Below are 139,049 nucleotides of genomic sequence, written 5' to 3'. Positions count from 1 at the left end.
AACGCGCAAGTGAACCCAGGCAGACATGACTAACCTACCAATCAACATGGAAACTTGTTCGAAAACAGTCTAGCCCCCCCCCGCCATCATCCCAAAAAAAAGCGGCGTTTGACAAACAGCTAAAGGCGCAAATGGCGTCATATGTGGTCACATATGCGCGGCACGCAGCGCAGGCAAAATGTCACGCCAAAGCAAGAGTGGTGGGTCTCACGCAAGAGCACAGCCACTGGACAAAACGCACTCTGAAGTTGCAAAAGGGACACACTTTGTCACCTGTATGAGCCTTTTTTTGGGGGGAAGGCTCTGGAAAAATCTCTGGGATGATGCTTTGCTTCTCGGGCTGAAGGATAAGCTCCCCTCCTCGCAAAGTCAAGTGTTGGTTACAGATGAGTGTGTTAACCCCAGTCTCAGTCTGTCCCGGCCGGCTCCATTTGGATGCAGGCGACGCCGGGGAAGAAGACCCCCCCTCTCTCTTCAGTCCATGGAAAAAAACGCTGCTGCTGCTACTGCACCCTGTTGCCTTGAGTTACAATGTCTGCTCCCTCTCTCTCACACTCTCTCTCTCTATATCTCTCATTCTTTCTCTCTCTTCCCCCCTTTCGCTCTCTTCCCCCCTTTCGCTCTGTCTCTCTCTCTCTCTCTCTCTCTCTCTCTCTCTCTCTCTCTCTCTCTCTCACACACACACACACACACACACACATACACACACACAGACAGACAGACAGACACACACACACACACACACACACACACACACACTGTCCTAATTCCTAAAACTTTGGGCTCCCAGGCTATAAATCCCAAACTGTGGATGATAATTCTTGTTTATACACAGTCAGTTGTCCCATCTCAGCCCCTAGGGAGACACAAAGCAGCACCATCCTTTCCCCACATCCTGACATGTTACTTTTCTCCATGTCTTTATGCCCTCTTTCATGGGTGGAAAACGCCCTTGAGGGGATGCATGGTCTGGGGACTACAGTTAACATTTAGCACACTGGCATTATGGGAAAATATGACATATGAGAGGTCCGTTCTTTTCTAGGACTGCTGCTACTATAACGTGCAGTGTCTCCAGAGCTCTTTAAAGCAGAAGTTACATTATTATATACTGCGTAATATCACATCAAGTCTCAAGTGTGCACACATAGGGACTGGTTGTTCCCTTGAGTGTGTGTGTGTGTGTGTGTGTGTGTACGTGTGTTTGTGTGTGAGCTAAAGCCCTGCAGATGCCAGTCTATCTTCTGAAAGAGCGCCATTTAAGACTCCCTTGCCACTCGAGCAGCACCATTACTAGCCTATAACTCACCCCCCTCACACACACACACACACACACACACACACACACACACACACACACACACACACACACACACACACACACACACACACACACGATTCCATGACCAGTGAATGTGCACTTTATTAGCAGATGGAGAAGTCCCCCCTGTGCACTGCTGTGCTATCAGCTTCTCACTGAATGGCTTTTAGAATGACGTATGGGCCCAGACCAGAGCCTGTCGCATCATCACTGTAATACATGAAAAATGACACGCTGCAAAGACTGTGTATTTCTTCAGTATTAAACAGATACTTTGCCGATTTTCCTCATGCCTTTAAACCTGCTGATGTTTTGAGCTGGCTGTGGCCAGCTGTAGCAGCTACTACGGGGAGAGTTCGGCTGAGCTGAGGTTTGTTTTCCTCTCTTGTCATCTGCAGCGCTGCTCAGCCGGCTATCCCAGTTAAGAACCAAGCATCAGTCTGTCAGAGTGAAGTCCCAGCTGTGTAATTAATCATAATCCATCACTGTGACTGGCAGGCCTGTAAAAATTCAGTTTATTTTTACCCCTCATATTTACCAATAGCACACAGACTTATTTTTAATTGCATTGGAGCATGTGTGGATTATATAAATAGTAATGCCAGTGAGGCCATACTGTACTGTATGCCACTTTAAAAGTCCTCAACAAATATTTTAGAAAGAATGGTGATTTATTCATACTGGATGCTTACACACATGCCGTTATGATGACATATGTGATTATTATGCTTTAGTAAAACTGGTCGTTAATGTTATACTGTGCTATCTTTAATCAGAACTAAGATTTTCACTTTTTGTGTCAATATGAATCATAGATACAATTAATTACAATACAGGTCAAATTTTGTGGCAGTTAACTTGAGTATATCAACTATATGCTACCAATATACTCCACTACTTATCTGGCAGCTCTAGATCTTACTTTGAAGATCAAGTTAAACAATATAGATAAAGCTCCCCAACAGTATGAGAAGCAATTGCCCCACATTTGCTAGGTGTGCAACTGTTTGCTAACAAATGTACATATCATATCAACAAAAGATAATATTATGTCACTGTTCTGTTCACTGCTTGTTTCCATTGAACCAATTTACCAACACATACATGAATGCCAGTTTAAGTAACATTATGAATGTAGGTTGTTTATCTGTAATAACATATTTTACACCAAGGTTTTGCTATTTTTACTTAAAACTGTATTAACTGATTTGTTGGTCACTTGGGAGAAGTGGAAACAGTGACATATCATCACCTTCTAAGCAGATATAGTTGTTTATTTACTCATCCAGCAGTTTCAGAGCAACATTATCATTCCTTTGGAGTCGTGTTTCTGTCCATCTGGTGAATGGAAGTCCAATATTCACTCTCTTTTAGCTCTGTTTTTGCTCTCTACCAAATCCTGAGGGAAATATCTGGCCCTTCAGCTGCTAAATGCTCCACTATGTTCACCCACCAGTCAGTAACTGTGTCTGTTTGCTGTTTGGTGCTGAGTAGCTAGTGTACAGAGGGGTTTTTAGAGCTTTTTGCTGTAAACAGCTGCCTACAGCATCTGAAAATGACACTATGAGAGTGATGACATTGAGCTAAAAACAGTCGGGTGATAAGTTCAATACACTGAGTGGAACCCTGTAACATTACATGGTCTTTTGATACGTTATTAAAAATATCAATTACAGCCAGCTTTAGTAAAGGTTTTCTTTCCATTCAATGATCTTCTATTCTAGCTTTAAGCGCTGGGCTTCTTGGCTTGGAGGGTCAGCAGAGTTGTTGATGGATAGTTTAAATTTCACAAGAACAAATTTGGTGACTTGCTTGTTCAGTTTATCAGATGTGCGGTTGCGTATTTATTCATGTCTTGCTTTTTTTGACAGCCTGCTTATTTATTGGTCCATTCGTGGCTATTATGCAATTTAGTGATATGATGTATAATTTTGTTTGATTATATTATCTTTTGTGATCCTACTGCTGTGCCAGCAAGTTTGACAGCTGTCAAAATCTGGGATGGCATTTGGAAAGCTCTGTCGATGCTTTTAAAATTTGGAGATAGCAGATTTCTACATAAATTCAATAAAATGAGGCAGAGGTTGAGGCTGCAGCACTTCCAGCTGGAACAATAAAAGCTGAAGTTTGCTGACATCAGTGCAGAGGGAGTTCTGGTGTGACAACAAGGGACTAAAAACCTTGGAAGGTGAATAAAAAGAAACAAACAATACCAACAGGAACAATAGAGCAGTTGATTAAGTGTCTCTGTAACCTGATTGCATTTACATTTATTCATTTGGCAGACGCTACTGTCCAAAGCAATGTACAAATGACGTGCAATCCAAGCCATAATAGATCGATGGGAGGCCTTCAAGGGTAAGTGCCGCCACCTCACTCTAGTGCCACAACACTGCAGGGGCATTAAGTAACAAATATATGCATAGCCAATCATATTTCTTTCTTGTTTTTTTTTAAGAGTTAGAAAGATGGAGAAGAGATAGAGAAGAAGAGACAGATAGAGAGAGAAGTGATAATAGATGAGTGTTCTCAGAGGAGGTAGGTCTTCAAGCCAATGAGAACAGAAATATCAAGCATTCATATATTCACTTTCCAAATCCTAGCATTTCATATTGCAGCTATTTTCTTTTTGTTTCGTTAATTATGTCTGCTGACAGGTTTTCACATAAATATGGTCTTACTGGAACAGGTGGAGAATTTGTTACAGCTAATTTGCAACATTTGTTAAATCACTGGGGGGGAGGGAGATTAGAAAACCCAAAATTTATGAGCACGAGCATTACAATACGCAGCCACCTCGGGAATGTGATTTGTTAGTTTCTATCAAGGACAGGCCACAGATATGCAGACCCAAAAATAAATACAGCCCTGTTTACTGGCTTTGTTTAATATGTATTTGGTGGTAATCTATTGTATTTGGAAAGTACTGAGCATATAGATAGACATCAGAGTGTAGTAATAATTTAAGACATTTTGAAGAGGTGAATGTTTGAGACTCAAAGTTTTGGGTGATTTTAAAGCAAATATAAAATAAATGCTTAAGATTATAGCAACAGTGTGATTTTGAACAAAACTTTAATTTGAAACTTTAGGCAAAACTTTTTTTTTTTACCCTTAACTCAGGATATTTTAGGTCAAACACGACTAAAGAAAGCCGGATACTTACCAAAATCAGTGTCAAGGCTTTCACCTTTTGCAGTGTTCACAGTGTTCAGTGGAGCTTTTCACATCCCGGAATGATCAAACGTTGCAAAGCAGGTGAGGCCTCAGAATCCCAGCAGTATTGAACGTGACCTCTGGATGGTCACGGCAGCGACTGGCTCTGCTTTCTGAAATAACTCTCCATGTTCCACACGGATGTCTTCTTGGTTTTAACAAGCAGAACTCCCTTCTCGCTTCCTCCAGCTGGACAATGTGAGTGACATGCCAGTCAAATGGGATATGGACAGGACCCCCTTTTCTGCTCGGCTGGACAGAGAGTCATGTTGACAAGCCGCTGCAGAAAAGCAAAGGAGCGTCTGTCCTTTTGAGACGCAGCAGACCTTGAAAGAACAACACAAACAAATTTGAGTGCAACAGCAAGGTCCCATACGCAATTACTGAAGATTCAACGTGCTCCTCATAATGATTTAGACTGAAAAGTTTTCCTTCCTTACACTTCTGTTAAAGGATCATGAGAAGAGAACACCAAACTGCTGTAGGACTCAAATGTCTTTACATAATGAAACAAGGTTAAATTAACACTAACATGAATAAATGCCTGTATTGCTGCTTTCAAATGCTGATACATACAACACAATGATTCAGCGTAGCCAGCTTGTGAGGGTGTTCACATTTCCTGTTACAAACACCCAGGGCCTGTAATCTTTTCAGCACACTATAAAAAAGACTAATAGGTCTCCATAGATTTGCATATAATAACATTTGCATGTATTAAAATATTTATTGTGGGAGTAAAAAAAAAGCATACAGGCTCATCAATTATACATGTATACATGATGAATCAATCAGATATGATGGTTAACAACATAAAAAGATGCCTGACAACCACAGAGAGTGTAAACTCATCAACACAACACAATGGTGTAACAATACCCAAACTATTCAACATACCCTTACTGCTGGACAAAAGTAAAGAACAGTTAAAGATTTAAGATATATATTCAAAAGTCCTGCATGAAACATCCCTCTCAAGTATATGTACTACAGTATTAGAGTAAAAGTAATGGTTTGGTCCCTCTGACTGATATGTTATTACATATGACATCATTAGATAGTTAGTTTGAATTAATTCATGTACAGTTAGGTAGTTTAGTCCAGTGGATCCCAATCTAGGGGCCAGGCCTGTCCAAGGGTCACCAAATAAATCTGGCGGTCGTGAGATAATTAATGGAAGAGGAGAGAAGAAAAGTTCTGATACACAAATCTGTTTTCACTTTTTGGACTTTTTCCTCTCATCTTTGATTTTTTTTAAAAAATTGGACCATTTCAACATTCACTGAAATGAAACCAAGTGAGAAATTTAGAGGGAAAATCACTATTTGGTGAAGCTGTTAAGAACTCATAGACATCTAAAATGTGACCTTAATTACACACTCAAAAACACAAAAAAGGTTGAAATCACTGGTTTTACCTTTAACAATGTGTTGCATTTTAAAAGTTTGTTACATTATCGATTGTGTCAAATCTTTTGCTTAAACTAAGGACTTGCTACATTCACGTAAGATATATTGAGCAGAGTCTGTTCACACAGAATGCTATCAGTTTCCTCTTATCTGATTACTTTTTTTCTTTCTAATAATTGTATCGTAAGGATGGGTGTTTGTATTTATGTATATGTATTTGAAAGCTATTCTTCATTGAGATGCTGGTTATAATGAGGACTCATTATATAAATACTATTATAATACGTTTGTTGCAATCATTTTTCTAATTAGTACTAGTTTTCTGATGAATCCTGTTTGTTTGACTTGTATCAGCTGGTTTTAATCACCAGCAGGTTCCTGACAGCTGTTTAATAAGGTCCACACCTAGAATTGTGTCAGTTATACTGAGGAAAGCTTTGGGCTGAAACACATCTATTTAATTTTCTTACTTATCTGCATCTGAAAAGTAACTAAAGCTGTCAAATAACTGTAGTGGAGTAGAAAGCATAATATTTCACCCTGAAATATAGTGGGGTGGAAGTATAAAGTTGTAGGAAATGGAAATACTCAAGTAAAGGGTTAGGGTTAGGGTTAGGGTTAGTAAGTACAATACTGGAGTAAATGTACTTAGTTACTTTCCACCTCTGATTATTACACACAACAGTCTACAAACAGATGCCAAACAGGATCGGTTTTGTTTACTGGTAATATTGACCTATCAACTTCATATGAGTTGTAGAGATACTCAAGTCAGATCAATAGCACCTAGTCAATAGTGGGCCAGTGATTTCCAACACCACTCTAAAGTCACTATTAGTGATATATTGGCCTGTTTGCATGTGTAATGGCACCACTGAGAATGTTTCAATTACAAAGTGTTTTTCTTGTCTGTCCCCTCTCAGCTGTTTGGATCAAAACACTAACTTTGGAAATTCAATAAAGCGCCATACCCAAAGAAATTCAACCTATTTTCTGGCCTGTCAAATCCTGAGCTGTTGGCACTGATAGCCTAAACAAAAAGACCTACCCTTAAGACCAGGACAGATACAGAGCTCTTTTTTTTTTAAAGTTTTCAACAAACATGTTTGCGCTGTAGCTGCATCGTATTGTTCTGCAGGAACGGTGGCTTTGGAGTGTTTGTTCTTGATTAGGAATGTTTAATGGCCTCTACACATTCAATTATCAGCAGCCTGCTCTGCCAGTCGATAGTCATCCTCTCATTAATGGTCCAGAACTGATTACCAAGGACAGAGAGAGAAATGGGTGAAATGTTATTCATTCAAAGCGCTAATTAAATCCTCCTAGGTGGGACTTGCAATCCCACTACAAAGTTTGCCAGCATTTCACTAAGTACCACTTATAGTGATAGTATGCCTAAAAATAACAGTGTGTCTGCATTTCTTTGTAGCCTCACTTTCTTAATAGTTTGTTTGTGTTCCTGCTGCAGATAGAGCTGGGACGTCATGTCGTTTTGGCCTTTGGTTTTCTTTATATCATTCAGCCATACACATCCAATCTACCTCAGACAAATAGTACACCTTTCACACTGCTGTCAACATTTTCTTTCAAGTAGCATGGCTCAAATTGTAGTGTTGTGGAGCAAAAGATGAGACCAGTCTCAGACAGATATCCATGTCAATGCAGATATCAATATCATGTCAAAACCTCTCCATGTTTATGTTTGTTCTTTGTGTTGAACACACCATGGAGTAATAGATGCTAGAAGTATTTTCTGCCTCTTTTTGGCAGTCAAGGGTGCCCAGATCCCTTTACTCTTGATGCTAACTGGAATTAATGAAGTTGCTGCCAAACAAGCTGAAGGACCCTCTCTTGATGGAACACTTTCCTCTATAGTCTGGATCCACATCCTCATGCACCATATCGTTAGTGCTGAGAGGAACCGTTCAGTTAAAGACTTTCAAAGGCTGAACTAGGCACACTGCCAACGGCCTATTGTTCCTGTACTGGGCCTCCGGGTTTAAGCTTTCCCACCAGCATTGGAAAGAGACGATTCATACGGGGGTGTGTGCAAAGTTTTTGTGTCAGAATTAATTCTTCCGGAAATGTCAGTGATGAACAGGGCTTTTTTTTTCTTTGTTTGTTTTTTTTGTACCTACTAGCTCCCAGTGTCAATTTGCCTTGCTGCTGTGACACACCAGCATCAAGCAATAAAGGGAATTTTTCCCTGGGTCATTTTCCCTCCCCCCTGGATCGCCTCCTCATTTTTCTGTGCTCGTTCATTTTGTCTCGCTCATTTCAGAAAGTCAAAGCTCCTCTGTTTGAGGAAATATGTGGAGAGGTATGGTATCTTAAGGATGCTGCATTTTTCTCATGTTTTGCTGGAATTAGATTTCTAATTCCAAAATTATTCTATTTTTACAAAGCAGGCCTTTTCTAAATATGTATCATAGGAAAGAAAACAAGTAAAATCATGTTTAAAGTATGTTTTACTCAACATGCTGCACTTTGGGGTTTTTTATTGTAATCCTCTCTATTGTCCACAAGTGGCAATTTCAGAATAATAGCACAGTGAGGTTCCCTTTATTTCCATTCTCTTGAGTTGGTTCAGTTAAGACATCATCATTAGTTGCACAGACTGAGAGTGAGGCTGAATCCAAGGCTACATCCCAATGCCCCCCTATAGCCTGAAATACTGAACCCTCACAGACTTTAACTGATGTCAAATGTAATATCTCTGTTAGTGTCTGAGTGCAGGATGGTTTGAGGGCTTCTAACTTGAGGAATGGGACAGCACTTTGTAAATAGTGTTACTGTGACAAAGTATGGATAGTAAAGAGTTAGGCTCAGATTACAGATTGTTTGCAGTTAAATTGTTTCTTTTTTAATTGGAGTGTTTGTTACTCTGTATATAAAATAGTGATATCTAAAGTCACAGGCAAGTTCACTTATGTAATACGGGTTGGTGACAAGTGTACATTGCAGAATTGCCCTGTCATCGCCACTGTAGTGAGACACCGCTATGCATTGTGGGTTACTCCCTTGAGCAAAGTCTGCAGAGTTGCAAACTTACAGAAAGTGTGAATAAGGGCTCAAAAAGTCAATGTGAGGTCCACAAACATGGACTGATTTCACAGTGCCACAGCCTTGAGCCCCTAGGGAAGGTTTTCCTGTGCATATCAACCATTATCTATTTCTGTTATACAGCGTTAAAGCAGCAGATCCTGAACATGGCTTTCATGAATTGCCAATGTCAAGAAATGACATTTGAATCCCTGGAAATGCGTGAAGTTAGAATTCCTGTCTCATATAGCACATTTTATCCCCTCGAGGCCCAGCGCCCTCACAGACTTGAAGTGATGACAATAAATACCTCCGACTTGGCAGGTTCCATTGACCGGTCTACAAAGGCTCAGTCTTCATGTTCAAAGAGTGAATATTTAATACGGTATACAAAATTGTGGGTAGTTACTAAAATACAGTAGAAGAGAGGAATGAATTAGTAAGCACCTGATAACTGATGAATCAGTCAATAGTTCCTGAATAACTGAATCAATGACTATAAAAGAGATAATGATGAGCTACTGGAGAACAGATCAATTAATCATTATGTAATTATTAGTTCATATATATCTGTGAATTGACATACTGATCACTTTCTTCATGGGTCCTTTCTCATTAAACTCTGACCCAGATGCTGAGCAGCACAAAACTAATTAGTCAATTTCAAACAAATTCAAATGAATTCAATCACAACCTAAATCATAATATATCAGAGATCTAATTTACTGTGACTGTCACAGACATATTTGATAAGGCTAGCAATGTCTGTCTGTCTGTCTGTCAGTGGTCTGAGAAAGTGTCCTACCATTCAGTATAGTCTTTATATGTTCCCGTGTGGTATAATAAAACTGCACTCACATGTCTGTTGAGACTGAACTGTGTCAGACAAGGTTTTAGAGCTGACGTTGGTGCCTCCACTCCCTCACGTCTGTGTTAAACTAGCTGGTGAATTCTCAGATTTGTTGTCTTTGTAGAGTAGGACAGCTGCATTTTAAAAACTTGGCAAACATTTTTGGCCTCATTTTTGTTGGTAATTCTACAATGTACCTTAACTTACTTAACCCTAACCCTAACCAAACTAACCCTAACCCTAACCCTAGCTCAGTTGACAGAGAGGTCAAAGAGCTGCGATAGGTCAAGCTGATAGTGAATCTTAAGTTTGACTTTCAAATAAAAAGTAACAGCCCTAATAATAACCCAGTGGAACTAGTGCTCAGAGACAACGTGAGACCACACATTTTCCGGTTGTTGGTCTTAATTTCTTTTCAGGTGTGAGACTTCCTGAACGGTTACTCTACAATTTAGGAAGATGCAGTTTAGCTTTGCATTTTGAATAGATTTTGCTTCATGTTGGGTTAAATTACATTTCCAGTTGTAAGTTGCCACCATTGCTTTAGTGCTGGAGAGTTGATGGAGCTTTAGAAACGAAGCTGATGAAATCAAGCCTGACTGACTGAAGGACCCAAAGCACCCTGTACTATCATTGATGGGACAGTGTGTCTGGGTGCGCCCTGGTGGTCCAGTGGTTAGAGTGCATGCCACATTTATGCAGCGTCCCTGGTTCGAATTCAGCCAGGGACCTATAATGCAGGTCATTCCCCACACCCTCTCTGCCAGTTACTATATAAATAAAGGCAAAAAAGCCCAAAATAAAACTTAAAAAAAAAAAAACAGTGTGTAGTGACATCTATCGGTGAGGTTGCTGTATACCCCTCCCCCAGCCACTCTCCATCCGAGCGTCTAGGAGAAACTACGGTGGCCGTGAAACTCTTGAAAAAACAAGAAAGGCTGGTGTTTGATCTGTCCATTCTGATACACTGTAGACACATGGTGGTGCAACATGTAGCTCTAAAGCGCTCAATCTAAGGTAATGAAATAAGCCACACTATAAGACAGAGGACACTTATCTCAACATCATATCACTGCGGTGGATATATTTGAAACAGCAGGTTTGATTGTAATTTACTTTCAATTCTACTTGAAAGATAGACTGAACAACATCAACAGAGAAAGAAAGAGACCATAATTTACACACTCCACCACTTCATCCTACAAACTGTAGCCTTGTTCTATAGCTGCTTTGGCATACAATATGCCCCACTAACACTAACACTCAACCTAAGCACATTTACTGCCTCATGACTACAAGGCGGCCATGAACGCATCCTTTGCCCGTCTCTTCTCCATAGAGACATGCCGCCTTAAATTTCCATCAAGGCTGCTTTTAATGGGAGCTGTTGTAATCACTGCCTGTAGGCCTTCGGGCGTCTCTGGTTTAATCTTGGTTCCAAACTCCTCGGGCCCCAGGCTCTCTTCTGTGTCAGCCCCGCTTTCATCACACGGGGAAAACTGAACATGGAGGAATACCTTCAAACCACTGAAATATGTATAGGCGTACCCTGAAACTGACAAATGTGTGCAGTTTATATTGGTTGAGTGGGTGACTCGGGTGCCTTGGATTTCAACACAGCGCAACAGCACCTACACGCTGTGCTCCACTTTGGTCTTCACCCTCAACAGAAGGAGAAAGAGATTTGTGACAGGGCTTACTGTCATCGCAGAGAAAAGCAACACGGACAATCAAATGTGCAACAGTAGACTAACAAAGTATCTCAGGCTTGTTTTTATTTCTCTCTCTCTCTGTCTCTCTCTCTGTGTTTCTGTCTATCTTTTAGCTCCTTTGATGCGTTTCCATGAGAACAGCGAGACTGAGCAGGTAGGTGTTGTTGCCCCTGGTGTAGGAACAACCAAACTGAACAGGGAGGATGCAGTGCTGGAAGATTTCTGTTATCTGTGTCTTTCCAGCCCAAGCACTGCGAGGCAATTGAAGGAGAGGCTTTATTTCTGCAAACATGTGGCCTTGCACATGAACAAACAGATAAACGCTTCACACACCTAGCCCATCACACACACTCAGAAAAACGTGATAATGCATATCAAGGCTGTGTTCTGGATTGTGATGATGTTGATTATTTACCTTTAATTATCATATCCTACTCTAGATGATTTTAAAAGTCCAATGAGAAATACCCAGAACAATTGAGTCTGGTATGCTACAAACAAACGTGGCTTCAGTGTGTCTGTATTCCACGCGAGCAACAGTACCCACAAGAGAGTTTAAATCTCTTGAGAATGTTCGTATCAGACAACTTTAAAGATTCAGGCTCTCCTGTACATACAAGGTTACGCAGGGCCGCAGAGATCCCATTTGTGAGAGCCTCGGAGTCTTTCAATGCCATTTAAAGCCTTCTTGGACACTATGACAAAGTGGAGTGGTGCAGCACTATTCATCTTCCAGCTGTGGCCAGGAGCCTCTGACACCCAAGCAGACAGAGGGAAATGAAAAGAGGGTGCAGCAGCCAATGGCGCCATACTTTATCTGCCGAGAGACTTGGCTTATCCTCCAGCTGTGTGGGCACTGCCTTTGAATGCAAACAATATGGCTGCAGAATGTAGGGCAGGCGGGAAAAGAGGCTTGGATGGTTAAGTTGCGGCTGGAAAAGCTATCAACGAACTTTCTCTGCAGAGGATTTAGAACTGGTGACGGGAGGTATTTGCATGACAGTGAACATATTGTGAGCTGTCAGAATATTATTGGATAAATCTGGTTTATTACAGCTTCTTTTTATTCTTGCAGCTTTGGCCATCATTCCTATTATGATAATACCATACTAACCAAGTTCATCAAGTAATTGCTGAGTTCTGGGAACACAGTGATGTCGCTAGAATGAGGTTCAACAGGGCAAGAAACATGAGCAGCTAGATTGTTTAACCCTGTGGTTCCCAACCTACCGCCTGTTTTTATTCACATTTTCAATTTGTGCATTAAAAAGTCTGAGTGGAAACATTTTTATTTTTTAAAAATTATATTTTGCAAAGTTTTTACACTTGGGACCCTTTGTCACAGGTTGAATATGTCAACCTGTGTATATATGTGAATATATGTGAGGAGCGTATCCAAGTTATTTTCTCCTCTAGCATCTCCTGCATTGTTTGATCTGAATATGAAAAAGCCAGTAAAAAGCACCTTGAATTTAGATTACTTTGTCTATTTCCGAGGTCAAGACTGAACTTTCTCAATCATGATGCAAGATGTAATAAACCAGAATTATCCCCGAAGATGACTGTCATGAGTAAAAATGTCACCGTCACAGTACTTGTGTCATCGCTGCTCCACAAGTCACTCAGTATGCTAAAGCCACCTCTGTCACACAGAAATTCAATTTTAATATCCTTCAGCCAAAGACAAGACCATATTTCCTCCACAGCGGGAGCAGCCAGCAGGTAAGCTCTCTCTCCTTCAGACTTCTTATAACAAGTCAAATTTATTGGCTACACTGAATCATTTCTTCAGTTAAAGTGCGAATTACAAGGAACGTTTTTGATGATCTTTCTGATTTTCTACAGCAATTTAAAAGCTATCTGTCTATGTAAGAGCTGTTGAAATGATAGGCAGTAATTTAATCTGCGCTCCTGAAATTGCACTTTGAGAGAGACAGAGAAGGGGGGGGCAGGGGGGGGGGGGACTATGGAGCGACATGTCTCGTGGGTCATCCTTCTTGGGTTGACATGAATTGAATCAAAGCTGCCAAAGTCACTACTGTAGTTTGTTGTAGTCAAATATTAATACTTTAAAATGATGGTGAGGGAATCTGCACAGTGCTCTCCAATGCCCTACTGCACTGCAATCAGCACCTCTGATAGGCAAAATTTTACTTTGTACTAAAAACTGAGGAGGAAGAGAAAAAGAATTTCTGCTTGGAGATATATAAATGAATAATAATAATGACGAGGAAACAGCTCAATGCCATTATAGTACAAACACAACAAACATAAGGTTCAAAAACTTCAATTCCTCCTAGAAGGTATCAGTTTTTTAAATTAAAGTTCAACATTGTCTAAGATACAACCAAAGTGGTCTTCAGGATAACACTGCAGCAACAGCGTCTGGTCAGCTGGCAGTAAACATACAAACTCACAAACAGTATGTATATAACAACTAGTCTCATCAGCCAAGAGATAATTGGCTTGCAGGTTGAATTTTGTTGAATTTTGAGCCATGCTTGCTCTGTGGCTCGGTATAAACTCAGTTCAATCTATTATACTTTGCACCTTGAGACTGAGGACAATCTCTCAGGTTTCATTGTTAAAGCTAAATAAATAAATAAATAAAGCATTGCAGAATCAATCCAAGTCTTTAGGGCGGCCCTGCATATTGACATGCAGTTCAAAGCAGAGGAGGTAGGCAGAGATATCCGATTTTCTGGTATCATGAGACTAGGCTCTCTATGTTGGACTGTTGGTCCATTCGAAACTTTCATTTGACCAGTACATTGGTTTGTTATCATGACCAACTAATTCCTTTCTCATTCCCGCAAGTGTAATTTAGTGCAAATTATCAAATATTACTAAGCAAATTTGCTAAACTAAGAAAGTGAATATGGTAAAATATTATATCTGGCAGACATCTGCATGTTAGCATTGTCATAGTGAACATGTTAGTCTCAAAGAGCTGCTAACACGGCTAAAGATTCTAAGTGCTATTTAAATGTAATTTCATTGCATATTCACATTGTATTGGGATGAAAGGCAGACAGACAGCTATCACAAAGTCCAAGAAAATAAAGTTAAAACTATGTGCAGAGTTAGGAAAGTTAGAAAATGTAGTTTTGTTCATGATTTGGGAATATCAACCTTTTCAAAAGAAGGATTCTACAGTAACACAGGCAGATGTGTGAAGGTTGTCTTTTTTAGAACAAAACACTTTTCTCCAAAAGAGCAATTCTTCCCCACTGTAATTATTTTGTTTATTTTCAGCCGTGCAGTTAAACGGTAGTGTGGCAGCCTGCCAGATGCAAAGCCACAGCGGGAAGTTTGTGTTTTCTTGTCAAGCAGTCGGAGGCCAAGTGACTCTACGGTCCTGGAACAGCAGCCTTGTCTCTGCAGCTTCCCATCATGTTGACTAGCTCTCAGCAGCGCACATTAACATTTTATGGAGGAGCAGTCAATGTGTCCACCAAATAAGAAAAAGAGAGAGAAAAAAAAAATTGGACTTCGTGGAAATTTTTGCCACCTAGACATTCATGTTCATTTCACCTCCCTCACAAGCTTGTGCTCTATTGTTGCTGGAATCACAGCACTGTCCACTTTAATGTCGAATGGCAGCTTCCTTTACTTTGCATGGTGATTATAATGACTCATCCTCTTACAGAAGAGCTAATCTTAGCATCCATTTAGCAAATAAGTGTTCCACCATTATGACAAGTGACCCCTATTTCTTTTCATGGAAACGACTGCTTCCTGCTTGAATCAGAGAATGGCCGGCGGGCACATAATTCAAATACTGTCCAGAAAACTGCTGCGCCTGCAGATTACAAAGAAGGCCTTGAACTGCATGAAATATTAACGCATTAAGAAAAGATGAGGAAGTAAGCTGCAAAATCTCGCCAGTGTCTAGACTTGTGTGTTGGTGACATTGCGAGAAATGTCTGGCCTTCCTTCTCCATCGAAGGAAATGAATAAAACTGGATAGTCCATTCAGAGTTTTGGCAGCCATACACACACATAAAAGTAGGTTGAAAACAAGGACATACAAGCACAGGCAAAAAATGTGAAAGAGCAGCCAGAAGAGATAGAGAGAAAGAAAATAAAACAGGCAAAATGAAAGTAGGCACAAAGAGAAGCAATGAAAAAAGGGAGAACGGAAACTCAGATCAGAGGTAATCAAGCATGAGGCAGTTGTGCAAAATTTACAGCCGTAATTTGGAATCCCACAGCCCTGGCATCTGGATGAAGAGGGAAGCACAACAGATTCTCATTTGCCAGAAACAGTCCATGCTTGGTGGGCACTTTCCTCTCCCTCTCCCTCCTCCTCCTCTTTTTCCTCAGCTCCCTCTGTGTCTCAGGGGTGCCTCTCCATCCTGCACGGTGCACAAATGAAACCTGCGTCACAAGACAGGCACCATATCTCCACTATACCTGAGCAGCCAGCCTTGAAGACACACCACCGTGAGGGATCATTTCAATTGTGGAGGGCAAAAAGGAAAATGTGAATTGATAGACTGAGCAGACAAAGAGAAAGGCACTTTTCTTTTAGGGCATGTCAATCCCAAACTGCAATGCTGCTTTTGATTTCCTTCAAACTTAACAATTGGCAACATCTTCAAATTCACCACCACACAAATTCATCTCTGGGGAACATTTTCTTACCCATTTAAAAAGGTGCCCTTACATGTGCACGGGGTTGCCAGGGATTACAGGTACTGTTTTAGGGCCCCTGGAGAGCCGTTTCCGTGGGTCCCACATTGTGTCGCAACATCCCTGCAGGGAGAGGCCACAAAGCAGAGAAAGGTGAGAACCACAGTGGTAATTTATTCTCCTATTTAATTTCCCAGAAGACTACTGCACCACCCAAAAGAGATAAAGTCCCTCTAGTGTGCATGTATTTACAAATTTAATTGGCTAATGAACTCCGTTACTACTTATTTACCTGCACTCCATCAAAAATTATCAATCCATACATTTTCAGCCGCTTGTAAAAGTCTTAAGTAGCTCCTCCAGGGGCATCGTGAAATGTTCCCAGCTCAGATTGGATATATGGATTCCTCCAGTGAGTTCTGCTTGCACCTGGGCTCCACTCCCAAGTTAGACATTCCCAGAAGATCTCCAAAGGGTCGTAAACCCGCAGATGCCAAAGCCAACATCTCAGTTAGCTCCTTTCAACATGAAGGAGCAGCAATTCTACTCTAAAATCTACTTTGTTATCTGGGCTCCTTTGCATGTCTCTTACATGTGTCTTTGGCAGAGACAGCAGCAGATTAGCTCCAGCTTTTGTTTTGCATAGATGTCTAACACTGGACACTTTCAGCTACAGCACTGTTGTGTGGTCAGTCGTGTTTTGGCACTGCTTGGAGCCCCATCACACAATCATCACAGCTGAAAAGGATTTAAGGATTATAAAATACTAGATGAGAGCTGAATCATATCGCTTCTTTTAAATAAGTGGGAGATGGATGACCGAAAAAACAGCTGAAACGCATCCCAGCAGCCTCTGTGCAGACACCCACCCTGTGATGGAAACACGTTTTGAGAGTCTAAAGCTGCAATCTATGATGCGTGGTTGCTACCAGAAGCTTATGAACATAAGTTTTGAATGTAGATCGACTGGTAAAAAAAGAGAAATTTGTATTCAGGTGCAGCTCCTTCACACTTGTTTGACTACATTCTCATGGTCTCTTGTACCCTCCCCTGCAAGCAAGACGTGGAGAATCTTTAAATCCTTCACCTGGGGCAACAATTACCTCAAAACCTTGAGGAGTGTTATCCGCATTTTTCAGTGACAATGAACCGAGTTTGAGGTGCTGACCAGGTCACAATTCGATGAGGTCAAAAGAACTTCATCGTCAGCAGAAAAAGGAGAGAGATTCAGTCCAGAGGTCAACAATCTGGATGCTTTCCAATCTTCAGCAGCAACTTGAAATCTTGTAAACTTTGGACGGACCGGGCTGCACAATCTTCACAATTCATCACTGTCATCTGTAAACATGGAGTGGACAGTGGATATTAAAAGTCTACACACCCCTGTTGAAATGCCAGGTTTTTGTAATGTAAAAAAAATAGACGAATTCCAGATCTTTTTTCACCTTTAATGACCTATAATCTGTACAATTCAATTGAAATCCTTTTTTTTGGGGGTGGGGGGGGGGATTGATGAAAAGGCAAGAAAACTGATCAGGGAGGCTGCCAAGAGACCTACAGCTACACCAAAGGAGTTGCAGGAATTTCTGGTAAGTACTGGTTGTGTATTAAATGTGACAACAATCTCCTGTATTCTTCATATATCTGAACTATGAGGTAGGGTCAGACAGCAGCCTTCTCTTACAAAGAAAAACATCCAAGCCCAGCTAAATTTTGCACAAAAAAAATAAATACATCAAGTCTCCCAAAAGCATGTTGGAAAATGTGTTGTGGACCAAAGCTGAACTTTTTGGCCATATTTCCAAAAGGTATCTTTGGTGCAAAAACAACACTGCATATCACCAAAAGAACACCATACCCATGTTGTAGAATGGTGGTAGCAGTATCATGCTTGTTTTTCTTCAGCTGGAAGTGGGGCTTTATAGCCTGGCTAACACCAGACCGCGCCTCAATCTCATGTGATATAGAGGTAGGGTCTGGCCTATTTGAGGCGGGATCAACGAATGTCGATCAAATGCTTCTGTATGCTAATGAACATACTTACAGCCAATCATATCAATGATAGACGATGACATATTCAGAGCCTGTAGGGCGCAGTGCAAACACATCCTTTTTATGAAGGAAAAATCGTGTAGCGGAAGTTTTTGTTCTATTTTCAAAGTGAACTTGTCTTCCAGTTAATTTAGCACACAATCTGCTGCTTTGACGGTTGCTGCACCTCCGTGGCCGCCATGCTGGATGTAACTTTCTGAGCGAAATAGAATCTCGCTGGAATGAGAGCATGGGTATACCCAGGCTAGGGGCTTTAGTCAATGTGGAGGGAATTATGAAGTTCCAAATACCAGTCAATCTTGGCCCAAAACCTTCAGGTGTCTGCTAGAAAGCAGAAGATAAAGAGGAATTTCACCAATGACCCAGATCATTCATCCAAATCAACAAAAGAATGGCTTCACCAGAGGAAAATAAAAGTTTTAGAATGGCCCAGCCAGAGCCCAGACCTAAATCCAATTGAAAATCTGTGGGGTGACTTGAAGAGGGCTGTCCACAGGAGATACCCTCACTATCTGACAGATTTGGAGAGCTTTTGCAGGGAAGAGTGGGTAAATATTGCCAAGTCAAGATGTGACATGCTGATAGACTCCTACCCAAAACGACTGAATGCTATAATAAAATCAAAAGGTGCTTCAACAAAGTATTAGTTTAATGGTGTGCATCTTTATGCAACAAAGTTATTGCACATTTATTATTATTTTCCCTCTAAATGTTTGTTTTTCAGTTGAATTGTACAGGTTATAGGTAAAAGTAAAGGTGGAAAAAGTTCAAAAATGTGGATAAAGTCTGGCTAAACCCTGGCATTTTAACAAGGGTGTGTAGACTTTCTAAATCCACTGTAGGTCTAAAGACATGTGCATGTGCAGCTGTAATAAGTTCCACCATCATTGTTTTGTTTCAGGTTTTGACTTGCTGGTCACATATTACTGAACAGAGTAACTGTTTTCTTTTTACATTTGCAAATGAAATTAAAAGAGGCAGAGCTTCACAAAGCAAAGTTATGTGCCAAGAAATTTTCTCTCGCATTCCGAAACTTCTTACTGTGCAAATTCTCGTATTGGACAATTCCACAATCGTCAAATGCTTTCAGTTTTAATCTGGCTCTGCATTTGATCACGGCCCATTACTTCAAAGACATTTTTTTCTTGTAGTTCATGAATGTAACAGCGAGGTAATTTGTAAAGTACCTCAACAATCTACACAAGGACAAAGCCTGCTGTCGATAACGTTTAAAAAAAAAAAAAAAAAAAAAAAAAAAACAGGGGCACGTTTCAGCACCACATCAATGATATTCATTTGAATTAATGGCCAAGCGGTGCATATTCAACTTCACAGCTTTCAAACTCTGGTTACCCAGAAGAACAGCCTGCAGTTTAATTAGAAAGCTCTTGGCTCCACTGTGAAGGCAGGAAGGAAAGAAGAAGAAGGAGGAGGAGGTGGTGGTAGCAGGTCACTGATTGAACACTCTGTCTTCAAACCCATTTAGTAGACACGAAGCCAGGAAGAAACCTTGAGGAGGAGGCGAAAGGAAGGCGGAGGAGGGTGAGAAAGTGTGAGATTGTGTGATTGTATCAGAATCTTAAATAGGGAGAAGATGAGAACATTTACTCCCTTCTAAGCATGAGTCTGCCAGTCTTCATTCAACCAGGTGATTTCACTCATTAGCACACCTGCTACGTGAGACCGAGGAGCTTGTTGGTGACATCAGATGGTCTTCAGATGAAATGAAAAATCTCACACTCTGCACCAGTGTCCTGTGATTTCTTGTGCAGCAAGGCCTGCCAGTGCATTGTCACAGCTCAGCTTTCAGCAATCCAAACAAGCTAAATATGTTGGCTGTAGAGTTCGCGGCTCTGTTGCCCTGTGGATAACAAGCCCAACGACGGCACCAAAGCCACCACTGGCCTCACTGGACCCGCAGCGGTATTGAGTAAATGCCATAATGCTCCCATGATGTCTTCCTATGGAGGGAGTAGGCCACCGCTGCCTGCTCGCCTGTGGTTTCGCTGTGTAATGAAATATGTCTCCCTTGATGTATGGCTGCAGGAGAAGCCCAAATCGAAAATTGAATCACACTAACTTAATTTGTGGTCGGGGCAATCAAATTACTTGTTTTGGCTGCAGTGCTGACGATGAATTCATCTTTGTGACAAAGCTGTCACAGCAGCGTAAAGGGGGCGGAGGAGACAGTGTATATGTGTGTGTGTGTGTGTGTATACTGTAATAGGGAATGGTGAAAAGAAGTTAGCACAGGAATTTGCAGTCAGCATTGTTGTATGCAGCATTGTGCCGGTGTGGTGACCACATTTAACTGTGAATTTGCTGCCAGTAAAAAGTGTGACGTTCCATTTCATGAGTTTCGCTTTATCAACAATGAAATGTGTTGTGTTTTTTTTTACAGCATCCAAAGAACAGCTACAAATGTAAGCAGCTTACAGACGCTTGGGCTGCCCTCTGGAGTAGTTTGGAGAAAAAGTGTCAGAAATTGTCGGCATCTACAGTATGTGTTCATTTCTACCGCAGCTGAACAGCTTGACATCAGCGCCTCAAGACCCAAAGCTTCAGATGGCTCAGGCTGAGCCGAGCTGCTCATTAAAGGGCGAGTTCATCCAAATGGCAAAAAAAACCCCATTATCTCACTTAAACATAGTGTTACCTTGTCATATGAGCAGTTTGAGTATTATTCACCCATGTTTCGAGATATCTGTCTCTGAAATTTCTACCGCCATCCCTAAAGCTTTGGACATTTGCTTTAGCATTAGCATGCTAAATAATACTGCACTGAAGTGGACACTGTTGAGAAACTGTCAATACAGTCTGCAGCTGACATCCATTCACTTGGAGATTTTTGGGTCCTTTTTGGATGAATTCAGCAACCATGGGACTACATTTTTTCTAAGAAATCAACAACAAATGGTTTGGTCTGCTTAATTTCCACAGCAATAGAGTTCGAGGCCCATGGTCACTGTGGCATTTATACCTGTCCTGCAATGCAAAACCGATTTCAAACCGATACATGATTAGCATGATTTCATAGAAACAACGTGGACAAAAATGAAATGGGAAATCAAAACTTGAACAATGAACCAGCAGCAACGCCCCAGTTACTCTGCATAATCCACAGACACTATCTTTACTATTTTTGGGTAAAAGGTAGATCCAATGAAAACTGTCCACAGTGATATTCTCACTTATCTCTTCTGGTAAGTGAGGAAACATGTTCTTTTGTAATTTGGTGGAACAAACCAGGTTAAATGGTCCAGTTTAAATTGAAGGTGAAATGTCATATGAAAATATCCCTGACCTTGGTTTTGGATGAATGAAGTTAATTCATACCTGAGATTAGCTCAACCACAGCACACACAAAACAAACCCAAGACAAAAGAGACTGCAGGTGGAGCTCACAGCAGTAGTGATGTACTGTACCTTTAGCAGGTTGTGACATAGGCATCTTTAAAGGAGGAAGCGTGGCAGGGTCAAACTCAGTGGTGGACCCGTCCAGGAAGCGAGGCTGATAGGAGGAGACAGAGAGGGCGGGGGCAGCGTTTGTGTGTCATTCCTTCTTCTTTCCCCTCGCTTCACACATTGTGAAAACCAACGCCGCGGGCGAAGAATAGTTACGCGCCGAATAAATCCCATAAAAGCAGAAATAACAGAGTTTTTATTCACAGAGGTGAACACGCCGAGCAGACTTAACGAGATGCAAGATTTGTTCCCTGTTCAACCAATTTCCCCAATTGGGAATAAGTGTGTGATGGGTTATCACAAATAAAGCCTGTCCATGCATGCTCACATACTTCACATCCGTGAACATTTCATACTGATTGATGCAACACACATCCAGCACATTTAAAAGGATGGATGCCATTTTTTTTACTAATAGGGGCAAATGATAGCAAAGCAATCTATTGGTGGCTAAACTCACAGAGCGATCCATTGTATTTGCACAGCAGCTTCAACTAAAAACACAGAGGGTGAAAGTAATGATTGTGAGTCTGAAAGGGAACTATTAGTGGATTTTATCTGAATTCTTACTACTTTAACTATAACATGATTTCAAACCACTTACAGTGAGTTTATCCACATCTTTATGTATTTTTTGGCCATTCTTAATGATATTAATTACAGGTCAGAATAACTTTTATTCAAATAACTAATAAGAAGAAGAAAGGTCTCAATGCCAGTGTGTTAGCTAGCTGATACAATTTTACATGTTTATGTTGTTGTGACAAGCTATTATTTCATTTCATTTCTATAACTGAAACTTGTTTGTAGTTGTGTAAAGGATCCGATTGAATGTCAAGGCTGGATTTCTTATTATATTTTTTATCGGTGTGTGGTGATGCAGTTTAAGGACAGATTCATTGTAACAGCCTGTACTGCATTACTTTAAAATGAAAAGTGAATGCAGGCTTTATTACTGTGATCGATTACATAAGAAGTAATAAGGAAATGAGTGGATGCCTGAAACAGTTGACAAAATACACTAAAAGTTCTGAAACACACAGCATGGTTAGCTAAATCAAGCTATGATATAACACACATTACTCAGTAATATGTTACAGTGATTACTTTTATCTTCAACAAGACCCAATTATGCAATAACATCACAGCTCCTAATGCTCCTTTACAGCAGTAATTGGGTGTTGTCTTGTTCACTTTCTTAGGAGTTGGATTGGATGCCTGATATTAAAGGAGAGGTCTTAAAACAGCAGGTGCCCATATGAACAGTGAAAGAGGCTTTCCACACTGTAGTCATTCCTCCTGCTCATACTGACTATTAAAATATCCAAATGTGCTTTCAGTGTAAGTGATGGGGACCAAAATCCACAGTGTGTCCACACAGTCACTCACAACAAGTGGATATCTGACACATTTACAGTCATTTTAGCATCAAATTCCCTTTTTGTGTTTCCCTGTTGGAAGCTGTGTTGAGAGTATAGTAACAAAAAGAGGGACTTTGGCACTAAAAAGACTGTAACATTGAAATATATCTACTTGATATGACTCATTTGGACAGCTTTTTCAACTACAATGCCTCATTTCCTATTGCTAGACTTGTTAAATATAGACGATGCAGCCATCAAAAGAAACCCTTGAAATTCAGACTGAGTTAGGGAAACAAATAAGTAATGATTCCATTTTTCAGGAAAGTTGCCTGACACTAAATATGAAGTACGGAGGTTTGAAGTAAATCGGTCCCTCCAATCGAATGACTTCAGTCTGTGACTGGAGGCCACAATTTACCTTCTCTCTTGTATGGAGTTACATTGCTGGTCGTAACACCACCTGACATATGAAATACATACATTATGAAAATTGGCCCCCAGCAGCAAATGCCTGAATCTTATCCATTCAAAGTCTCATTAACAACCCCAGCATAACAAATCAGGTTCTTGATTTTGCAGTCGTACACAGAAGCCACGCTGCTTTTGGCTTCTTAAGGATGGGCGACAGCATCCTAAAAATAATCCTTGTTTACCCTCCTGTGTTTTGTTGGGCCTGTGTCCTGCTGTGACTCTCTGTGCAGGCTCACTGTTTTTGCATTGCCAGTGTCAACTTCGATAGCCTTAAGAGGAGAGAGAGCAGATGAGTAGTTGCTGGAGAGGAAAAGGTGGACCCGGAACAAAGACTTGAGATGGATGATATTCAAAGATAGAAAAAGAGGTAACAAAGGAAAAGCTAGAGGGAAGACTACAGCGGAGTCAAAGATAAAAGGGGAGAAATTTTTGAGGAGCGAGGGGAGGACTGCGGAGCTTTAGAAAGAGACAGCTTTTAAGAAAGTGAAAGGGATGAAGGGAGAGACTGAGAGGGAAAAAAGCTCCGGGGAGAGGACAGAAAAAAAAGACAGAAAGACAGAGAGAGCGGACAGAAAACAGCTGGAGAGAGAAAGAGGTTAAAGAAGAAGGGGGAGAGAGATGAGAGAGGGGTAAAGATGGGGGGAGTTAGGGGCAAGGGGGTGGGGGGTGTCAAAGAAAGCGACTGCTTTTTTTTGAGAACCCTCTTTCATGACCCGGCGGGGCACCACTCCGCTGTCAGGTCCACCTTACCCGGACAAGGCCTGCTTGTCACGTTAATGGCCTGGAAGGAAGACTGTGTCACTTTATCACCTCGCCGATACGCCAACATGGCCGTGGCTTTTGTCTTCTCAGTTCCCTCTCCGCTCCACGACTCCCTGGAAGTGACTAATTGATCCTGGGAGACGGGCTTTTTTGTGTCTGGGGGACGTGGGGCTGATGAACAATGTGAGAAAAAGCCGCTGATAAAGGAGGGGAAAAAAAGAAAAAGCAGGATGTGCGCCCGGCTCGGGATAATGTAGCCTACTGTCTGCTGCAGTGCTATCTCATTTCCCCACACAAAAGTAACATCGCCACTTTGTAAATGAAAGTCAGTCAGGCGAAAGATGCCCCTCACGCTCTGGCGGTCTCTTCTTGAGATAATGGGCGCATGCACATTATTTCTGTAGACATAAGATCAACTTAAGGAAAAAAAAAAGAAGAAGCAGTGTGTGGGTAGTAAATCAAATTCATTCGCGTGTGTGTGTGTGGCTCCTGTGAGCATCCTTAAGTATTTTCACAGGACTGTAGGGAATGATTGGTGGGCTTATATCCTGTAACATGCATACAATTGCTTCACACTACAACTCCATATCTCCACTCATCTCTGCTGGATCCGGTCTCCCCTCCTCGTCTGAAGCTACCGGAGGAGTTACTGTTTACTCATCTGCCTGTTGATGCTAAATGCCCATGGATGCAAAAAGAAACGGTTGAGCAAACAATATGGAAAAAGAAATCAGCTACATTTCAAGGAGGAGGAGGAGGAGGAGAAGATGAAGATGGGGTTTAGGCCGCAGAGCGCCGGTGGAAATAAGCCAAGAGAACAGAAGGGTAGAAAGCTATCTAAAAGGAGGCGAGAATTCCCCCTCCTTCAATAGCTCTGGCCTTGTCAGATATGGTTATGCTTATTGGAGACACAGGCGGGGGGGTGGGGGTGTGGAGGGAGGGGGTCACTGCACCAGCATGCCTCAGAACATCACCGTGCCTGGGCTATGATAAGAATAGTGCAGTGAATCATGGCTTACAGTGCAGTTATGTGTATGGATGATGCATGGTGAATGAATTGAAGATAAGGCCAGGGAGCTGGATGGGCTGGACACAGCTACACTTCTCCACGACGCAGGGCATGTGTGTGTGTGTATGTGTGCGTATCCATTCGGCTTGTGAATCACAATTTTCAAGGCTCAAGGATCCTCGGAAGGCTGAATTACACATAAGAAGGGTTTAGGTTTTCTTTATTTGATTCCGCTTCTCCTTTCTCCTGTTCAACATTTAATGTCTCCTGGAGGTAAATGGTGGAATATCAGAAATGTTTCCAAAGCTTTCTGCCTAAATGTGAATGGATACAGTGGAATGAGCCAAAACCATGCTAATGCTACACTTAAGTGTATTGTTTAGTCTGTGAAATGTCAAGACACGTGAATGAAAACTACTTATTACCAGTTCCCAGAGCACAAAGTGAGTTCTTCACAAAGCTTGTTTTGTCCAACAAACTCAAAAAATATCCAACTGACATAAGAAACAGACAGAGGAACATTTGAGAAATATGAGGATTTTCAACTTTTTTGAAGTTTTGCTTCATAAATGCTTTTTAAAGGATAAGGATAGCATTGTTCTATATTTTTCTTGCAGTCAGCAAATCCCCTGAAAAGATCAAGGCTGTGCCCGAAATCTCCCTGCATTTGCCGTTTTATTTAAATGTTCAAAATTCAGAGCTTGGAATTTATAAAGTATATTCTGCCCTGAAAAAATCCCACATTGCAATGAAAATGGTTGGCTGAGTGGCATGGGCATTACCTTTTCAATGTGATGATTACACTTATTTGACAGTACAGCTGTCAGTGACGATGTCAAATAACGATGAGTCACAAGTGTCAGAAGTGTCAGAACTTACTCAGAAGAGTACTTAGTGTTTGTTTTTTACAGAACAGTCAATATGTGTGCAAGCTTGTGATTTCAGACGCAGACCAAACCCAAAACTGCATTAATCCATTTCTCAATATTTCCTGACTTCCCTACCCCGTCTGTAGCACTCAAACCCAAGCCCATGGGTTCCTTCTGAAGATGTATTCTTTAAAAAAGGTCATGAACATGTACTGTAGTTAAACTGTATAAAAGAATCAGTAATTATCTTAGAATGCTTGACACTGCCGTTACTCACATAGGTGTAAATACTGCATACAGCCTTGGATGAATACAAATATGGTTTGATAGTGTATATACCAAAGCAGGACACACAATAAACTACATGTACAGTGGAAGTATTCATGGTGACCCAGTGCAACTGTGATATATCACGCTTTAGATTAACAGACAATACCAATATCAACAGCCTTATTTTTTAAATAACTTTATTAAATGAAGAAAATAAATGTATTATCAAAGCTGTTGGCAATGAAATTCCTGTGAAAAAAGCACTATAAAATATTTCTTGTAAGATGCTGCCCTAACACAAACAAAAGAGTGTTTGAAATAGCAGCAAAAGCGCAGGTCTTCTACAGGAAGTCATGTCAGTAATGCAGCATGCACAATGCCACGGCCCGGAAATGGAGCACCTATCTAGAATACAGCCTTAATTGAGGTTATTAATTACACCCCCGCTTTTCCTGCTAGGACATAAAGAGCCTGCTTTTAAAAGACGTCTTTTCATTGACTTCGATCTCAGGTATTGAATGTTTTAGTTCACATTTCAAGCTTTTGAGTCATGCCTCTGCAGGAACTGAGAAAGTCCACCTTGATTTAAGATTTTTTTCAAAAAGCAGAGCAAGGGGCAGATCAACAGTTATTAACCCACTAGAAAACATTAGCTTTTCCTCCATTTTCTCAAAGTACCCCATACCATCTCTCCCCCACCACCTACTCCTCTCCTCCCATTCCCATCCCCCCTCGCTCCTTCTTTCACACCCTAATCGTTGAGACTTACAGAAAAATCAATTTCCACTACCCAGTGGAGAGGCCCAATGTTTCACCACTGTGTCTGATTGATGACGCGCAGACGCCATCTCACACCCCGCTGCTTTTTATAGCACCTCAGAGTTGGTCGCCATTCAGCGCATTTTTATGGCAAATAATAACAGGAGATGTAATAGCTATTCCCCCTGGTGAGTAAATCTAAGCAGGGAGACAAGAGGATGGGCTGCCCAGACAGCTGGAGGACAGTCCCACATCAACAAGTTACTTAGGTTGAATGATTGGGTACATGGCTCTGAAGGGCTAGAGGCAATTCAACAATCAGAAATGAAGGCTGTTTCTGAGATCACTGGCATCCAATCTAAGCTTTCAGTTCTTAAAGTGACAACAATGTCCACCGCTTTAATACTGCAGAGTGGCCAGCTACTAATCTACGCTCAGAGCTCACTTTATCAGGTGCACCTCTCCACTGCAAGCTGCCTCCACACAGCCAATCACGTGACTGCAACTTGAATACATACGGTAGAGCATTCAGAGGCATTCGAGTACACGTGGACTAGACACGTGATCAAATCACGTACATGCCAGCTGGTATTGTTTGTTGCCCTCCTGAGATTTTCACACTTTCTCACAAAATGGTATGAACAGAAAGACGCACATACACCAACAGCTGTGTAGGAGTAAACACCTTGTCAGTGAGACAGGTTAGAGGATGAACAGAGCCAACAGGAGGGCCTGTAACAAATAACAGCTCAGTGCCATGGTGGCCATCAAAAGGATACTTGTAAATAATAAACCTGTCAAACTGTTCAATAGCAGCAGAAGACCCACCAGCTAAAGAAAAGAAGACGATGACAGTGCTGATATGAAGGTTGGGGCTTGTAAACACCATCATGTATAACATTTGGACAAAAATCTATTCATTTAAATGAAATGGCTGCAATCAAAGGTTTCCTTTGCTGAGGCAGGAATACATCTGTGCAATGCTGTCATTTAAGAGTTCAACCTCGCTGTAGTTTGACATATGGAGCCACACTGTTGGCCAGTTGCAAAGCATTCAGTGCTGACCTCTCTGCTCTTTCTCTCACTTGTTTCACAAGAATGCACAAATGAATTCCAGAGTGCCTCTCTCTGGTGTTGCTGGTTAAATTCCCTGAACTGGCAGGAAAAATGTGTGTGAAGAGAATGAAAGCAAAGCTCGCCCCTTCTTCTATACCTCCTACACCCTGCTGCTGCTCAGTGGGGAAAAGTAGCCTTTCTCTCAGTGAAACTACTAAATACCTCATAAAAGTATATTAAAAATTAAAACTGGAATGTTTTGCCTGGCACAAGAACTCTCAATTTGTGTCGCAGCAAGCTGGTGGCTCAGTGTCAGAGGTCAAGGCTGGTAGACAGTGTAATGGTGTTGGCAGTACTTTCTTGGCATGCACAATGCCCATTAATAGTATCATTGGAATGCAACAGAGTACCTAAGCCTCACTGCTGATCAGGTGCATCACTTGGTGTCCACGGTCTTGTCTTGTCTCAAATGGACAGTTCCAGCAGGATAACTAATGTCAGACAGCATTCATCTACTCAGGATGGTTCTGGCAGTTTGACAGTAATTTTAGTCCATTCCTGCACAATCTCCAGACACCATCCTCATGGAGCATGATTGGAATGAGCTGAAACGAGAGCAATCTGCAGTAATGACATTTTTAAGACTTCCAAGACTTCATGTCATACTAAGAACGCTGCATCTAAGATATTTATGTTTCACTTTAAGTATTGTTTTAAAACCTGCATTACGTCAGCTTGAATTTTTCTCTGTGCCTCTGCTTGATGATTCTGTTCATCGTACCTGAAAATTTAAAGTATTATGGAGATTGGACACACACAGGCACATCATTAAGAACATTTTGGTTAAAGTCAATAATAATTTAAGCTGTGAATGCATTGTACTGTGTGTATAAATGTAGTTAGTGGTTGAATTTTTTGCCACAGAGCTTTCCAATCTAATCTTTGTCTAGTCTGCTGATTTGTTTGCTTTTTAGACCGTACGAAAATGTGTTCGAAAAGAGTCAGTTAAGGTAGTCGTCTGTCTCCTATCTTTCTCTACGATCCAACAAAGCCCAAATGCAATAGAAATGTCAAATTGAATAGCGTCAGTTGCTGCGAGCGGTGCCACAACTGCATCTACATTAAGCACTGAGACAAACAACGTTTTAACAATCTTTATTTATCCAGGGAAGGATTTTGCTGAGCGTGCAGCCTCTTTGAGCACATTTGCACAGTCCCATATACTCACACCTGGGAGCTGTCACACACAACTGCAGACAGACGCTCGTGCTGTACTGCGAGCCACTGAACAGCTCAGCCCGAGCAAATACAACATTAAGGTCGCTTTTGGTCAGACGGCCCAATAACTGAATCAAGTATGGAATAATATTATCAGCCTCACAGTGGTTTTCTTTGACTGCTAAACAACAAATACAGCCTCTGTTTGTGCCTCTGCTGTATGCTTTGTTACCACTGTGCTTAACACATGGATGACTCAACTGTCCAGGCTCTCGGCTAATGGAGACCTTTACTGCCCCCATGACCTGTCTCACATCACTAAGGGGTTAGCCTGCACAGTGGTAACATACACCGATGGGGGCAAATGTTGGCCGTCACCGAATTACCACCAGCATGGTCGAACACTGGAACCACTGCAGAGGTACATTTTAAAAGAGGACATATCGTGCTGTCTATGATTTTGTTATACATGTAGTTATGATGTTAGATGTCTATGTTAAACATGGTCAAAACTCCAAAACTCTGAATACTTTGCCTGCGAACTTACCTCCACTTCCTCCTTCTGATATGTTGTATGCACATGTATGGATGTATTTGTGAAGTTTCTATCTCAAGTAAAGAATGGGAGATAGACCTTAAAGAGACAGGCTAAAACAGTGTGTTTCAGACAGAGACAGAACTATGGGGCTGCATAAAGGGCCAGTATAAGATAAATAAGGAGTTTTAAATGTAAATCAGGTAAAGACAATCCAGCCATGCCCTAATTTTCAATATGTTTCTGTACACATACTTTAAGACTGTGGAAAGTGTGCAGTTCACCACTTGCAAAAAATGCCAACATATACAGTTGAACTTGAAAATGTGACCTACTGACCAGCATTTTCTGTGTAGCCAAACTCTGAAATAATGTGGAAATGAACTCCACCGTCATCCCAAAAAGTAGTACTTAAACAAAATACATTTATGGGGAATGGGAGAGGCCAAAGCCGGACATTTTCTAATCTAGACAAGGGGCTTTTAACCAGATCTTCACAAATGACATACGGTAAAATTATATTGGGGCGGCTTTGACTCAAGAGCTAGAGCAGTCGTTCACCAATCGGAAGATTGGTGGTTCAATCTCTGGCTCCACATATCAATGTGTCCTTGTGCAAGATACTGAACCCCTAAATAGCTCCCGATGGCTGTGCCAACGGTGTGTGAATGGTTAGTTTCCCTCTGGTGAGCATGTTGGCACTGTGTGGTAGCCAGTATGGATGTGTGTGAATGGTTGAATGTGACTTGTAGTGTAAAACGCTTTGAGTGGTCAAAAAGACTAGAAAAGCACTATATAAGAACAGTCCATTTACCTTTACATTATCATATTATACATGATGCATTGGTATATTGGAAAGCATTTGAAAAAATCTTTCAATAATAAATAATAAAACACAGTAATGGCATAAAGCATAAACAGGTCAGTGTTCCTAAACTAAATACTAACAGTTTCCATTGGGATTGTTTTTTAACAAAGAAATAGAACAAAAAGGTGACCCTGAGGTCTGTGGATTATCCAGACTCACTCTGACACAGATTCCACTGTTGAGTCAAATCAATTTATTCAATGCTGTGAGCACCACGAATGAAATCCCATTCACCTTCCCTGTATCTAAAACTACTAATAGTGCATAAAAGCACAAAGTAAGGCCGTAGAGAGTGTCCTCTCTAATACAGATGTCAGATTTGGGAAGCAGGTGTAAATGGTGAGATAAAACACAAAACTATACTCACCAGTTAGATCTTCTTCCTCTGTTTCTCTTTGTAATTCTTCTTGGAAAGTTATCAGACTAACGGGGTCACTCAACGCAAACATGAGCATACTGTGTGCCATTTGCTAATGTCGCTGGGTATTAAACTTGTAATTTCTCAAACGGCTAACAAACTTGCGGTGCCATTTGGAGATGCCAACATGCAAAATGTCCAGTGCTGCTTTCAGCTGAAACTGGCCCAGTTTTTTGTCTTGTCCTTCCTTGGCCTGCTTCTATTTAAGGAGGTTTAAGTCATCGTATGTAACTTAAAATTATCCCTCTACTCTGCTGCTGAAATTTGACAGACGATTACGTAACCAAAAAAAAAAAGCTGGCGGGAGAATGTGTTTCAAGTGTCCTTAGAGAGCAGCAGATCTCAAGCGGGCTAAACTGCTGTCAAGTTCATCGATACTGGCTATACAGCACAGTGCACAAAGACAGCCTGAGTCCTGACTGCAGGCTCTTGCTTTAAACAACTCCAGAGCCTGCTATCGAACGCCTCTGGTTGGCTGTCAATATCGCCTCTGTCTCTGTCTCTGTCTTCACAGCTGTTAGCCATGCCAGAAAGAAAGAGTTGGAGGGGGGTTGCGTAGTATCAGATGGTATCAGAGACAAAGTGTTCTCATAATCAACGGGAGGCTGAGGAGTGTGTTGCCTTTGAGACATTCTTGGTGAATAAGTCAAGGAGAGAGTGCCCAGCTAGCGCTCTGCACATTTACTTCACTCATGCTGGACTCTTTCCAACTGAACTTAAATCCTGCAAGTTTCTCCTCCAGCCCGACTCCTTCACACCTGATCTACAAGAGCTATACATTTTCATGACACCTTAATTAGATCCGGTGCGCAGCCGTCAAGCTGAAGCAAAGACCTGCGCTCCATCCTACATCGCCTGTGATCCCTGAAGAGGAGATGAATTGTGTCCTTTATTCAGAGTTCGCACTAGCTGTTTGTACTTTCATCCTGTTACTTTCCTTAAACCCTCAGACTTAAAGGAGAAAAACAAACTTCATTAAAGTTTATACATGTATTTGCTAGTTTTGAAGAGTACTTCCTCGGCCTGTCTAGACGAATGTCCTCCATGGATTTGGAAGAGCTTTATGTCAAGCCTGAGAGAATAACTAACATCCCATGACTTGAGCCGCTCACAACAGCATTTCTAACAGAAACATCGCAATATTTCTCTCTTTCTTGAAGTTATTTACAATAGAATCACAGTGAACCAGTGAATTGTCTTCATAAGTGATGAACATTTATGCAGTGCAGAGTTCAACTTTGTGCCTTTGACCAACAGAGAGCCAAAGTCGTGGTGGCAACACCAGGCCAACTGACACAGTGAAATCCCTTGTCCTGGAGTTTACCACCTACCTACAGTGTGATAAATTATAACTACTGCAGCACTTGATAATAGAATTTTAGCCCTTTGTGATTTTATCATGATGTGGTTTCTCCCATATCAGTGATTCCCACCCAAACTCCTCTCCTAATGTCATTTTTCCAACTTTTTAGCTGTATTCTCTGCACTCTAAAAATGCACACGCTGTTCTGTCATCCCTCTCCTGCTGTTATTATAAATGAGATTGTGAATGACTGCTCCGGTTTTATTCCAATCAGCTATTGCAAGCTGTAGAACAGAACTAGAGTCTCTAACATTGAGGAATTTATATAACCTGTTACTCAAAAGAGATATGCATGGTTTGATGTCAGTCCTGAGACAGGATTGGATTTTAGAAATACAATCACTTGATTTAACTGCGTTAACTTATTGTTCAACTGCAGGTATCCACCACTTAAGCAGGCTTGCACTGGGAACTACCTCATATTATAGTGCAAATTCATTTCCCTGTCGTTTTCTGGATGGACGGGCACTGAAAGTCAAGATATCTTGGCCGCTGCTGCTTCAATTTTGACCATAAAATTTGTCTGCTAGTCTCCAAACTTTATCAATTCAGAGAGTGATCTTTTAAGTCAACATCACTGCAGCATTTTGGAAAGGAAGGGAATGAGAAGCTTTTTTACACATTCAGTTCAGGTTCTTTGTTTTAGACCTTGGTTGGCATTGAGAAACACTGTAGCTACAGTACATGTACAAGGTAAGTGTCTCTTGTAGGAAATTCATGGACGTCTTCAAGGACGTTGTAAGTAAAGTTAACTTTTGGACTGTCAATGTTCTTCATTCATCAGTAATGTTTGGCTATTCATGTTGAAAATGTTCACGAGATTAGATGCTTTTACAAGAAAATTATACTGTTTAGCTTTTTTAGTTAGTTTTAGTTTGTGTAACTACAATCCAAACATGATGAGCGTTGGATACAGCACTTATAAAAATCCCTAGAGATCAGGAAAAGCTAAAGAGGGTGCAAGGAAGTGGAATAACATCCAGAGGGGAGCTCTTGTGGAGGAATACAAACTCAAGGATGGAGGAAATGCAAACAGGCAAGAGAAGCAGGCCTGGTTCCCCACAGGGAACGTATACTTGTGAATGTCTCGCTATATTCCATCATTCCTCAAGTGTTGGCTCAAGGAACCAGGCCTAGACGACTTCATGGGACAATCCTAAAGCCTGATGGAACGTGGCCTGATACATCCCTAGCCTCTGTCATTTAGTGGCATTGTCTTCCAATGAGTATCATTTGTCACCATTGACTTCCTCCATGCAGACACCAGCGCAGTTTTTCTGTGGCCCTAGCCCATTTCCACAGTTAGTAAACAGCTAAATCCCTCTCCCAATCAATGGAACCTATTTAACTTGAGCTATTGACTCACCTGCCCCTCAACAGACTTGAGAGGCTGAAAAAAATACAAATTAGAGGAGTAAGAAAGAACAACAGAGATGGTGGCGCAGACTATGAAAAGTCACATTTTCAATAATGAGCTTTTGGCAGCAGGAGGGAAAAAAGTGACAGAGTGGAGGAAAAGGAAGCGAAGGAGGGGGAAAAGCGAGGGAAAACAGAGGAGGAATCGATCGATATGAACAGATAATCACCAAGGCTCTGTCCCAATGTGTAAAGAGTGTGACATTGCAGAGGTGGCCACGGTAGGGAAGAGATCAATGGGCTGCTTTTTGTTGATCCGTAATCCTTAACTATCTATAAGTAATTAACCTTCAGAGGAGAATGCAGGGAAGGAATAAATGGAGAAATAAGAGAAGGAATAACAATGAGCACAAGTAAAACAGAAGCTACCTTGCATGGAACAGATAACAGCACAGGAAACCAAATTAATAGTTGTCTTCACTGCTACCTCTGCAATTTGCTACATCTGATTCGGTTTTATTTCCGTCAGGACTGCATTCGCTGTAAATGACTGCGTCTCCCTGGGGTCCTAAGATGAAGATAAATATAGAGTAGCTGCTGGGAGAACAAGCAATCTCATTTCAATTCAAGAGCAAATGTTCAAAATACAAGTATTTCTGTTTTTTGTTCTGGTTTCAGATGAGAATGTAGTCTGGTCTTATCATCTCTGTCCTGATGAGTGCAAAGTATTTCCTGAGAAGATGGGTCTTATTAGGAGTCAGAGTGCCCTCTGTGGGCACTAGATGAAAAACAAGAGAAGTGAAACATGCATAAAAAACCTGCCTGATGCCAAAATGTAAGATTCTTCATTTTCATGCCATAGTTATGCCTCTCTGAGTATTTTAATTACAGTAGGTGTAATGTGCTCAGCCATTTGAACAACCTATTAAATGAACACAGTGTTGTCACAGTGATATATGTACAAGGTTTAATGGCACACAAATGCCCATACAGTACATTATTATCGTCTCAAAGCAAATTTCACCTGTACCTTCTCTTGAGTGACATTTTATAGAATGTTTAAGTTAGTAAAAGGCAAGTTGTTTAAATTTTTCACATTAATAAACAATGATACAACTGACTGGTGGGTGTCTATGAAGCAGGAACAGTGTGTGAAGTAAGAAATATTATAACTTATTACAATATGGCCACTGTAGAAAGCTTTTAGCAGGTAATTATAATGTTCAGGTCATGGAGAGTCATTTCAAGAAATGACTACATTTTGACTTCAGTTATGATTATCAGGTAAAAACAGCTCTTAGGGAACTTCCTCATGAATTTAAAACATGCCACTGAAAAGTCCGATAATTCTAAAACAAGAGAAAAAAAATTCTCAAAGGCCGTGCCCTGTGAAATACACACATTTTGTTAGCATACAGCTATTTGAATTGAGTGCTTTTTCTTGGTTCCGTGAGAGAGAATGTCAAGTGTAACCTTGGCTGCCGAAGATGGTCCTTCACCAAAATGGACACCTAAAGATAGAAAAATTCAAGTCATGCAAAAGCTTGATACATTTATACCAGTCATGTAATAATCCTTTAAAAATGTAGATAAAAACCAGCATTAGATGCAACAACCACCAACCAAACACACAAAAAAGTCACTTGACACAGGCAACTTTCGTCACCATTACTTAAGTCAGCATAAAGTGTTTTTAAGGTGGATCTTGGCTGGTCTAAATTAATTCTAAATCAGAAATGCCAAATGCAAACATTAGATACAAACAACAAACAGCAGTACTGACCATCCAATGTAGCACTGGCACAGGTTTTCATGTGACGTGGCCTGCTTGATGAGCAGCTCTACTTGTGTTGGCACATCCAGCGTCTCATCATGAGAGAAGTCTCGACCTGGAAAGAACAAACTCTCATCAAAACACAAGACATTTGACCGCAAAATTCAATCCGTTAAGGCTCGACTTTCTTCTGATTTCAAGGACTTTAACCGTTGACATTTTAGAATTGTTTAAGATATGGCGAGACCTTTCCTCTACAGGAAACGTGGTGGGTTAGCTTAATAGTATGATAATGTGAGAGTGTGAAGAGGCAAACACCTGTCCACTTGACATTTGTCTATACAGAACTTCTGCACTGAAGTATTGTATTTGAGTTATATGTCAAGTAGAAACATGTCAGCTGATTTTAACAATGCTAAGATTATTGATTTCTGCAGAGATGAGCAGAACAAAAACTATTCAAGTTTTGACTCTTTTTTTTACATAAAGGTTGGTAGTGCTCATTTAGTGCTGCAGAACTTACCTGTAAGTTTGTCTCTCACTCTGTTAATAATTTGAATAGCTTTCTTGTTAAGTGCCTCAGGTTGTACCAGGCCATCTCCAACTAAAAAGAAACACAAACATCCCGGCATCAACAACTACAAACAACTTATGAAAACATAAATTCAAGTGCTCTTTCTACTGAGACTCTTTGCAAGTTAAAGTGCACTGAAGTGCTGCTGTACAATGGCACAGCAGTTGCACCAATCACTCAGGACAGTCAGAGAGCTTGTTCTTGTTGTGGTAAAAGAAGCAGACAAACACTAAAAGGGCTGCACAATAACAAATAATCCATGACATGACAGGACAGGCAACTCACTGAAAGAGTGAATGGATTCAGGCACTGTGGTCCCAGGTTTCTTGTGTGTGGTCTCTCCAAGGTCTATTCCCTCAAGAGCCTCTGCAGAGGACAACACACAGTTGCAGGCTTGAGCACTTTGCTGCATCATTAAGTAGAAAATTGGAAGCAGTTATGGCTGCAGTTTGTGAACTCACCCACTGACTGTCCGGCGGTGTACGAGTCAGTCCTGGTGCGGGAACGCTTGTTGCCTTTGGTGTTTGCTGCAGGGGACACAAGTGAGGTGTGGGAGAACAAGTTTTTCATACTGACATCACAATAACCACTCTTACTTTTTTCAGTTCTATTTTGGATACCACACAGAGAGCCGCAGCATTGTTTGACCTTTTCAAAGCAGAAATATGAAGCTATTACAGTTGAAGGTTCTGCTTTTACTGATATTCGATGAAAATAGTTGTGATCCCAGATTTTATATCTCAATGCACCTAAAAGTTGTTACCTGCAGCAAGAAGAAAATGTTCAAGACAGTTTACATTATATAAGGTCTTCCTGTGACAATGACAATGCAGAACAAGTTACAGTAATGCAAAGTGAGGAAAAATGGGGAGGAAAAATAGCAATGAGCCTCTAAGTAAAGCACCCTGCAGTCACTGTGAGTAAATCACAAACCATAATCAGAACTAATTTAACACCTGACTGTTTGTGCTGCAAATTGTATTATTAAACATCCAATTTTATGTGGATTCCTTGATAATAATTTAACAATGAACAATTTTAATAATCGATACAAGTTCCTGGGTTATTTTTACATTTTTAAAATAATAACCCTTGTTTATAAAAAAGCTATTTAATCAACTGTTGGAGATTAAATATCTTACTCACTGTCAGTACTGAACACTATTAGTTGAGCGAGTACCGGAGAAATTGGTTTACTTTGTTCACCCAAATTTATCCAACAATCTTTAGATGTCTACAGCACTTCACTAACCGTTAGGTCAATTTCCCTCCCAAATAGATTTCCATTTTACGACTGGGACAACACTTTACTTCTGCAGCCTGATCTGATTAAATTTAATGCTCCACACTCTCAACTCTATTCAGAAACTCAGAGAAGGAGTTTCTTCCATAAGTGGAATAATCTGCGCTGACCTTCACAAAATGATTTTGCAGGGCTGAACTTGTCCGCATCCAGTTCATTGTTACTGTCATTTAACTGTGTCATGGTTATTTATTGAGCTGAAATGTCCTGAATGTGAACTGCTGATGATCTCTTACTGTCCATCAGCCTCCAGTTGAGCAGCGGGTCATAGACGAAGGCTTCCAGCACAGCCATGACGCTGTCTCTGTGCTCCCTCAGCACTTCCATCACTGTGTGGCAGGTGATGCGGTAGTTTCCGTCCAAGCCCGTCACCTGGCGCGCAATCAGACACAAACTTTACTGACGGAACCAAAAAGTTTTCCCAGCATCACAGGATCACAGGATAATGACTTGGATGTAGTTTTTATCTGGTGTTTGTATTTTTCAAAAGAGCTCAGTCAATTTGGTATTTAAGAGCTGTAGCCAATCTGGTGTTTTGAAGTTTAGAGGTAGTACTCCTCTTCTGCTTATACATATATATAAAAACCTTTTTGAACTGATTCCCAACTTTCAAAAACTTTTCCATTAATTTAGGAGATGTTAAAACTTCCTACCTCTTAAAATATCTAACTTCATTCTTAATACTTTCATCTTTAATTTTTGCTACTTTTCTCATTAAATAAATGTCATAGTGAATCTTAAATTGGGATGAAACACTTAGCACAAGGAAAAGATTAATTATTTCACTGAAATACAGTGGGCACCAGAAAAGCTGGTAAGAAAGGGTTTAGTTTAAGTCTTGTAAGTGTTTAAGGTGGGGGACTAATTCAAAAAATCACAAGCTATTGAAAGGATTCTTCTTCAACAGAATTTCTGACTTTACAGACTAAAGCAAACACCCTTCTGGTTGCTTTGAGCTAACAAATGCACACATCTTTTTATCACAGCATGAGGTTACCTCCATGGCATTGGTCAACATCCTCGTCAGTCTGAATGGGATCTTTTCAGGGAACTTCTCTCTGGTCATGGCGACCTGTTTAAGATTGTAACGAAGCTCAATTTCAGATCAATTAGAAGAATAATCTGTGGAAGATTTATTCACAGAAAAAAACGCTTCTCACCTCAAAACAGTCACCGAAGTCAATGTGGAGGATCTTGCCGCTTAACCGATCTAACATCAAGTTGGAAGGATGCCTGAAAAAAATGCCCTCCTCGTTAATGTTGTGCAATGTTTTCATTATTGCAACAATCTGCTTGAAACAATGCAAGACTTCAAGATTTTCAGCTGTCACCTGTCACCCAGCCCGAGGATGTAGCCCACCATTGACATCACAGCCAGAGAGCGAGTGTAATTGGTCCTCCTGTCGAACCACACCTGGAGGAGAAATAACATCTGGATTATAAAAAAGCTCTTCTGGTTCACCAAGTTACTGTTTAGAGCAGGAGTGAAAATGGCACAGATATCACTGGCTTAATACATCTATGCAGAACAACATGTACACAAGGTACTAATGGTCCTAAAAATGGATTCAATTTGAAGGTTTGTTTGTGAAGTCCTGCTAAGTCAGTGGTTTGAAAGTAGGACGCACAACCCAGAAAACTGATTCTTCAGGGAAAACAACTCTTTATTTCACTACCACTGTATTCCTCTCAATTATTATAAAAGTGAGAGACTGGATTGAGACACTCGATACACTACAAACGGAAAGTTTCCCCTTCCCTACTGTGTTTCCTCTTTTCTTTCCAAAATAACCGCCGGTCTGTCAGTGAAGCGCCAGCCTCTTAAAAAAGAAAAATATTCATCTGTATGTTATCCTTCTGTAAGTGAGCACTCTTGACATTTTTACCCCTGAGCCAGTCAAATGGAAGGAAGTATGTTGAAAAGTTCGAGTACAATCAATCAGAGCTGTAGATTGCAGAGAAGTAAAGTCTCACCTCTGAGCTGGGGCTCTTGAGCCACAAGAGCTTGGCCAGGTCGTCTCCGGCTGTGTTATTGACAGCGTGCTCAAACACCTCCACCTTCTCCATTAGCGTCAGGTGGTCGTAGTCTGGAGCCATCTGAAATGCACAAAGCATGTTACATTACCAAAGCAAACTTGGAGATGAAAATAAACACCATGTCGTACGCTTAGGAAAGTTTTGTTCAAGGCTCATTATACGTTTTTAAAGCTAGTTACAAATGAATGATATTGAATTTCAAATCACTACTTAATATTTAGACATTTATCATGCAGCCTGAGCACTGTAAAAACAAACAACTTTTAAAGACCTCAAAATGAATGGAAGAGCTTGCGTCATGTATATAAAAGATAATAATTCTAATCTTCAAAACAGGCCTCAATTTCCTCGTCTCCACCACCATGACGAGTGATGGTGTGAAAATGTCATCACTTACTTCACTGCAGGGTCTGATGTTTCCAAGAATTTCAATTACCTACACACCTACAGTGCAGTCACAGCCTCAAGGAAAACACTACTTCCAAAAGGTGATTAAACAACGTTGTTCACACACCTTCATTTGCTGGCTGCTGAGTTTCTGCTGCGTTTAGCTTCTAATCAAATATAGCATCTACTGTAAATGAGCCTTTTGGAGGTTAATATTTGAATTTGAATGAATATTAAATTAATTATGTTGATGGACTTCCTTTTCATTAATGTTTATTGTCTATTTTGACATAACAACTTGAACTACCATCTACTGAAATCAAATGAATATAATTAACGTTCTGTTGTCATTGATGTAATTTCAACTAGAGGGTTGTGTTGTGTTAATACTGAAATCTAAAACTGTTTTTCAGGTCATGCAAAATCTGAAACTGGATGTGAGCAGGTCCTGTTACATTAAGGGGGTTAATTGATCTGAAAGTAAACTCTTTAATAGCTGTTGGTGTTCAAATATTAGAGACTGTGTTTGCTCTGCACAGCTCCCTGCAAACTGAAAATAACCAGAATGATGACTTACCTTTAATTAACTGTGAAGATTTGGGTTTAGAAAGAAATATACACTCCAAAGTACTACAATCTATCATTTTGTCACCCTCTCATCTCTCTCATATTTTATCTAAAATTGATTAATGGCCTGACTGATTGACTGGTCAGCTTAATGCGTTGCAATTTTGGAAGCTTAAACAGAAAACATCATTAGTAACTCGACCATCGTTAGCAAATGGAAAGAAAAAACAGAGTTCTATTTTTTTCTGTAGAGGAAAATTTTAGCACATTTCCATGATATGTTTAGTTGTCTAAATTTGTCCTCAAATCTGGATGAAATTAGACCATGAAGTGTGCAGGCTCCACGTCTCATGTTCTGTATCACTTTTCAATTTTACAAATGAAGCTATTAATCACACTCCTTTGAAAGAATGACCAATGTTTGGAATACAAACTGCTTGTTTTTCATTTTCAGTTAATGGCTGATCCATGTTATTTTGGATTATATTTAAAGGACAACTGAGAGAGGCTGGAGACGTTTCCTGCTTGTCTATTCATGGTCTGAGAAGGTCTGTTTTTTTTTTATATTACTGCACTGTGAATAATGTCATAGTTGGACATGATGTCCTCATCTTACTGTGGACCAATAAAATCTGAACAACCCTGCCCTTTCTCTGTAGCCTTGATGTTCCTTTGTTTGACTGATGCCTCTTTCAGTGTTTTTGCATTGATTGTCATGATCTCCAACATGAATAATACAAGACTGACTGGATTTTATTTCATTTTACAGTTTTAGTATAAACTCAACATATACACGGACACAGCAAGGTATATCTGTAGCCGATATCTGCAGTTATAACACTGCCCCCCCCCACCCACATATATTATCTCAGCCTTCTTGTTTTTATCAGCAGCACTTTCTTGTTCTGCAGTGACATTTTAGGAAGATTATGCATGTTTGTGTGGGTGTGCTCTCTTTTGACTAATTAGGCATTTCAGAGACAGAGATGTTTTGTTAATTTGTGACAATTAAGGTCCTGTGAATGTGTTTCCATTAAAAGGTGATTGGTATTCATCAATATAATCACCTAAAACAGATGCTTCCTCTGCTTTGATGAATCTATTTAGTATTTTGTATGAATATTTTTTTGTATGTAAACTACACATTTACAAAGACGAGACCGACAGTTGGCACACAGCCGTGAATACCATGCAGGCACATATGCTCAGTTATGTGTCATTTAGTATTGAATATGATAGAATCCTATACAATGTGATTGTTTCTAACACCTTAATGTTGCTAAGTAAGTTAACTGACTGAAACAGGAAAAAGAGCACTGTAACAATGTAAACAATCACATACGGTATGTAGGCAGGAAACAGATGCTCATATTCTTTTCAGTTATTATAATGTAGAAAGTAGATGACTGATAATAATGACGTTAGTGGTTCCTCACCCTGAGCATGATGCGATGCTCAATGTTGAGCAAAATCTTTTTCTTCTCTCGGTAGTCCCTGATGAGGGCATGCAGGGTGTCACAGTGGGGCACCCAGCCAATCAGGCCTGAGTTGGTGGACAGCGGGATTACTGCATATCGCTGGATGCTGATAGATAAACACAATCATATGAACAACCCATTATCAGGTTTTCAGTGTTTTTTGTCTCCAGCTGTGCAAGTATGTGCCCAAGCCATCATTATGAAATGTACTGTACCTCAGACTGTTTATGTGTATGTGTGTGCGTGGATGTGTGTCTACCTGAGGTTCTTGCGCAAGGACGCGGGGTCATTGGCCAGCAGTGTGTTGACCAGACCAAACAGCTGCATGACTCTCTCATCCTGCCTCAGGTCCTCGTGGCCCTTCAACAGGAACATGAACTCATGGCCATTACTGCCTGCAGAGGGAGTCAGAAAAACACAACAGTGATGCACTGCTCAATAGGAAGCAAAGCATTATGTAAGAATTATTACATGGCTTTTGGCAGTACTGGCTGTTTTCCTCAGCAGCTGCACTGCCATTACTTTCGCCTGAAGCAATGTCTAGTGACGGCAATAAATGATTTCATATGAACCACATCACTCATTCAGTAGACTTCCTCTCAATAATCTCTCACTTTGAGGTCACCCTCAGTTTAGAGTGGTCCACTAAAAAGACCACTAATGTATGAGGAGTCATGGTAAAATAACACTGCTACTTGTGATTTGAAAAAAATTACAAGAGGCTGACAGCAGAACTGACATAGACCTTTACAGTAAAATGAAGTTAGCCGCAAAACCTACTAAAAAAACACCACAGGTCCTCTCTAGAGCCAGTGTTTGGTTTGTCCATTCTGGGCTACTGTAGAAACATGGTGGTGTAACATGGCGGGATCTGTGAAAGATAATCCACTCCCTATGTAGATATAAAGAGCTCATTCTAATGAAAACACAACCATTCTTATTTCCATGTGATTATATACTATTTAAAACATACTAATGAATATTATGTTCCATTTCTGCCAAGTCTGTTGCACCAGATTCCACTAAATTTTACACACTATTTTATCTCTTTATTGTGTCCAAAGCATGGTTTTGACTGACTCTTGTGGAGAAATGTACCTATCTGGCATTAACTCAAGCAGAAATCTGCAGCATGACAGAGAGGAAAATGAACAGTATTTAACTTATCTGAAATGCAGATGATGTCAGTTATGTAACTGTTTCTTATAGTGTCCTCAATAATCTCAACAGACCACATTACAATGACTTTACCAACAATGTAACTGTCAGACTACCATAAATGGAGTTAACGGAGACTCTTAGTAAAATGAGTAAGACATTGGATCTATATAGTCCTTTGCTTAACCCGAGCTTACTCCTAATGACAATCCCAGTAAGCGATGTGTTGTCTGTCGCTAGGGGAACAGGGTGCTGCTGATAGTAAATCTAGGAAACCTGCAGTAGGTGATAGGTCTTAATCTGAAGTCTTGCTCCAGAGGTCAGTTGATTTATTGGCTATCATCTTTTACAGAGTATGATGTGTAACACTGATGGGATACATCAGAACAAGGTATATCACATTGTCCAGTGCAAAAAGTGCGAAGTGAACCACTTGTGATTGATAGTCTAAGAATTTGGCTTCAAGACAAGGTGACTTTATAGTGCTGTGCCATTTCAGAAGCATTTCAGTGTCGTATTTCATATCACACATCGGAGTAGGGGATAAGGTGTCAGTATTATTTATTTCTGTATTTAAATTAATACCAATGAACAGTGTTAGGAGGATTCATGACACATTGATTTGTGCCTGCATGCACCATTTTTCTTTAAATCAAAAAATGAAAATGGTGTTTAAGTTCATTGGTAGTTTGAGCTAGTTTCTGTTTAAGACCATTTTTACTCGGGTGTATTATACACACACAAAACTTTGCAGTGACTTATGAATTCAAAATAAATTTTGGCCTTGGAGCAGGTTGTTGTTTGGGTAAAAATTCTATTAATATTGAATTTTCTCGAAAGCAATGGCCCACATCTGCTGAAAGCATATGACGCAGACTACAAATATTTTAATTCTGACTCTAATCGGTTTTCCTAATATAACTAGTTCAGAGTCAAGCGAAAAGGCCTGTGCAATTTTCGCCTAATCTTACCCATGATGGTGAGTTTGCGTGGGCGCTGCTTGGAGGTGATAACCTGCAGGGAGGCGGCAATGGACTGGATGCGGATGATGGCCTGGTTGGGGTCATAAGTGCCTGGTACAGCCAGCTCCAGGTCCCGGCACATCAGCAGCTTTGGAGACACATATTGTAGCTCCAAGGAGGTCAGCTGCGTGGAAAGTTGATGAGGTGGGGATGTAGTAGAGAAAAAGACAATTAGTTTTCAGTCTGTTGTGTTAAAAAAAAACTGCACTGACAAAACAGTTCCTGCCAACAGTGCCTGAAGCAACATGCAGAGTGTTACAGAACCTGGATCATATCCAACTTAATGTCTTATCTGTAAAAAGGTTGTTGTTTTTTTTAACCTGACACACCAGATGGTTTGTTACATAGAACCATCTGAAAAATCGTCCTTGAAAACAGTTTGGAAAAAGGGGCGTGTGCTTTCGAAAAAATACTTGGCAGGTGATTGGACAAACCATCTATCTGACACCATCTTAACTTATGAAGCAGTTGGATTCAAGAGACTGCGGGATCACGAGACCATGAGGTCACATGAGAATCCTCATTGGACACTGCTTGGTCTGAACTACCGGTGGTTCGGACACAAGCGCCTAACATGAAGCCTGATGAGATGCATTCTCGCGTGATCTCAGGATGTGCCTGTGAGGTAAATTGTTTATACACACTCTGAAATATTTCACTTTCTATATGCACATCAATAAATACATTCTCTACTTGTCTGCATTCAACCATCTGTGGTTTAAATGTCATTATCAATCTCTGTGCAATGACTTTCGCAGCCTATTTAAAGGCTTTTACGGTACAATTTTGAATGCTGATGTAAGGTTATTTCATCACAGCCTCAACCTCCCTTTGGCTCTGCTGTTCAGATGCACCCTGAAGTGGGTTTGGATTTCTATGTTAATGCCCTGTGGGGTAATATTCACAATGCCCTCTGCTTGTTATTATGTTGCTGTGTATTTCATGCTGCTTACTGTAATGTTGCAGCAGAGAGCATCCCCAAGAGCGGGGCTGTGCCTCAATGTCAAATACTATTGCTGTCTCCATTTGCAAAGTGGAGCAAGTGCTTCTGACAGAACTATATTTAATGTCATTCTTCAACAACATGATGATAGCCGTGAGAAATGACATATATCAGTTCAATTTCATATTCCCTCCAGAAGGGACAGGACCTGATGGTAGTAAAGTTTAAGCCATCTAACCATGTTGCTGTAGCAAAATGACTTTGTGTTAGGTTACCAAAGCAAAAAGCAAACAGCCTGCATGTATCTGCATCACTCACTGTACCTTAAGACAGATTCATCATAACCAAAATAGCTTATTCTGCTTGTGGGATATAGTGTTTACATGTACAAGCTCATAAGTATACAGAACATTATGAGAAAATGAATGTGCATATGATCATATACAGGATTTGGTACTGTACCAGAAAAACATTTCTAATTCGAGGGAACAGGAAGGTGCGTCCAAACTTTGCAGCAAGCATTTATAAAAAGATGTAACTACTAGCTGAGTATATTGTAATATTTGGTGAGGGGAAAAAGCATGTTTTGGCGGTTAAATTAGGTTCTGTGAGCTGTGGTTACAATGACTAAAAAAAGGCTAAAGAATAATAGTACAACTTCTGCAGGGTAATAGCTGGGCCAGAAAATTAAGATAAGCAAAAATCATTACTGCTAACATCCGGAGGAAAATTTGTAGCAACCTGAAAAATCAATGTCGCAAAACATTCTGGCTTTTTTGATTTAACTTGGTATTATTAAAATGTCCCTCATAATTTAGTGAATAAACTGGCTACTGTGTGTACAATATTAAAATATCCTCTCTGACTTAAAAGATCTTCTCTGACTTCCATCATTCCTCGGTCTCATCACGTCCGGCCATATTTCAACATCTTTCAACACTATTCTGGCATCTTGTTCAATGACTACATCTTGAAAGGGAAGAATGAAAGAAGTCCCTTGTGCCTCTTTCGTTTTCTTGCTGCCAAAAACACAGTTTCCATTACTGTGGAATCGCTCTCCTTGATACCACTTTACATGACTAAGATACAATATGTTGAATTCACCTGCCATGAGATCATAGAATTGGTCAGGACATGAGAGGCAAAATATATCTCATCATTTGTGATGAGAGACTGACATGAGTATAAGAATGCACCAGTGTTAGGATGTTTCCCTAGCAGCCTTACAGTTGCTATATCACTTTTAAAAACCCCCACACATTTCTATGATTTACATTAATTTGTGTAGTTGAGTTCACTGGTACAGGTGGTGCCTCTAGGTTCTAATAAAAACTGTTCTTTTACATGTGTGTTCACCTGAGGTGGACTGCAGTGGTCATTAGAAGGTGTTTTATAGTGTTATATAACACTAGTACACTATAGACTCCCTTGTTTTACTCACCTGTGGCAGCTGTTTGGAGATGCGTCTGAACACATGGTAGTAGAGGTCCCAGGCCTGAGTCAAGTCTTTTACATTTCCAGAGCGCATGTACTTCCTGCACCAGTCCTGAGCCTCCATCAAGTCCCTGCCATAAGCCTGTCACGTGAAGTAAGACAAAAACACTCAGTCTTTGTACAATGACTCATTCAATGAAATGAACATGAATTGCCACAGGAGGACTATAAAACTGAATGTCAAGGCATTAAATATCAAGGTTCCAGCACGAAACGAAAGCACAAACTGTTGTGCAAGATTTATTCAATGTTGGATGGGAGCCATACAAAGGATAGTTTGTGGTTTTGCCATAAACAAGACTGAATCTAAATTCAACCCCAATCTGGGATGACACGCACCTGATTAAAAGAGGTCTCTTTGAGGGTCTGTGGTCCCCTCTCCATCATAGCATGTAGAGGCTCCAGCACAGCAAACATGCCCTTGACGTTGCGCTCGCCAAAGTAAAGACGTGAAGCCTCTTCAAGGCCCTCGTGCCACATCTCATGCCACAAGATGGCCACTCGGATAAGCTCCTCACTCACCTGGATGAAGAAGAAAAGGTCAGACTCTTCACTCACATTGCTTCAAAAAACTCAGAGGTATAAAACATCAGACGTCTGGTCTTCTTGCACAATAATTACAATTCAGATTAGTTTCCTGCAGCAGATGACCAAAAAGAAGTCTATTGCTACAATGTTTCTTTTTCAGTAGAATTAAATGTCTGTACCATGATGGCCTGCTGAACCAGAGTGTTGCAGTGTTCACACATGTTCTTCAGGATTTTGTTAGCAGCATTATGGCGAGCGGTGGTGGTGGACTTGGAGGCCACAGTCAGTGGATAGATCAAAGCCTGGAGGGGAAAATGGAACAGTTTGGCAATTAATTACTGGTCACTGACGCTTTACGTTACTGCAGGAGTTGTGTTTGTGGTTTTGTTTTTTGTGTGAATTAAAATTAGTAGTGTGTGCAGACTTACTTGGGGATGATAGCGTCCAATGTCTGTTAGCAGCTGGTGGATGAGACGACCCACCAGGGCACGAGGGGTGTCGATTCGAGCTATGAGCTGAGGAATCACCTGCACAGGCAAACAAAAAAGGGAATATTAACTTAGTACTTGGTCAGCATAACGTTTTTTCCATGACAAAAGCTTCTCACATTCACCACAATTCATTTATCACACTTATTGATATCAAGATTACCTCCATTTTTAAATGTGTACTTTTGTAGTAAGTATGCATGTATTACCTGTAGCCATGTGTCTATTTGAATGGTTTTGATGCCCTCCACCAGGGCCTCATTCACTTCAGGCCAGTGACCATAGTCAAACCACAGCGTCAGAACCCTGAAGAGAAAAAACAATTAAAGAAAACAATGAAAACAGATTATCTTTTTGGCTCATAATAAGGGACCATGACAACAGTATGATCACAACCAACCACTAGAGGTCCCCCTATCACTACATAAACACATCTGATGGTTGTCTATGAATATGGGTGCTGTTTGCGTGGTCCCTTGACCTGTGTGAGTTACAGTCATTTCAGTCACCTGAGTGTGTCCTGCAGATTATTGCCTCTGGACAGGGAAATGGAGCGGAAGAAACCTTGAACAGCAGGAACTGTGTACAGGAGCAATGTCTTTGAGAGGTCCTGTGGAGGGAGAGCACACAACTGATGCTTTTTCATACATGACAAGAAAAAAGCTACATTGAAGAACATGCTGTAGGGGTTGATTAGAGATGTCGAGCTCTGAAGATAAAATGAATTCCTTCATCATGAGAATTTATTAAACTGAAATGAAAATGTCAAAGCTCTCCAGCAAACAGTCACAGGACAAGATCATTGCCATAATAATATCTTGTGAGGTCCCTAACCCTAACCCTCAGTCCCCAGAAATATGTCTGTTTTCAAGTTGTGATTTTTTCAAACTGTATAAGATAGAGGGACTGTGTCATGTCTTAAAAATGATGCTTTCTGAGGGGACCGTGTAATACGACAGTAGCTTAACAGTGTGGCAGAAATGTGACCATCTGAAGAACTGCATGCACAATTCACAGTGCAGTTATAAGTATCTTAACTAAAGATGTTTGCCTTGGTGTGACATGGTGCTAGAGGAGGAGAGCACTGAATGACTGATGTGGACAAGTGTAAAAATAGGCTTGTAATTTTGGATGTGCCTTGTTCTGTGACTCTCACCTCATTGACCTTTTTCTGCCCCGGTGAGGGCACAGGACTGTGGTCGGTGCTGTCGACCTCGCTGTCACTGTTACTGGCTTCACTGTTGGCACTGGCACCACTGGCATGTCGCAGTTTCTTCTTCTCATCACGTCCCTGGTTTTGGTGTTTGTAGTGCAGCACTGCCTCGAAATTCATCACCGCCCAGGCATGCCAGGCCTGCCGAAAGATGGTACAAACTGGATGAGACTGGGTTTCCAAGAGCTGGAAATGACTTTCATGTTTGTTCATGGTGTAATTTTCCAGTTTATTGAGGACAGATATCTCCCAAGGGGCTATATTTTTTGTGATCCAAACATATGTGTTTGATGGTTGCTGGGTTATGCAACCAGCTATTAACAGTTGAAAGCTGAAAGGAGTTGGTGAGGATGGATGGGGAGTTGGGTATGTAAGTACTGTATAGTGACATCTTTGTACTCTGCAGCACATGCACAGACAAGAAAAAACAGAGATGTTCTGAGTTCCTCCATCTCCTCCAATCTTTAATGCTTTAAGACAGGCACGGAATGAGCAGAACAAATGAGGCGTAAACAGACAAAAAAGCCAAACAAACAAGGATGTTTTGACATCTTTGGCTCAAGGGTGAGAAAAGTCTAAGCTTTTCCTTGTGACACAACAGTGTTAGGGCAACCTCCTACCAACACAGCTGGTATTTTACTGCGGACAGAGAGAGGTCAAAAGTGAGAGGTTGGAATTGAAAGGGAGGGACTGACCTTGTACCAGTTCCGGTCATGCTCAGTTGAATGGCTGTAATACTGCAGAACCTTGGGGATGGTGCTTTCATTGATGCCCTGCAGACTGAGCTGCCACTCACCCAGCTTCAGGAAACATCTACATAGAGGAAAGGGAGAGACAAAAAGACAGAGGGGGATATTTTATCTAGGTTTATTCTTTTAAAAAAGCTAAAAACTTGCACATTACTGCTTTATTTACAGAATGCCTAACCAAGCTGAAGTAATTCTGTTGTGTTTACAAACATTAAAACTACCCACTGATAATGGTGCACTATCTGACCAAATGGGCTCTTGAACTTTATTCTGCAAATAATAACCTCACTAACGAATATCTTATGTCATACAGCAGATACAAACATGATCTAAACTTTTTAGAGACCATAAATCATTGATGTCAGAAGCCCTACACGATTTAAACAACTCCATGACAACAGTAGCAAAGAGGAAAGAAATGCAGTGCTGGGACAAGTCACGAAAGAAGTTTATAACCATGCTTATGTTGTCATTGCTTACAAAGAGTTGGCAGTGACAGTCAATATATCCAAGGGTAGTTTATTAAACAAGAGATAGATAATGATACGAGACATTTAAAGTATCACTACTTAAGGCAGCAGTGTATTTATTTGCTGAAAGGATGTGGGATCACATCTGGAGATTTTTAATTATCCAAACCACTATAATGTAACCTGACAGTGAGCACTGCGGTATGCCTGACGAGGACTCCGCTTCATCCATCATCCTCAGAAACACAGATGCTTACAGGCAAATGGTCGATCTAGTTTTGTTTGGCTGTGCCAGGACACATAATTCATATACAGTACAACTAAACTGAGCAACTGGCAAGCACTGCATTGTTGACCCATCCATCAACAAGCTGAGTACTATTAGCAGACCACCTCCAATAAATTTTCTTTTGGGATTATGTAATTTCATGTGAGTGCTTTTCCATGTGACTGTACAGTTAGGGTTCAGCGCGTCTATGCTGAGCAGTTTCCTTAAACTGCAGGGAACTGTTAACGGGCTGGATTTTTGGGAAAGAAGCAGGAGGGGGACAGGGTGTTTGGGGACGTTAGAACAACATGTTTATTAAGACAGGAGACGCCAGGGTTATTGATCTTAAGTAAAGCAGCAGTGAAATTACACTGGAGTCTTTGGGGAAAGAGAGAGAGAGAGAGTGGAGACATCTATGTGAGTGTGTGAGTGTCTGACTGCGCGGTCCAGGTGTGCTCCATACCACGCAGCCGACCTGCATTCATGAAAGTGTGTCAGCATGTCTGGAGAAAACCCGTCCAGACTGACACTATACAGGTGTTTTTTTCCCTAACATGCATTCCTCAGACAGCCAGAGTCACTGTCTGGAAGATGCAAAAATGAAAAAAGCCCCTATTTGCCTGTTGTCACGCTTCTGTGTTGTCATGTATGATTTATGAGATGGGATGGGGCACATGACTGGTGTGTTTGTGCACAAGGCCAGATGAGACTACTGTATGATTTACTGTCCGTGGGATTATACCTGTCTATTCTCAAGTTGCACCCCTGGCTTGTTTTTAGGCGTCTGACCAATAAGATACATGATGTACTGCATTCAAATTATCCTTCCTGCCCTGGCAAGCAATGTTCAACCCTTAAGGAGACAGATTTAGATATCCTCCAAAAGTGTTCTGCTGAGCCTGCAAAGCATACAAACAGCTTCTTTAAGGCTTTGAAGTCACTCTGAACAATTTTTGGAAGTACTAAACTTTCCATTTTGTAATCGCCCAAATCAGCGTCTGGAAACACATGATGGTTATTTAAATGTCAACTTTTCAAAAATCTGGTGTTGTGTTGACATCTGCTTGAATCTGACTCCGTACTGCATCTATTACCACAGCGATGTGAGGTGATGATAGTGGAAAGGTGCTGAGGCTGTGCCAGAATAATCAGATGAAAAGTCTAGCATCCAATGGGATAGGCGTGAAGTACACACCTGGTCTTTGATACTGTATCTATCGGCATGGTGCCATGTTTGGTTTGTGCTGTCTGGAACAAACTGCCAAAAGGGATAACTTTATTCAGAAGTTTGAGGTGAGGCATTCATTGAACCTGGCTAGTCTTGAAAAAGACCACAGGATGCCATTGGGCTTGTAAAAGGTGCTATGCCAGATTGGGTCATGCACATGGTAAAAGAAGCAGAACACACTGTACATGACCCCTTGTGTTTACAACACGAGGGCAGAAAATACATGAGGCTACTTTTTCCTTGCTTTGTGCTTTCGTGATTGTGGGTGTCGGGAGGCTGGCACGACTTTTAACAATACTGAACCACATCTAAATGATAATGACACATTGGCATTAATTCTGGTGATTTTGGATAACAGTGGATTACTTAAACTTTCCCTCAAGCACTTAAGCTTGCAATACGTGCCAAGAAACCAAAGCTGTGGTATCAGGTTCATCTCTGCGTCTCTCTGAAGAGATAAAAGTTTTCTCCAAAGCATTAAGTTATGCAATGAAACTCACCCAAGTGCACACATGCTACTTTGGCACAAGCTCATAAATAGCCTATTAGTCTGATAAATAGTTACATGCAATGTGCTATCCAACTTTTCGTGTAAATCTAATGTACGTCACTAAGTGTTTCTGCACTTAATTTTTGCTGCTGAAAAATACATTTGACATAATGAGAATATTATGGCAATTATTAACTTCATTTCACACTCAAATGATTGTAATTTGCTCGACCTCTGCAACTGCTCAGTGATGTAACTATTATTACCTTCCTTTCACTGGTGAAATGTGTTGGCGATATTAACGGTTGGAAGCAGGTGCAGAACAGTGTTCATCATCTCATAAACCAATACAACTCTCAAGGGGATCGTGTTGTTTCTCTATAATTTCCTTACACTCAGTTACTCCTATCATATGCGCTGCTTTTGAACTGAGCCTCCATGCTGATCCCAATAATTTTATTTTATAGCAATGTAGTTTAGAAATTTCACTGTGCCTGTGTGTATTTGAGCACAAACATGTGCAGGTTGTTCTGATCAATGTCTGTGTCGCCTGGACAAAGTTTTATAACTGTTAAAATAACTTAGAAATTGTTATGTAAAAACTCCTGCACTTACTTTTACTTTATTGCTTATTTTAATCAAATTATTGTGAACATTTTCCAGCAATAAAACTGAAAAGTGCTGGAAGTGTATGTGTGCACTTCATATTCAGTATTAGGTGCTGCTGCTGCACTTCAGTATAGAAACAGACCTGGCCATCAGTTTGTGGAGTTCTTGCTTGTGCTGTTGGTCTTCAGCAGCGATGGCGTGCTGGGCTTGTTGCTGCATTCCTTGGACAAAATGCTGCATGTGCTGGAAGGCATCGATCTGGAGAGACAAGAAACAAATACAAACTTCTGGTAAAGACTGCGTGAGAGAAATGTGTTTGTTTGGTGGCTTTAGACATTTATTGACTTCACTCAATTATATGTAATCAAATGATTTGTGATAAACAAAGAACAGATGGTGTTAAATTGACAACTGTGTTTACAATTTCATTTTTTTTTCATGTTTGGCATGTATTCTGTGGCCTCCCTCTGACATGTTACAGGTGTTGTGGTGACTATGCTGTGTGTTATTATGCTATCTGTTGTCATCATCTCAATGCTTATTCAGAGCTAATCTAATACAGGACTCCCGAAAAAAACATTATTTTCCATTCATATCAGTGTTGCTGGACTTACTACTGGCCCATTGGGAAAATCCAGCTACTCCATCTTTCCAGGCCACCTGTGCTGTCATGGAAACACTGTTTTTGTTACTTGAACTTACATCTAAGTTAAGACCCCTGTGGCATGTTGTGGTCTGAACTGAACAAAACAGCCTCGTACAACACACCACGCAGCTTCCACAGCTTTGAAATGTTGACCAGTGCCGAAAATGGGGGACCGATATACTGAAAGCATGAGCCGCAGGATGAGCAGGTTACTGTATCTTTTACATTTGAACTTCAAGAAAAGTTCACATGAACTTCAAAATAATTTATGTCAAAATTACTTTCAAAAAAATAATGGAAGGATTGGACTTAATCGGATCCTCTTCATGGAAGTTAAGGCTCCATGGGTCTTGCTTTACTATGAAGCAGCTATCCCTGGTGGATGATCAGTAACACTCGAGTCATGGCAAGTCTGATGAGTGACGGCCTGAGCTGATGTTCCCCACTGTTACAAAACAGCAAGGACAGGGGATGGATCCTTTTCAGCTGTGTGTGTGTGTGTGTGTGTGTGTGTGTGTGTGTGTGTGTGTGTGTGTGTGTGTGTGTGTGTGTGTGTGTGTGTGTGTGTGTGTGTGTGAGAGAGAGAGAGTATTTTTATATTGTGAGATGTCTGGTGAGCAGTGCAGCTGGCTTCAGCAATAGCAGTGCTTGTGCTCACACTTACCTAAGCCCTCTAATGAGACCTGCACTCTGGAACCTCCAACACTATTCAACACCTGGCAATAAATGTGGGTGTGTTTATGTGTGCTTGGGGGTGCATATACAGTATATGAATGTGTGTGTGTGTGTGTGTGTGTGTAGTATACACAGGGCAGAGCAGTGCAGTCCCATGCTGCTCTGGTGATGATGACATGTAGTATAAAACATACTGAATAGTATAATGTAAGGTCACTACTGCTGGCAGTTGGAGGGTTGGTAAGTGTTCCTGCTTTAAAGCACAAATCTTTCTGAACAAATAATGACATTTGTAGGGCTTACTTCATTCACTGTTGCCATGGTTATGATGGATTAGTGACATCAACATTAATCTTAATGAAAAATCTGCTGTTGGTTTTACAGATCAACTCAGTGAAGAAGCTGAAAATTGACCTATACAGTCATCCTATTACGTAGGTTGGAACTTTGATTCTTTCTTACAGACGTAGTTTGTTGATGAAATGTTACTTAGGCTGCCTATCTGGCAACTGGTGAGTGTTGCCTGGTGTTGCTTTAAAAACTTTGCAATTGAAGATCCAAGATGAAATGTCTCCATTTTCCATTTGGTCTAAAAAAAGCACTTTCTGTATTTAGTCCTAAGTATGATGTCTGATAGAAAGCAGAACCAAAAATAATCACAAACTTACCTTGCGTGCACTCTTCCACATGTATTTCATATAAGCATAGGTGACGTGCGGGTGGGCTGTGGGCAGTGGGTGATCAAGTTGCTTGGAGGGGTCGACACCCAGAAGCAGCACAAGAGTCTTATGGGCCAATGCCTGAAGGGATAAAGAGGGCAAGAGAGGAAAAAGGAAACTGGTCTGAGCACACGTAAGTGATTAAGATTATTTAAATAACGAAACATTTAAAGGACAATGTCAGACTCAAATAGAGGTGCAACTAACTCAAACCACACCACTCCATGAGGTAAAAGCCTTAGAGAGGTCATTTTTTCCAACACCTCATAATCACATTTCCTGCCATTTTTGCCATTGGCCAATCACACCTCTTTTCTTCAGTAAAATCATAGTTGAAGATTGTGGCAATTCTCTGTGTATGTGCTTAAATCGTGTGTGTGTGTGTTGATAGAAAAATTGGCCCATTGTCTGCCACCCCTTGCAATCAATTAGAATAACAGTGAGGTAAAGGATGGAAAATTGCAGTACTTTAATTGAGCAGATATGTGGTTTCATGTTTCTAAACAGCGTGATTGAGGGTCCTGTGCTGCTTTCATCAGTGCCAACTTAAAACCGGTTGAAATAAAGATTTATTTCATAGCCTGGGTTCATGGTTACACTTAACTCTGACAGAACCTGACCTCCCTTTTCCGTTCGACAAGGCTGATTAAATCAACACTGATTTATATATTTGATATGCTCATATATTGTTGTTGCACATGTAAAGACGTTCAGATGTGTGCAAGTTTGTGCATTTAGTCTGCATTAGGATGGCAGAAAATGATTTTTCAATCAAATTATTCTGATTGCCTGGGCAGGGATAAAATCAACATGCATTACCACAGTGTCTTTTATTATCCCACCCCAATCAGGAGTCAGCAAAGTCAGAAATTTCCAAATCGTAAACATAGGGGCTTTAAAAAAATGTGTGGCCAACTCGCTGTGCAAATTGTGACATTTCAACTATGAATGCACTTGGGGAGAGGTAGAGTATCTACAGTACAATGCTTGCATCTGATCTAGATTTGTCAAAGAAGGTACTGTTATCTTTAATTAAAAAATGTGCATGAATTCATCTGCTAGCCCATTTCTTATCGTTAACTCAATATCACAAGTCAATCATTTATACACACAATGTGGATCCTTTAGTTTCAAATATAATGAATTACACCCAAATTTGATGCACCTCGTCCATTATGCGGGGATTATTTATCAATTAAAAGGGCTGCTTTCATTGAGTGTACTGACCAGACGTCCACTCTTGCCACAGAGACTGGCATACTTCAACCAAGTCCTCATGTCCTCGTGTGGGCTGATCACCAGGGATCTGACCATCAGGATCCTCTGCCAGTCTTCTACGATACGCTGACAACCCTGGAGGAATACACACAAACATAAAAAGAGACAGACTTATTACCATTGTGTTACTGCTTTCAAAGAGACGCACCTGCTCGTTACAATCAAGAGAATGAACACGTGCGAGAGAGGGGTACAGTTAAAACCCTGGAGGCTACTATTACTACCAGTGATCCCTGTCTTCTACAGTACAACCCCCACACGTGCAGGCTCACGTGCCAGGAAAAACACATACACACATACACACACAGACACACAGACACACACACACAGGGCTGTACTAATGTATCTCTAAGGAGCAAGACAATCAGCTGACGTCTATAAAATCTCTCTTAACCCAAACCTGAACCTGACTAATAGAACACAGTGCTGCAGAGGCAGGCAACACACAATCCACCTCTGATGAAAAAAGACTGTATAATCTCATCAGTATGATTTGAACTGACCTTCAGGAGGTAGACAAAATAATATAAACACTTCATGAAAAAGGACTTTGATGTAACTTGGATATAATTACAAACACCACCACAATAGAGGGTTGTATTAGGCCACATGGCAACAAATAAGGTCTCAAATATTTATGTTTAAGTTCAAACAACATAACAAACACTGATAGAGTTTCACAGTTAATACAATCCTTCTTTGTGTCTGAAATGGTGATTAAGTTACGTAATAGTTTAAGTCTTTTTTTTTAATGAAAAGTCGACCTTTTCACATTCAACTCATTTCTTTTAATTCTTAGATGACAAGAGCAGGTCTGGGTAAGCCTTTGAGTAATCTGTTGAAAGATAAGGCTAGAATTAAACTCTACACCTACGTTTGTGAAGTAAGCTTAACGTGATGGAATTAAAAGGATGAGTGCAGGTCCAATGGCCGCAGCTATGCTCAGTGATTAAAGTGACTGCTACAGTTTAGTCTGGATTTAAAAACCAAAAATTACTGAAATCATTAGGGAGGCTCAATTTACTCAATTTATTCAACTCAACTGAAAAAAACAAATGCACAACTGTAAGCAACTGCGACCTCACAGTCACACTGGATAAGGGAAAATAAATGTTGGCTTGCCCTATAGCCTGCTGGTTAAGACACACGCCACATAACAGCAGTTTCTTTACCATCTATCACTGCATTGTTATAAGGAAGCCTAAATACATCAAACCCACTGCTTTTCTGAAAATGCATATTACCAGTAAGTGGTTTTGATTAAGCATAATGCTGTGTGAATTAGAAGTCTATAAAAAGAGCAAGTCCACGTGGATTCTCCCTCTATCAAATATTTAACATTTAAATTAGTTTCCACCATCTTTTACACAGATTTCGGAGTCAACTTTATTTTTCCTCTTTTTAAAAGGGTGATGAACAGCTGGGTGACTATAATTTAAAGCACACCAAAATAACAAAGAGCTTTTATTAGAAAGCCAAAATGAATTTGACTGTTATATTGTCAAAAGGGAATGGTTAATATATGGCATAGGTTCAATAAAACTGAGGTAAAATATTTTAAAATGAGGCCATAGAGGAGCACAGGAAACATTAGTGAAAGAAGAAGAAAAGAAGAGAAAGTGAAAAAATGTCACATGATTTGCATTAGCAATGCTGAAACAGCACAAAGAGCAGGGATCAAAAAGGGATCAATAGCTTCCAACTGCAATCTAGGACAAATAGTCCAAAATTTAAACTGGTTCTCACACGGACTGAAGTGAAAGAACTCATTGATACATTTACACACTAACAGTGGTGTGCAGTGCTGTCGTACACCTTCTACTGTACCACTAATCCCTTGATGAGAGAGACTGTTGAAGGAAAAAAGAAAGCATAAAGGAGCGGGACAGTGACTCCTTGACAGATGTGTGAGGTCAGCCTCAGATAAATCATTAGTGAGAAAGGAAACCTGTCAGATACTGCAGACCCAGCTCTGGTGCTGGCATTATGGGCCTTCTCTGTTTGTTCAGGAAGACCCCACTTGAACCCACATACGCCCCCCCCAAGCAGCCATCATCTTTTATGAATGGAAAAAGTCAAGATGATCAAGAGTATCTTCATTTTACTGCACAAGGATTTGAGTGAGTCTTTTTTCCATGCAACTGATAATTTTATGGGGAACCTGGAAATATCACAAAGAAACTAATTAGGTGGAATTCCAAGAGATAATGAATGCAATTTTTATATTTGATAAACAACAAAGAGCACTTTTTGTCTAAAAGCCAAATACTAAAATGTACACTATAATATAATCAAATGCACCGACTAATGGTCCCAATTATCATGTAGTCACTCATTTTTGAAGATCATCACATTGACTGACATCAGAGATTGAAGCAATAATCTGATTTATGAGCCTGAAAAGTTGTCCACTAGGAAATGTATGCTCATTGAATTAATGACTATATGAATTTAACAATGTTCTATGCCTGAAATCAGACATAGTGCCTGAGAACTTAAAGCCCTGTGACATAAATTCACATCCACACTCATACTATTTCTAGAAAACAACAATTTCTCCTTTTGAATTCTTTGTTTGGCTTTCAGAACAAACCATCTCAGTATCTGTTTCTTTTTAGACTGTAAAATTGAGCAAATGCCAGTTCTAAATAATAGTCCTGTATTATTAGTTGAAAAGCAAAATTAATGTTTGTTTTAGATTATTTCCATTAAAACCTCCTTCACAGTGGCCATAAAAGAATGGCCCTCTGGATGCAGCAAGTCCTCGCACTCAGCAAAGTATTCAACTGTTTTTTTCAAACACGTCAAATTCGGTTTTGAAAAGAGTACAGTGGATCCCTCTGGGCAGGCACATGTAGCCTTCAGACAAATACAATCTTGCCGGGCTGCAATCGGTACATGATGATGGAGGTTTTTGTTTCTTTGATGAAGATGATTTTCCAAAATGTCGGTAACATCTGAGGAAAGGAGCAACAGGTATGCCAACAGGGACTCAGAGTAAGCAGTATTATACATGCTGCATTAAACTGAGAAGCTTGGACGGCATGGTGTCAAGATTTAGGAATGGCACATCACGCAATGAGCTTATCAGTTTAGCTGCCTGACTTGACTTCCCTTCCCTTAACATGTACATACAAGGTTTAGGCCTCTGAAATAAGCACATTTGATTTAGCTTTAAAAAGCCGACATGGAAAAGATGAATTTCAATAGTATTATCTTAGATCAGATGGTATTTGTCTCAAGTTCCAAAGAATTGCCGGGTGGCTGAATTCTTCCCGACCGCTTGTGGAATTTTGGTTATTCCACACGTCATCCTGTCTTATTTAACAGCACGTACAACTCTGTAATTCATGATTAATACTGATAATAACAGTAATTATAATCAGTCTCAGGAAGGAGGAAGAGTTTGGATCAGTTACGGTGTGGATTTCTGAAGATTCCTACTTGTAGAAAACAAGGGTCACATGTAAGGTTGGCTTACTTGGTGCTGCTTATGGTATTCAGTGGGCAACATGAAAAGACCACTTCCATTTCCATATTTTATACACCCTTTGAAATAACAATACCAAAGAGAAGTACAATGGTAAAGCTGCACTGAGTGGACAGCTTGCAAAACACATCAGATTTATAAAAGAAACTAGATTTTCCTGATTTTAGGACTGTGCTGTAGCTCAAGTGATGGATTCATTTTCTACAGACCAATGGGTTAATTTAGATCAATTCTAAAACAGACAATTTATGGTTAGGGAATAGGACATATGAACTTTATGCACTTTATTACTACTAACCATCATCTGAAGTTGGTTGCAAGCAACATATATTTCACTTGCCAGAGCATAAAGTGATTCTACTTAAAAACTACAACATAATATTAAATACTAAAGCCTTTATCACTGATATAATGGTATTAGTGTGTGTCTTTGTTTACACGAGTGGTGTCTGGCTGGTAATGTTTCCCATTAGTAACAGTAGCCTTCCCACATCTGCTTTACATTGCATTTGTAGTTACACGCGTGAGTGCGTGAGTGTGTGTGTGTGTGTGTGTGTGTGTGTGTGTGTGTGTGTGTGTGTGTGTGTTTCCATATATCATGTGCTGTAGTCACCTGAAGCCTCTCCCACCATGTTTCCCTGATAATGTCCCTCCTCTCTGGCACTAGCTTGTACTGGATCACCTCCTCCAGCTCAGACAGCATCTGGCAGGAGACCATGGCCTGGGAAACAAACAAGCACACACACATTTATTCTTATTCGCAAATTCAGTATTATAGTTGTAAATGTATACTGCACAGATGGGGCAAAAGCCCCTTCTGTGTGATATAAAAGGGTTATTAAAGCTCATAAATTAACCAGTCTGCAACTGAATGCATTCAGCAACTCCCTGAACCTTCATGTGTGGCATCTGTCAGAAAAGATTTGGTAATCTCCATATGATGGCTTTGTTTACATCTGCCATGTGCAACAACATCCAGAAGAAGATGCCTGCTCTGTCTGCTCTCAGTCTTCATGGTGAACAGCTAAAGTATGCACATCTAAATCAACTAAGATCAAATGGCTTTCACCATAATGTTACCTGACAACATCTGTCTGAGAGGAGCAGTGCTGTTTTCAGATTTCAACAACTGATTTGAAATGTTGACCAGATAATTCCACTTATATAGACAGTAAAATAGCAGCAGTTTCTCCAGCTGTGGAGAAACAGTAAACATGAATCATTTGACATCTAAAGGACTTAGATCAGAGACTTACACTTTACAAATCATTGCTTCAATAAAACTTTGTTGCAGTGGCATAATCTTTCTGCACATGAATGCTATGAAAAATGAGATGGTAGACTGACGCCAGGCACTGAATATTTTGGCTGTCTCGGAGGAACACTTACCCCGTAGGCTCGACTATAGCTCTCCCCTGCCATGGCAGTCAGCTCAGCATCCAGGAGGTCTCTCGCTTTGTCAATACACTGCAGAAAAAAACATTTACAGTGAGATCTGTAGATTTATGACTACACATAAAGATAACAATCACAATAATACTCTCACTCACCCAAATGCATGTGCCTAATGTTTTCCTTCCTATATTTACATATTATCTTAAAATGTACTGTTGAAACTGCAGATTTTATTGACAAGCCTGTCTGAATGGTGCCATGATGTCCAATTAGTTTGCTTCTCGATTCACTGTAAATCCTCAACATTGCAAACACTGGTTTAAAACATGAATAATAATGGCAATAAAGGCATTTTCTTAATAGCGTAATGTTTGTATGACGACAGAATGTACCATAACACAATATCACCCTGTCCTAAAATCTCCTTGCATCAGGACCAGCTGGGATTGGACTAAACCCAGACTATAAAAACACTTTGTACAAATGAGGGAATGTACATTATTGCTTACTGCTCACACACCTTCTTACCTACTTAAATCCTGCCAACTGTGACATATTAGTCCAACTAGAACTAGTACGTCTGCTTGTATAGCAGAGCGGTTTGATGCACTGCTGAGTGCCAAATGTTTTATGAGGAGAGGTAAATGAACTGTTGAGAGTCACAGCGTTTAAGTTATGTAACCAAGGTTGTTGATGTCAAATGCATCATCAAAAAACAGCCTAAATTTCCATGCACCTTTAAAGAAAAGAGGAGGAATTGAAGGGTGATAAAGGAGGATTCAACATGAAGACAGTTAGACATGTTGCAATTCTGAAACCTTTCGTTCATGGTTTTCGTAAACTGTCAGAGAACATTCATACTTAATTTTGTCTAGTTTCCTGTTTTTTCTGGCGTAATACTGTATGTTACTGACTCACTGTTAAATTCCCTGACTTTTCCTCGCGGGACTAAATGTCTCCAAATTCAAGGACACTGCAGGTATTTCATCACCAGTAAGAACCCTGAGGCGTGGAAAGACAGTAACTGAGAGAAAAACCTCATCCAGAAGAGCAAAAGGGACAAACAAGGACACAAGTATTGCTGATTTCTTGGGCTTCTACAGCCCCTGTTTTTGGGAACTATTATTAGCGGGAGGGTAAAATGAAGGAGGAAGACTGAGGAAGTTCTCTGAGGCCAGGACACACAGCTGTTTCAGACCCACTCCCACCAATTATTTTTTTCGAGGGGAGGGAAAGAAGGAATGTCGTGCCAAAACACCTCTTCAGGCACGCACAGCAAGAGAAGCGATTGTGGGGACGGTATTTGGGACGAGGTGACAATGAGGCTGCTTCTTTACTGCCTCCACTCAAGTTATGGTTCTGTTTACTCCTGAATTACTGTGCTGGGGCCTCATTGGAAATGTGCAGTCCAGACGACTCCTGATAAATGCAGTGTCTGGCTTCTGGCAGCACAAACAAACCATGACCTAATTTTCCATTCTCTTATATAAAGGTTTCACCCATAGGCACACAGGTTTAAGTTCAGTGATCCAGTGGTTTGGGCCAAATCAACACAAAGTCAAAATAAGATAACATGACCCTGAATTATGTGTTGTCAAAGTCAAAAAGACAGAGAGGCAATTTACAATTCATACACACAGTGGACTAGATATATCATGAATCTTGTCTCATGAGACTGCTTTTTATGTAGGGAGCATGACAGTGTGTCTACACTTCATTGTTGGGACAGACCAAACACAAAGATTTACAAAGCAATGCAACCTGAAACCTTTACACTGATGCACGCTGAGACTCGTGGAGCACATGTCTGGTTGTTGGGAGTATGGAGAGAGGAAAGACCCTGCCCTATGGAATCAAAAGGACTTAAGTGCAAGGATTACCAACCACATCCGGAAGACTAGACTGAGCTCATGTTGACATTTAAGCTTTCACCCTTGCTCCATCTGCTTCTCATTCCTCATCATTCATTGTAAGAGGCCTCATTGTCAGTAAGAGTCTGCTTTCCCTATTCAGCTGATGCAGAAGCCTATAGGCCACACCTGGATCTAATCTCAGAATTAGAGGACGTGGGGGCACGGAGAGCAAGTCTCCCAGGCTTTGTGGTGAAAAGGGGACTTGGAGGATGAGTTCAGGGAAATTGGAGGAACAGGTGTTTACTGGTCTCTCAGTGCTGGAGCCTATGTTAGTTAGTCGTGCTTGGCATCCAGCTTGAACAAATCCACCTCCGGGGACCATGAGCTCATCTACTATCCACAACTTTCATCAAACAAAGAAAATACCACCCTGACCTCCGCCAGACATTGTTGACAGGGAAACAGGAGGGGTAAAGGGCTCATTATTAGTTTGAAGCTGAATCCTGTGATGATTTACAATTACAAGAGTTACATAACATTTCTACACCAAAGTTGTACCACATTGTAAAAGAAAAAGAAAAAGCTTGTGCATTTTATACCTTTTAATGAAAAGCCTGAGCTGATGGAGAAATTTGATCCTGTCTGGAATAGCCATAGAGAATAATTTTTTATGTTTCTTTACAGTGTTTGTTTCCAATGATTTTAACTCTTCATACCTTGCTATAAAGACTGATGGAAATTCCAGAAGCCATGAGACTAGGCAAATTCCCATGTGGTATGTCTTTACGAGATGTTTTCTAAAAATACAGACTTTACTGTATACGGAATAGAGAGGGGAGGGTCTATTCCATTGGGTGTTCTTTTGAGTGGTGATATATCCCACCTGCTGGGCCAATGAGAAGAGGTCCTGATGTAGAGCTAGCACTGCTCTATAGAAAGCCCCATCATGTGTGTCTCTTGGAATCATGCATGTATACTCCTCCATGCTGTCCCAGTGCCCTGTAGAAAAAAAAACAATCACATGAAGAAATTCACAAAGGCAGCCACAATGATAACGAGTGCAACATTTGATTATGGACAACTTCTAACCTAACAACTGAAGACTGGAGCCTGGAGTTCAAAAGCCTATCGCTGCTGTTTTGAACCACACTCCACCTCTGCTTGCTATAATAAAAATGAATGCAACCTCAACATTTTGCTTCCCAACAACACCAATAAAAGACGGTCTGAGTTTTCAGATAGACGGCTCTGCTGGTTGTGTATCGTCTCACAGTTTACGATGGAGTTTGGAAAGTCAAAGCCACAGACCACAAACCTTAGGCGATGCTTCTGCACTGTGGTCCCCTGCTTTTCTCCGTCATTGAACGTTACGATATGTCAATGTTATGACTGGATGCCATTCCCATCTGGTTATGTGAGAGGGACTTGGCAAGAGCTCTTACTGTTTTCATTGCTGCTCTGTTTGATTGCATTGTTGAGTCAGACTTAAAATTTGACCAGAGTGACAATAAATATCTTGAATGTTTTTTCCAGTTAATATTTTTCAGCATATGATATGAAGTATCTGTTTGATTACCTAGACCCCAGGCGGCAGCAGCAGCCATACGAGCCATCTTAGCTTGGGTTTCCTCGCTGACCAGTGTCCATTCCTCACAGCACTGCTGGTGCAACTGGCCCCTGGAAAACATTAACCACATGCTTCAGATGGTAGAAAAAAAAAAGAATCCAGATTCTGTCGAATCCCATATTCTGAGTGATGACATCAGTTAAGTCCTACTGCATGTTCACAGTGATGCAGTTTGCAAGATTCAGAGACTGATCTGTGCTATGATCAGGCTACCTAGTTGATCATGCAATCAGGTTTTATTGAATGCACTGCAGTATGGTGACATGGACTGCCAACAATTCACTGAATAACAAAGAACAAAAGACAACCCAGAATTTTGCTGTCATTGTGCAATGCATATACACTTAGCTGCATATTACCTGGTGTCTGAGAGCTATGTGGTTTTTCAGCATACATACAATAAATGGTTGCTTCACAGTGTTTCATAGACCAAAGCGACCCTACAACATAGTGTGTTATGATTAAGATAATAATGCTTGGACAGCAGCTTTCATAGCACATCTACATAGACCATAATAATACAGTTTAAAAACATAAAACATAACATAAAAACAGCCTTTATCTTTATTATGATAATAAAAATCATGTCAATACACTAAATTTTATTTTCCAATTTTCCTGTGCCAAATAACAATTAAAGAAATGATTTACCACAATAACTATGTGCTTTTGGCCAAGGAAGAGAAATAAACTGAATGAAGGTAAGCCCTGGTTTCAATTACATCTGCCATTATTTATTTTTTCATTTGTTCTCAAAGATGAACATCAGCCGACTGTTCTTCCTACCACAGTCTGATAATATCAAGTATCCCGGCAAACAGATGAATGTTCCCGTTGGGGTCAGATGCATTTAACCAAAACTAATTCCTCATTAACAACAATCAGTTCTGCACAGGCCAACATGAGATCAAACCGACCGCATGTGTTTTACAGGCAGGATGCTGGAGCGACCTTGGTTGAGAGGAGAAATAAAGGGAGGAACAGACAGAAGAAGAACAAAAAAAAAAGAAAAAGAGAGAGACAGGTTTGGATAAGGGTCAGTGAAGTGAAGCCGTTTTCCAGCTGCCTGCCTATCGTATAACGTGAAAGCAACAAGTACGAAAAGCTCCGGTACACTGGTCATGTGTGTCCCTACAGCAGACAAGAAGTCGAGTGGAAAGTAGCTTGAGTTATAGTCTGACTCAGCAGATCATATCTTCAGAATTTCAATTAAATAATAAATAAAATAAACCCTGTCAACTTAAAAGGAGGCTTTAATTTAGTCATGTAAAAAGTTTCCATCACTGGCTAACTGTAATGAAAGCTAATTTCTATTCATTTTATTTTAAAGTACTTGGTCCAGGACAGTGTAGATGTTAATCAACTGCACGTGATTGACATTCTCTCATTTTTGTTAGTTTACGTTTACCTGTTGGTACCTGAGCAGAGGCCTAATAAACCAGAATGTGAAAACACCTGCATGGGTGTTCAGGGCATTAAAGTGACATACTAGCAGCATAATGTAACAGAACACAACTAGGATTGCCAGGAATCTGACATCCTGATATTTTGTGATACATAATTAGCTAAATCTACTTTTCTACTTCCCGGAAAAAAGCCATAAGGATCCAGCTGTTTTTAGCATCTGTGCATGTGAGTCTGTGTGTTCACATACTGAGGATATGTTCCAAAATAAAGATGCCTTGAAAAGTCCAACCTTGAAATGCTGTTATCTATACGAATTCAACTATGTGACAAAATGTATTTTAGAGAAAGTGTGAACAAAGTGGCGTGCAAAAACAAACAAAAAACAATTATTTTCTCAAAAAAAGAAAAAAAAAGAAGGAAAAAAATGACAAAACATTTATCAGACACTCACTAACACTGCTGACAGAGTGCTGTACACAGTATGTTGGACAGTTACAAAGTAAAGGGGGTAGACTCATACCTGGCATGGAGGTTAATATGATCCAATATTGCTGCAGTGATAATTTAATTCATTCTGAGTCATTTTTCATGACATGTTTCAATTTTTTGTCACCACCTAAAAACTGTCCAACATGAGGCCTGAGTTTGACAGTCAAAAAAATTAACTGCACTTTAAAACTCTTTCTCTCACCAGGTTTGGATTAGCACAGACATGTACAATATCCCTTAGCTTGACAGAGAACAATATGTTCTTATAAGCCTGATCTCATTTGACTCATGACCCACTCAACTATTATATCATTTCTGAGCCTTACCAATACACAAATATAAACCAAAAGCTCCAATTCAGCTGAATCATCTTCTTGTAAAATTATTAAATCATTTTCTTGAGAAATGAATAACAGTGTATACAACAATGGCACAAGGATGGCAAGTTACATAAGCAAATTAACATCTGCTTAGCGTCAGGGGTTCTGTGACGATCCACATAGTTGGATCCTTCTGACATCTTGTGACTTTGTTTTTCCGCAAAAATGCTCTTTGAAGGTGGGCAGTCGTTATGGACTTAAGCCTCAGCTGTGGTGAGGTTTCATTGGATTGGCGGCGCCTCTCACTGGCGTTGGATGTCTGTTCATGCATTTCCCGTTAAAATTACTTTGGTCAACTCGTAGGACCTGTTTTCTCTCTCTTTTCACCCAGTCATCAAAGGTCTAATGTCAGGTCTAATTTTGAATAGACTTCCTACGCACAGTGAGCAAATACAAAGTTGGAGATTCGAGAGCTCCCAGATGCTGTCTTTATTCATTAGAGCAAAGGTGGAAAACTGAGAAACCCAATGTGTTCTTTACTTTATAACTCAAGTGAACCACACAATACATTTCTACCACAACAAAAATAGGGCTGTCTGTTAGAAAAAACAAACTTATGGTAAAAAAAAAATACAGTCAGCAAATATTACAAAGTGGACTCCACTATTTAACTCACAACAGATATGACTGATGACATACCATTCTCCCAGGGCCTCTAAGCAGCGCATTCTGCCCAGGATGAGTTCTGGATCCTCTTTGTTCATGTCGATCTTCTTGTCATATGCCACCAGGGCATCCTCCCACTCATGCAGCTTCTCATACCAGGTGGCTTGAATTTCCTAAAAATAAAAAAATAAAAAAACAGGGAGTTGAAGGGAGTCACAGAAGAAACATGAAACTTTTTACTATGTAACTATAAAATCAACACATTTTCCTGAACTATTTGTCTGCCATGAATACTGTTTTATCACGTGGCCAAGACTTACTATCTTGACAAATTGAAAATGTAATAAACAGTTGAAGCAGTTGAAGCAACTAAGTTTTGAAATTAAGCTCCATGTCCATTTACAGTCAGACAAAGACTTCCACAACTAACTTTCATTATATTATCATATGGCCGATTGGCAGTAACCCCATTTAGGATTCTAGTGGCCTGCGGGTAAAAGCTCTTCCTGAGCGTCTCGGTGCCGACATGGTGTATCCGGTAACTTCTTGGTGGTTGGGATCCTTAATGATATTCCTTGCCTTATTCTTGCAGCGCCTGGTGTAAATATCCTTTGTAGCACATTCCTCAGTATTTGAGGGGATACCCGGAATTTCCTCAAGCGTCTGAGGTAAAACAATCTCTGCCTTGCCTTCCTCACCACTGAGTCAGTACGAAGGACCTAGGTCAAGCTGACAGTGAGGTACTTGATGCTTCACCCTCTTCAACGAGGACCCATTAATATTAAAAGTGGTGTAGTTCCTTCCTTGCTTCTTCCCAGAGTCCACTACCAGTTCCTTAGTCTTGCTGACATTAACAAGTAGGTTGTTGACCTGACACAAGTGAGTCAGGTCCTTTACTTCCTTCAGGTAGGCCTTTTAACTGTTGTCTGTGATCAGACCCAAGGTGTGTTTTGTCAGAAACTTCATGATGGCGTTGAAGTTGAAAGTGGCTACATAGTCGTGTGTACACATGGAATACAGCAGAGGGCCCAAAACAAAACCCTGGTGTGCTCTGGTGTTAAGAGGTGTGTCCACCTACCCTAACCACCCTGGGTTTGCCTGTCAGGAATTCAAGGATCCATATGCACAGTGAGGTGTTTAATCCCAGCTCTTTGCTCTTTGTGATGAGCCTGGGGGTAACTATGGTGTTAAATGTTCAACTGTAGACAATGAACAGTAATTGTAATAACAGTAACATTAGTTTTGGGTTCCGTTGCTTCACAAATTAAATCCACCACAGACTCAGTGAATCAATGATGTCAATGGTGGCATCTTGGAATGTGCTATAGAGTCCGTCACATAGTGCAGACTCTAGGGTGGCCTATGATTGGCCTGACAAATTCCTGATCTCTTGTGTCTCTTGTGTTTACATACTCTGATCTCGCAAGATGACAACATGGTCGCTTTTCCCAAAAATGGGTGGTGATTCCGTTCTGCAGCCGTTTTTAAATGACATTTATAGCAGTGATCCAGAGTGTTTATCCCCCTGACATCGCAGTCAAAATGTCAATGGAGGTGAGACATAGCCTTCTTAAGGTTAGCCTGATTATAGTCTCCAGCAATAATGAGCGCCGCAACAGAATTACAAGTCATTGCAAAGATCTGACAATGTGCCATCAGTGTAAGTATCTACTTCTCTCTGGTGACATCAACCATTGGAAAAGTACAACCTTTGTTTTAGTGATGATTGCTGACTGGTATACAAAACAGAGAAAGCTTGCATCCTCTCACAGTAAAGCTTTCCAAATGGTCACCTCATAAACAAGGGAGTGCAAAGTGAAACCGTTTTTTTTACCAAGTCTTTTAACTTTTACTGCGCTTTTAAAGAGAAACATAAATGCAATTCACAAAGGCAGAAGGAAAGACCTTTTCCACAGGATTCCCAGTGGTTGGGAAAACATGTTGGCTTTGGGCTAAAATTAACCACATAGAAATACTATGTTTAGGTCATCTCTAACACAGTACTGCTTTTTTGCTACACTAACCACATTAATTATGTCATCAACACCAGCTTAGCCCTTGAATTTGGATCTGTGGCAACTGTGGATAATGGAGAAATGTACATCCATACAATAAACAAAGACCACAGTTAATACATTTAACAGGGGGAATTAAAACAAAATGTGTAATGGTGTCAAATTTTTAACAGTTATTTCATATGTGGATCAGGTCCATCTACAAAGAACATGAAGCACAGGGAGGAACAGTCCTTCACATGTACAGAATTAAAAAAAATAAATAAAAAAATAAAAAATAAACATAAAGTTCCCCCCAAAAAATATATAGCTTTCCTATGTGACTAATATAACTAATACAGGTTAATTCAGGCATTGGCTCAATATAAACACAAGTACAGACATACAGGAGTGACACATTTTTTGTGGCTTTCTATTTGACCCATCAGAAGTCACATAGGGAGTTACGGTGAATGGCGCTATTTAGGAATCCTAAAAAAACCCTCACTGTTCACAAATAATTACTGTTTGTATTTTTTGGTATGAAGCATTACGTTCTTTTACCACTGGAAAAAAAGCACAAAGTATTCCCAAGTAACCTTTAATACATACACAGTACAGAGACATGAAAGAAAAGGCAGACATCCTCTGAATAAGATGAAAAAGTCTGTATTTTTGCTCCTTGCTCTTGACAATTGATCAGAGTAGCAGATGTTTTTTCCACGTGCTGCACATTAAGAACAGGGTGTTCTGGGGGTAGGTGTCTTAAATGACCCTCATTCCCATGTCAAACTATGTAAGGGGGAAGGATACCCCAGGAAGAAGCGCATAAAACAGCCCATTAAGACTGTATTTCGACTGAAAATGCACCAAAAAATACAAACCTCTGTTGCTATAGATACTGGTGAGAACATGAAATACAAAACCAGTAAGTCCAGTTTGAAAATCCAGGAAGAGTTGGAAGATGTACCAGATGCAAAGACACTGAAATGTAGTTTTTATTTGTATGAAGCAGGATTTTACAAACCCTTGAAAGTTATTAGTCAGTCATTTTCTCCTTTATTTGATAACTGCCAAGACAGAACATGCTACGTGGTACTGGATCTAAAATGTGCACTTGCATGCATTTGATTGGCCAACATAATATGGTCCTGGGTAATGTAGGACTGTGCTGCTGCAACAGCTGAGCCAGTTTAGACCATTTTTATGAAAAACACTCAGCCCTATTCAATAGCACCCCTGCTGTGAAAACCCAGTGGTAGCATTGGAAAGAAAAAGAAGATTGCGGTTTTCTTTCCTAGTGTTATTGCCGAGATAAATGCAGTATAAGAAAGGTTTCATTTTTGTACGGAGATAAAAAAAAATAAGAAATTATCCAAGAAATTTAAAAATGTACTCACCAGCTCACCAAAATGTTTCATGGCGTACTCCAGCACTCCAGATGCAGCTTCTGGCTGTTGCAGTTTATTGTTGATACTACAAGAAATGACAGAAACAAAACTGAGCTTTTAGGCCTTTCTGAACACAAAACATGGGGAAAACTACTCTCCATCTCTGATTCAACATGAAGACAATAAGTACGTGCAGATCATCTCTGCCTCTCTTCAGAGGAGAGAAATTCATTTGGAGTTTAAATATGATACCAAAATTAATAAAAAATGAAATACATTATTCTAACAAACTTGATGCAAAATGAATATTCTGCTTTCCATGTTATCATCATGACTGCCAATTTAATGAAAGGCTTTTTAGATTTTATAGTTTTTATTGGCATATTTTGGTACAGCAACTGCTACATTTCAGTAGTTAGTAGGAAAATTCTCACTCCGACAGCTGCCTCTGTGTCTCTCTGCATGTCTCTTTCCAGTATTATGTTGTGTTGCTGCTGACAGTGTAACATCACCTGTCAACTAGAATATTTTCCTCGAATATCTCTGTGATTGTCACATCTCTTCACCATGTCTCATCACTGAGCGCTTAGCTTTAGAAAGACAGTTTTTTATCGACTAAGTTTACATCAAATCATTCCCACTTTATTTCTGTCAGTGCAGAGTTGCTCTGATGACATGTTGGGTTGTTTCATATTTTCTAATCATTTCTGGTCCTACTGTGACTGCTTTGTTTATTTGTTATGAGATGGTCTGCTGATTTCTTAAAGTGGGACTTGAAGCTGTGCTGTGTTTTAACTCTTTGCAAACTTCTTTGTGAAACTAGTCCACAAACTGAACTTTAAGTCGTCTAATATGGCAATTTTAGAGGAGATGATTACGCTAATGATCACATCTCACGAACGCGTACCTCAAGTTTGGGCAGATAATACGAGTTTTGTTGAATTCCACGTTTGTAATGCACCATGATGCTAACTGCTAACTCTACTGTTGACCTGGAGAGGTGAGGACAGACATGTGCAACATGTGAGGCACCAGGCACTTCATTTCACATGCTAGCTTCACCAGGATGTTTAGGATATCCCTCCCAAATCCTAACCGTCTGCGTGCAGGCACCTCAAACCAAGAAAAGAGCCAGTAATGAAAGGAAACGAGATGGCAATCCCTCACTAGCTTCCCACCCACAAACACTGAAATCTAAGATTTTCAGAATGCACAGTCAGGCCAGAAAAACCACTACCTGACACTGAACCCTGGATTTCTCTGGTAGAAATTGGCCCCTGCATCACCTGTGTGTCTTCAAGAAAAGTCATTCACCCGACAATGAGACACTCTTACCATTGCCAGTCAAGTAAAAAACATGCTTAAATGCATTTTTGGCATTGTGAGATAAATGTTCCCTCTTTCATCAAAAGTGTTTATTGTGAGAAGTAAATGCAGCTATTGACATTTGTCTAGGTTGTCTGACAAATGATGCGTTATCTGCCAAAACACCACAATTCCCATTTGTACACCCTCCACTCACCCGCACCGTCACCACATCTGGAAACACTCCTGTGAAACGCAAGTCTATTATATTTCCTCAACTGCAAAACCCATGCAGCCACGGCCAATACATCTGTAAAATGTAGCGTTTGAAGAGTGCTGGTATGCAGTGGAGTTCCTGAGGACAGCAGGCAAAAGTTGATGAAGGATACTTGAGCATATATGTCAGAAACCTGGTCTGATGCAGGGTAAAGGCCAAAGAATGTGATGAAATGGCACAGCAAGTGGTCACCACAAAGCATAAGAAGCTACTGGTGCAGATGTGAATACTTGACAGGTAAAATAACAAATATTCACAACAGGAGCTATCCTGTACATAAGTGGAAACAGAAGACAATCTGCCCTCAACAAGTAACCTTCCTTTCGCTGATTTCAGGGGCTCAGTTGCTAATCATGTGCCATAAATGTAATACTTGTGTGATTAGTTCCACAATTTTGAAGTGTCCTGTCTTCAAGAAAGACTTAAAGCAACTAAGAGTGATGACACTTTTTCTCTCCTGACACTGACACCAAGTCTTGATCCAATAGTCGCTCCTGTACCTCACCTTATTCTGTAAAGACTGTGAATATCAGGGGCAAAAGTGTTTATCTGACTGCTGTCTGGATTTTGATGTGGTTGATTTTTGTTTGTTTTGGTGGAAATATCTATTGATTAATACACTGAATGTAAATATTCTGAGAGACCTAATATTGTACCCAGAACAAACAAAAAAAACCCACTGTTCTATATGTAACATAATATCAGTTCTTGCCTACAAGTGTTTGTACTCCATTAGAGTACACTTTTTAATGTTTGGCACTAACCTTTAAATGTTGTCCAGACCATCAGGTAGGAATTGAGTGCCACAATGGTGAAGCCCAATCTCTTATAAGCCATTTTTAAAACTGACTAATTAGTATAACACATGGAGTATTGTTTTATTAAATTAAAGGCATTGAACAATTGATGTATATCCTGACAATCAATAAGGTCCTTTCACAAACTTTAGTATTTGAAGTGACTTTTCAAAAGTAGCTGACAGGGGGTGCAAGACTTGACAGAAATTAAACCAGACAGATTAAGATTGCGTAACATGAGAAAGTGAGCTCATTTTAGTGAATAAGCATTTTTCTGCAACTCTTATGATGCTTGACACAGTGCCATGCGCCGTTTCAGCAACCAATTAAATGACTATCCCACAGACTTCCTGCCATCCAGTATTATGACTAACACTGCCAATATCACATTGGTACATTGTGTATACTTGGTCATTAAAATTGGACCTACAAATTACTACTTGTTGTCAAATAATCAACTATCATGCATCAAGTGAACAAATGAACTGTGATGCCTCCATGTCCCACCGCACACAAGCTGCCGAGGTATGCTAAAGCTGCCCAGATGTGGTTTCATCTAGGGAGACAAATCAGAATAGGAGCCTTCTCTCTGTGTACCCTGGAGATTTCATTGTCCCTCAGCTGAAGCCATCTGGCTGCCAGTTCCAAGCACATGCAGTCTAAACACATCCAGATGACTCACATAGGCTCACGTAGCATTCTCCTCAAGTAAAGACTCCATCAAACTATTAGCAAGCACAAAGCTTCTTCAGACCACTGTCAAACCTCTTTCTTGCTCAGGACCACAAACATCACTTCCTAACTCAACTTTTCTTTGATTTGCTTTTGTGAAGAATGTGGAAGTCACTGAAAACAGCTTGAGCTTAAGTTATGTCAACAGTAAAACCATCAGGATTAATTATATCTTGCTATGAATTAAAAAAAAAAAAGCCCAGTATCCTGAATCAGATTTCTCTGAGGCTGAATTCTAAACACTGAATGACATTTACACGTGACTCTTTTCTACACAAGTTCAGAAGGGAGGATCCTTGGTACCATTTATAACTGTGTAAGGCCAGTCTGTAGACATTATAATGTAAACTAAACAAAAATACCTGAGCTGGAAATAAATAACATATTTTACAGGACAAATTCAGATCATAAATGTACATTGGCCGTATCCTGCAGTTGATTCCCAAATTCAGAATAAATAGTTTTGCCTTTCAGCTTACTTTATGACTGGGAATTTTTATTGCCCCTCCTATTGCAAAAACAGAACTCTGCTCCACCTTTGCTATTCAAATATATCTGACTAGTGGAGAAAAATCTCAGTATATACAGTAAGTCTAAAATTAAAAATAATTAATCATCTTAAACAAACTCATATCTTGTATTTGGCTTAATCCAAAAAAGTTGACTGAATCCTTCATTTTGGGCCATGGCAGTGTCATGCTGTTAAATTTTCGACACACAGAGAAACAAATCGCTTTCCACTAAAATGTCTCAAGAGTGCAACACAAATGATTTATCATACTACAAACTCTAAGCCAGAATATATTAAATTTTGATTAATATAATACATTCAGACATGATTAGCTTGGGTCTGAAAGAACCAAGAGGGACTACAGCTATATATTTTCTTTTCAAATGTTACGCTCTTGATCATAAATGAGAACAAAACTGCAGGATAGAAAGAAAAATCCCCTCCGGTCCAATAAAATAATTCTCAATCCCCTTCTTAGCTATTCTAAAGTGGCTTGGCTCTTCATTGAGAAGAGAGAGCTGATCCCTGAGGAAATTGGAGATATTTCCCCCCACAGCGGCTAAGATGTATATAGAGCTCAGACAGAGGAAAAATCATGCCTCACTACTGGACCTAATCTAATCTAATTAGGAAGATATCCACTTGGTCCTTGCTGATTTTTTGGGCCTTTTGCTTGCCAAGTGCTGACTCCATTCTTAATGTTGAACATAATAACTTCAAAATGGGAATAGTTATCTAAACACTGTTCTAGGAAGGGCTGAGTCAAGGTCCATTTAATTTATTCTTTTTCTCACTTTTGATGTTGAAAATATGTTTGTCAGTTTGGCTATTTCTTAAGAACATCTTATATAATATTGGCAGAGGTTATTAACAGACCTACAATTGAGGTACAATGATTCATCCCTCAAACCGCTCGTTATGATTCCTGCAGATCTCTCAGTTTAGTGCAACCACAGTGATATTCCATTGTCAAAGTACAAACAAAGAGTCAAGAAAATTCACTTTAACCTTATGTAGACCATTAATGAGGAAATCATGTATGTAAATGACATTAAGACTGAAATGGGAACAAAGGAAGCTTGGAGCTGTAGCTGATCCACCAGTGAGCTAGCTCTCACTTTGTCAAAGGGAAAATGCTGCTGATATACAGTACAATTATTTTGGTTGACAGTTTAGCTGAGGGTTTGCTGAATGAAAACAGAGACCATAAATTAGTCTGGATCCTTACACGTGATTGATACCAGCCAAAACAGCAACTGCTCAGTTGGTCCATGACAGTGGCAGATCTTTCACACCTCTGAACCTTACGTTTCGCTCTATTACATGCAGCATGGAAAAGTGACACTGGCTATCGGACACATCTCTGGCCTTTGTGCCTGAGGAACTGTTCATTCGTGGGAAAGCCAAAATACAATCAACAAGACTCTCAGGCAGATTGAACTGAACTATCTAGCACCTGGTTTGAGCTCTTTCCATTGCGCAGGCCTTGTCCTTGCAGACTACAGATGAGAAACGGATGGGGTTAAGACTTTAAGACTTTCTTGACAACAGTCAATACACTACTTAAACCGGCCATTGTATCTGAAACAAACACTCGTCTAGGCAACAGGGCATGAGAAGGGCATATGGAAAAATTAAAAAGAAATAAACAGTCCATCAATAGATGACCTCATATTTACTAGAAAATATGTCAAGCAGTAAGTGTCCCTGCATAGAGCACGGCTGGAGAAACTGCTTTATAAACAAGAGTCATTTAATCCTGGCTAACAGGTGGAACAGTATGAACACAAAAGCAGCTATGAAAAGGAAAAAAACACTTTAACCCTGTACACAGCACAACTGGTCAACAGCTGCTGTTTTTACTAAGGTGGAGACATTCAACATTGTCTAAGAAATCAAGAATGCAAACCTCTGTGCAATTCAAAAACAACACCTTATGAAATATGGATTTAAAGCAACACCAGCCTTTTTCTATAGACTGAACATTAACAACTGGTTGGACCTTATATTGAATAGAAGCTCTTGAAAGCATTGACAGATAGATGGTATTCCAAAAACTCAAAAATAAATATAAGCATTTTTCTTTTTTCTAAAACCTTCTTTAAAAAAAAAAAAAAAGACAATATAGCATTATCCAAAGTTTTAAATTGTATCATAGTGAGCAATGTAGCATGGAGAGCCAGAACAACTTTGTTTTGCTTCTCTCTCCAGAAAAGTTACACCAACAATCCCATTCAGACATCAGTCAGGGGCAATTACAGAATGACTGACGTTAATGGGTCCAAAACATTCCTATTTTTTCAGCTGGAGATTTTTTAACCTGACCATGACTGAGCTTTGAAAGAAAATGATACTGTACTTCTGACTGTTGACACATGAATCAGAGGATGAATGAAGGCAGGGCAAGGCATGGCAGGTTTATTTGTATAACCCCTTTCAGCAAATCGATGTGCTGTTCCGGTGTAGTTTTACACAGAAAATGTACTCTAACTGTAATGGTTTTACATTCTTCACTCATATCAGAAATATATTCTGGGCCCAGCCATTGAGTAAATTAAAAATGTGCAGCTGCACTGTAATTGTCATCTATAACTCACCAGAAGCATATTGAAGAATGAAGCAAATTGTTACATTGCCAACTCACCTGATTTATCCAACAGGAACCATCCATCTTAAGCACACTGTGTACAAGTTAGTCATCTCAACACCACCACTGTTTGATACTGACATATTACCTCTTGCTCTTAAGAATCTAGTTATGAAAAGCGATTACTTTAAAAAGGCATAGGATACGTTAATTATCGCAAACAGTTTGAAGTGAAGAAACGATAAATGCTGTGGTATAACAAACATTCTCTTTCATTTAGATAATATCCTGACAAACCACACTGTGTCTGAACAGTGTCAGTTGACACTATATAAAATGAGGAACTATATCCTGAACTCATAAGACATGAACATCAATCTTCAAGTTTGGCACAAGCACATCATCTATGGAACTAATGACTTACATGTTGTCATTATCAAACACAGACCTTGGCGGTTATGCATCTTTAGAGACAGCAATACTTCACTGTATGAGATAAGCATGGAGTCATAGGAAGTGGTTACCACAGTTTCCGACCAGATTGCCCTGGGATGGGTGTGGCTAAAGTGGTTCTGAACTCGTCTCTGACACCATCTGACTAGTCTATTGTCCCTCATTTCTCATCAAAACAAACCATCAAAACAAAAAGATGGCTGTTTCACCAAGCACATGAACAAGCATCAGGAAACACTTAACATCATTTGACATTAAAGCACTTTTTCGAAATGACCAAAACCAGCTCTCTCACGGAAAACCTAACTGTATAGCTTAGTGCTCTGGGATATGGTAATGTAAACAGGTATAGTGAAATATTACCAACTTGCATTTTTAAGAGAGGTTTTGCAAATAATGCCTTTTTGTTGAAATGGTTTACATAGAAAAACAGGCTGCTCTTCCATTGTATAACTTTACATGACATTTTTCTGTTTTTCTTTTCCCTAAAGTAAGTTAGGCATGTTAGGGGGCCACTGAGACATCAGCTGGAGAAACCATTCCACCCACATTTAAAACACGCTATGACCACATTGGGATACCACAGGAGAATGTGTCTGCTGTGTTCCTCACCTTCAGGTCAAGAGGCCAATAGAACAAAGCATCTCCGGCAGTCCCAAAAAACAAAAAAACAAAAAAAACCTTACCTCATTGGAATGCTGCTGTTGCTATGTGAACAAAGAGATCCATATCCAATGTTTTTGGAGGGACTTGAGTTTCCGCGGGCAACATATTGACTACATTTTCAGTAAGATTATCTGTTTAATATTTCCAATGAAAGATGCCAATTCTCTGATACATTTATTTTGCTTTGTTCAACTGACAATGACTCATGCTATAATTGATTTTTCTTCTAAACAATGGAAACAAACAGTGAGTATAGTTAATTCATTTACAAAAGGATTTGGTTTGAACCACAAAGTAACAGAATGAGCTATCAGTCAAAAAGGCGAAAGTATCATTATTTATAGCCTTTCAACTTGTTTGGTTACACATTTAATCCAAACTAATTGAGGAATCCATTCTAACAACTCTACAGCTATATGGTAAACACAAAGTGGACGTTTTTGCATTTTCACTTACTTAAATAAACAGTAAGACCAACGTGAAAGCATGAGATCATTATCATACCCGCAAAGCTAAACGCCTTCAACGGAATGGAAACCCTAAATGTTGGCACAAGTGTTTTTTGTTTTCTGTCCTGTGACACAATCTTCTTTATATCTCAATGTCACGAAACGTCCCTCTGAAGCAGTGCCACATGGCCAACTGTGCTTACACAAAGAAGGGGAAACTACTCTAAAGGGGATAGGGGCTAATCCATCCTCTCTCCCTCCAGTACTGTTTGTCCCAGCTACTGGTTTGTAGGGTGGCGAGCAGACGCCTGATGCCTGGGCCGCATCGGCTACATGACAACAGACACCACCTGGTAGCCATCACCAGCTTAAGCCACCAGACCTCTTGATGGTCTGCCAGGGCAAAAAGTCTGCCACTCTCAGAGCTGGAGGATACCCCGGTGCATACTGTCTCCCTCATTACGGAAAATATGGAACAGCTTATTTAGCCCCTACACGTGATCAGGTTTAACTGAGCTGCAGATGATTATTCACTGTATTATTTTGAAATTCACATCCATGGTACGTCAGCTGCTTTCCTTAGGCGCAGTAAATAATAAATAGTAATGTAAGATCTTGTGTTTAAAATCAAAACCATTGTCCTAAAGCATCAACATAGTATTTATTTATTTTCATATCTCATTTAGATGATCTGCCTTTCAAACTTTTCAAAGACTAGTCAAAACCATATTGCTACTATGATAATCCAAGATTTAAAATAAAAAAAAACAATTAAAAAGGAAAAAGAAATCTTACCTCTGACATATTTCATTAATCTAAACAAAAGAAATATTAATGAAGGAAAATTAAGTGGAAGCACCTTAAAAAAATACTATTCCTTCAAATGAATAAAACGGATGGTAAAATGTGTATAGTTGAAACAGAGGATCTTGTGTGCAGACTGAGTGGACAGGTGGAAGAGGTTTCTGTTAATACAGATTATGTAATTCCAAGTTTTTAAAAAGGAGCACTGGAATCCACTGGCTCCTGCTTTCACCTCCTGCCTTCCCTGTAATTGAACCCATGAGTCCTCCGCTGACAGCTTGGCCCCTGTGGTCACTGTCTGATTACAAAAAATTCTTCCAGTATATTTAGAGACACAAAAGATGTCTGTGAGAATATTCTAACTAAAATCTTTGTTTTGTCAGCTCGCATTTATCAAAGATAGATGACTGTTGCAATTAGCACAGCAGGCTGTCCAACTTGTCTTAAAGGGCAAAGGAAAAAATCTGCTCAATGAAAGATGTGGGCTTCCCAAGGAAGTCATATAAAGAAGAGGGCTTTGGTTAAAGTTTAGTGATTACAATTAATGTTGAGGGGAGTTGTGCATTCTTCATTAAGAGCCCGGTGAGACATAGTTAGAAGGTAGACGGTATTTAAAAAAGCTGTTTCTAAGGGAAAAACAGTGTGATGCTAAAAGTATAAACCAGCATCCAGCTGGACCTTCCTGTACTAGGACTGAATGACAAAGTCCAGGGCCAGAGGAAAGTGATGCCACTGGTATGCACTGCTGGAGAGTGAGATGTGACTCACAGAGCAGTTAAGGCAATGAGGAAATCCAGGAAGGCAAATTATCTGTGTTTTTCCAAAAGAGACTGACGTACATCAATAACTTAAGGTTAAGATTTATGGGGAGGTCAACAGGAACTAAGCACCATCAATTATCGCATTATTAAACATCTGCCAAAGGTAAAATTATTATTATTATTATTATTAAGGCAAACACTGATTATTTTTGAAAGCTGAGTGACTTACAATTCTAAAAACCAAGAAACATCTGCTGACACATCATAGCAAAGATACATATCTTAACTGAATTAAACTTGAAATAGTGTCACTCAGAGATGTAATATTAATACTTTAAAATAACTGAATATTTAGGAAAACATTATGTGGTAACTGAACCTACCTTGAATGTCACAATCATCATATGTGTTGGCCATTTTAAGCTACTGTGACTGAGGTACATTAATATTAGGGCTGACCAACACAATAAGAAAAAGTTTATTTTGGATAAATTGTGACAAATGGAGAGGATGGTCATGTTTAGGACCTAACCAGAGTTCAAGGTTTGCCAGAAAAGTAAAACCTTGCACCAAACTCAAAATGAAGACTGTCTAATATCTCTCAATTATGTTATATAAAGAGGATAAGATGGCTTATTACTTCCACATGGGTTTTAGAAAGCAAACAAATACAGAAAACTAAAAGCACATGTCAACATTCAACAATACGACCCAATGCAATGAGCATAAAGGAAATTGCAAAGTGGTGACCAGTTGTAAAAAAAAGTAGCCAGCAACGGTTTTCAGTTAAATGCCCAGGAAAATGAGGAGCTACACACATCCAAATATTTAGCTTGGACCCTGACACATCAAAACATTAACAGACCATTTTATAGTTATGTAATATTTTGGAATTTGAGAAAAGTCATACTTTCTATTTGTGCTCTGAACCGCAGTTGCCATGACACAACTATGATGCTGAGCAGGACATTCAAAAATGTTTCCTCGTTTGCCTGACTGAACATGTGAGGTTAAGTGTGGGCCGCTTGCCAAACATTTGGCAGAAGAGACACAAAACGGTTGAGGTTTTCAAAAAACAAGGCTGAGTTGTTAATGCAAGATTATGTAATAAGATGGTAGAAGAGGGTTAAGTGTCAAGTTTAGTTTTTGTTTCACATCTGCTATAATCTTTCAACCCTGTCTGCCCCTCAGCTCCCAGTTTTCCATGGGTTTCCATGGGTTATATAAATTCATGTAACTGACTATTAATACTAATATGTAGTAATAACAACATGTCAATGCATATCCTGTGCAGTATATGAGAGTGTAAACTGATAGACGAGAAAGTCTTGGCATAAATATGGACACATTTTAGGCATCATTTAGCATATTGCACTTTAACAATGGAAGATGTATTAGAAATAAAAACGGATGGTCGATGGTAAACAGTGAGTCAGGCTGAGACAGGTTTAAAAGGTAAGTGGTTAAATACTACTACTTAAATAATCTACTGTACTTAACTGTGTATTGCTGACATGAACACCGTCACCCCCCCCCCCCCCCCCTTTTCCAGGCAGTTCATTCCTGTCCATGTGGAGTCGGGAAAAGTGATAAAAATTGACAGGAATGTCCTGGTTCTGCTGTGTGTCAGCACTGCTATGCAGAGCTCTTGATATTTGCTGGATTCCATCATAGCACTTCATCTATTGTTCTCAGCAATGATCAGTCAAAGCCGGGTATCACAGACATCATGCATGATCTGTTGTCTCAATATCCAAGGCATTGTCTGACCCTCACCTACACCTAGACCCCTCCTTTGGCCAACTCTCCAAAGCATCTTCTCTAACTTGGCAGGGCTGGTTGTTCCTCAGGGAAGTTGGGATGAGACTGAAATTCCACAGAGTGGAAATTCAAGAACCTCTCTGATGTCTGATATTATAAAGGCATTCTTTTTTACATTCCGTCAGTGATTGGCATGTTATATGTTTTAAAAGAGAAGACAGTCAAGGAGCAGTATTCTGCAAACACTGTCATTAAGCCATGCCAATTCAGCAGCAGGTTGTATTTAAAACCATCACAAACATTGCAAGGACACCACTGTCACTGGTCCAAGGCTACTTTGCAATTCACACAGACACAGTTACCTAGGTCAAACCCAAGCTGACCTAGGGTGAACTGGTGTTTCAGGGAAGTGAATGGTATGATACAGACGTTTAAATAAAATGTAATCAACTCCCTGAAAAGAGAGTGAGAGGGAAGGAAGGAAAGAAAGAAAGATTGTACATGTGGGCAAGTGTGAGAGGAAGAGAGAAGAAAAAAAAGAGAGAGCGAGAGCGCGAGAGAGAGAGAGAGAGAGAGAGAGAGAAAGAGAGAGAGAGAGAGAACAAAAGAAGCGAGGTAAAACTCAATGGTACTCTGTGGTTTATTAGTGGTGTATGGAACTACAATGCCCTGCAGAAAGGAGTCTGCTTACAGCGACAGCCAAAGACTAACCTGCGACAGCTGTCTCATATGAATGAGTCTAATGCGGACTTCTTTCCTGTGGCGTTTTTCTGCTGAAATATTTGTTTAATGTTATCCAGCAACATTTTCTTTTCTTTTGTGGGGTGGCCTGCTGGTCGAATCACATGCCACATAACTACCATATCCACAGTTCGATTCCGGCCATGCTGTCATTTACATTCTGACCTCTGGTGCATGTTGTACCCATCTCTCTACCCATGTTTCTTGTCTCCTGGCATTTTTATCCATGGATGTATACAGAAAACTGGATACAGGAACAGCACTGAGCTTTGAAGCAAAGCAGCCAAATCATGTAATTACAACATCATGTGATGCACACCTGCCCAAAAAAACTTTTTCCTATAGACTTACATTGTGAAAGAGTTGTCTGTAAATCATTAGATAAATATTTTTAAGCGCCACAATATCTGCAAAGTGACTCAGAATTTGATAGAATTCCAATCACATTTGTAGTCTAGAAGGTGTAGAAGAGGACTGTGATTTAATTAGTTTATCCCTGTTCAAGTTAGACGGAGGGCTAAACCAGAAGGAAGTCTCTAGTGAGCATGCCACGTGTGCATTATGTTCTCATCCGGGTGCACAGTGGCCTTTTTGGCTTCATGCACAACTGAGCAACTTTCATTGAAATGAACGAGTTCCTGCCTCCAGTGCCATAGCCAGTTCTCTTTATATAGCCATGCTCTTATCACTCAAAATCATTCATTTTAATAAATATTTAGGTATTATTTTCAGTGAATCAGCAGTGATTCAGAAGCAGAAGTTCAGCATATCTAACTTCAGTCCAGCTTCGTTTGGCTCTCAGTAAAACTTTGTCCAATAAAAAAGTTAATTAGTCTTCATTTCAGCTCTAGTAGTCATATCAAATAAAGAAAAATGATATTTTAGTATATTTAGCTGATTACAATGTGTCTTCCATTTGTCAATGCTTACTGTTTCAAATAAATAATTTGTTAAATTGTAGATTTTGCAGTGGTAACAACATGAAAACCGATGTCAAGTAGCTGATTTCCTTCTGCTATTCATAAAAGCTGCAACGAAAAAACATCACTTCATTTTGCTCTGTGGTCCTCTAGTGGGTAACAGTATACCATTTTACTTACTATAAAAAATGAAATACATGTGTGATGGAAAAATGTTAAGCCTTTACTCATGTAGACAGCATTATCAGACTTTGCCAACCTTCTCAGTGACAAATTCTTTCTGGTTAATGCAACTGTATTTTAGGATTAATTTTATCCTGAAGGTTTCATTGAGCCTTTCTCTTTGTATCAACACCCTTTTGAAATATGACGCTGAAAAGCTCTACGGAAAACATGCCTGCCTCAACATATACCAAAAAGGGATAGCATCAATACCACACTTAACCTACAATTAAGAGTACTTAGCGACTTAACACATCTCCTGGCATGAGAAGATAAAATTTACTGAAGAAATGGTCAGCCCTAAGGATATAATAAAATCTGTCATTAACAAGGTAATTAAAGAGTGAAAACAGGGAAGGAAATTACATAACTGCTCTGAAGTCTTAAACAAGTATTTAAATCTTTTAACAATGTTTCTGTAGAGCTGATTAACTTTAAATAACAGTATTCACATTTTTACAGAGTAACTGGTACAAGTAAGTCACTTGTAACTGGAAATGCAATGACTTCAGACAGTAGCTTTTGTTTTATTTCCTCTGCTCATGTTGCTCCTCCAGACAGAGGAGAAAAAAAAAGAACATTACTGCCGAGAAGCCTTCAACACCTGACTAAGAGAAAGGAGAAACGTGGGCGCGACTTCTATGGAATGAGTGAAAGTAAGATGAGGGGAGAGGTAGAGGGGTGCGGGTGGGGTGGGGGGGAGGGGGAGGAGGGATGGGAAAGGTCCTCCACCCAGAAGGTTGGAGAGGGTCATTACGGTAACTGGTGCGCACTGGGAGAGAGGGGGAGGACCCACATGCAAAATATTTAAGATGCTCAGGCAGAGCAGGGCTTCACTGAGGAAATAAGACACAGCCTGGGTGACTTGGTCAAAGAAGATCTCCAACCTCAACTGGTCAGTCAGAACTTGTGTCTGTTTCTTATTTCCAGGTATTCATAGGGATTGACTGCTTTTGAGCACTGAAAGCAATCAAACACACCTGAGTCTGTGTGAAGATTTAGAATTTTTGTAGAGAAAATGGCCAAGGTAAATTTGAGCGTAGTGGCTTTGGGGATCACACTGCTCCTGTTAGCAGGGACATGGGCCCAGAATCCCAAGAAGAGGCTGGCACCTCCAAAACCTCCCAAGGGTCAGTGTTGCGATGAGGTGCGCTCTCTCAAAGTTCAGGTGGCAAATCTGACCAGTCTCCTCGAGGAGCTGAGTCGCAAGCAGGAGACAGACTTGATGAACGTTGTGAGGCAAATAATGGACCTGGACTCGCAGAACCGTCAGCAAGAAGCCCGGGTCACGGAGGCAGAGAGCAAGTATTCAGAGATTAACAACCGTGTGGAGATCATGCAGCTTCAGACCCTACAATCTGCCACTCAGACTACAACAGGTGAGCATCGACAGTTTGTCTGTAACAGAATTAAATGATATACTAGTTTTGTGTGCTGCTGGTTGATGATAACATCTCAAAAATGGCAGGGAAAAAGTTTCAGCACAGTGATTATTTTTGCTCAATTTAATTCATAAGAAAGCAGTTTACATAAATAGAAAATCTTGGAAAATTTGTAAAAGGTTTACACATGGTAAAACTTTGAGGTACCTGCTCTTGCCCTGTATTCTTGCTCCAGGAGTTAGAATAATTTCCACAAACAGACACAGATTTTACAAATCAAAAAGATATGACTGCACTTACAATGAACCTTTTGTCTATCAACCTGCTCAGCTTGTCTCACTTCTGTTTCCAATGAAAAACAGCCTTCTAGAAATTTTGTTTGGTTCAATTCATGAACTCTAGTAAACATGCAGAGAGAATCCTAAACATCATTTCAAAGGAATTTGAGTTCCACCATTTTCAAAGTAGTTTTTTAAATAAGCCAACTATTACGTCTACAAAACACTATACTCTATATTTATTTCAGACCTGAAGGACTATAATCAGCCTTATACATCCCGGACAACTGCTGTGTGAAATTATAGCACACACACACTCATCTGAGCTGCCCTACAGCTGTCTAAAGTATTAATTTGGAACTGTGGAGTCCCTTCTGCAGGGCTTTCAATGAATGAGCTACATCAAAGCCAGATCATATCCATTCATTTCAACATTAGCACAGCACTAATCAGCAATGGCTGCTGCAGAGAGGTTAACCAGGCATGACGTAGTTTATTATTTCAATACCTTAACTGTGTGTTGTGACTGGGCCACATTTATGTCAATGGCAAAGGGAACACAGAGACCTCTGTATGACTAGAGCAAATTCGAGACAGGAGAGCAGAGCAGGAAGAGACAGAAAGATTAGAAAAAGTAGAGGGTTTCCATCACTTTTTGTCAATCTTTTTAAAGTATTGGGCTCATTGCATGGATGTCTTAAAGCCCTGTTAATGGCATCACATTACTGTGAGTGGAGTAAAAGGAAGACAAAAAAAAATCTGAATCATGCAGTGTACATTCCCCTCTGTTTTGATCTTTTGCGCTTTTTGTGGGGGTAAAGGTCATTTTTTCATCTGTTCATTCACTCAGATATCCACAAAATGTCTGATGAAACTGCATATGTTTTTAGAATAACTGAAGACGTTTTCTTTCTACAGACGCCATATATGACTGTGCATCACTCTACACCAAGAACTACAGAATCTCTGGCGAGTACAAACTGCCAAAAGATGAGTTCCTGGGAACCCCTGAGCTGACTGTGAGTTGTAGTTGAGTCTATATATCATGGTTTTATTAGTATGTGTACTTTTTGGTAAAGTATGGTGAGCCTCACTCTTTTCCCTCCAGTATACTGAACTCTGGTAAATGCTTTTAGGTGTTCTGTGACATGGACACAAACGGAGGTGGCTGGACTGTGATCCAAAGGCGTAAAGTCGGCCTGACATCATTCAACCGAGACTGGAAGCAGTACAAAAACGGATTTGGATCCATTCGCGGAGACTTCTGGCTGGGAAATGACCACATCTTCCGTCTAACAAGGCAGCCCAGTATGCTCAGGATTGAGATGGAGGTATGTGTTGGCAGCACTAGAGACTAAAGAGCAATATGTAAACCCTGCAAAAACCATTTAATAGCCAAAAGCATGAACACGGGCATGAATACAGAGCCAATTTATTCCTACGGGTACTGAGGGTAAAAAAAATGAATAATAATTCAGACTAACTTTTAGAGACATTTGGCAGACCAAGAAAGCCAATATTCTCAGGCTCTGTAACTGTCCCTCACTATATCATGTTATATGTGTTTTCCTGTGCAGGACTGGGAAGGAGAGACTCGCTATGCTGAGTATGGCTTTTTCACTGTGAGTAATGAGCTCAACAGCTACAAGCTATTCCTTGCAAACTACAGTGGGAACGCTGGAGACTCTCTGCGCTACCACAACAACACCAACTTCAGTACCAAGAACAAGGACAATGACAAATGTGTGGATGACTGTGCTTCTCTGCGCAAAGGTAAATTATCAGAGCAATCCATATTGTCATTTACATAAGCTGCAACAGGGAGATATTTGTTTTCTACCAACAGCATGTCTAACTTTGTATTCCTCACTTCCTTACAGGTGGTTACTGGTACAACTGCTGCACTGACTCAAACTTGAATGGCGTCTTTTACCGCTACGGCAAGCACATGAAGAACTCAGATGGGATCACTTGGTATGGCTGGCATGGGTCCAACTACTCCCTCAAGAAAGTGGAGATGAAGATCCGGCCTGTGGGGTTTCAACCTTAAGTGCTTTAGCGGTGTGTCCTGAATCAAGATCATGTGCGTGAATGCAGAAAGATCTCACTAATACCTGTCCACCCAAATTGTGGCTTTCCCTTGACTGGGAAAGGAATGAAAATGTTGTCTGTAATGGTGTGGTTAAGTTTCAAATGAATGTGTAATGTTTTTACCATGTTTGATTGTAAATTGTAGTTCATTTTGTGTATTTATCAGTAAAATATTTTATTTTTTAAAAGCTTTGATAGATGCTCTTTCACCACTGTCCCATATGGGTAACTGGATTTTGATTCCTTCTCTCATTTGACTTGAAAGCACTAGGAAGTACTTTTCAGTTAACACGAGCGATTTATGAGTAAGTCCTAACTGGTATAATCTGGTGCAGACATAAGCCATTAAGGACTTGTAGGAAGGATCTTTGTGAGTTGCTGGAATGGGACCAACCACCAATGGTATTTCTTACGAATTATGCTGCATTTTATTGTAAAACCCTAACCATTGATGATGGAAATGTCTCAAGTTGTAAAATGTGTACAGCTCTGTAATTTTGTTGTTTTATGTGATAGAAAATAAACATATTTTTTAAAAGAAAAAAGCTGTCTCAAACAGACGATTGAAATACTTTACTGGGTAAATAGCACATTATAAATTTGACCAACTCCATGGGAGTCTGAAGACAAATCAAGGTCTCCATTCATGTCTAATAAAGGCAACATATTTGCCTTGAGCCACTAACCTCTGACTCTTTGGGTCATCACCTGACATCCTGGACAAAGGTCCGGGGCACCAAAGCCAAATGCAGGAATGAAGACCACACACACCCTATTCTGCCATCTAGTTAAATGCCTCTGGCTTTACTACTTTGAAAACAACAACAGCATTCTGACATGCTTTGAATCAACAAAAGATTCCCTAGAGCATTCAAATACTTAAACAGAGGAACACTGCCTATACAAGCTCAGTAATAGCCTTAGTCAGATTCTTTTCCTTTTACAAGGTGACATGTCCAGTCATAGCAAACATCTAATTAAAGCTGGACATGTATCCCTTCCCTTTAGAAGGAATTACCACAGTGGAATAAAGGGTACTTTAAAAAGACCTTTGGGAGGTGACAAATGACCAAGTCTTTCTATTCTGAGGTCTAAAGGTATTCATACTTGTTGGCGCCATCAACAAAAGCAGACCTTGAGCAGTGTGGATGGTCTAAGTGTAACAATGAGGGGTCAGTGACTACTGACGTAAACCTTGCTGTCTCCATAAAAGGTACTACACAGGTCTAATTGCTAACATGCCTTATTTAGGAAACCCAACTGCAGCAAATGGAAATTTTAAGGAGAATTAAACTTAAATGACAAGAGCTAGCAAAAGTTACAGTTAATATTTAATGAAGATATTGTGTGACTTGACTAAACTTAGCGAATCATAGAAACTATGGTGTGGATGTATGTATTTATAAATCTGTCCATGTGACTGAAGTATTTCATTTTCACCTAATTCTTACCTGGAGTGCAGATTTTACGTAAGATGAGAAGCATAGGCATCTTGACCTTGGGATGTAATTATTAAACCTAACTGAAATGCAATCCAATATGACTGATGGCCCTGCAATAAAAAATTCTGGAAATTTATATGGTTTAAATTTTCTCAGGACTGTGTGAGAGGCCACAGTTTGTGATGTTGTTGAACTGGATTTCTTTATATTGTTTTACTGCTATTTACATCTATATAAACCTATTTATATGTTTAAGCTACAAAAACAAATACTGTACGAGGCGTTCCATCGGTCATCTTTTACAGACGGGTGAAATCCACATCTGTCATAACAAAATATACAATGTTCCAAGGTCAACAAAGGTAGTACATCACAGGGCTACTGGATCGTATTACATTATACAAGTGTTTCTGCAATTGTGTCCACTTATATATTAAGTCCATTTGAACAGTTGAGAGGTGAAATAAAATAATGCACGAAAGCTTTTTGCGTAACAGTTTGCAGCCTCCTATACATCTGAACATACTAAATTTAATTTAAAATTCCATTTCCAAGCATTTCCATGGATGCCTGGTAACATTATGGCTACACATTTATTATTAACACATGGACCAGATCATACAGTCTATGGTCCAGATGCAACAATACCCGTCTCCAGTCGTTACAGTGGTGATGGAACCACCAAATTCATGGTTACTCTGTAAATGAAGGAGCACTCTACTTTTACAGACCTTCATAATACCTATAACACAGCTTTCACCCCGTCATTAAACTCTACCAGGTAGTGTCAAATGCACATTCTCTTGGAAACAAAATTTCCAAATGAAAATTAATAAAACAGAAACAAAAACTATCATCCAAATCCATTTAAAGACATTGCTTGGTGTACCAATAACACCCTAGGTTCAAGCTCAATTAATAGTGTTCCTCTGTTGTTGGGGATTATGGGGAAAATGTGACCTATTTCCTGGCTTTATGCAAAGCTATGGTGCCTGAAACCACAAACTAATTCTTTTGATTTTCTTAAAAACCCTCACACATTATTCATACTAGTTACAACTCATAAAATGTGCTATTCTTTAACTTATTCCAAGTTAACACCCTGATTTTTAACAGAAGATCCATATGAGAATATATAGAACAATTCCCGCAATAATCACAAACTCAACTACAAACACCATGTGAGGATGCAGCAGTGAGGATGCACCTCATCATCATAAAGTGTGCATCAGATATGAACGCAGTTTTTTTAAATACAGCCAACACTCAGTAGAGCCAGGTTCACGTAGTGCTTTTTGCACACAAGGCCCTAGATCTTTTATGGGAAATCCTGGAGAGGTGAGAACCAGATGGGGTTATTGAAAACACCAGAGCGCCGGCTCCCATCATTCATCATCATCAAGGGTCCTGAGAAATTGAAAACAGGCCCCTGAGAAACACAAGTCCAGACACTCGTAGATGAAAAGGGGGCAAGCATCCAATTAGATGCCTGGAAAACAGATTTCTCCACGCCATGCCAAGACAGAGGAATAAAAAAGGATGAGAAAAGTGGATGGAAAAGATGACAGAAGATATCAAAGGGTTATGGGACAGGAGGATGTGTATATCATTCCTTTGTGTATTTATTAGATTAAAAATTGACTCGGAGAGAGTTATTTAATGTTTGTCTTTGCCCATAAAGCAATAACTGTTAATTACAGAGGCATTTGTCAAACCTAGTTTTTGTGACAATGATGAATTTACACCAACAGGAAGAACAAAAAAGGACAATAAAGACATGCAATTATTTACCTCCCACTGACACTGAATTATGGTGGAATCTCAAAGTTACCAAGTCAGCAACTACCAACTTTCAAGAAGTTATCATACAGCTTTGTATTTGCAATTTGGTTCAGACTGTGATTTTGGATCCATGCTTTTAACTTCACATAGATTAACTAAGTAAACAAAACTAAATAAATAAACATTTCTCTTAAGACCAGTCTACATATTAATTCAATAAACCAATCACTGTATTTCCTCTAATAGTGGCAAGGGCCTTTATTTATGTGACTGCAGAGGGTACCAAGCCTTTACTGGAAGCAGGTTTATATTAGAGATACCTTTATCTCTACTCTGTTTGATAAGTATATTTGTTCAAATTTTAGTATGAGACTCCTTGTTTTCTGCTGTGCTTCCAATTGCTCTGTTCAATTTTTGTTACGGCATTACCGGTAATTACTGTAAACAGGCTGACTAACCTGATTGGAGATAAAATCATTTTATCATGCAGCTCTTCTAGACTTTCCAAGTGTTATTGTATGAAATGGATCAAATTCTGATAGTGAAACGAGCCATTTCGCGGGGGTTGTGGATATTTTGATACATAAGTAACCTATTTTTACATTTGACATTTTATTAGATAACAACCAAACAATAAATTAGGTGGACCATTAAACACAATCACTTCCTATTTGCCAAGTTCATGCAAAGAACTGTTTTCATTCAAATACTTAAATACTTACTGTGTAAACTACTGATGAAAAACTAAAACTTCTCACAATTGATATGCTGTAGTTGTTTGCTTCTCAAGTTTTAAGACGTCCTACCTGATAAGAGACTCCAGGATGAGAGGAGAAGGACCCTTCTGAAACTCCAGCTCTTTGTAATGCAGAGCCTTGGCGTAGGCACGACACTTGGCAGCCCTCTCGCCAAGCAGCACAATACCATTATCATCTCTCAGAGGCAAAGGGCCCTGGAAAGAAAAACAAATAGCATAAAACAACCAACAGGGCGCTGGTGGTAAAATGTTTTTTCCTAAATAAAATGAAACTTGAATAAAAGAGTTGTCTGTGACCTTTATTGTTTTCTGTTGGCAATTAGTAGGGCACTATCAATAAAACTTATTGTTATTCTAATGTCTCAGTCATTGCATTTAAATGTACACTAAAGCTCAATTACCGTGACGGATTTTAGTTTGATGAGGTATTTTCGTGATTTTAGTAACACGTCTTTGTGATTGGGTTAACATCTTATGCTCTTTTTTTCCCCCATTTTCTCGGAATAGGACGCGCTCTGTGTGTTTCTACTGCAGCTTCACAGGTAGGAGTAACCCAGTCGACATGCTATATTATGGGCCAACTATGACTATCTCTGCACTAAACGTTACAGTACTGTCACTAATGAGCTCAACATATGTGGTTAAACAGTGGACTTGAGAAAAAATGCCATCTTCAAACACTTTGCTTTGGCAATCTTTTAATAGTCTTGTAGCACCCGCATAACATAGCAGTTGCCATGGTTTCAAGTTTTAACTCCTGTTTTTATTTTTATCAACAATCGATTTTTTCTGATGTGCTGCAACAGAAGTCTGCTGTTAACACTTCCTGCGGCTGGATATTATTTTGAAGCAGCTGTAGGAAGTGCTGACAAGTCACATTGGATAGCGATCAACTAATATTGCATAAGAGGTATAGTGTCATTTTTATTGCCTGGAAAACTACTTGTACCGTGTCCACATCACAGTTGCTCATGGCACAGTACAGGGCAGGTAAACCAGCTGTATGGGATTGTTGCATTGCTGGTTCCATAACATGAGAGGAAAAATAAAGGGACTTTGTTGATATACATTTATTATATGCAGGGGTTTGGTTTTTTTTGCTGTCATAAACTCTGTTTTGCATCTGGTTTGTCATTTGACTTTACTGACAGATGCATAATTTGAAAACTCTGAACGCTTTCACACACAACTTAGTTTAAAGATGCCTTGATGACAATGAAAGACATAAAATGAGCTGAGCCAAGTGAACCATCATCGGTATTTCCCAACATTGAAACAGATTAGGTTTGAATGCTGCAGTTCTGCCAGCTGGAGACCCGTGTAAGTACATCCCATTTTCATCAAGCAGTGCATTCAGTGTCATACACATTCAATGGGCATGTAATTTTTGTTCCAAAGGGGGGTGGGGCATTTGTATAAATCAGCCAAACATCTCAAAACATGAACAAGCTAAAGTTGAGTCACTGGTATTAATAAGCAACATCTAACACTTGTAGATTTATGATGGGCGGCTTGAGAGTAAATTCTATGACGCAGGAAGAGCCTCCCTTGTCACTCCTTTAAAATAATCTGCTAATAAAACCTGTAAAAGACTCTTGAGATATCAACCTGCAAAGCACCATATTAAAACATGATGCGTGTCCCATTTAAATGTACAACAGTGATTGTGTGCTTTAATATAGCTGCTGCAGTTGAATGCTAACCTTGTCACTGTGCTCCATGAACTCTGCCAGGTTGAGCAGAGTCTGTGTGACCTCAGCGATGTCCTGCGAGGTGAGGGCTAACTCAATGCTCCGGATGAGCTCATCCTGCTGGTCCTCGCTCAGCTCAGACCAACAAGACAGAAAGGCTGCGTTGAACAGATCCCTGTGGACCACAAGAATCATTAGATCAATGTATAACCAAGTGCAATGACATATTATAGCTTTGATAACATAGCGTTTATAGTATTTTTCAGGAAGTCACTTTCACATTTACTGTTACACACAGTTACATATACAAACTAGTAGCTAGTGCAACCAGACTTGCACTGCTGGTGACTGAGCTGCTTCACAGCAATATATAATGTAATAATGATGATATTTACTGCTTTGCTCAATGATAGCTGTCCAAACCCCTCAGCTTTTCAAACACTAGTGGTACAAGGGCAAGGAAAAAGCTTCAAATTGTGTTATGCAACTGTGTTAATATGGGGAGTTATATGAATGTTTTTAACTACAATGATCTATCATGAATACAGAGCATTACAGAATTAAGACAAGAAAAAAATAAAGGAAAATAGAGGCAGGAGGAAGTGAGCTAGAGAAGTACATTTGACAGGAGTGGTGTACCTGGCGAGCGGGATATAGGTTTGGGCCAGTGACCAGCATGATCGCAAGGCCGGGGAGGAGGACTCCTTCAGCAGGACGACACTCAAACGCCTCAGCCACTCCAGCCAGTCATCTTTGGACACCTTCCTGGCAGCCCCCCAAGCCTGTGTACAGACAGAGATCATTCATTTCAGAGGTCACTGAGAACTACGTGGGAGACACACAATTTCTCCAGACCTGACTGTCACAGTTTATGTGTGTGGGATGATCTGGCTGAGATGAACACAGTTGCTAAGTCATCAAATATTTGCAAAGAATGGAACTCCATTCTTCCAAAAAGATAGTCACTCGTTGGCTCACGGTAGTGGAGAGTGTGTCAGTCCAAAATCAAGACATTCAGTGACTCCTTGTCCTCTGTATAGAAGCATCTGCCTTCATTATTTATTCAGGTTTTCTCTTCAATTTATCACTGGCTATTGGTCCACATCATTACCACCACAAGTAAACTATGGGCTCATACACAGAACTGCCTCTTGTAGATCATTAACAATACTTGCAGTCGGTAACTATGCCCCTTAAAACACACTGGATTTGCTAAGTGTTATCATTCGCTATAGTGTAATTCAGTGTAAACCAGTTTTAAAACTAAAATGATCTCAGCTTACCTTCTGAAGTGCTGTTGTGCTGACATGGAGCTTTTTCATAGGCCCTGCTTCCACTGGCCCACTGACCAGAGCATCACCTTGGTTGCCACGAAGCTGGCGGTGCTGGAAGATTAGAGGGTCCTCTTCCTCCTCTGCCAAAGTGTAGCCCTGTTATGTTTACAAACACACACACACAGAGGCCACACACACACACACAGAGCCCACACACAGACGAACTGTTAAGTCCGGCCACAAAACACCTTTTGTGAACGTACAAGAACATTTTCTCCCAGAGGGATTAACTGTTGATAAACAGAGCACAAAAATGACTTGCTCATGGTGTACATAAGAAAGCGCTGTTTATTTATGATTGTGCAATTTATTGCATTATCAATTTATGTGCAGCTACTCCATGATGATGGGTTCTAATGCTTGGGCCTGACTGAGTAAGAGGCAACAAATAATGAAAATCTACACACTATATCAGTGGGCAATTAATTCAAGAGAAATGTTGGATATATACTTTGTATATACTTTAATAAGTTTTTGAGAAAAACTTTATTTATTGGAGGGCCTTACCTTAACAATGCGACATATTAGTATGTCATAGCGCTGGTGGTTGATCCTGTGCTTCAGCATCACTTTGTTAACCATGGGGATGAAGATCTGGTACTGCAAATGAGAGGAAAGAGAAGTACAGTAAATAAAAGGGTGTATGTGAGCTTAATTATGTGGTCTACTCTTGCTACCTCTCTCCCCTCACCACAAGCCAAATAATTGACTATCCTGCACCTGTATCTAACCACTGTATGCCTATGATCAAAAGCTTCCCCTTCATATTTGTTGCCAGACGTGGCTGCACATGGGTTGGTGGTTAGGCCTGAAAATGATACGAGGGTTGCAGGGATAAGGGAGGGAAAGGCTCAGAAGGAGACGGATAGGTAAATGTGACCTCATCCAGTCTCATAAACACCACCCCCCGCCGCCAAACAGTGAATGACATCAGCAGTCTGGCAGGAAGTAATAAAGACTGAGGGGGTTGGGGGTTGCCGAAATGCTGTACATGTGAAGCCAGCAGCAGGAAGGCTGGAAACAGTCTACTGAATAATAGCTACATCTAGAAAGAGCCCTGGGGATAGCTACAGCTACCTTCTTGCCCAGCTGGAACACTAGCGAGGACAGAGTGTCCATAGAGGTGGAGCGCAGCTCAGGCGTGCTGTCAAGTGTCCTAACAATCGGGTGGATAATACGTGAAGCGTAGTCAGTGAAGTCCAGGGATTCTGTCAAACGGTCCAGTGTCTCCAAGGCAACCCTGAGCCACACAGAAGAAAAACAAACAGAAAACAATCAGCTTCTTTGAACATTAGTACAAGCACAGTGTGTACACTGTAATGAACAGTGCACATCACACTCCCTGAAAGACTTTTTATAACAGCCAAGAGGACATGTGAAAAGAATAAGTCAGATTCTTCTATATCAAAGAGACTGAACATACAAATTTTATGCGGTTAAAATTTTTAGCAGTGCTGTGATACCAGCTCATCTTTCTGGTATTCTAGGCCTGGTGAAGTTTCATGTTTCCATTTCTCTGGTGCAAGTGTATATAGAGAAGGACAGCCATGTATAGTACTGACTTGCGGGCCTGCAGGGGTACATCAGGGGCATCAAACAGTTTGACAATGGGAGGCAGCAACAAGTGGAGGTAGTCGTCTAGGTTGGCACCAAACAGCTGGATGGCATTCAGCAGCTGCAAAGGAGAGCGCATACTGCTCAGTACCACATACCACAACATTTTAATGAGCTGCTTACTGCTAAAGGGTTTTCATTGGGAATCCTCAAAAAAAAAGAAGCCAGATGATGTTGTATTTCAGCAAGCTGCTGGCACACATGCCGACCTTCCAGGAAATTTCTGCCTTACTTTGAGTGAGTGAATAAATGACTGCCTATCTTATTTGGATGTTATTTCACAGCACACAGAGCATAAAATACAATAAAAAGTACATCAGAACTACAAAACAACATCATTCTGAGATCCACTGAAAACATACTGTGAGGAACAGACAACACAGCTCTAGCATATTGAATATAGTTTTACATTAATGTTGTTTAATGTGGGGTTTTCAAAGACAGAATTTGGCAGTCACAAGAAAAACATATTGCGGTTTCAAGTCAAAACACTGGTGGTCCCATTACGGTAACTGCTGCCACAACCAACCAATCAGAATACAGCATGAATTATTTCTGACATTACACGCACCATTACATATATACACATAGACATACTCCCCATTAGCATGTATCCTGATTTATATAATCAAAGTACTGAGATTCACCAGGCAATCTGCACATAACAAACACACTAACAGGAGCTTGTATTGATGTGATTATGTTTTCAATGCAAAGGTTAATGAGATCGTAAATCAAACATTTCCATCAACTAAGGTGGTCATATATCTCCTAGTTTCCAGTTCTAATGGGGTGACACTAAACCTGAATGTCGCCCAGGCACTTGGAAGCTGTCATGCTGAAACGATCTGAATATAAAGTTCTAAATTCATAAACTTATCAGGGCTTCCAGGATTTACTGGCTGTTTTCACTGCCAATTCCAGTCAGCCAGCTGTCTTCACCACATCTAAAATAACAATTTAAAAATTTAATGTGTGGCTGTTGCTTGAGTTAGATTTCTGTAGTTCGGTGTAATGGTTTGCATCATGTCGTGTGGAGCATATGCGAGTAGTGTGGGTGTATCGATGGTGGTCTTAAAAGGATGACGTGTGTCGCAGCCAACAAACCCCCCTCGCACACACCACACCTCCAACCCCGTGTCTAAATTGCGCACGGCGAGACAGCAGGAAGCCGAGGTGGAGGTGCAAGTGTGCGTGCATGTGCTGGGGGCTGGTGGTAGCTGGAGTTAACAGCTACTTGAAATGATGGAAGTGTGTTTTTCTTTTCTACTCCTGTGGACTTGTGGGTAACCCGATTCCCAGTTACCCCATTTCGTGACCCCCACCTTCAAGCCTGGGTCTGGATTAGGCTGCAGACCCAGACCTCAGTTATATAGTATCCAGACTGTGGGTTGCTGGGTTATCTAATACTGCAGACTGTGAGACAAAAACAGTACCAGAGGAGAGGGTACTGCTGATGATCATGCTCCTTACGATTCTGCGTTTGTGGTCTGTGCACAAACCATGATTTAGGGTTTGAGGGAAAACTCCGACAACTACTGGCAGCAGCTGCTGAAACAGGAGAGTGTGTTAGCTACAGATCTATGCTGTCTTTGAACCGCTGTATTACAAATGAACGGCTTAAATCTGAGCGGGGCTTGATAGATCTTTACATAAACCGCAACCAGAAAACAGCACTTCAATAAGTCAACTGTGGGCTTGAGCTCCTGTGCTTTCTGAAAGAGTGTGGAGTGACAACAGTATTTTTTTAAACACACTCCTCTTGTCAGAGAAAAGTTAAGTTATCTACTCAAACAACAACTCAAATCTGACATATGATCTTTTAAATCTAGTTAGTGAGCTTTGTCCAAAAGATTTATGACATACAACCTGGCGCTTTTAACCCATTAATCAGTGCAGCTGTCAAATGTCAAAATGAGCTAAATGGCCAACTCTGGCCTCAAAAAAAGTTTAGTTACATAACGTGTTATTTTGAGTCATGTTATACTGCTACTCGCAAATTAAGGTTTCACTGCTGTTATTAATTATAAGTCTCATAACTTCACTCTCCTCTAAATTACATTTGTGTGAAGACTTGTAGCACATATTTCATGTTTAGTTATTCATATTTTATTAAGGACTTGACAAGTAACATCTGTAGATAACAAAGAGTATTTAAAATATGTCAGTTATCCTTAAATCATCCTATACGTCTTTGCTTACACAAGGTTTGTCCTGCTGAATTGTCAAATATGAATTTATTAAATTGGTGTTTTAGATACCCTGTTGAGTTTTTTTGTAAACAAACAAAAAAGTTCATTTTAAATTTAGTGTTACTCACCATACTTAAGGCCTAACATTTTGGACAGATTTCTTTCCTCATGAAAACTTTGCAGAGTTGATTTTGTAAATATTTAAAAATGTTACTTAACTGTTCTAAACAAATGGCTCTCAAATCTCATCCTCAGGGCCAAAAGCCTGATGCCATCTGAAGTACTGATGTACACACAAGGGTACACAGTCTCTTTTTCCAAGCGAAGTGTGCAGTTTATCAATTTCATACTGCATACAGCTCTTATAGTAAAATTTGAAAGCTACATATAATAAATATGACCCACCAAATGAAGCAAGGATAGATGTAAGGGACCCAATTCACAAACTGTAAAGAAATGAGCATGGCAACACAGTGACAGCCCCTTTCCTTATTTTTTATATAGATGCTTAAGCTACTATAGGTGCAGAGCATTATAAAAAGGACTGTATAACTGATATCCTATTCAGTCAGAAAGAGAGAAGAAAGGGTTGGAAATAAGGTTTTTGAAAAAGACTTAAATTTATATTAGTTAAAGAAGACAGAGAAAAGAAAAAGAAATAAAAGTCAGCATTTTGTAATAATTGGAAAATGTTGCATTGTTCAAGGACTTGGCCCATTATGCAATATGCAGGAAGCCCATTGTTAAGGAGTGCACACAACTGCTGGGTAAGCATTCATGGCAGCATCAACTTGTTTCCAAGCAAGACTTTTCATTTGTTTATTTGCTTGGGGTTCTGTATCTGGTATTGTGTTTGTGTAAAAGGCTTCTGCTGAAGAGTGTTTTGAATCATGGGGGTTTGCACACTTTCATAACAGATTGTTCCTTGAAGTTAATGGAAAATAATAAGAAAAATACTTCAGCCTGGTATAGGTCTACAATCTCATACCAAGTTTGGTGTTTTTGTCATCTGAACTGCACCGACTTCCACTCACCTTGATGGTAACACTGCGCCCGGTGCTGTTGTCGTGCATGAAGACGCGCAACATGTGTGGGATGAGCTGAGGAAGGTAGAGCTTGAACTCTCCACCCAGTGCCACAACAATCTGCTCGATCAGAAGGATGATGGTGTTTTGCATGGGGTTGTTTGGTGTCCAGTACTCCTACGGCACAGAAAATAATATGTTGGCGTGAATTTGAATAACATCTTACAGAGTATTTCTTCTGATACTGATAACCTTGACTGAGGAGTCCTGATCAAGTTTGTGATCACATTCTTTTACCATACAGCTCTAAAAGAGTTTGTGATACTTTCAGCCAATTGTACACTACTGAATTTCATACTTTGATTATTCACTCTCATGATTACATGATGCTAGGATTCAATTTTTCAGCTCTAACATTATGTGATGATAATTAATTTACCATTTCACTGAACAACAACTGTTCAATAACATTAGTCAGTCTATAGAGAGCGCCTTCTAGCATTAGCTCTTAATTTGTGACCAAAATCCTTCCAAAACGTATCCTATGATCTAAAAGAATGCAGAAAATGAATCATACTTAATCTAATGGACAGATGTGACTGTCGTAGTAAGTTGAATGTAACTTAACAGTGGCCTACATTAATGCCAGTCCAACTCCTGAATATAAATTTTTACAGTATTCAGTGGGTACATCCAAGAAACTACTTCATCCACCTTACTCTGGTATAGTGCTGAGGGTCTGTATGGGTCTGAGGAATTGGGTCAAAATGTGTTTCCATTAATAATCAGAGTGTGAGAGACGTTTGGACAGACTTCCCCCCACTGAAGTACAAAGCTTTCACGTGTCAGTTGCAGAGACCAAGCATCATGATATGAAATGGTGACAAAATGGAGACAATTTCCTGTCAACTGGGACTGACATTGTGTCTGTGTGGCTCATGACACTGCTTTGGAAAATCTAGGCATGGCCATTGTGTACGTCAGAGATAATGGCGTGTGGAGTTTAGGTGGAGGACTTGCAGTCACGCAATACGCCAATCAGTCAATGGGCTTCAGCTGTGAGATCTGGCAGAGGTGTTTTGTCAGTGACCAGAGGTCCTGAGCAGCCCCCAACTTCCTGCTTTCCCTGCCTGTGGCCGCTGACTAGAGAGCAAGTGAGTGTACATCCTGAATGGCTATTCCAGCCCCCTCATCTGGATGCAGGAGCCAAGCCGGAGCACAAATGAATAGATTCTTTGTTTCACTTGCCATTTATTAACTCAGAAGGACTTGAGGCGCCGTGATCCAGCTCTCTCAATTTCTTCTCAGCAGCAGGAGTTACTGCCATTGCAGAAGTGTCGGTAACAGTGTTACTAAGATTCTGATACAAGGACAGTCATATGATATTTTGTGCTTTGCTATAAAATTATGTGCTAGTCAAATGTGTTTGTGCAAGTGCATTGGCTATGGCTTTAGCAGTTGTTCCACATCATGTGATAAGGGTAAATGTCATCAGTCATCATCAGTTTCCTCTTAAGTATGAATTGGACAACGTGAGTGGAAACCTCAGAAGTCTTAACTGGATCTAGCACTGCTGTTAGAATGTGTAATTCTAAACAAGTGAGCCATACTAAAAGCAAGAGTAAAAATCATATTATCCAAAAAAAACCAACATGATTTTCTCATTCTCCCATTCCTGCGGCCTTTTTAAAGTACCACACCACACATGATGTGTACTGCTGTGACACGGGGCCAGACTTCATCCAAAGGGCATTGAACACATTACTCCTAATGAGGAAAGTGGAGAGCACAATGGAGCGCAAGTAAGAGTTTGCAGCTGTTTGCTTGACTCACAGGAAAATAAGAGAGTTTGGATGATCGGTGTTAAGGGATTGGGGTTGGTGGTGGTGGTGGAGGGGGGGGGGGGGGTGTTGACACAGAGTGCTTTCCATTTGGTTAACATGGCTCTTCTTCCTTCACTTGCGTGTCTTACTCGCATCTTAGCTCCTTACAGCAGAAACGCAAGGTACGGAGGAGTTGTATTTACCGATTTACGAATGGAACATCTACGCACGCACCAGCATCATTTTGAGGAGATTGAAATTACTTATGACACGTCATCTCAAGTCAACTATCAAATACGTAGAAATAAGTACGTTTATAACTGAAAAAGTAGAACCGATTTGAGGAAGCAATAACATAGCTATAAATGTTTTAGTAAAAATATAACCTAATTATTTTATGAAATACCACAGGTAAGATGCACAGTCACAATGTGACTGTGCATGTGTATCACAATGTATAGTTGTACATTTTTCCTGAATGAACCGAGACCTGAACTGTCAGGCTGCCATTAGTGCTGCTGATCCTGTTTCCACAAGTAGATAGATCTGTGTTATAATCATGCATTATTATTTATATATACACATTTTTTCATCATTTGTGAGATGCTTTCATTCAAATCAACTTAAAAGTGAGGCAAGAGCATCCAGCATTAGAGGACAGTGACTCAGAAGGGTTGTGGTACAAATTCCCCAGTAGCTACTTAGTACATTCACAATGAGAAAGAGCACTAGGGAGGTTTTGAAAGGGAGTGAAAAATTACCAATGACAGCACGCAATGTTCAATTTCCAAGTCATGGGTTGGAAGACAGATGAATGAGGATGGGAGAAATCATAATTAGCAGAATAGAAAGAAACCGCAATTACTCACTCTAATGAGGGTGAAGATGTCGTCCATGTAGGGGCGGATGTGGATCTTTACAAAGCACACAACCATTCCCATCTGCTGGAAGAGGAACTGGAACACACAGACGAAAGATAGGAAAGATAGTTACAACTTTGTGAGTAATTCACATTATTAACCAGATGGTAAAAGATAACAAATCTGAGAGAAAGCCTCTTTCCTCTTATTGTGTAGTTCTACCTACCTCTCGGATACTGGCATCACACACACGGATGACGTTGAGGAAAGTGGGCATGACTTGGGGCAGGAACTGGACACATTTGAGGCCCAGAGACTTAAAGATGAAGGTGACAGCCTGAACCACCATAGTATGGTGGTTGGAGAGTGAAGGATCCCTCAGGATGCGCATCAGAGTGACGATTGCCACAGCAGGGTAAAACTCATCCAGGGGCAGGTTGCCCATGTTCACTAGCATCTCACTGGTACTGTAGTCCGCTGAGAGGAAGAAAAAATAGAGGGGTTCACTTAGCTGTGACTATATTTACCTGGAACCACTTTAACTACAGTCAATTCTTCTTTGGATCACAAACTATAACAAGTAGCAAACTAGGGCTGCAGCTATCGATTATTTTTGTAATCGATTATTTAATCAATTAATCGTTTCAGCCCTATAGAAAACCTTAAAAAAAAAAAGCATGTCACGTCCTACTCAAGCAAAGAAATATCCTGACCACATTATCACTGAAGACAATCTATCCATCAGAGCCTATCTCAGCATATTATATTGGACAGGGACAGAGTACACCCTGAATAGATCGTCAGTGTATTACAGCATCTACTGTACTGTACTGTCACTCTACAACTAAGCTACATCCCAATTAAGGAGCTGCTCTCTTCAAAGTGCACATTTCATGGCAAAATATATCATTACAGTTCAAGGGTTTCCTCCAAATACAACCAAGAAACAGAGTCTTCTTTTGGTCAAATGTGTAGGACATTCACATAATAACATGGAATATCAGTACCTTGTGTTTCTCAACTGATCATAACAGAAACACAGAGTTTCCTGCTATTTACAAGAAACCAGGATTAATAAATAACTTCCTGTAGACGTGTATTAAGAGGTTCTGTCATTCTGATTGACAGCAGGTTCCAAATAAATGGTCTGAATTTGGGTGGTGGGGAAAATCTCTTATTTTGTATCAGAGATTTGCCTATGCCTTTAACTAACATCAAGCAAGCACTCAGGTCAGTTTCTTTAACCAGAAAGTAAAAGAACCCTTCCCACACTGCCCATTTAAACTACATCTGGAGTTTACACATTAAAACATAGCATAGCAAAAATTGGAGATTATTTTGTAATATAAAGCAAATTCCCACCATAACTTCATCAGTCCAACCTTAGGGCCTATGTAGGATAGAAGGCTCTGCTGTCATGACTCTCCAAAATCATTAGTCAGGCAACAATTCTCCAGCGTGCAAGTCTGAGTGTGTCATTGACAATGTTAAGAGGCTGAAGGGAGAGCTGATGTTGTTGGCTTGTTGCTGCTGGCCATGTGTCAGTTCTGGCACCAACCTGTATTATATTATAGTGTTGGACAACAAATCAAATAGGGATTTTTCCTCTTTTTTTATGAGATGAAATTTGATTGCAGTAGTTGATGGCTGTGCCCCATGTGTTTAGTCTTGTTCAAACCCCCAAGAACAACCACAGAAAAATAACTCTGTTTGCCAGTATAAACACAGTACTGATTCTCTTTTGGGCTTTTTTTTTTCTTGTTCTGGCATGATGAGGTAATGCACGATGGTGTAGGTTCACACGGTTATACAAGTTGCAGGCAGATACATAGCTAGGCATACTGTACAACAACAATGAGCATCACATATTTACATGAGGTAACACGTGATCAAACATGTGTGTTAAATGGTACACCAAATGTGCAATCTGTCTGAGTTCAGTCCAACAACAAATAAAATCAAGCCTATTCATTCAATTCAATGAGACTGCTGCATTAGGACAGTTAGCAACCTGATGTAAATGGCTCCAGCTAAAAAAAAAAAAAAAAAAAAAAAGATGATCCAGTTGAGGCTCAATCAACTTAGGCCACAAAAGTGTCCCCCTTTAGTGCTGCCTTATGTGCATTTCACATTACTGATAGATTAAAGTTGGAACATGAAGAGTAATACTTACTACTTACAACTTATGGAGTGTTTTTGTGTTGGATAAGCCTTTTCTTTTAAACTGTGCTATTTTGGGTCTGAATGTCTGGTAATACTCACTTTTACCCTCAAATTTAAGAAATTGTTGCCATCTGTAACAAGCCATTTCAGAATCACCTTAGTGTAAACAGAAAAAGTAGAAAACAATCTGAGGAGGGTTTAAACATTCGTGCTCAGGGTTAGACAGTATGTCTTGCATTTCTTAAAAATAAACCGAGCAACAATGGTGGCCTTTTTAACATTTATAATTCATATTTAGGGGCCCAAACTCCTATTGTATCTGTTAGGATTATGATTTGAATTGTTCTTCCTGTTCTCGTGCTCTAAAAGTATCTGGGTCTCATAAACTGGAAACTTCCCCAGATCAGGAAATCTCTCCCTCTACTTAGACAAACAAAAAAATCTACACTGATTGGCCAACTTTACATTGAATCACAAGTCACATATGAAAAATCAAATAACATCAATATCTCCACAAGTCTTCATTCGCATGCTACCAAAACTGAAAGACATTGTAGAGATGGTAGATTAAGTGTCTAGTGCAGTGATATTCAACGTCTTGCTGTATTTTCTATTGTATGCATAACATTTTCTATTTCATCTAACCTCTAAAACACATTTTCACCAACATATTTGACAATACACCCTAAACCAGCTGAATGGTGTGTGTGATATTAATGAGAATCTTTTCACCAACGTTTTGACTGTTGTAAATGTTTCAAGTTTTAACAGCCGAAAACACTCCCTGTCCAGCACACGTGATCTCTCTGGCTCAACTTGTTAAAAGGTGTGTGGAGACCATGTCCCCACTGGTGCAGTCAGTAAGTCATCTTCCCTGGGTATACAATGGTCCAGGGTTCAAATGCCCAGCTGGCCAATTCTAACTTGCAAACAATGTGGCAATTTATGCATATGGCATGTTTTCAAATTTTTCTGAAGGTAATATTAACTCGAAGACTGCCCTTTGTGCTTGTACCCTGTTCATTTTTTAAATAAGTAGTTTTATTCATGTTTTTGGGGCAGGCAATGCATATGGGGTCAGTCTGTCCATATATCTATGCAGAGCTACTGAGTTTTACAGGCGATCTGAGAATACAGACGTCTGGTATTCAGCATTTCACTGGCCTTCTGCAGGAGTAAAGTTTCAGCTGCTCCAGTTGTCTCCCTTCAGACTCTGGACTGTAGACATAACAGACTGGCACAGAGCCTGCAGGCGAAAGAGGGTAGCTGGCCTTCACCAAGTCTAGATTAATGACTATGATAGATGGCTACACATGTGTATCTTTACTGCCCACAAACAGGCAGTCAAGTAGCTAAGTGAGGCAACAGTGCCGTAGTAATTCAGGCTTCAGCTGTGCAAGAAAAAAAATCCTAGCCATAATAACAGATGCAAATACAGTACCTTACCATGAAGAAATATGCATCATTTCATCAGGTTATGTTCCTGAAGTAGTGTTGTAGTGTAGTGACATGATTGGTCTAGTTTGAAGTTAGGTGTGGAGATGGGCCTCGCAATTGACCTCCAAGATTACAAAAAAATGTCATCAGAAATACTAGTGCTCCAGACAATTTCTCTGACTCATCTGCCAACAGATATACAGCCTCCAATTCTGGTCACAGTCCATTTTGTAGGGGAAACAAACTGGTAAAACTATTAATTGTTACAAGGTCATATTCTGAGACACATGACTGCATCAGACGTGCAGTTTTACTGTCATTTTTGTGAATTTTCAAAATCTCCAGAGGATAGTGTCTTTTAGAGACAACTTCATCACATCTAGATCTGATCAAAAAACAGATTACAAAGAGAATTTTCATCAACAGAAGATGAATTCTCATGTTTTGGTGATGCAATATTTGTTTGCTGTAGTGTCATCCTCATGACAAACATGTAATCAGTATCAGGTTATTTATCTTGGAGGAGTTTAAGACTGTTATTACTTCTTATGGATATCCTTGCTTACATGGAGAGTCAAGACTACCGTATAATGTTTTTATCCAATACTGTGTAACAGCTATTCAAAAAGTCAGCGCAGCAGGGGGAGAAGAAGATTGGTGAGAAATAATATGACCCAGATGTGTAAACTGGCATAACTACTATAACGACAGAATTTAGACACATACTTATCTTTACGTTCAGACACTGCTGAGGCATGAAAATGCTGCATGGAGTCTGTGTTTCCCCTAAAAAGGTAAATGCAGGTTGACTACTTTCAGATGGTGGTGGTGGCGGCTTATGGGAGGGGTGGAAGCGCAGAGTAGAACAGAGATCAGTAGCCAAACATTTCTCCGTTCTCTGTTTAGCATCGTGAGGTTACGCTGACCCATTGTTGCTAACTTTGAAGCTAACACTTTTCCAGCAGCTGGGGAAACAACAGACATGGATTTTCTTTGTCTGTACAAGCTGCAGCATTTATTAACTGACACACCTGTATTGTACATTTACTGCCAGACTTACTAATAACCTTTTCCTCTACCCGCCCACATTCACCGTCACTTTTCTGACACTTGCACTCCCTCAACTACTAACTCACTACTCACTGCCCTATTCTTTAAAGGAGCAATGCTACCAAGAGTTTCACAGGCAATGCAACAGAGGTTGACTCAAGTTTCAGAACAGCACTGCAAAGGGACACCCCCACATGCTATTAATATCTGACTGAATGGATATTTGGCATTATTTTTGGCAGTTAAAACTTTTTTTTCTTTGGCTTGGCAGGGATTCTTCTTGGTCTGGGGGCCTGCAAAAACACTGGCCTCTGTTATGTCACATTAATTGTATGCTTTGTTCTCTAAGTTTGTGATGACAAACAAGACTGAGTGTACAGCCATGCGAGCAGCTTAAAGAGGTTGAACTTAGGCACAGCAATGCTTTGAACTAAATGCCAATGTAATGTACAGCATGCTAACATGTTCACAATGATAACGCTAACATGTAGATGTTGATCATGTGTAATGTTTACCATATTCACCACATAGCTAATATGTGCTAATTAGCACTAAACACAGAATACAGTCAATGCTACTAGAAATGTTATCAGTTTGGCAAAATATTGTTATTAACCAAAGTACTGGACAATAATAATTTGAACCTTATAATGATAATAGATGAAAAGTAAAGGAATCACTAAAATTGTAACAATTCATCCTCTGTGCACCATGATTGAGTGTACCACATTTACTGGCAATCTATCCAACTGTTCTTGAGATATTTCAGTCCCAAAATGTCAACCCCCGATGGTGCTAGAAGCATCTCCAAAGTCGATATGATTCATCCCCTGGGGACCTGAATGTCTGTACAAGAGTTCATGGTGATTCATCTAATGGTCCGGACCAGAAAAGTAGACTGACATTTCATCCCTATGGCCATACACATAAAAATATATGCAATCAATTATCTCACATAAAAATAGTAATGTAAATCATTCATACTTATTAGTCATTTGAACAGATGCTTGAAGAGACATCTGTCCAAAGTGGGTCACCTTAAATTAAATACGTCCGCTCAAAAAAATCCCATCCCAGATGTGGCAGCTACATTTCCCCATCATCAGACAAAATCCAGGAATTAGATCCCAAAGATCGGAAACCCAAAGCCAGATTTGATGTTGACTTTTCAAATTCATGGCAAGACCTCTAAAAACTGTTTTTGTCTTGACTGCATAGACGTATCACTTCACTGTGTCCAACCTCTAATGAGATGTAGATTTATAAAATGTAAAATAGCCAAGTCATAAAGGATAATTGTAAGTGTTTTTGGCCAGACAGGATTTCAATGGTTTATGTGAGACACACTCAGCAATTCGAATAATTGAAGATCCTCTCTAGAGTCATCATATTCTGACCAAAGTGCTGCAAAAGTGGAAAGGTGTGTTTTACTTAGAGCCCTTCCCAGGGCATTGATTAACTGAGGGGGTTATGTGTATTCACATTTCAACATGCAACCATGTGTGACGTTTACACCTGCACAAATGCTTTAATATCTCAATTTCCCCAATTATTTTCATAATTAAATATTGTTCAATTCAGTGAAGCGGTAAATGTATCGTATCCCTGTGAACAGGTACTTTGACATTTTATATTCTGTGACCCCCTTTTCTACTCACATCAGCTGTTTTGAATCATTCATGAGTATGACGAGAAAACGCATAAAACTCAGTCTTGGCAATGCCTTATTATACAACTCACATGCCTTTTTGGAATGACATTTACATGCATCTCCAAAGATGCGAAGTGCAACTAAAACCAACATTCTTTTCCATAAGTTACTTCACAGTCTTTGTTTATTTCATGTTCTACTGTCCAAGCTACCTACTGCCAGATTTCTGCACGTCCTGGTTGGAACTGAGTGTTTATATTCATAGAGATCCTCTATAAATGCTGTTAATGTGTCCAAATGCATCTGACTACATATTGAAAGAGTTTCAGAATTGCAAATACAGTATATATGCCTCAGAGGAAATATGTATATTTTAATTACTATCAAAACACGAACTATAATGACCAAAAATCTGAACATATAATATACTGCAAAATGCTGCCTTGAGGTTTGCTTGCCCTTTAAAATCTTTCTGACTGTAGAAACATCACAAATTCCATTTTGGTGAATATTATGAGGCTGCAATAATATAAAATCCTCTGATACCTCTTTACAATACTACCCTTCAGGTTCACACAGACAGCCTGAAATCACAGCAACAACAAGGCTCTCAATGGACAGACTCTGTGTGGGAGTGTCTGAAGACCACACAGTGAGATCTCAAGAAAAGTTCATGTTGGTTTTAAAGACTTTCCAGCTGTTGCACTGAGAAATCAACACTGCTATAACTTTAAGAAACACTAATAAAAAGTTTAACTAATCCATAATCTGACTCTTGGTGAAAAAGTAAAAGTAAAATTGTTCCCAAAAGTGGAATTAACAATAGTGATCACGGGCGTACCTGAGTCCTGACTCGACTTGGATTCAGAGAGGCTGACGGCAGAGGCGTCTCGTGACTGGTCGATCATGCCGATGTTCACCTTGTGCTTGTAGGGGTCAAGAGCTCCGAGAAGACCCAGTACACGTATAGCCTGTTGGAGGCACACACCAAAGACAGTTAGTAATTTCCCAGTGGAAGAATTGGAAGCAATGTGTCACTCCAGTATTTATGGATAGATAGAAAATGTCTAATTTTTCAAAACAGTGAGATAAGTGATGATTGTTTGAAACATGACAAGTATCAACAACAGAGAAGCGGAGTACACTGTGTCAGTGGTTTGGAAAGTTTCTATGTTTTGATTCTTTTGTTCCAGTGGTTCTGGGTCCTTTCTGGAATCAATGAAAGTGTTGTTAATCCAAGCTGACTACAGCTGCTGCCCTCTGAAAAAAGGATGCAGAGCCACCTTTCAAGCCTACGGTAGCAAGTATTTTATACTTAAAAGACAGATTTTCTTAATTCTTAATAAGATATTACAACATACACCCAAATCATTCTTGAAAGTAGCAAACATTCAGCTCCTCTAGATGTGAATAGTTGCTGTAAAAAGTTTCTAATTTGTTCCCTAAAGAAGCATAGATGCTATAGTAGTAGAGTAAATAGTAAGACCACACAAAGTACACAACTGTCGCTGGATTATTAGCCAGACAGGATTTGTGCCACAGACCATACAAGGTGACAATGTGCTCTCTGAGCCTCATACAATGTAACAGACGAGGAAAGAAAAAATGATGAATTACATCACAGTAAACGACTTAGGAAAAAATTCCACATAATTATGGAAAATGTGCATAGTGTTATACTGTATGTATTCATGTGATTATAATTTACTGGTCAAAGTCTATACTTCTAAACAGACTTTCAGTTGTTTAGTATATGTTGACAGGTAGGCTTTCTGGCCTCATTATGACTTACTGAGCCATAGAGTTGCATTCACGTTGCTGTAAAGAAATCTGGGGGGGGGGGCAAAGGGTTATAGAGGAAACTGTGCATACCTCTCTCCTGATGCCCTGGTTTTGCTCCGTCTTGAGGAAGTTGAGCAGCACCTCCAGAAGGGAAGGATACTTGCGGTAGGGCTCCACCACATAGCCTGTACTGGCCACTTGTTGGCCCAAGGTCCACAATGCCACCTGGTGGACAGTCAGAGACAGAGCATAAAGGATGTTTAGGGTACTTTTCCTTACAATGTTAGCTACAAACAAAGCAAAAAGGTTACAGTATTTTTGATGTGTTGTACATGTGAGTTGTATATTTTTGTAGTTATCTATATTGTGTTGTTCATTTACTGTATTAAAATGTATTAAATATAAACCCCAAACATTAAATCATGCCTGCCTGCCCCAAACATTAAATCAAACCAGTTTTTAGTTCCATATTGATGCACCACTTGTTACTATTTTTGAATAAGCCCTCCCGGAGTTAGTTCCTGGCACACAATCCTGTTTAAACGGGAAATACCAGGAACACAATGAGCTCAAAATGTCTTCTAAGTGGCTTTAAACGTTTCCAGATCTGATGCCCTGTTATGTTTATTGAAGGAGATGTGTATTTACTGTACCCATGATACAAATATTTTTTCAGAACTTGAACTAATGATAGGGAGAAATGTGAAATGAAGATTAGAACCAGATGAAGCAGACACTCGTTTTCTTCACATACCTGTCGTTTGGCCAGTGAGGAGGAGTCCTGCAGCATGTCCATGATTATTGGAAAAAGCTCATCCATCCACTTTCTCATCTCCAGGCCACTCACCTGGCAGGGCAGGCACAGGAGAAACAATCAAAACTGAACATACCTTATAACCTGTCCAACTTTCTGTGAATGAGATCTTCTGAAATCTAAAAAGGGAATTATTACTCGGTACACAGTTTTACATTAAAATGACTGGTGATCCCACAGCCCTTATGTGAAGAACACTTGTGTTTAAGTATTTTCCATATCTTCCCAATGTTGTTTTTATTTGTTTGGAGAAAATATCTTCATTATTTGATACAATCACTAAAAGTAACTGAGTTCAAATCTGACACATAGGGGGTTTTAGCTCATATACACTGAATTTTGAGAGCATACAAAAAGAAATGGCATTTAACAACATTTTAATTTAATGAATCGACTCCCTACATTTTCTTCCATCTTCCTGTGTTGGCTCCTGAACAGCTGGGCTCCTGCCTCTTCCTGCACTGAGTCAACCAACACTTCATCTACCTGCGCATCTCCTGCACACTGTCTGCACTGCAGCGTGTGCCTGTTTCTAACTCTGCTTCCCTGACTCTTCAGTGGGGACCATCGAACCACCTGAACAATGGGGTGGAGCAAGGCACACATCCATGGGTGGGCTCTTACCACTACTTTTAACCTTAGAAAAGGACAAGCTCAGACTGCTTGCATTAAAACTGTTATGATGAATATTGAAATAATGTCATAATAACATTAAGGAAGTGAAACATTAAGTCTGCCCTTACCTGAGCCAACTCGCCAATGGTAGCAAGAACACTGATGACCACTCCAGGGTTGGGGTCTGGGTCTTTTAGCTTGAGAATGAGAGCCTGCAAAAGCAAAAAGTATGTGGTGAACTACAGTCTTGACTTTAGTTTCACAGTCAGGAAAAAAATATTTAAAGAGCTTCAGGGAAATGAGGTTGTACTGGACTTGAGCTTTTCTTCTTTACACATACTCCTCTCAGGTAAAAGCCTGTTAACATTCATAAACGTATACATCTTTACAATGGAGAATCAACAGAGTCGTACCTTAAGGATAGGTTCCATATATGGCCGTATGAGACGAGGGGCATTGGAGACCAGATGGCCAAGCATACGGGCACTCTGCTCTTTGTTCCTGCCAACACCACTGTGCTCCAACTCTGTTAAGATCTGCAACAAAATTCAAAACAGTTAAATATAACAAAGTAGACAATTTACTGTACACTTTTCTGTCAGCAACAAATCTTAATGAGATTAAATTATAATGTACATCATGGTGTTATGGGAGCAAGGTCTCATAAAAAGAATAATTTACTAGGTCTTCTAATCTAGAGGTATTCTTTGGTGTTTTAAACTGTGCAGGATATTATGGCCTTTGCTGCCCTCTAAAGGTATCCAATGGAAACAGCAGAATATAAGTGCTCTCACCAATCAGACAAATACCAATAAATGTGTATGATGATCTAAATGTTCTTTTCTCATTTTACATCCATGCTCTTTCAGGGAATATAATCAAGAAATATCCAGAAATACATCCTCAAAACCATATTAATGTATGAATTGATAAATGTAACTAATGTGCTTGGAATTTGTTTTTCAATTTAATTTCCAGGATAGGTTAAAAAGCAGCATCATCAGAAACACAAATGGTACATTTCTAATGTTATTAAAGGCACTGTGTGAAGATATTTTATGCAATTTCAGCATCTTTCAAAATATCCTGCATAATAATCTGGCAATATTTTTGGCTGATTGTAGTCAAGACAGCTTTTTCTCCAAGTCCTGTATGTGAGTGTGCCAAATTGAATGTTTAAAATAATTAAACTTAGACTGTTTTTGGGGGAGGTTTTTTGGGTGAGGTGGGGGTTTTTCTCCAATTCAACAAACTCCCATTAAAGAACTCTTTGTGCCTCTCCTACCTGAATGAGCATCTTGCGCAGGAAGGGCATGACAAAGGCCGGGTTCATGCTGCTGAGGCGTCCAATCGTACAGATGGCCAGCTCTCTGATCTCAAACACCTCATCGTTCAGCGCTACAAACAACGCCTGCAAGTTCTCAGCCTGGGCCAGGTGAGCGTCAAAGCGTTCATCAAGAGATGCCAGCACGCAGTATCGAATGTCGGGATCTACAGGAGGAGTGAAGCATTAAAACTCTAGTTATCACTTTTGTAACACTCATCATTATCACAGTCATCACAGCTATCAATAGTTATGTCCCTGGTCCCTGCCTCCTTTTCTTCTTCTTTCATGCATTACCTGGGTCAGTGATGCCGACAACCAGCAGCTTGCTTAGCACATCTGCAACAACCTGCACAGCTGTCTGACTGACAACATGGCCGCTGATCAGGTGGATGGAGGGAGTAAGGAGGCGTGAGCATGTCCGAGCTGCCTCCATCCGGATCTCCTTGTGCTCGCTGTTCAAGAAGTGATCGGCACAGTGGCGCACGAACTGGGTGAGGGAGTGTCCTGATGAAGGAACATAGGAGTTAGAAGAATAATTCCTCAGCTATATGGCAAATAATTGTTTTGACAGGTGTGTTTTATGGCAAATTAGGAAAGTTATACACATAAACTTTTATGCATGTTTTGACATTTTTTTAAATATCAGTGGCGCCAGCAGAACTTGACTCATGAGTGTTCCTGTAAATTTCTCTTGATCCAGAGAGGACCATCTGGTTTATTTCACACGATTTTTGGATTTCACAACTAAAATCTGAATAAGTCTAGTGTTGTATGACAATGAGAGTTATTAGTCAATCGTGACATATTTAAAAGAAGACTGTGAATAAGCCACTACCAGTAACCCAAAACAAAAAACAGCTGTTCCTTCCATTGCAGGATAACAACAGATTCTGAGAAGTAATTATTTTACTAAGGTCTGCTGTTTCTTGAAAAATCAAGAAAGTTAATGTTAATTTTTCCATGTTTTTCTCCAGTGATGACTATCCAATTCCCAATACACTGTGATCCTTGTTACTATTAATGTAATACATGTGTGTTGACGGCTGCTGCAGTGAACAGAAATATTAACACCACTGTGTCCAGATTGTGTTTATACATTTGATTACATTTCCTTCTACCATGACTTCTTAAATAACATTCCTTTCCTAAAAAAACAAGGAAAATATCAAGGGTAACATGGAGTGCACAGATAGATCAGTCTGCATTTCAATCCAAATATCTGTAATTATCTACTTATGTGATTCAGTGGCATGTTGATTAAAACTCTATAGGTTCAGTCCAGAGAACAGATGATCACCAACTCTTCAAAAACTTCTGCAGCTCTTCTTAATTACTTCATCATTTCTTTTTGATGTGTTCTCTTCACTGTCTGTGTGTCCGCTCCAGTCTTATGCCTGATGTTTATGCCTTTAATTTAAAACCACAACATTTCATTCAGACACCAACACATTACCAGCGCCAGTTATGTCTTTTCATGTTTTATGATTTTCTTGGGACATTATGCCACTACCCACACTTGGAAGTAATATTTTTTTCTGTACTGACAGGACCAAATTTAAGGTACAATTAATCAATGGAGTTTGGTGCACTGGAACAGAATTGGTGCTCTGTGCCTGTTTTTCATCTTGTGGATTTTCTGTCCCAGGATTTCCAAAGAAACACATTAAGAGAAAATTTACAGCGTTCTGCTTTAGGCCCAATATTTTCTCTTCAGGTCTTTTAAGATTCTTACCCTCAAATTCAAAGCTTCCCAGTGTGCGTAGGGCCAGTGTGATGCTGCCTACGTCGCTGGCTTCTGGGATGTTGGTGAGGCTTGGCGAGGCCAGCTGGTGAGCCAGGCCTTTGGGCATGCCGGGGTGACGCAGTGGCTTGTGCATCAACACCAGGGAAAGCATCTTCAGCAGACCATCCTGGATGTCTTTCTTCAGCTGGGGGATCTGACGGCTCAGGTCGTACAGCACCGCCGTCAGTGCAGGACTGAACGGACAGGGACACAATTAGAGAATGTTAAACACAATATCATAACCATAAACTTTAGATGAGGGAATACAAGTCTAGTGAAGTTAAGTGAAGTTTTTTTTTATACAAACCAATACATAACTTTAAAGTGTAAATCAAACTAAATTTAAAAAATAATAGAAATTATTCTAAAAAAATATATGGACCCATAGTGGAATCATTTTGTCTTACCTGAGGCCCACAGCAAGCATGGGCTCCAGCAGCTCCTTGATGTCTGGTTGGATGCTGGGACCCATGGCTCTGGAAAGCATGCTGATACAGGTGAACACTGTGGCATCAACCTGCATGGTCTTCTGCCTCCTGTGCACATGAAACATAATAAAGTGAGAAATCATGTGTTAGCCAAAGTTAAGTTTCCTCTTTGTTTATATGTACTCCCAAAATTAATTTAAACGGATGCACCATAGAGCAAATGCTACCCAAATACAGCCACGACTGCAATCAAGATTTTTTGTAAATTTAGATTAGATTTGAGCATCAAACACAACAAAAACCTACAAAACTAAGATTATTCTAAAAACATATGAAGCAAATCTAAACATATTTATATACATCTGAATATGAAGAAATGCAATTTATAGCATACAGATACTACATGTAGTTAGAGTTAATTTCATGTTCATATTTACTGACTTGTGTGCAAAGTCTTTGGGTGGCAAGGCAGCCTTGATGATCTCAAGGATCTTAGAGAGGTACGGATGGATTTCTGCCCTGACAGCCACTACAAGCAGCCCCAGAGCCTGAAAAGCTGCTGTCCTCTCCTTCTCCTTCTTCAGACAGCCCAGCAGGTAGCCCATAGTGTCTGACAGGTACTGGTCTGCACAGTGGATGGAAAAACCACAACGTGATTGATTAAACACATATGCAGGGCTTTGTATATGCCGCAACACATAAATCAACTGACTGGGAGAAATTACATGCAATCTATTATGGCAAAGTCCACTGAGACCCAAAAAGTGCTCATGATCTCTTTACATTTCTTGTCCATGACCACCAAAGTAGCCCAGCCGATATAATAATGGGAAAGAATGCATGACTGCAAGTTACTGTACACAAGATGGATTCAACTGGATCTTGGATTATGTTCAAACATTAACCGGTCCCACCTGTAAAGCTATGTGGCTGGAAGGCAGCAAGGCGTGGGAGCAGGTTGAGGATGGTCATCTGGATCAGAGGGTTCTTACTGGTTTTGTATTTCAGCACCCACCGACATACCTAAACAAATCACATCATGAAAAATTATGTCAAGTATGATTTATGTGGTTCTCAAAACAGCACTGACCTTGTGTCTTTAATCCCTTCATGGTCCCTCTATTATACAATGAGAGCTACTCCACCTAATTTCTGATATGAAATATAAGCTTCTATTTCTTGAATGTTGAAAATTATATATATCAATTTGAGCTTAAAAAACTGAGCATTTCTAAAGAAACATGTCCCACAAAACATGCTTAAAAAAACAGAGTAACAAACTAGTTCAAGGACCGCACATCATTGTTGAATTAAGTAGGTAATCAACAACTTTGTAGCCTGTATTGGCAACTAAAAAAACAGGGTATTGTTTTTAATCCAAATAAGGACTATAAAGTGAGTTATAAAAGCCTGCTCAACACCTGTTGAAGCATTGATTCAGTAATTAAACCCCCACATAAGTGGCAGACAAAATAACAGCACCTTACACAGTGATCCACTCCAGTGTAACACCACCAAACATCTTTGAAATGTACATGAGTTCAGTTAGCACCTCCCTTGCAGTGCAAACAAAAATTGAACACTTTAATGCTTCAGTAACATTTTTATTGCTGCACTATTCAAAGAGATTAGCACAGTGTTAATTTTATCACTGAAGTAACCGCAACAGGAACGAGACTTGCAGTTTCTATCACAAGTTGTGAATTTTTCTTTATTTTCTAAATTCTGAACACAATAACTGTCAGCTTAACCAATTATCATAATCACACTCATGCTGTAAAATCTACCTGGTCAAATCGCTCCTCCATCAGCTCACGGCAGTATCTGCTCTCCACCAGTGAGCTCTTGGCAGGCACTGGTGTGGCTCCGAAGCTGAGGAAGCCCTGAGGTGTGCTGTAGCCCAGCAGGCCCAGAAGAGCGTTGGACTGCTGCGGCTGCACCGACTGGAAGCTGGTGAATGGTGTGATGTGGCGGGGTTTGGTTCCAAATCCCATCAGCTCCTTGCAGTACTTATCGTGGACCAGCTGTTGCTGCGTGATCTCCTCCATCTCCTCGCGCATGCGCTGGTGATAGACAAGACAGTGAGTGGAATGTTTTGCTTTTGGATGTGACAGTGTTTCTGAAGGGAAGTCAACTCTCACCTCTCCTTCCATACTGCTGATGCGAACCAACTCATTGAGGATAAGAAGAGCACCATGGACCCTGTCATCACGATTCATCCCTTTCTCTTTGGCCAGAGTCTCATCAAATCCTTTTTCTGCCTCCTCAAAGGTTTGCTGTCACAGAAAAATAAGCATCCGTGTTGCTTTTACAAGGACAATGGTTTCCCCCGGGCAAATACAACATATACTGATGAGTAATATTTAATTGGGGACAGGATAATGGTGAATTGCCATACTTTGTACCACTGTGGTTTTTGCATTTCCTTGGTCTCCCTCTGCGTAGTGAGGATGAGACAGGCTCGCAGGGCAGACACAGCCCCTTCACGGATAGCCTGCTTAGGGTCCCATACTGCATAGAAGATGTTGTCAAAGAAGGGCTGCACTTGCTGAAAGAAGAAGGTGGGTGCACTCACAGCCAGCTCCCTCAACACCAACACCTGGAACAGACAGAATCCCATTTTGTGACTAGTCATTGATTGCATTTCTTAGGTTTGCTCTTTTAAAGTGTAAATAAATGGTAACATTGTACTTTTCAGACCTGCAGCAATAATAACATTCCAGTGCTATAAAGTTTGACCCTCCGGAATTTATAAAAATGTATAGCTGCAGCTTTTAAGTAATAGTGACTTTTTAACAATAAAGAAAAAAGTGTGAGTTTGTTAGCTGGAACAGTAGATCATTTCAAGCAAGACTTTATAAACTGTAGGGTTTATGTTATTTAAGAAAAATTATTTGAGCAAGGTGAATAACGTAGGGAGTGGTATTAATGCTTTAATCCTAAAAACAACAGTGCAATTGAACAGCCCTGAGTGAAATTGTACTCTACCCTCATCTCCATCATACATAAACACCATGAGAAGTGGTGGTATTTCAACGACAAACACACTCCCTGCTTTTTGCTAGTCACTTACTGCAGCATGACGTCTGCCTTCATTCCTGTCTGCTCCCAGCCACTCCAGGGCCCTCTTCACTTCAAACTCCACATACTCAGCAGTGAAGGTGTCCCCTGCCATAGACAGGTGGCCCATGGCTTTAGAGGCCATCTCCATCACCACAGAGTCACCAGAGGGGAGCAGGTTGCGCAGGTAGTTGGCAAAGCGGCTGATCCTGGTGGCATTGCCTCCCTCAACTCCTATAAGACTCACTGGAACAAAGGATCAAATCACAGTTGATGCATATACTGTATGTGCTGTGCATTGTGTTATACACCATTTAAATTAAGTAAGTGAATAAGTAAATGTATTTATTCTAAGTTTACCTATAGCGAGAATTCCTCCTTTCTTCTCATTCACATCAGAGCTGGATACCAGCTCAAATATGTGGTGGTTTAACTCATCATAGAATGTAGTGGCTTCATCTTGGCTTAACTGTGGGTGGCACAAACAAACCAGTATTACAAATAAAAAACAGTTAAGAGGAAAATGCAACAACTGGGTATCTAGAAATACCCAATCTTTTTTATTATCCCTGCATATGATGTTATATTTAGAACAAAAGGGAAATGTGGAGTTATATTTACTCCTGAAACACAGTGTAAACAGCTGGCAACTCTTCCAGCTCCTGTGGGGAGGTGCAGTCATACTGAAATGATACCCTCACGGCAGATGCATGTTATGTCCACATATGTTTTTGCTCATACCTCTCTGAGCTCTGTAGTCACATAGTGCTGCAGCTCTTTGGCAGATTTTGCTCTAGTGTCTTCATTTCGACTCTTCAGGCCACTCACAAACTGTTGCAGCACAGTGGCTGTGCCTGACATGATCACCATTTGGACGACTTTATCTGCAAGGAGACAAATAAAATGAATATGTATTGAGGACAACGTGCTAGACTGTCAAACAAAGAATGACAAGTATAAATGACATACTTGACAGACACAAAATAGTAGCCCTGAGGTGGTAACACACCAGGTCAACATTGCAGGCGTTACGGCTAACGTTAGCTAGCACGTCCGGTTAGCTAGTGAAATAAATTGTAAACATTGCGAGGCAACACACATATACCAAACAGAAACATAATGCTAAACTGGAAATATAGCATCCTCCACACACGGACAAGTCCAGGTAGTATAGGTTCGGTGTAGGCTAATTCACAGCCCGGTCAGTGTATCACGCTGGTTTTGTTTAGCTAACGTTAGCTAACACTGACGTTAAACTACCTAATGTAGCAAACTGTTAGCTACGTGGTGAAGTGTAACAAATGTATACAACTTACGTGTTCCCAGTAAAGAACCGGCCACTTAATTCCTTTTCGGTTCTTGTGGGATATCTCTCATTGTACGACAACACGGCTAGTACAGTGCAAGGTGAGCTAGCTGTATGTGTGTATCTCTACTGGTAAGTTGGACCGACTCCAGCAAGACATACAACAAACGTCACAAGCGTAAAGCTGCGCAGTCTGCGCAAAGCAGCTGAGAACAGATTTATTGTACTCACACTTGAATATTAGTACTTGTTTGACTTTATGCTTCTATTCCCATACACTTACGTTTCTTTTTACTCCACTACATTTATCTAGGCGTTGTAGTGTGTATAAATGAGTTAACACACCACCTGAACGTGTCATTACCATACTGTACATAAAATAAAGTGAAATGTTGAAAATTATGTTATAAAGAAAATTACAATACGGATATTTGTCATCATGGCTGACATATTTAAATCGCATGAATTAATAATATTAATGATGGCTGCATCTCCACTGCATTGTGCATACTGGCTCACTGACATGGCTTTCTGGCACACTTGAATGCAAAGGAGCCAATTTTTATGTTATGTTCTTCCTTGCTATAATATGTAAAGTATACGTACTAAAAAGGGCTGCATTTAGACATTTGACAGCTGTAAAATACCCCAAATGTCTTCTACCCTGAAATTTGATTACTTCTCATAAAGTGGGCCAAAAGACACAAAAATAAAAATATTTAAAAATATAATACTTTTGTGCAGGTGCTACAAATTTACTCTATTGAGGCTGTTCTGGGTCAAATTTGACTCTTATCTATTGACATAGTTTTTTGTCAAATGAATAGTTAATAGTTTTAATAAGATAGTAGTTATGAGGATTTTTTTATGATGTAGCAATGAAGACTGATAGCTCTAATGGTTATACAATAAACCCCACACTTCCATAAAGTTTCATTTTCAATAAAATACATTTAAATCATTATTGCTATCATTGGTAAAATAGAACATGATATTGTGTGATAGTTGTGTTTCTTCTCCAAAAACGAGTGGTAAATAAAAAATACACTCTCTCTGCTCTCTGAAAATATATATTCAAGGTTAATCACCCATTCATTGATCAGTCAGATCGACTATTGATGCTTTCTAAACAGATCTGTGGTTCAAAATTTGATATAGACCCTTTTTATTAGGGGATTCTCAAACCAGGTCAGAAATGGACCTGGAACATACTGCAAGGGTGTATAATATGAACAGTATCTAAAGGTTAAGCTTAGGTCCAGCTCTATTACTTCATCTTGAGGTTCCAACAGGAGCCAGCCCTCTTCTTCCCTTTTTCTCTCATCTCCACATTATGGTCATTTGACATTTCACTGCCCTCAACACACATACTGTATACAGTACATTCCTCACTCACCCATACATTTCCTATACTAGACTACTGATGTAGGTAAAGCTCCAAATCTTATGCTTATCTTTTGTATTGGATGTTTATTTCAAATAACATTCATTTCAGTTTTGTCTTGATATGTTGTTTATTAAAAAATATATAGTTTTTAGGCCCATGTATTATTTGAGTAAGACACACATTGCACACTGTGGATGGTGAAATTGGGTGTGAAATGGGCCCCCTTGCAAGTTAATCCAGGCTTGCTAATACTTCTCTATATAGATTGCATTAGGAACTCAATTTTCTTTGTATCAAGCAATTATTCACCCTAGTTCTTAATATGTGAAGGATTTGAAACCTATTTTCATGTGAGAAGACATAATGTGAGATTGATGACAACATTTCCAGAGTTATCACATTCAATATACAGATCGTGCAAGCAGAGCAACAAATCGAGACACAGTGAATTAATACAGTCAAGTCAAAGTCAAAAAGCTTTTTTGTCATATGAGAAATTACTCACTTTGTACAGTGAAAGTCTTAGAGTGAATAAACCAACAGCTAGGATCAAGATTAATGGGAGTCTTCCGAACTCTATGACATAAGAACATGGCTGTCGTCAGGGTTTCTCAGCAAGTCCTCCTCTCTTTGCCTTTTTGTTTTTTAAACTCTGAGCTGGTTGGGTTAGGGTTAGGGTTAGGGTTACAGATGCCTTGGTATCCCTCCTTTCATTTATGTCAACTCTTACAGACTATGGTCTGAAGTGGATATAAGTATCTTGAAGTCAATCCACCACAAGACTTAAGTAGATATAAAATCCATCAATTACAGCCAGTTATTCTCTAGAATGAAATCTGATATTGGAAGATAGAGTCCAGTTCATATTATAAGCATCACCTCTAGAGTTGAGATGATTAAAAATGAACATATTTCCAAGGTTACTGTACCTGTTCCAGACTCAGCCAGTGGAGATAAGAGATAAACATTTCATGGGATTGGATAAAATGATGATATGATATGAGATATATTTGGCAAGGAAAAAGATAGAGGACCAGAACTTTGTGATTACTCAGAATTAAGGGAGGTTAGCTCTCCTTTGGTTAAAGACCTGTTATCGAACTGAAAAAGTAAACACACACTTGAATCTGTGCAATGCATCCTACTTAGCAAGATGGAAAGAAATCAATGGTAGTGCAACAGATGGCGTTCCCATACAGGCTATTATAGGTGATAATGTATGCAAGGTTGGGCTTATTTCATCACAAGATCTAGTTGGAAATAATCACAAAGAATAGCCTGAAAGCTCATAGTAGGGTGTTTGGATGAACTTGGGAAATGGGACCTCTGATATTCTGGGAGCTCTTAAAGAAGAGGGAAATCAAAAGCTTACATGGCTTAACAAATCATGACTTTTATATTGTACTTGTAACTGAAACATTATTTACAACAAACATTACTTAGAAGCAAGAATCTAGATGAGTTGGAGTTAGAAATGATTAAATTCTTTATACTGTATTAATAAAATATTAATTGGACTTGGGTAGGAAGTTAATCTCAAATCTATATACAGGTGTGGAAAATTTAAGAGGAAATGATACACTGTATATATAAAAGAGAAATGAGAGGAAGAGGCTAATATTGTGTTATCAGTGGATAAATGGGAAGAGATTAATGAGCAACAGTGGATAAAAAATGTGCCCCTTATCTTGGAGGGAATACGGATGGAAAAATATTACAGGATTTTTTTATAACACCGGAAGAGAAAAGATAGCAAGATACAAGGTGTTGGAGATTATACAGAGCAAATAAAGCCGATCACTTCCATGTCTTCTGGAATTGCCCCTAGGCTTTACAGGCAGGAGTTAAAGAAGTATAGAAGGTAGAATTTCAACTTAAATTTGAGGTATTATACTTTGGGAAGGACTCACAAGATTTGCAGGAAAATAAATGTTCAGGATAATGTTAATTGCAAATAAGACAGTCATTACAGTACTAGAAAATGGCTCAAGACAGAGGTAACTAAGATTGGGGATTGGTTTCATGTAATGCATAATAGATATGTACGATGGAGAAGTTGACTTTTTCTTCCAGATCAGAACTGGACAAATTTCATATTTGGGCAAATTGGTTTGAATATATATCACTGAACAGGTCAGACTTTATATGAAAGAGTGCACCGAATGATTCATTGCTACAGATTTTGAAAGGTTCTTTTATGTGCTACACTGGTATCTCTATTCTGACAGAATTAGAAATATAATATGTGGAGTAAGGTACAGGGTGGGTGTATGAATTTTAAAAAAGAAGAAGAGAGAATATTATTCATAGTGCTTTTTCGTTTTTCTCTTTAATTCAAATGACTGATTGAAAGATCTATATAAAAATAAATAAATAAATATATATATATATGGATAAGGCCCCCACACAACATTATTTTTCAAGTCATTTTTAGTTTGCACTCTTTTGTAATTGTCACCCATAAAACTACTTTAAAGTTGTTGTTTTTTTTAAAGAACAGGCACATATAACACAGGAAAACATTCATAAAATATAGATGATTATTAGAATTACAAGACAGTAGTGGTCATTGTGCAACAGTAATAGAGATGCATGCATGGTGTATGAGCACACACATGGCTGTCGACATTCAGAATGAATGTATGAGAATGTGAGTGTATCAAAAGCAACTAAATGGCACTGACCTTCCACACAAAACATGAAACAAAATAAACTGGCGTGAAATGAGATCATTACAACTGGATATACAAAATATAGCTTTAGATACATTTACTGTGTACATGGGTGGCTAGATTGTTCTTTCACAGTGTAAATCATTTTCAGCCTCAGGGGGGAGACATTGTCCAGGTCAACAATAAGCTTTTAGAACTAAGAACACACACAGTATCTCACTTAATGCAGCTCCAGGTCTGAGCGGTGACATTTCCCACAGTGCAATACACCAATTAAACCTGGGCTCTCTTATTTTTCAGTTAAAGGGAAATTGGACTGTAAATGTCAAATACATTTTCATCATTGAAAAGAACATAATTACCATCGCCTTCTACATTTATGCCATCATTAGATTGAGGTCATGGTAAGGTAGATGTTGCTACAGGCAAACAAACATTTCACGGTATATCAGTATTTGCCACACTGGAGTGTGGAGATGATGAAGGGTTGTTTTGGAGGTTCCAGGAGGTCCCATGCAAAAGGGGGAATAATTTGTTTAAATGATCAAATTCAGGCTATAACAGTGGCTGTGTTCTAAGAACTTCCTGTTATCACTGGCTTTTAGTTGTGCAGTCAGCCAGCCTTTTGATAGTTAAGATTAGTGGATGAAGCAAGTGTTCCTTACATGGAACCTTCCAACAATGTTTTATCTTCCTGGGATTTTCATTTTTCCACTGTCCCATGTTATGTCAGGGTCATGATGTTTGGCCATGGTCTGAGGTTTGCTGGTCTTCATTGCAGTTGTCTTGTCTGTGTTTAGCCAGGCCTGGCTTCTCTCCATCAGACCACTTTTTGTGTTGACAGGATCCAATGCTCCTTTTTTGTTTAAAAGAGCTGGGTATCAGCCATCTTTCAAGATACCCTGAAGCCATCTATTCATCATCTGCCACAAATCCAGATTCTCCAGCTGCTATAGTATCAACTGACATTTTCCCTCAACCTTGGACAATGATGTGAAGAATTATTTTGCACTACCAGCATGTCTGATTTCAAGTATTCTCAGGCAAAACGATCATTACCAGAAAGAAAAAGAAAATGTATTTTGCAGTGTATCACAAAATCTTCTGCTTCGATGTAATTACTTAATTGTGAAAGCAGCAGGTGACATTGCAACCATGACCCTGTCAAAAATGTTTTTCAAGCTGTTAAATTGCCATGAGCCTTTCATTTAGGGAACTGAAAACTGCAGCTGAACTAAGCTTTCTCTTTTCTAAATAGCTTCTAAAAGAGAGACCACCATTTATTATGAAGGTTAATGCCACACACAAGCATTTGGTTAAAAATAGTCCTGTAATAACCTGTGTTTCAATTCAGTTTGGTACAAGCATGTAAGCAGCAGTTTCAGCTTCACTCTAGTGAATGGGGAACTTAATTCACCTTGAGGCAAAATAACATTCACACAGATTGCAATCAAAGACTGAAAAATAATATCACAAATGTCACAAATGCACATTTTTATTGCTGATTTAATTGGTGTATGATTCAGTAATTAAAACTCAAAGCTACATAGAGTTCATTAAACATCCATCAGGTTAACTGTAATCACAGCAGAGCAATGTGTGTGTCTGTGTGAGTGCATTTGACACTGCAAGTGTATACGCATGTGCCTGCTTTGTATGTACATAAATGTATGATAATGTGTAGTGCTGTGACTGCGTGTGTGTGTGAGTGTGTGTGTGTGTGTGTGTGTGTGTGTGCGATGCGGTTTTTCAGAGGGAGGAGAAGTGCAAAGAGAGCCTGGCAGCCTTACAACACTTTACACGGAGAAAATGAGAGGGTTGAGGGGGTGGGAAACCAAACATAACATAACAACACTGGGAAGGGGAGCAGATCCCTACCTTTGCGCCCAAGGGTCCCCCTCCCTCTCTCAAGACTGGCCGAGCCAGACATATTTCATGGATGAGACATCGACACACTCAATCAGCAAGACCCACCTTTTTTTTAGACGTGTGCTTTCACTGGAGAGCTTGTGTGTGTGTGTGTATGTGTGTGTGTGTGTGTGTGTGTGTGTGTGTGTGTGTGTGTATGTGTGTGTGTGTGTGTGTGTCCACCAGAAAGAAAGAAAGAAAGAAAGAAAGAAAGAAAGAAAGAAAGAAAGAAAGAAAGCAAGAAAGAAAGAAAGGGAAGTGTTCCTTAGGAAGATGAAACACACATGCTGTCATTTGACACACACACACACACATAAAACCACTTGAACACTACAAATGTATGCACACTCACTGCCTCACAGACTCTTGTCCTAACAGGCCTCCTCTGCTTAGTGACAGACAGGATGTTAGGCACACTTTCATCAGTCCAAGGCTTTGATTCCTCCGCCGTCACTCCTGTTTATTTTCCTGCTTTGTCCCTTCACTCAGCTGCGCTTTTGAAATATTTCCCCAATGATGGAGCCTGTCATTCCATCTAGACTGAAGGAGGAGAGGGGGGTGGGGGGGTGGGGGGCTGAAAAGGTGAGCTTACTCCTGCATTTACTCCTACACCCACCTTGTTCATCTACCATTCATCCATCTGTTAATCCTTCCCACCTTCATCCTTCCCTCCCCCTGTCACGCACTTCATGATTAACCCCCTCCCACCACCACCACACACACACACACACACACACACACTTCCCCCTTCCCTATTTCATTCCGTCACGTGTTGTCAGCAGGGATTTTTGTTAAGCAGAAGGAGGGTTCGGTATGAGTCACAGATTCCTGGGCAAAGATTCACAAGGTAACATCTGCTTTTCAGTGCTGGGGGCAGCTCTCACCCCCTACCTGGCCAAAACTGTATCCTGGCCCGTATGTATCTACCCACCTGCATGGGCAAAACGCCTGTGGATCTCTTCACTATGGCACAACCATTAAAACCTTCTCTGGAAGTGGAAGTTGATGATGGCAGGCCTGCAATTTTGGCTTCCCATCCTGCAGACTTGGCATGAATAACAGGAAGCCCAACCTAAACATCATGCGCCCTTTTTAGGGATAGAAATACCACGATAGTCAAGCCAGAACTGTACCAACAGTTTTCAATGCACAGTGTTGGATGATTGGTAGAAGAGGATCTGATCTGTGAATCTATAAGATTTATAATGGCTCTTCCTCAATCTTATCCTTTTGCTGCATACAAGTACATCCAATCTCAGTAGTGGCAGGAGAAATAAATCATTAGACCATCCAACTGTATTGAATCAGCACAGCTGGTCAAATAAAAAAGTAAAAAAGTGGCATGAAGACAGTGAGGTGTGCAATTAGCTAATGCAACCAGACAGCCATTTTGGGTTGAACAAGTCTGCAGAGGAGGATGCGATGATGATGCTGCAGTTTCTTGTCACAGTGCTTAGTTTGTCTTCTGGCACACTGCTCAGCTCCCTGACTGGAAGGGCGGTTATATAAACACGCACACACACACACACACACACACACACACACACACACACACACACACACACACAGAATCAACCTATTGATCAAGTTTCTGCTAATCCATGAATCACTGCGCAGGGAAAATCTAAGGCCAGTTTATGGAAATGAGAATCCTGTACATTAAAAAGTCCTTAATTAGGGAGCATAACAGTGGACACTGGTGCCTCTGGTTCAAAATGGTGTTGCCGATTCCACAGGAGAATTACTCCTCATTTCTCCTTCAGACCACTGTCCTCCTATGAAATCCTGTTGTTAAGGAAAGATTCAATATATCATACAGAGAGGATATGACATAATCCATTAATGGTGATTTAGAGTGGTCAGTTTCATTTCAAATTGGTATCTCATTACACATCGAGCAACAGAAATAGCCAGCAGGTACAGAATACAAAATCAGCTCAGCAACGGTGACTAAATCATTTGGAGTCAGACAGGTTTTGATCTTGCCATTCATCTGCAGTGGCGCAGTCGTAGGCGTTCACATTAGACTAATTTCCTAATGGATTCTGGCGAGCGCCTGCCAAAGAGCAAGTTTGGAATGAATGAATGGTATCCATTAGACAAAATGGTCGTTGGTAAATTGTGGCCACTCTGCATAAACGGGCGGGAGCTGGAGCAGATGGATGGAGAGGTCTCGTACCCAACTCATAGTAATGGAAGCTGGCTCGCTATCATTCACTCCCTTCAATATGGCCAGTAAACCGTTCACAGCTGGTTTTGAAAATAATGAATTACAGGAAGCTCATACTGACATATTGAATTTGACATTAACATTTGGTAATCCCAACAATGAGGATTTCTGTTATTTCATGGATTACAAAATGACCTTGAGGATGACTCAAATGATTTAATGTGCTTGTGTGGAAACTTTACACTTTAAATCCACTCTAGAAGGCAATACAGTCGCCCTGTGTGACATGAGAAAGTGGGGGGGACTTTATCCAGGTTCCTATCCATAATAAAGCAGACACAGTCTACATGGTCTTCCTCACTGACACTCCTTTATCTTGTCTCCACTCAACCTTATCTATGGTAATCCATTCAGATAAACCTCAAGCACTGTAAGGCCTGCATTTTCACAGGAAATGAACAGTGGGAAAGATACTACATGTTTGGCTGTGAGAAAAAAGGAGAGACGGGGCCCGTGAGAATCCACCACAAGTCACCCAGATGGCGAATATTTACCTGTTTGTTCATTCCATTGACACTGACAACAAACTTTTAAGCTCCGCTCAAGGTCTCAAGCTGCAGATCTCCAGACTAAAAGAGAAAGCCGGAGAGAGAAAAAAAGAAATAGGAGAGGCTCCACAGGGCATTGAACTATCTGACATTCCAGTTAAATGCACAGGGATAAAACCAGGTGTGAAACCACCTCTCCTGTTTAGACTTGACGCCACAAAGCAGAGGGCCATCTGGCAAACTGTCAGACAGCTAAACACAGTCTGTTCATTGCAGCGTTTCTACCTCCACTGTTTGTCTTGGGAAAGTGGTGCTGCATTTAGAGGAATATAATGTGGCAATGGAAAACACCTCATTTATTCTCCTTAACTTCTCATCTTGCTTGTCTGTATGCGGTATGGAGAAAGGGAACCTTTTATAGATTTCATTTGAAAATAAATGTGTCTGTATTTTCAATACTTCCAATATATCTCCATCAGATGGAAGTAAAAAGAAAAAGCTAGCTTAGCACTAGTTGCATCAATATACATCTTAAACAGCAGAATTAAACACATTTGCAATGAGTAAGTCCAAGAACCAATATGCAGTGCCAAAAACAAAACAATCTATTGTTGCGAATGGCAAACTACACCTTTCTGGGAAAACAATCAGCTTTAAACGAACCTTCTACCAAGCAGTCTAACGGCTCCAAAATAGATCTGAATTGTGGAGAAAAACAGAGCTGAAAAAAGCAATTTTCTTATGCAAATGCAGTGAGCTGCTATAATCATTTCATATATATGTCAGTTCAACATGGATCTAATGAAAATCTTAGTGTCTCACACACACTAGCACATGTAAATGTTTGTCCTTATGGCAAGAATAATAGAGATTGAAGTAAAACAATGCTGCAAGATATTGTGTATGAACCAAGAACCAGCACAGATTCAAAAACTATTCAGTCTGTGTTGTGTGTTGTGAAAGTGAGGAGGGCTTCAGGCATGTTCTGAATATTTAAGTCTCTGTTGGCATGCACTGACCTCCCTTCTCCTCTTTATATAAAACTTTCACAGACAAACTTTGTGTGCGATGCCTGACAGTGAACATGTGTTCCACCAGTGTTTGATCATAGCAGACTGGTCCTACTGGGGGGAAATAAATCCCTGATCATTGCAAGGCCTTGGTCTGCAACATGTCACCTCTCGACAAATCATACACAGATTAAGTTATTGCTTTACCTTTTTACTAACATGTAGCTTCTCTTCATCCCGGAGCATTTGTTGTGAAGCTTGATTTTAATGCGTGAACAGAGGTTACCTACCTCTGTTCACGCATTAAAATCAAAAGCAAGCATGTTCTTCCTAGGTGCCTGCTTCAGTGTGAGAGGGTGTTAGAGTGAAGGAAAACAGGTGGCCTGTCCTGTGTTGGCCGTAGGTTATTTTATCAGTACACTGGAGGGGTCCTGGAGCCTCCTGGGGTCTTTTAAAGGGGTTAATGAAATACTGTAATAACGTACTATGTATGCTCAAGATGTAAATGTGTGTAGTTTTGTAATAATAATATCTTGCTTTTGACTTAAGTACTGTATAATTTACACGCAAAGGAATTGGAGTTAGGAAATGTTAAGGTCAAATTTGAAGTAAATCATATTTCCAGACATGAAGGTGGAGCGTCTAATTTCCTTAAACAAATGTTATTCACTGTACAACCATCCATTTTATGAAGGCAACATGACAAACAAAGGCAAACTTCCAATAATGAAAAAAACAACTGAATATGAATGCATGCATGGATAGAAATATACAAACATCAGCCATGATGACTTGCATTTCACAAGGTAAGCTCATCACCGGATGAGTTCATCAGTATTACTCCTCCAGCCAGGTTTGCTGCACTGGGAGACAGCAGAAAGACGATGGCTGTACAGGGTGTACTGTAAGAAACTGGACACCGTGTCTGTGGTCTGAGTCAGATAGATGCCAAGCAGGCAAGGCTCACTCTTCTGTTCTCATGCTGATACCTGATAAAGGGGACTGGGCCTGTTCTCTGGAAAAACAAAGGAGCTACAGCAGCCTCATTTGATAGCGCTGGAATGTCTGTGTGTGTGTGTGAGAGTACTTTGTATATATGCTTGCTTCAAGTAGGGCAATTCCAAGTGGGTGTGTGCCTGTGCATTATCTATAAGAGCAATGTAAAACATATAAGCAGAGGAAATGAATAGACACCTTCAGGATAAGGGATGTTTGAAACAGAACATAAAACTGAATGCCAAGACACTGAATAACTTCAGCAAGAGTGGTGCATTATTTATGTAGCATGCACTGTGAGGTATCACTTACATGACTTTAACACAAGCTCAAAGGCTGGATTGGTTTTCGATACTGAGTTGCAGTGATTCTCTGATGGACCATGATGCAGGGATACACCGGGGTGCAGCTATGCAGCTGCTTCTCAGTGAAACACAGCCCCAGGGTTTTGCATACAATTTGGCTACCAGTGTTGCATCTCTGGTTACAAGTCTTTCTTTGCAGTGACACATGTCTGAGTACAGTCAACTCTATCCAGCTGCAATCCGTTCCTCTGTAAAAGCCATCAACTCTCACTAAAGTGTAGCATATCAAAATAGATGATAAAAATAGGCTCCCTCATTGTCATAACTGTGAAAAGTACAGATTGACCACTGCAGGGGCAAGACAAGTATAACACTCCTTAGAGCCAGTATTTCATGCTGATTGACTAATTCATATCTGACCGTTCTCTTGCCATTTTTAGATATATGAATAATTTTGCTCTGACTGTAAAAAACATATTATAAGACTGTAGAGCTGTCGAGTGATTCGACTAACACTGTCCGACTTTATCTGTGTTTTTAACGACGAGAACAAAACTCACATACATGTGTGCAGAGAGAAAGAAGTTCAAGCAAAGGGCTTCCCAAACTTTTTGAGTGCACCTTCATGTCAGCCAGTAAATCCCCTCTGATGGGAATTCTGTTATTGCATCTGCCTCCACTTTGAAGCCTAGAAAATGTCTCCTTTCAGTCAAATACCTGTTTAAGCTTGTTTACTTTCTGGACTTTTGTATATTTGTGGGAGGAGGAGGACTGTCAGGAGAAGTGGGAGGAAATGATTGTTCAGGTTTTCTAGTCATTTTGTTCTGTATCCACAAAACATCTTTAGGATATATATATATATATATATATATATATATATATTTTTTTTTTATTATTTTCATTTCTTTATTGAGGATATTGCAGTTATTAAGAACAAACAAACATAATGCAGTTATATGCACCCACCCCGTTGTAAACTGCTTGTATCTCTTGATTCCTTGTCTCTAACAGAAAACACCCTCTATTAAGAAGCAAATAAAGCTACAAGCAAAAAGTCAACCAGAGAGAAATAAATAAATGAATAAATAAATAATAGGATATTTCAAACTAACTCATTTAATTGGCCACACAATTGGCACATATGGCCACACATTATAAACTAGCAGAACAAGCTGTTACTAAACATTGCCATATTGCAATGGGATCCAAAAGTCTGAGACCACAGTCTCATTTTATATTACCTTGTTGTTATGGTGAATGTGCTAGCAAGCAATTGCCTTACAAATGCAGCATAACATTATCATTCTTTCGGGGTTTTGTTTATGAACATCTAATGAATGTAAAATTCACTCCACCGACTGCTGATACCGGTTTCTGGTGCTGCTAGCTATTAGCTGCTATTTGACCTGCACAGAGGGGGAAATTAGGATGATTCTAAGGGCCCGTTACTGACAGAGTCCCTTAACATGTAAGTTATTTTTTTTTAATGGAACTATCATCATTCATTACATATACATTAAAATGACATTTTATTTACATTGTACTCATAAACCAATGGTTTATTTTACTTGATTTTGGCAAACAAATTAACCATTAAAAATATCTGTATTTACCAATCACCCCCCGTCTCTTAAAATGAAATGTTTCAGTCCTGAATCCAAACCAGGTGCGGCACCTTCTCACCTGCTAGCAACGAAATGCGAGTGAGGAGGAGTGCTAGGTTAGCAAAATGTCCCAGCAAATGAATTCATAAAATACAGTCAGCGTTCCAAAAAAGGAAAAACAAAGAAAAGAAAGACAAGACACAGAACTGAAAGGGCGACAGTATGTCACCCATTTTTTCATTAAAAGGTGGGTCGAGTTCACTAGTAATGGAAATGAACCTGTTAGCTAAACTTAGTCCACAGTGAAACAGGCTAATGTTACTGTTGCTACTAACATTATTTTCTGTGTCTCCACAGAAAATAATGAGTGTTTGTATTACACTCCTCTTTCAGCTGACATTTAATTAAAGCAGGTAAACTTTTAGCAAGCTGTTCATACTAACTAAGTTGTCCCTGCCAGGACCAGCCGCCCTGTTCCCCCACGATAATGAACCACCGGCCTTACTCCCAACTGAAGAAAGAGGTGAGCAAATGTTTTTTTTGACATGTCATTTATCATACCTGAAGGGGGTCTGTGGGAATTTCTTTTTATTATTATTATGAAAAAAAAGGGAAAATGATTAAATCCTTTTCAGTGATAAGAATTGGCAATATACTTAGTTTGTAAGCATACTTAATTCAAACATATACTGCAAATTTTATTATTTTGTTCATTATATCACTCTTTAGATGATGGTGTAAGTTTATTATGATTGAAGACATTAAATTATGTTTAAGGGTATATTTTATATGTAAGTTATATGTAGCCTATTCTATGTTATTCATTAATGTTAGGAGAATTTTCAATTTAAGAATGTTGCCATTAAGATTACATTTATACTGTAAAAGACAGTCTAAACCACATTACTTATAAAGGTCTATACAGTCTTGCATCAAATAGTGAATTCCACTGTATCCAGAATGCTGCATGCATGTCTACACAAACTGTTATACCTTCACAGCTCATTGTCAGTAAATATTGTACAGTTAGTTTTGGACTATATGGGAGTTACAAGCTTGCACAGGTAGAGTATTTTAATGCTTTGAATGGGTCAGTTGAGTTCTGGAGGTGTGGTTAAGTAAGTGTGAATGGTTGTCAACCAAAATTGATTTGTGCAGCATCAAGAATGTGTGAAACATACTGTACAGGTTCTGAATTCAATACTTTCACTTAAAGGACCAGTGTGTAGGATTTAGTGGCATCTAGTGGATACAATCAACTAAATTCCTTTCTTCCCCTCACCCTGCCAAGCATGTAGGAGAACGTATGATGGCTGTGAAAATCATGAAAACCATGAAAGACCCACTCTACAGCCAATGTTTGGTTTGTACACTACCATTCTTATTTTCATGGAATTATACATTATTTAAAAATACTTCTGAATATTATATTCCATTTCTGCCAAGTCCTTTCCACTAGATGCCGCTAAATTCTCCACACTGCCCCTTTAATAGAGATTTGCATTTTATCTTTGTAGATAATGCATTGATTAAGAATACCATACAGTTTTAATTTACACTCATTACTATTACAGCACTGAATCCTGTCCGACACCAACACACAGCTATATTAAGAATCATTTATAATACATAATAACATGCAATGCAAGTGTTTTTGAATTGGGTGTACTTTTGGGTTCAAACTACTTATTACTGCAATCAAATGAGACTCATTTAGATGTTTACGCCAATGAAAATGGTCTCTAAGACCACAAAGTCAGTCTGCTACTTACTTTCCCCCAGGTCATACGCCTTGATGCTGTCACAGATTTTGTTATTTGTTCATTTGGTGGATTATTTGTGCTTTAACAGTATTGATTGAACTGCACATGACCAAAGGAATAGTGTGTGTAAAAAGCATTTGTATACATTTTATCCACACATCATCTGTATAACTAGATGAAAAAACTCAGTTTTCATTCAAAAGACAGTTGTCTATTTGGGTTAACTCAGCTGTCAGAGCTGAGGCCGACTTGAACAAATTTCTGCAAATATCCTCTCTAGCAACTGTGCATAACCAAGCCTGTCATTTTCCCAGGAATAGAAGGGTAGTTAAAATTACAGCTTTTGAGGAGTGGAAATTTACGCACTGTCTGCTCTTAAATAGGAGCTCTAACAAAATAGCCATATGGTAACATTTACAGATTTAAACATGGGATTTTTTTATGATATAACGGGAATCTTTAATGATATGTGACATGACATAGCGTGAGTTTACCATCCGGCTATTCAGTAAGGTTTGATGTGGATGTTCAATCATGCAGTTAGTTTTACATAGGGTGTGCACAGTAGTCGTAGATCTACAGCTTGTGGCTTTCAAAATCATTCTATCAGATGCCAAAGTTACTTCAAAATAATCCATATTTAATATTGTTTTGAAAAGATTAAAACCTGAATGCTGTACTACCTCAGTGCTACCCAACTGTAAATCATACCAGTGTGATATTGAGGGACAAAGTCATGCATCAAAATGAGGTTTAAATCTAAAATAGGGAACTAAAACTCAAGTTTTATAATGTGACATTGGATAGTGCAAATTAGGTCCTTAGAAACATCTTCGAGGAAGTCACATTTTTATAGTGTAATTCCAATTTAAGGCTTACATTCATGTTTTTTTATATGAATGACTTATAATCACATTGTTAGGTTTAATGGCAAAAGTGTAAGCAAACAATTGCCTTTTTACACATCCAGCAGAAACAGAGATACATTAGCATTTATTACTGTTGCTTCCCACCTGACAAATGTAAGTCCAATATTTACTCTCTATTTATAAAAATATCTGGCTTGTTAACTGGTAAGTGCATAAATGTGTTCATCGGCTAGCTTTGTAACTTGTAACTATGCCTGTGTGCTGCTGAGCAGGTGGCATACAGTGGGTTTGTCAAAGCCTGCTGGCTGAAAACAGCCCCCTATTTTATCTGGAAACGAGGTGGATGAGAACAAACAACCAGAACAGCACATTTGTGGGCCATAAAACTAATCAGTTAAAAGATGCTAAAATGTTCATATAGCTGAGTCACTATGAGCAACACCATTCACATTACACATACATCAATCAATTGTTACTATAAAAAACTTGTTGGAGTGGCTTTAAAGGTTATGGTTATTACTTATTAAAGACAGCATCCACTCTAAATGTACTTTTCTTATTGTTACTATACTTAGAGCTCCGATGTTCAGAATGATGTATGTGCGGAGTCTAATGATGAAAGACTGTTTTCACATTCATCTGCTGAAGGGGAAGGAGAATTGTGACATCACAGCTAGTTCGGAGCAGATCATTGTCCAAAAGGCTACTTTCACAATTGTGTTGTAGAAACGTGAAGGCTCAAGTGCACAAACACTGAGAATGGACTTTACAGTGAAGCAGGAGACATCTTGTGTCCAGCAGTTAAACTTTTAATACAAACAATATTTGCATTTTTATACATGTAATTTTACAAATTTATGACATGGTAATTGAACTTTTGAAAAAAAACCCCAAAACACATCAGACACCAATTATTATTCAAAGTAGAGTGTTCTATATGTCTCAATACATGTCTGGAGGTGAAGCAATTCCTTATATTTCTGTTTTATGTCAGGGGACTATTTGAATTGAATATTCCCATCTGAGAGCCATGTCTGAATGATGAAAAACAAAACAAATCGCTGGTCAGTATTCTGGACCAAAACTTAAAAAAAAACAGTCTAGTGAGCTGCATCTTATAATTGATCGCACTGACTGAAGGCATATCTTTGAAGGCCTATTTATTATTCATTCCCCACTCCAAGTGTATTTCACAGATAAGCATAAGTGGTGAACCTTACAAGACACAGGGATTTCACTGCAGACACTGGTCCTATAGCAGGGTCCAGGTATCCCCAGAGGGAGCAGAGGATGGAAAATTGAAGGGAAAAAAAGACACAAAGGTTGGACTTCCTACACATACAGTACAGTGCAGGCAGTTTTACAGGACAATTTATTCTTAAATAATATAATTTGCACAATGTACTATTACTTCTTGAGTGTTACACATTAATTAACCTAGACAATAAACTATGAGCTTAAAGGGTTGTTGAGTTCTTCTCATTATGAAGCAAAGGATATTGCAGTGACCACATACCCTGCACACTGCAATCCATAGTGGTATGAAACTTTTTACAAGGAAAACATATGATCCTTGCCTACTCATGCTTAGTGCATCTTGGCTTGCTGCTGCTGGGGACCGGAGGTAAGGATACTGACTGCCCGATTGGGGGCGGCGTTGGACAGCCACTTTCTGCAGGCATCCCGGCGCGCAACCCTCCAACCCCCCCGCCCCACTACCACCCTCACTTGTGGGATCAGCAATTCAGATTGCATGCAAATCCAGCAGCGTCACACTAAATGTGTGTGTGTGTGTGTGTGTGTGTGTGAGAGAGAGAGAGAGAGGGGAAAAGAGGGGGAGAGAAGTGCAGTTGCATTCCTGAAGAGAGAGATCCCTGCCCCTTCCTCCTCCTTCCTCCTCCTTCCTCTCTTCCCTTCTAGTTTCCCAGCCGGCGGCGGCAGAGAGGGATTTTTAACCCGGGCTGCAGATGCGGGGAGCTGGGCTGCGGAGTGAAAGAGACACTGGTAGTCCGTAGGGAAGTTGTGGAAAGGAGGCTCAAAATTTTAACGCAATTCGAGTTTTCAATTTTGTTTCTCCGACGCACCGGGTGGTTAAATTTGATTTGAGCAAAGTTAACTTTTTTTGGGTTACATCCGTGTGGTGGTGATGGGCTCCCAGCGGACAGTCCGGGCCGGCCGGACAGCGCTGCTCCTGGCGGGGTTGCTCGCGGCTCTGTTACAGCGCTGCACCGCAAGTTGCCCAGAGAAAGACTTGGAAGACAGGGAAGAGGAGGCCAACATAGTTTTGACTGGCACAGTGGACGAAATAATTAACATGGACCCGGTGCACAATACCTATTCTTGCAAGGTAAGTGTTTTCATGTGGTTTCTGAAACGATCAAGTTGGCCGCAAGAGTGCATTGCCTCAAGGAAAAGACACCTGCTTCGTGCACGAAAAAAAACTAATGCGGTTAATGTGGACTCTTACAAGTCACCTTATCATTTAATACTTTTATTTTCGTGATGGTGGCCATTTCTGCCCAACTCTTTCAATGGCATCAACACATGCCCGAAGAACATTTTACTAACTCTGAAGCATTTGCCAGCGGTTACATAGACACTGAGAGTATATCCACTTCGCCTTCAGAAATAGATAGGGATGGTGTTTTTTTTATTTTTAATTTCCACTTACCAATTACATAGCTACAAGGGAGGCCTAACCGACATGTAATCATCCCAAACATGTTGCAGCAGAAGACTGTCCCCTCACTGGCCCCTCTGGCTGCATATCTCATTTGATTTCTAGTAATGAATGTTGAGAACTTATAATTCATCACTGGCTGCAAAGATAGTATTCTGAATAATACTTTATTCTGTAGTGTAGAAGATTAACACTTGTACCTCATCTCAATCTAGAGAAGAGCTGCCTTTAAAAAAATGATTTGGAATATAATAGTGGGGGCCCTTTGGGATTAAAAAGTCCATAACATGTAATTACTGTAATTAATATTAAAAATATGTATTACTTAACATGATTGTTAAGAGCTACTGAAACAGTAAAGCACCCAGAAAGTGCTATGGTGATCGTTGTAAGGTTGGGAGAGACAATGACGTGATTTTTTTGCTCAGTAGAAAGCATTGACAACCGCTACAAGGTGTACCCAAGGTATTAAAAGATGTGTAGTCAAGCATTACGTTGTTATGAGTTACTTATGTGAGACCTATGTGTGTACATTTTCCAATTCTGTTTATATCAAAGGGAAATTATGTCTCTGACTAATCAACCACATAATAACACACAGTGAAAAAAAAAACATCCACTGTTCCACAAATAAGCAAATTTTCACTCAGGAAGCAGCTTTCCTCCGTTCTCATTCTACGGTCATTCATGCAACTTTTGCACCATCGTGGACTTGTGGTAGACCACTCTATAATCTGTGAAAATAAACAAGTCGTGTTTGGTCAGCTCTCTTGCTGCTCTTTTCCTCAGCGCCCACTTGCTTTCCGTCTCCCGGTGAATGAGTGGAGTAGATTAGAGGCACACGGCTCCTGTTCTGGAAACAGAAACCCATATCAACTGCTAAAATGAGTCAAGACAGCTAACATGTCGCAGAAGGGTCGAGCTTTCCCATGACTATGCATAAAGTAGCCTTTGCTGCGCTTCCTGTGGTGCACTATCCATGGTTGCCATAAGTGTTTTACATACATTTTCCTGCAGCTAGACAAAAGCTGTGCATGGCTCCTTTGTATGAGATTTATTCCAGTAGAAAGAATCACACATGAGTCACTATTATTCCACATCAGTGGATATTTTGGCAGCACAGGTGCAAAGAACATTCTTGGTAAAGATTTGAACAGTAGGATCAGAGAATCACCAGCCTGTCATCATAAAAACATGCATGCTCGGGGGTATGCCACTGAGTGATACCATGACTCAGATAGCCCTGAGCTGAACAGGGGCCCCCAGTCTCTAACAGCATCTTATAGTACATACAAAATGTTTAATACGTGACCTGTCTTTCTCTTGTCTTTCGACTTAAGGTCAGGGTGTGGCGCTACTTGAAAGGGAAGGGGCAAGTCAACCGTGAAATTCTCCTGGATGGCGGCAACAAGCTGATGATTGGCGGCTTTGGCAACCCCGGGATCTGCGACAATCAAGTAGCCACGGGCGACACTCGCATATTCTTTCTCAATCCTGCCCCGGATTCCATGGGGCCAGAACACAAGAACGAACTTATGCTCAACTCAAGTCTGATGAGGATTACCCTGCGCAACCTGGAAGATGTGGAGCACTGTGTTGAAGGTAAGCAGCCAGTTGTGAATGGAATGAGTTGTGTATGGAAATATACAGGACATGTTGTTGGGAGTAAGAACACAGCCACATATGGGAATTAATTTAGCAACTAATCAGGAAT

The 139,049-nt window shown here is 39.9% G+C and overlaps 2 protein-coding genes across 4 annotated transcripts; one reads left to right on the top strand and one right to left on the bottom strand.

Moving 5' to 3' along the window:
* Positions 1–34,973: 34,973 nt before the first annotated feature.
* Positions 34,974–119,563, bottom strand: mtor (mechanistic target of rapamycin kinase). Of its 3 annotated transcripts, none has more exons than XM_053317033.1 (58): positions 119,434–119,563; positions 118,859–119,001; positions 118,478–118,586; positions 118,131–118,363; positions 117,456–117,656; positions 117,199–117,333; positions 116,845–117,120; positions 115,972–116,080; positions 115,499–115,682; positions 115,037–115,165; positions 114,579–114,823; positions 113,141–113,350; positions 112,805–113,010; positions 111,933–112,055; positions 111,648–111,731; positions 110,845–110,937; positions 110,181–110,315; positions 109,150–109,279; positions 102,234–102,484; positions 102,017–102,103; positions 99,334–99,501; positions 96,056–96,168; positions 95,571–95,733; positions 95,001–95,093; positions 94,443–94,589; positions 93,799–93,941; positions 93,172–93,334; positions 91,518–91,663; positions 70,760–70,835; positions 67,399–67,538; positions 64,433–64,533; positions 63,740–63,855; positions 60,998–61,075; positions 60,222–60,329; positions 56,068–56,193; positions 54,790–54,921; positions 52,943–53,058; positions 49,682–49,799; positions 48,930–49,127; positions 48,283–48,410; positions 47,983–48,079; positions 47,714–47,812; positions 47,465–47,587; positions 47,097–47,279; positions 46,705–46,839; positions 44,270–44,444; positions 42,400–42,535; positions 42,099–42,246; positions 39,646–39,768; positions 39,003–39,085; positions 38,832–38,904; positions 38,669–38,743; positions 37,908–38,043; positions 36,830–36,895; positions 36,654–36,734; positions 36,318–36,398; positions 35,804–35,909; positions 34,974–35,531 (listed from the first exon to the last, which is right to left on the bottom strand). In XM_053317033.1, exons 2-58 carry the CDS (start codon positions 118,985–118,987, stop codon positions 35,516–35,518), a joined length of 7,578 nt encoding a protein of 2,525 aa, XP_053173008.1. In that variant the 5' UTR covers positions 118,988–119,001; positions 119,434–119,563; the 3' UTR covers positions 34,974–35,515. The 3 variants fall into 3 exon arrangements, with proteins under 3 accessions (XP_053173008.1, XP_053173009.1, XP_053173010.1); XM_053317034.1 differs by having other exon boundaries at positions 48,283–48,383; XM_053317035.1 differs by having other exon boundaries at positions 48,283–48,371.
* Positions 84,587–88,006, top strand: angptl7 (angiopoietin-like 7). The gene is made up of 5 exons (XM_053317037.1): positions 84,587–85,115; positions 86,315–86,415; positions 86,533–86,727; positions 86,974–87,169; positions 87,277–88,006. Exons 1-5 carry the CDS (start codon positions 84,755–84,757, stop codon positions 87,444–87,446), a joined length of 1,023 nt encoding a protein of 340 aa, XP_053173012.1. The 5' UTR covers positions 84,587–84,754; the 3' UTR covers positions 87,447–88,006.
* Positions 119,564–139,049: the final 19,486 nt, after the last annotated feature.

Source organism: Scomber japonicus, chromosome 4 (genome assembly GCF_027409825.1).
Source record: "Scomber japonicus isolate fScoJap1 chromosome 4, fScoJap1.pri, whole genome shotgun sequence".
Taxonomy (NCBI): domain Eukaryota; kingdom Metazoa; phylum Chordata; class Actinopteri; order Scombriformes; family Scombridae; genus Scomber; species Scomber japonicus.
The sequence above is the reverse complement of the archived record's forward strand: the minus strand, read 5'-3'. Positions and strand labels throughout refer to the sequence as shown.

What these genes read in the sequence shown, in the direction of transcription:
- angptl7 (XM_053317037.1), top strand. Translation starts at nt 84,755, where the DNA reads ATGGCCAAGGTAAATTTGAGCGTAGTGGCTTTGGGGATCACACTGCTC. An exon ending in TGCCACTCAGACTACAACAG is followed by an intron (nt 85,116 to 86,314) that starts GTGAGCATCGAC and finishes TTCTTTCTACAG; the next exon opens with ACGCCATATATGACTGTGCA. An exon ending in TGGGAACCCCTGAGCTGACT is followed by an intron (nt 86,416 to 86,532) that starts GTGAGTTGTAGT and finishes AAATGCTTTTAG; the next exon opens with GTGTTCTGTGACATGGACAC.
- mtor (XM_053317033.1), bottom strand. Translation starts at nt 118,987, where the DNA reads ATGGTGATCATGTCAGGCACAGCCACTGTGCTGCAACAGTTTGTGAGT. An exon ending in AAAAACCACAGTGGTACAAA is followed by an intron (nt 117,334 to 117,455) that starts GTATGGCAATTC and finishes TTTCTGTGACAG; the next exon opens with CAAACCTTTGAGGAGGCAGA. An exon ending in ATATGGAACCTATCCTTAAG is followed by an intron (nt 111,732 to 111,932) that starts GTACGACTCTGT and finishes TTGCTTTTGCAG; the next exon opens with GCTCTCATTCTCAAGCTAAA.